The 144,179-nt window shown below is 35.6% G+C and overlaps 4 protein-coding genes and 2 long non-coding RNA genes across 8 annotated transcripts; 3 read left to right on the top strand and 3 right to left on the bottom strand.

The window, feature by feature from the left end:
• The first annotated feature begins 46,853 nt into the window (after positions 1-46,853).
• On the top strand, positions 46,854-47,862 carry LOC124887304. The gene is made up of 2 exons (XR_007044730.1): positions 46,854-47,209; positions 47,585-47,862. It is a non-coding gene; the product is annotated as an uncharacterized LOC124887304 (long non-coding RNA).
• Positions 47,863-53,330: 5,468 nt separating this feature from the next.
• On the top strand, positions 53,331-80,196 carry LOC107873951 (E3 ubiquitin-protein ligase BRE1-like 2). Of its 2 annotated transcripts, XM_016720871.2 has the most exons (19): positions 53,331-53,708; positions 60,749-60,910; positions 61,016-61,103; positions 61,226-61,456; positions 61,626-61,793; positions 74,553-74,746; positions 74,821-74,904; positions 75,015-75,134; positions 75,217-75,403; positions 75,480-75,640; positions 76,008-76,079; positions 76,166-76,242; positions 76,739-76,933; positions 77,950-78,022; positions 78,104-78,190; positions 78,308-78,445; positions 78,529-78,731; positions 79,064-79,226; positions 79,714-80,196. In XM_016720871.2, the coding sequence occupies exons 1-19, from the start codon at positions 53,586-53,588 to the stop codon at positions 79,843-79,845; spliced, it is 2,658 nt and encodes an 885-aa protein (XP_016576357.1). In that variant the 5' UTR covers positions 53,331-53,585; the 3' UTR covers positions 79,846-80,196. The 2 variants fall into 2 exon arrangements, with proteins under 2 accessions (XP_016576357.1, XP_016576359.1); XM_016720873.2 differs by lacking the exon at positions 53,331-53,708 and having other exon boundaries at positions 60,768-60,910; positions 61,020-61,103.
• An 891-nt stretch (positions 80,197-81,087) lies between these two features.
• On the bottom strand, positions 81,088-81,918 carry LOC107841826 (NAC domain-containing protein 1-like). The gene has a single exon (XM_016685702.1). The coding sequence runs from the start codon at positions 81,916-81,918 to the stop codon at positions 81,088-81,090; it is 831 nt and encodes a 276-aa protein (XP_016541188.1).
• An 11,395-nt stretch (positions 81,919-93,313) lies between these two features.
• On the bottom strand, positions 93,314-97,011 carry LOC107873946. The gene is made up of 2 exons (XR_001675518.2): positions 96,937-97,011; positions 93,314-93,642 (listed from the first exon to the last, which is right to left on the bottom strand). It is a non-coding gene; the product is annotated as an uncharacterized LOC107873946 (long non-coding RNA).
• On the top strand, positions 96,971-102,627 carry LOC107873936. Its single transcript, XM_016720859.2, has 4 exons — positions 96,971-97,455; positions 100,608-100,673; positions 102,051-102,223; positions 102,312-102,627. The coding sequence occupies exons 1-4, from the start codon at positions 97,140-97,142 to the stop codon at positions 102,504-102,506; spliced, it is 750 nt and encodes a 249-aa protein (XP_016576345.1). The 5' UTR covers positions 96,971-97,139; the 3' UTR covers positions 102,507-102,627.
• Positions 102,628-102,791: 164 nt separating this feature from the next.
• Positions 102,792-117,414, bottom strand: LOC107873926 (leucine-rich repeat extensin-like protein 5). 2 transcript variants are annotated; one of them, XM_047396749.1, is made up of 10 exons: positions 117,259-117,409; positions 116,428-116,645; positions 112,485-112,807; positions 107,003-107,128; positions 106,883-106,922; positions 106,710-106,792; positions 105,584-105,652; positions 105,426-105,479; positions 105,091-105,219; positions 102,792-104,984 (listed from the first exon to the last, which is right to left on the bottom strand). In XM_047396749.1, exons 3-10 carry the CDS (start codon positions 112,767-112,769, stop codon positions 103,344-103,346), a joined length of 2,427 nt encoding a protein of 808 aa, XP_047252705.1. In that variant the 5' UTR covers positions 112,770-112,807; positions 116,428-116,645; positions 117,259-117,409; the 3' UTR covers positions 102,792-103,343. The 2 variants fall into 2 exon arrangements, with proteins under 2 accessions (XP_047252705.1, XP_016576334.1); XM_016720848.2 differs by lacking the exon at positions 116,428-116,645 and having other exon boundaries at positions 117,259-117,414.
• Between the last annotated feature and the right edge of the window lie 26,765 nt (positions 117,415-144,179).

Here is a 144,179-nt window from a genome sequence, read left to right on the forward strand (position 1 = left end):
ATTATTATCATTACTATTACTATTATTATTATTACTATTACTATTATTATTGTCAACCAGATAATTTTGATCCGGCAGCAGCAGGGTACTTCTCAACCTTGCTCCGAAGTCAGTCAAATCCCTCTAGAGTTCATCAAACTACCTTTGAAGTTCCTGCAAAGACTCGATATGAATCTTCTTGTATGAATCTGGATCATCCATATTTGTATTGTAAGTGTAGTAGAATGAACGAGTGATAGTGAGTAAGGAGGCCTGAGGGACCTATTTATAAATGATTGAATTGGAAGGGGTTAGTCAAACAAAAAGTCACGACTGTACATATCCCTTAATTAAATAAAACTGGTGACTTTTCGAATATGTAAATTAAACAAATGGATCTAAATACAATATTTCATCTTTTATTGTATTTCGGAAAGAAAAGAAATTGCTTTAAAATAAATCTAACAGATGGGTAATCTGTTGCAAAATATATTTAATCTATCAGATAACTTACAACATATTGACAATCTGTTGTAACAGATGGATATATGTGTTTGCTTTTCCAACTGATATGTCATATGTTGCAACAGATTGATCATCTATCATAACAGATGTCTGCAATTGTTTCACAATTTAAACAGATGTGGCATCTGTTGCAACTTGCTAGTCATCTGTTTATTCAATTTAAGCCATAGATGGACTAGGAAGAATAAAATACGTGCATATGGATGGATCCACAATCATGTGTGGGAGTTAAGTATTACTGATAAGATCATCGAGATAACACACACAAAGTATAATGTTTTTGTGAATGCAGTTTTTAACCGATTAGGCACTGATCATTCAAACAAGATCCTGCATTGTACAGTTAAGTTTGATGGGTTTGAATTGATAAGGCTAAGGGCCCCATGAAGATGGTTCTGATACCCTGTTAAAATTTAACGTTGGTTGTTGCTCATGTTTATCTGTCAAGCAGTGTGAAGGAATCTAATTTTGGTGTCATTGTAAAGAGACTCAATAGTGATTGGACTAACTTTTTGTAACGCCCCAAAAAATGGGTCCCGGAGAGTCATACGGTGCTTGAGGCTACGAGTATCCCCAAGCTAACCCTTTGAGCCATTTCATTCAGTTCAACACAAATCAACGGGTTTTCATAAATAACCCTCAAATATCAACAGAGTAATCATCATCCAAGAATAAAAGAATTTCAGAAAGATAACAAACTATGACTTATTAGTCAACTCCCAACATCTATACTAGTCTGACAAGCCTCTAAGAAAATCAATAAAACCAGCGAGCCATTGAGACATGCCCCAACTTACTCATACTCAGTTATCAAATGTAAACAATTCCGTGAAACCAACATTAGACATCACGTTCTTGGAACATGAGGACTCACCACAACAGAGGATGTAGAACAACGTGCCTGAAGAATCACTGTCGAACCTGAAACTGAGCACCTGAACGTACATTCCAAGAAAATGCAACCCACATCCGAAGATGTGGGTCAGTACCATGGAAAGGAACCGAGTATATGGGGGTGTATGCAGTTTTATAAACATCATCATCATAAATATTTATAAGAAATATGCAGGATGTATAAAAGACTCACATAGCCCGAAGAAAATCATCATAATCATGAGAGGATGAAATAAGTACAATAACACATGTGAGTCATCATATAATTTGTCAATCACTTTCAATTTATCAAGAATATCAATTCGCATAATGTAAATATCATTTAAATCTTTCGAAAGAATAATTTTCACAATTCCACTTTCAAATCACTTCACCATTCACCATAGACATAAGAAAACACACACACACTGGGAGATCCTATAACCGAAATAAACCATGTGATCTACATGGAGTCCAACGTACAACCCACGTTGGGGAGAGCCATCCTATCCTTGCCATCGGAGTAGGACTATCAATATCAAATCCACAAAAACTAGTGATCACTATATAAATCAGCCTCAGGCTCACTCCTACGGGGGCACGTAGTTCTAGGGAAGTAAGGTCGCTTTATACCTCCCACTTGGTGCTAAAGATTTCTTCCAAAATTAGCTCAGATCATTTCAAAGACAATCCACAATAAAACAATTTCAGTAATATATAAATATACATCGGGAGCCATCATGCTTCCTATCTATCAAAATCAACCACGTTGTGGATTTCTTTCACACTCGAGTTCAAAACAACTCCATTAAGACCAAAAGGTCAAATCATTCAAAATATCTCAAATATTCAACATCAACGTGCTTATAACACACACTTTCTAAAAAAAAACACAATTTCCAATGGGGATTCACGACTCAAATATCAAAATCATGATAAATATCGTTCAAGATTCATGCTTTACATCTCCACACATGTAAATTCATCTTTTAAAATCGTAAACATCAAGATTTCATAATAATCATCATAAGATAAGGGTTCATGCTTCAAATTCGTAAAAAATCAAATAAAAATCATGCCTTTGTAAAGAAATTACTTTTGGGCACAAGAACGGAAGAGAGTTCTAGTTGAAAAACCCCGCATACCTTAAATGATGAACTTTAGATCGATACTCATTTTTGAGATGTTAATCGTGCCTTTGAATGATGGTTCTTGGAGTTCTTGAACTAGGAACTTGGAATATTGAATAAATTGGCAGAATTAATGGTGAACTTTGGAGGTTCTTGAAGTTGGATGTAGGAGCTTAGGGTTTTCTTTTTGAGGGAATTTGATGAAATATAACATATAATACTTCTAATAGGCTTTAATATAGAGTTTGGACGGATTTTGGGCAAGGGGGAATGACCAAAACGCCCGTAAAAATCAAAAAAATACTCGAATCTGTCCTTTGGTGGACTGTTTTGATAGTCTGAAGTAGATCAACCATAACGTTTTACTCCGATATTCAAATTCGATGAAACCAATTTCATTAGAAAGAGGACTCTCATATATTTCCGTTGATATATAGTATCTCACCCAGATCATTGTGTACGAGGAGTTATGATCGTTTGAAGTTGACCCAAAAATTCACTTTTGATAGGCTGAAGTATATCGACCATAAATTTTTTCTCCGACAGACAAATTGGATTAAACTAATTTCATTGGAAAGAGGACTCACAGAGCTTTCCGTTGATATATAGTAGACCACCCAGATCATTATGTACAAGGATTTATGATCATTTAAAGTTGGAGCAAAAATACGTCAGGCCTCAGTACTTTTTCCTGCACGTTTTACTGTTCACTACTATTCACGGTTCGATCGGAATGTTCGTAACTCGTCGCTCGGGTGTCCGTTTTGGATGATCCACATATCGTTGGAAAGCTTATTTGATACTCTATGAAATGGTGGGTCAATCTAAGACATTCCACATATAAAATTTATAATTCATTCTAGAAGATAGAACCCAACACGTTTACGCACAAATTTCAACGAAAAATTTCCCAAGGTATTACATCATCCCCCCTTGGAAACATTCATCCTCGAATGATGCTATACATGCCAAGATTAGATAGGGAATAGATCATACATCTGAAACCATTCGTTAGACTCATCACCACATCGTTTCTCACTCTGAATGCAACATAGAATGCGTAAATTCAAGAAACTACAGCTGAACACATAATAAATGATAGCTGAACTACTGCAACTTTTATCAAAAGTGCATGATTTAGGAAAGAACGGTACCTTCGGCTTGATCGGATTTTGCGGAAAATAGGTGCGGGTACTTGGATTGCATATCCGCCTCAGCTTCCCAAGTTGCACCCTCAACAGATTGGTTTCGCCACAACACCTCGACCAAGGGAACTTCTTTGTTCCTTAGTCTTCGGACACTGAAATCAAGAATCTCAACAGGAATCTCATCAAAAGAAAGATTTTCTTGAATGCCAGCATTCACGGAGGAATCCACTACCACAGCATCGCTAATAGGCTTTCTAAGCATGGAGACATGGAATATTGGATGAACAAAGGACAACTCCAAAGGCAACTCGACTTCATAAGCTACCTTACCAACACAGCTAAGAATTTTGTAAGGACCAACAAAACGGGGACTAAGCTTCCCCTTCTTTTCGAATCTCTTCACCCCCCTCATGGGTGAAATTTTCAGATACACTAGTCACCAACTTCAAAGTCAAGGTCTCTCCTTCTAACATCCGCATATGACTTCTGATGACTCTGCGCAGTTTTTAACCTTTCCCTAATCAATTTAACTTTTTCATAGCCTCAAATACCGAATCAGGACCACTCACAGCCGCTTCACCCACCTCGAACCAACCTATGGGTGATTTACACTTTCTCCCATATAAGGCTTCAAATGGAGCCATGCCAATACTAGAGTGGAAACTGTTATTGTAAGCAAACTCTATCAACGGTAAGTGATCATCCCAACTTCCCTTAAAGTCAAGTGCACAAGCTCTCAACATATCCTTTAAGGTCTAGATGGTCCGCTCAGCCTGACCATCGGTCTGCGGATGAAAAGCAGAACTCAAAAGCACTTGGGTACCAAGACCCTTCTGAAAAGCTTTCCAAAATTGCGAAGTGAACTGAGTACCCCTATCCGAAATGATAGACAAGGGAACTCCATGCAGTCTGACTAGCTCTTGAATATATAATCTAGCATAATCCTCGACAGTATATGAAGTATGTACAAGCAAGAAATGAGCAGACTTAGTCAACCTATCAACCACAACCCAAATGGAATCATAATGGCGTCGGGAAGGAGGTAAACCAATCATGAAGTCCATATTTATCTCTTCTCACTTCCAGGTGGGAATACTAAACTCTTGCATCATACCACCAGGTCTTTGGTGTTCAACCTTAACCTGTTGGCATGTTGTACACTTAGCTACAAACACTGCTATATCTTTCTTCATGCCACTCCACCAATAGATTTCCCGCAAGTCTCAGTACATCTTGGTGGCTCCAGGATGAATAAAATATCGTGCCCCGTGCGCTTCAGCCATAATCTTCTGTCTCAGATCATCAACATTCAGGACATATAATCTACCCTGCAATCTCAATACACCATCTTCCTCTTGGAAGAAAACCTCTACTTTTTGGTCCTTGACTGACTCCTTCAGTTTGACCAAACTAGCATCTAAGTATTGCTTTTCCTTCACTTCCGAAACCAAGGAGGATTCGGAACTATTCTGAACCCCTATACTACCTTCAGCAGAGTCAAACAACCTAACCTCCAAGCTAGCCAAACGATGTACATCACGAGCCAACTCTTTCTCACCTTCTACCACATGCAAAACACTACCCATGGACACTCTATTTAGGGCATCCGACACAATATTAGCCTTGCCCGGATAGTACAACACACTCATATCATAGTCCTTTAACAATTCTAACCATCGTCTCTGCCTAAGATTCAATTCTCTCTAGGTAAACATATACTGCAGACTCTTATGATCAGTGAAAACATCAATATGGACACCATACAAATAGTGTCTCCAGATTTTCAAAGCAAACACAACAGCAGCCAACTCAAGGTCATGGGTGGGGTAATTTTTCTCATAGGATTTCAACTGTCTAGAAGCATAAGCTATCACCTTACCCTTCTGCATCAATACACAACCCAACCCAACTCTCACAGCATAACAGTACACCACAAAACCATCAACACCATCAGGCAAAGTCAAAATAGGGGCTGAAGTGAGTCGAGTCTTCAACTCCTGAAAACTCTTCTCACAAGATTCGGACCATGAGAACTTTACTTTCTTTTGGGTCAACCGAGTCATAGGAGATACTATAGAGGAGAAACCCTTAACAAAACAGCAGTAATAGCCAGCTAAACCCAAGAAACTTTGGATATCAGTCGGAGAAATAGGTCTAGGCCAATTTCTAACAGCTTTAGTCTTTTGGGGATCAACTCTAATACCCTCGAAAGAAATGATATGACCCAGAAAAGCAACTAACCTTAGCTAAAACTCACACTTATTGAACTTGGCAAACAACTTGTGATCTCTAAGGGTTTGCAAGACAGTTCGAAGATGATCAGAATGTTCATCCTCACTACGGGAGTACACCAGTATATCATCGATGAACACTATGACAAACATATCCAGATATGGTCTAAACACTTGATTCATGAGGTCCATGAAAGCTGTTGGGGCATTAGTTAACCCAAAAGACATAACAAGAAACTCAAAATGGCTATAATGAGTTCAAAAAGCGGTTTTCGGGATGTCACACTCCCTAACTTTGAGTTGATGATAGCCAGAACGAAGGTCTATCTTTGAGAAATAACTTGCACCTTGCAATTGGTCAAAAAAATCATCTATTCTCGGAAGGGGGTACTTAATTTTTATGGTGACTTTATTTAGTTGGCGGTAATTAATACGCATACGCAAAGAGCCATCTTTCTTTCTCACAAACAATATAGGAGAACCCCAAGGAGAAACACTAGGCCTTATGAAACCCTTATCTAGTAGATTTTTGAGTTGCTCTTTCAACTCCTTAAGTTCTGCAGGGGCCATACGGTAAGGAGGAATAGAAATGGGATAAGTATCAGGAAGAAGATCAATCTCGAACTCTATCTCTCTATCAGGAGGTATCCCTGGGAGATCATCTAGAAAGACATCAAAAAACTCATTGACGACGTTAACAGACTGGAGAGTTGGAGTCTCAGACTTAGTGTCTTTGACTCTAACCAAATGGTAAATACACCACTTGGAAATAAGCTTTCTAGCTTTGAGGTAAGAGATAAAATGACTCTTGGGTGACACAGAATTCCCAGACCACTCAAACACGAATGCACCCAGAAATTAAAACTTGACCACTCGGGTCCGACAATCAATAGAGCCATAAGAAGAATACAACCAGTCCATACCCAAAATCACATCAAAATCTACCATGTCTAACTCAATCAGATCAGCCAACAAGACTCTATGAAGAACGGTAACAGGACACTTTTAATATACTTTCTGGGCAACAATCGAATCACCCACTGGGGTAGAAACTAGGATAGGATCAGGAATAATCTCAGGACTCATTTCAAAATTCACAGCAATCAAAAATGTAACATATGAGAAACTGGATCCAGGATCCAACAAAGCGTACACATCAAACTGAAATATATGAAGCATACCAGTAACAACATCGGGAGAGTCCTCCTATTCCTGGCGGGACGGTAAAGCATAGAATCTATTCTGGCACTGCCCGCTAGCATTGCTAGAAGAGGCACCCTGAGCTGGGGCTGGGTGAGTCGCTGGAACTGGAGCACTAATAGTCTGAGTTTGGGTCTGAGGGCGATAGTCACGATGCCCTTGTCCATCCTGTGGACAATCTCTAACTCTGTGACCCATGTCACCACACCGAAAACAACCCCTCTTCTTACCCCAACACTCACCCGAATGAGCCCTACCACACTTAGGACACAGAGGATGATTTGGCTTACTGCCAGCACTGTACTGGGACCTGGATGCATATGACCGACTACCTTGATCCTGCCTACCTCTAGGCATGGGAGCACTAGCAAATGACAGTGCTGGCATAGACGAACGATCCTGATACTGAGGGTGACTCCCTCCCCGCGATCTAGTCTGACCCTATCTATGCTGCTCGAACCTAGCTCTCTTATTCCCTCTCGTTCTATCTCTCTCCTTAATCTTGTCTGCCTCAATCTGTTGGGCTTAAGTCATCAGCCTAGAAAGATTCATCTCACTATTCAGCATAGCAGACCTACACTTCTTAAGCACATAACTAGACACTCCAGTCATAAATTTACTTATACTAGCCTGATTATCAGCCACTAAGTCAGGAGTATACTTGGCCAACTGATTGAACTTTAGACAGTACTCCCTAACAGTCATAGAGCCCTATCACAGGTTCATAAACTCTTCCACCTTCGCCTCCCTCATCTCCAAAGGGAAAAACTTATCCATGAATGCCTCCTGGAACTCTTGCCAAGTTGTATGGATAGCACCCTCACCTCTACCTTTCCTCCAAGCAACAACCCAGTCATAAGCAAGGTCTTTAGCCTATACGTAGCCAACTCCACACTATGGTGCTCAGATACATGCATCACCTGAGTAATCTTCCGCTCCTCCTCTAAAAACAATCGTAGATCATCATCAGACTTGGACCCATAGAATTTCGAAGGATTCATCCGCATGAAGTCACGGATCCTAAAAGTAGTTGAATCACCATCCTGTTGCTGTGGAGCTGGGGTTGGGTTGGCCTGAACATTTGCAGTAACATGGTGCTTGAGGCTACGAGTAGCTCCAAGTTAATCCTTTGATCCATTTTTATTCAGTTCAACACAAATCAACGAGGTTTTCATAAATAACCCTCAAATATCAACAGAGTAATCATCATCCAAAAATAAAAGAATTTTAGAAAGATAATAAAATACGACTTATTAGTCAACTCCCAACATCTATACTAGTCTAACAAGCCTCTAAAAAAATCAATAAAACCAGCGAGCCATTGAGACATGCCCCAACTTACTCATACTCAGTTATCAAATGTAAACAATTCCGTGAAACCAACATCAGACATCACATCCTTAGAACATGAGGACTCACCACAACAGAGGATATAGAACAGCATGCCTGAAGAATCACTATCAAACCTGGAATTGAGCACCTGAACCTACAATCCAAGAAAATGCAGCCCACATCCGAAGATGTGGGTCAGTACCATGGAAAGAAACCAAGTATATGGGGGTGTATGCCGTTGTATAAACATCATTATCATAAATATTTATAAGAAATATGTAGGATTTATGAAAGACTCACATAGACTGAAGAAAATCATCATAATCATGAGAGGATGAAATAAGTACGATAACACATGTGAGCCATCATATAATTTGTCAATCACTTTCAGTTCATCAAGAATATCAATTCTCATAATGTAAATATCATTTAAATCTTTTGAAAGAATAACTTTCACAATTCTACTTTCAAATCACTTCACCATTCACCATAGACACAAGGAAACAAACACACACTGGGAGATCCTATAACCGACATAAATCATGTGAGCTATATGGAGTCCAACGTACAACCCACGTTGGGGAGAACCGTCCTATCCTTGCCATCGGAGTAGGACTATCGATATCAAATCCAAATAAACTAGTGATCACTATATAAATTAGCCTCAGGCTCACTCATACGGGGGCACGTAGTTCTAGGGAAGTAAGGTCGCTTTATACCTCCCACTTGGTGCTAAAGATTTCTTCCGAAATTAGCTCAGATCATTTCAAAGACAATCCACAATAAAACAATTTCAGTAATATATAAATATACATCGGGAGCCATCATGCTTCCCATCTATCAAAATCAACCACGTTGTGGATTTCTTTCACACTCGAGTTCAAAACAACTCCATTAAGACCAAAAGGTCAAATCACTTAAAATATCTCAAATATTCAATATCAACGTGCTTATAACACACACTTTCTCAAAAAAAACACAATTTTCAATGAAGATTCACGACTCAAATATCAAAATCATGATAAATATCATTCAAGATTCTTGCTTTATATCTCCACACATGTAAATTCACCTTTCAAAATCATAAACATCAAGATTTCATGATAATCATCATAAGATATGGGTTCATGCTTAAAATTCATCAAAAATTAAATAAAAATCATGCCTTTGTATAGAAAATTACTTTTGGGCACAAGAACAAAAGAGAGTTCTTGTTGAAAACCCCCACATACCTTGAATGATGAACTTTAGATCGATACTCGTTTTTGAGATGTTAATAGTGCCTTTGAATGATGGTTCTTTGAGTTCTTGAACTAGGAACATGGAATCTTGAATAAATTTGCAGAATTAATGGTGAACTTTGGAGGTTCTTGAAGTTGGATGTAGGAGCTTAGGGTTTTCTTTTTGAGGGAATTTGATGAAATATAACATATAATGCTTCTAATAGGCTTTAATATAAGGTTTGGACGGATTTTGGGAGAGGAGGAATGACCAAAATGCCCCTAAAAATAAAAAAAAAACTCGAATCTGTCCTTTGGTGGACTGTTTTGATAGTCTGAAGTAGATCAACTATAACGTTTTAACCTGCTATTCAAATTAGATGAAACTAATTTCATTATAAAGAGGACTCTCATATATTTCCGTTGATATATAGTATCTCACCCAGATCATTGTGTACGAGGAGTTATGATCATTTGAAGTTGACCCAAAAATTCACTTTTGATAGGCTGAAGTAGATCGACCATAAATTTTTTCTCCGATAGACAAATTGGATGAAACTAATTTGTTTGGAAAGAGGACTCGCAGAGCTTTCCATTAATATATAGTAGATCACCCAGATCATTATGTACAAGGATTTATAATAATTTAAAGTTGGAGAAAAAATACGCCAGGCCTCAGTACTTTTTCCTGCACATTTTACTGTTCACTACTATTCATGGTTCGATCAGAATATCCATAACTCGTCTCTCGGGTGTCCGTTTTGGATGATCCATATATTGTTGGAAATATTATTCAATACTATGCGCAATGGTGTGTCATAATCTAAGACATTCCACACGGAAAATTTATAATTCATTCTAGAAGATAGAACCTAACACGTTTACGCACAAAATTTCAATGAAAAATTTCCCAGAGTATTACACTTTTAGGGCGCATTGAACTCTAAGAAGGCCTTCGAAGCCTAGCACTGCATCTAACAAAAATGAAAAACCAATATAGTTATTACCCTAGCCCAAATTTATATGGTTGGGTTGCTCAGGCTGATGATTATACGCCAGTAAGAGAATGCCTTCGAGGGAAAATAGGTAGTTGATGAAAGTCTATATCATCTGAGAGCTAATTGAAGAGGATACATAGGGTAGAAAGTAACTTCTAGCAAATTTGGCCGATGAAGTTATCTTAAAACATGAAAATATGAATCAAGTGCAAATATGAAAATGTATCCGGTACTGTAAATTTGTCTGTTGTCTCTCTGAAAGAAAAATAATGCAGATGGACACTTTGCTAGGGAGATATGACTAGGTAGCATGGTCGGAATTATCACCTAGATAGAAAATAGCAGAAGACCAAAAAAGCAGCCTTACGGGCATCGAGGGTTCAAATGATGTACAGTAAGTCTAGAAAAATTAAGCCACTAGCAACTGCAGTTAAAGAAAGGAATCTAAGCGAAGACGGTAATTTTTGAATTTTGAATTGCATCCCATGCCTTCTTGTTTGTGGTTTTGATTAGGTCCACTGTTGTTAACCTAATCGGAACCACAAACGAGATTGAAAGACAGATTGAGTGTCATTACTTCCTTAATAATATGGATTAATTGATTATGTTTTCTTACCTTAGTATGCCTTCAGCATTCCTTGGAGAAGATCAAAGGGTTGCTGTAGTATGTGAATATTGATAATTTTCAAGCTTGCCTCCAGCTTGCCGATTCGATCTTCAAGTTTATCATTGTCGTCTTTGAAGTTAGTATAGAGTTCCTGGTCTCTTGTGAACTCGATCAGGAACAGTTTCTCTCTCGAAGTTGTGGTATTGAAGAAGGCCTTCAGAATACTTTCTTCAGAAGCCTTAAAGGATACATGAAGGGTTGTTGTATTTGTTTTAGGTCAAAATAAGTTGATGCACACTCAAGATATGGTCCCAACCGTTGAATAACTCACTTTTATCGAGCGTTGCTCAATGCAGCTTGCTAAACCAACCTTCAAAGGATTTGATAAATTAATAAGCAAGGAGTTACACAACGTTTGATCTAAACCGACTCTACCAAGCCTATTAAACGTTACATAACTCCAGGCTTATTACCCTATAAAAAAACTTTGCTCGAGTTAGTGCACAAATTAAACGAGCTCAATCTCTCAGCCTTTCTGCTGATTGCACTTCTCCAATATAGATGACAAGATATCCGTCATGTAAAGTCTACATCATTACCATAAATGCTTGTCAGGGCGTAAGTCATCAGAAGGCATCAACATTAATATCTCAATATCAAGTGATATTTAGAGATTCCTAGTCATTCCTTCCCAAGACTTTCGCTACAGCAAGAATTTTTGTTGATAAAAAGATATCCACCATGCAAAAGTCAACACCGTCAGCAGAAATCTTGCCAGAGCGAAAGTCTTCAGAAGGCATTATTAGTAATCTCTCAATATCAAGGAAGTCTTGTACGAAAGTCTTCAGAATACATTTGAAAATAAAGAAGTTTTCAGCAATGACTACACATAATTGCCATCAACAACCTCACTAGATTCATTCCTCATTCAAAAGAAAAGTCAAAAATATTTTTATTTGCATTCGCATTTTATTTGTTTAACAACCAAACAAAGATGAACTAAATCTATAATTCAAAGATGAACTAATACTATATTTAGTTCATCTTTATTTGATTTGTTAAATAAATAACATTTGAATTTAAATGAAAATATTTCTGCCTTATCTTTTGAATGGGGAGAGAATCTAGTGAGGTTGTTGATGGTAATTATATGTAGTCATTGCTGCAAACTTCCTTATTTTCTAATGTCCTCTAAAGACTTTCGTACAAGAATTCCATGATATTGAGAGATTATTAATAATGCCTTCTGAAAACTTTTGCTCTGGCAAGAATTTCTATTGACGGTGTAGAATTTTGCATGGCGGATATCTTGTCATCAGCAGAAATTCTTATCGTAGTAAAAGTCTTGGGAAGGCATGACTAGGAATCTCTCAATATCACTTAATATTGAGAGATTACTGTTGATGCCTTCTGAAGACTTTTGCTCTAGCAAGAATTTCTAGGGACGGTATAGACTTTTGAATGGGGGATATTTTGTCCTCTATATGGGAGAAGAACAATCAGTAGAAAGGTTGAGAGATTGAGCTTGTTTGATTTGTGTACAAACTCGGGTAAAGTTTTTTTATAGTGTAATGAGTGTGAAGTTACGTAACGTTTGATAGGCTTGGTAGAGTCTGTTTAGATCAAACATTACATAACTCCTTCTTTATTAATTTATCAAATTCCTTGAAGGTTGGTTGAGTAATATGTATTGAGCAACGCTCGATAAAAGTGATCTATTCAACGGTTGGGACCACATCTTGAGTGTGCATCAACACATTTTGACCGAAAAACATACACAACGACCCTACATGTATCCTTTAAGGTTTTTGAAAAAAGTGTTTTGAAGGGCTTCTAGAATGTCACAACTTCGAAGATGGTGTTCCTGATCGAGCTCACAAAAGATCAGAAACTCTATACCAAATTCAAAGACGACAACGACAAGCTTGAATAAATCAGCAAGCTGGAGGAAAACTTAAAAATTATTGAAATTCATATACAACAGCAAGCCTCTAATCTTCTTCAAGATATGGTGAAAGCATGCTAAGGCTAGAAAACACAATCAATTATAATCATATTGCTAAGGAAGTAATGACACTCAAATTATTTTTCAATCTCATTTGTGGTTCCGATCATGTCAACAGCAGTGGACCTAATCAGAACCACAAACAAGAAGGCATTGGATGCAATTTAAAATTTAGAAATTGTCGCCTTTGCTTAGATTCCTTACTTTAACTACAGTTGTTGTTGGCGCAATTTTTCTAGACTTACTGTACATCACTTCAACCCTCGATGCCTGTAAGGTTGCTTTCTTGGTCTTCTGCTATTTTCTATCTAGGTGATAAGCTCGACCATGCTACCTAGTCGTAGTTCTCTAGCAAAGTGTCTATCTGCATTATTTTTCTTTTAGAGAGACAACAGACGAATTTACATTACCGAATATACTTTCATATTTGCACTTGATTCAGATTTTCATGTTTTAAGATAATTTCATCGGCCAGATTCTCTAGAAGTTACTTTCTACCCTATGTATCCTCTTTAATTAGCTCTCAGATAATATAGTCTTTCATCAACCATCTATTTTCCCTCAAAGTTATTCTCCTACCATACCTTCTGGCGTATAATCATCACCCCGAGCAACCCAACCATATAAATTTAGGCTAGGGCAGTAACTATATTGGTTTTTCATTTTTATTAGATGCAGTTCTAGGCTTTGAAGGCCTTTTCAGAGTCTAACCCTAAAAGTTAGTCTAATCACTATAAAATCTCTTTACAATGACACCAAAACTAGATTTCTTCACAATGCTTGACACATAAACATGAGCAACAACCGACATTAAATCTTAACAAGGTATCAGAACCATATTCGTGGTCCCTCAGCCTTATCAGTTCGAACCTACCAAACTTAACTGTAAAATTACAGATATCTTGTTTGAAAGATCAATGACTAATCAGTAAAAACAGCATTCACAAAATCAGTGTACTCTATGTGTGTTTCCATGATAACATTATCAGTAATACATACCTCCCACATATGAAGTAGTTTCATCTGCATGCAGCTTATTCCTCCAAACCCATCTTTATTGCAGCCTCTTATGATGGTCGGGCAAAAGTTGATCAACTTTCAGTTCCTTATATCTATAAAGAAGAGGGAAAAAATTTATGACACAGAAAGAACATTATCCATCTGTTGCAGTAGATGTAAAGTTTGTTGCATTAGATGTAGAGTCTGTTGCATCAGATGTAGAGTTTATTACATCAGATGTGGAGTCTATTACAACAGATATGGAGTCTGATGCAACATATATAGAGTTTATTGCAATAGGTATGGAGTCTACTGGAATACATCAAACCAGCCTTGCTGGTGGTTTGATTTGTTCCAACAGTTGCTCCATCTGTTGCAACATCAACAACAGCATAAGTATAAAGAAACAACAAATAAAAAACAACAATAACAAAGAAACAACAGCATTTGTTCCAACACCATCAATAACATTATCAATAATAAAGAAGCAACATCTTTTATTCCAACACCATCAACAACAACACACCACAAGTTCCAACAACGCCAACCCCACCTACAACATTAATAACAGCATCAACAACAAAGAAACAAATAAAATACATACAAAAAAATGATACTGCCAACAAGGCTTTTAAACTTCTCCCAACAGATGACTTTTTTTGCATATTGTAATAAAAATTCTCAGTTCGTTTATTTAACACTTAAAAGTTACTTCAAATTTTTTAAATAAATATGATATGGGTAAATGGTAATTAAATAAAAAAAATATATAAATAACTTGCAAAGAAGAAGACGAGAATGAAAGAGCAATAGTGAACCATACCTTAATATCAAAAGGGGATTAAAACAGTAATTTTAGTCGAGGAAAGATATGGATCATTTTAGATCTGAAAGGATCTTTATGAGAAAGAGAAGATAAAAGAGAGAAAAAAGATTGTGTTAACCCTAAAGAGGAGAGAAAGAAAAATATAAGAGATGAATAAAATAAATTTATGGTTAAAGATAAACGAGAGATGAGATAATTCTAGATGTTTTATGTACGTAGAAGTGGGTTTCAATATTCATTAATTAATATAATTAATATTCATTAATAATTTGTGGGGCACGAGGAAGACTAGTGACATTGAAAAAAAAAAGATAAGACTACTCAATGAACTCATTTTTGAGTTATCCAAGAAATATTTTTTACCACATTTTGTAGTACTACTTTATCTACTCAGACGGAAACTTGCTTAAAAATTAAAAGAAAAAATGATTTTCAAATAGATATGTCATCTTTTACAATAGATAGCAATATCTATTTAAAAATCTCAACAGCACAGTCATCTATTACAACAGATACAAATATCTATTTATAAATCCTAACAGCTCACAGATGCAAATGTCCATTTGATAATTAAATCAGATATGTCATCTGTTACAACAGATATAAATATCTATTTAAATATCTTAACAGCTCAGTCATCTATGACAACATATGTAAATGTCCATTTGATAATTAAATCAGATATGTCACCTGTTACAACAAATATCAATATCTATTTGAAAATTTCTAATAGCTCAGTCATCTGTCACAACAGATGCAAATGTCTAATTGATAATTAAATTAGATCTGTCATCTGTTGCAATAGATATAAATATCTGTTAGAAATTTCCAACAGTAAGTCGTTTATTCCAACAGATTTTATTGCAATTGATTTAGGTGGAATTAGGGATGAATGAATAAGTTTATAGGGTCAACTACAACTTTAATTGAGTATTTACAGTTACATGGTTTTGGTATTGCGTTCATCCCGATCCGAGTCGTCGATAGATCACTCTGAGTTGAAAAGATTCTCATTAACTTAATGTTAATCTAGTACCTAAATTGATTTAGGTAGAACTAGGGATAAATGAGTTCTCATTAACTTAATGTTAAGATAGAACCTTAATTGATTTAGGTGGAACTAGGGATGAATGAGTTCATAGGGTCAACAATAACTTCAATTGAGTCATTGTAATTGCATAGTGTTGGTATTACATTCATCCTGACCTGAGTCGTCAATCGATCACTCATAGTTGAAATGAGTTCTCACTAACTTAATGTTAAGATTAATAGTATCTAAAATAATTTAGGTGGAACTAGGGATGAGTGAGTTCATAGGGTCAACAACAACTTCAATTGAGTCATTGCAATTGCATGGTATTGGTATTGCATTCATCCCTACCTGAGTTGTCGATCGATCACTCTAAGTTGAAATGAGTTCTTATCAACTTAATGTTAATATTAATAGTACCTAAATTGATTTAGGTATAAATAGGGATAAATGATCTCATAGGGTCAACTACAACATCAATTGAGTCGTTGCAATTGCATGGAGTTGGTATTGCATTCATTCCAACCCGAGTCATCGATCGATCACTCTGAGTTGAAATTAGTTTTCATTAACTTCATATTTTAAAAATTATATCTTTTGAAATTTAAGCATTAATTAAGATCAATTTGGACCAAATTAACAATTTTAAAACTTGTCATTCTTTTTCCAAATTATAAATCAACCCATACAAATCATCCATTTGCGGAAAAAACTTTTTCTTATTTTAAATCTCAAGTTCTCGCTCTTCTCTCTCTCTCTCTCAATAATACAGATAACAACTACTCAACATATTGCTCAACCCTTCAAAACAGGTCGATTTTCTTCTATTTCTGACCACATAGTTGTTATTTTTAACTTTATTCTCTCTTGTATCTGTCATTTTCTCTGTCTTCATAGGTAACAGAGTTCGAGAAGAGTTCTAAATTTATTTTTTATTCTAAAAATTAGGGCTTTTTAGTTGATGATGAAAAAGAAGACTTTTAGTTGTATTACCATCGATAATGGGTTAACAATTTTGTGTTTTGATGCTAAAAAGGTTGGAAGCACCCAAGAAAACCCTAGTTTTTATCTTAGTGTTTTGTTGATTGTCGTGGTATTGTTGGATGGTGTTTGTGGTGTTGTTGGTGGATGTTGTTGGTGGTGTCGGTATTTGTGTTTTTGGTGGTGGTATCGGTGGTCTTGGTGTTGGTATTAATGGCATTGGTGGTGGTCTTGATGGCATTGGTGGTGGAGTTAACTGTGGTGTTGGTGGTCCATTTGTTGCAACAGGTGGAAGATCTATTGGGAGATATTAAATAGGTCTTCAAACAGATTCCCCATCTGTTCCAACTGATGGGTTATCCTTTGGAGTGTTTTTTTGTAATGTGGCATAGAATAATTTATTAAAATTTGTCTTACCTTTTTTAAAAAAATTATGCAGACATCAAATTCAATGTATTTATTGTTTATCAATTGTTTGCAGTTTAAAGATTTCTCTCAAAAGAAAAGAAACTGAAAATGGATCAACTTCTAATCACCTAACAAAAAAGGCTAGACTACAGATAAATTTGGAGGAACTTTCTAAACAATCTCAGTCAGGGAAAAATAAAGCTGAGGAAAGTGATAACTCTTTATCACCAATGGGGCATGAATTAATATCAAAATCCCAACATTATCCTATCAAAAACATTAGTAACGATAGGTTTCGAGTTGCAATGCCAATGGATAACCCTGACAAAGTAACTGGTGATCTTGTACTTGAATGTTAGTTGGGAAAACATTTTGATGAACTTAGGAGTATTATGAAGAATGAAAACATAGAAGAACTTTTTAACAAGAGCTATTTTGGATACTTTTTTGAGCTACATGCGGACTGTACTCTCTGTTTCCCATAAAGCATGGTATATGGTCTTCTCAAGCGCAGGATTAAGTATGCGGGGATGATAAAGTTTCGAAGGAGGGCAAAAAAAGATGGATGAAATCTGGATTAACTACTATGGTATGCAGGTTTGTTTTGGATTAAAAGAGTTTGCCATAGTGACGGACTTGAGATACGATTGTCCAGAAGAACCTCTCATCAAGGAAACACCCCACAAAGGGTCCAAGAAATGCAAAGGAAAAAAGATGGGTTATTGGTCATTATTGGATGTAGTAGCTACAAAGCAGATGATTTAATGGCAGATCTCAAGGATAAAAACATACCAAAGCACTACAGGGAGAAATTGTGCTTACTTTGGTTTGTTCATTCCATTTTATTGGCAAGAGACGTCAAGAAAGTCATAGAAGATGATTTGTTGGTGTTTGCTGATGATTTTGATAAATTTAACGATTATCCCTGGGATACGACAGGTACTACTTGGCTGTCGAATATTTACTGACAAAGCTATCCCCAAAGATGACCACATTATACGGCCTTCCTTGGGCTTTCATGATAAAATTGATCATTATTTTTACACATCCATTAATTTATATTGAATATAGTTATTATGACTTTTTTTACTTGCTTATTATTTACATTTTCTAGGCTTGGGCATGTGAAGTCATTCCTCCCCTCTGAAAGCAGTTCAAGGTTTACCCGGATGAGGTTTCTTATTCAAGGATCCTTAGGTGGTTGGCTGCAAATGGCAGTAAAAATATTAAGGAGGTTGTTGATCTTTTTAACCTTTCGGATGATGCAGTACGTCTTCTTTCAACTAAAATAATTTGCCTTAAATAAAGATATTAAAACAGATGTGCCATCTGTTGCGATAGATGGGTCATCTCTTGTAACAGATTACCCGTCAACTACAACTGGTGCAACAGATGGGTAATCTATTATGACAGATGATCCATATTTTGTGATAGATTAACCATCTGTTGCTCTAGTTCTCTAAACCTGACTCAATAGATTACCCATCTACTGCAAATTATTCAATAGATGGGTAATCTGATGCAATATATTGTCAATCTATTGCGACATACAGATTAGCTGCTATGGAAGCTAGATCGTCTGTTGCATAAGTTGGCTGTGTTAACATGTAACCTAATTGACTGCAAATTATTATTATACGATTTAAATGTCTCCTGTCTTTTTTTTATAAGTTGTGCATCCTTGGATTGTGCCTACTGTTGATGAGTTAAGGATGACTTCTTTTCTTACTCTAGGTCTTGTTGATACAAAAGAAGACCCAACGGTGAAGTTAATAAAGAAGGAATTAGCTGGAGCAACATCCATAAGAAGATCAGTTAGGAAAGGTTAGCCTAATGTTAAAGCTCTTCACGACCAACCTACTGTAATAGATGTAGGTGTTTTTTCTGGGTTTGTTGCTGGTGGAGTTGTTGATGATAGTGGAAGCCATCCTAATGTTGTTGCTGCTGCCAGTCATGATTATGATCATGTTGTTACTCAGGAAAAAATAAATACATTTGAAAACACCCCTTGCACAGTTTTCTCTCACTCCTACACCGGTCCCTCCCATCCTTATAGTGGTCCCTCTTACCCCTCTTTACCCTCATTTTCTCATTGCAAATGCAAAGTGTGCAAAGACAGAGAAGATAAAATCCTTGAAAAAATAGAGGCTATTACTGAAGTTGCCGAAGAGTTAAAATCCAAGAGGGGTGTCATACCATCCAAGAAGCTGAGGGAGCCATACACTCTTACAGTAGCGGTTAGGAGAAAGACAAGAAACATTAGACAAATGCTCTCTGTTGTGGAAACAAAAAATTGCAACTCCTCTCGCTCAAAGAGTTGTTGAAGTTCAGGGGCCGCTGAAGAAGGTGGACATATACGCGGCACTTAGCGACGAGGAGAAGAACGAACTGGAAGATATCATGAACAATGAGATGAAGGTTCCAGAAGAATACACCATGCATTCATTTGATGACAAAGACTTCAGGAGTATGACAAATATGCGTGTGTGGTATGTGGACAATGTAAGTTTAATTTTGCTAACCTAACCTTACAATTTACTCTATAAAGAAGAAGCTACGCAGTAGATGTGTAATCTGTTGCAACAGCTGGGTATTCTGTTGCAACATAATACACAGCTATTGCATGAGTTGAGTTAGCTAGGTAATTTGTGAACTGATTCCAAAAATCCTCTGTAACATAATCTTTCCACTGTATTTTTATTCTTTACAATTACTAACCTATTTAAAAATTATCTTCTTATACCACAGTATGTTGATGAATTCTCTGCCTCATGAGGGCAGGTAATTAGCGTACTCGGATGCTTATGATGCTGCTGATAGGATAATGGACCTCAACTTCTATAATAATTTCAAGGATAGATACGATGATCTCCGCAGGTGATCTGGTCCCGGTGGTCGTAGAATTGATAAGTTAGCTTCTATGTTCGAATAAGATGAAGACGTGATTAATTATGTTAGAGAGAAGAGGCTATATCCACACGGCAAAAGCTGGACCAATGTAAAGAGAATCCTTGCACTCATGAATGTGGAAGTCAAATATTTTCTCGGTGTTGAGATACTACTCGACGAGGGAAAGATTAAGGTTTATGACTGCAACTTACCTATCTTCAACAAGGACACATTTTTAACCTACGTGCAGCCACTTTTGAAGTTGTTCCCCAAGTTGTTGACACAGAGTAAGCTGATTGATTATTTATCGATGGAAGTCTTGACGAAGGAATCATGGGTTTTTGAAGTTCGAAATAAGAACATCCAACTTCTAAAAAATAAAATCGATGCAGCATGCGGGCCGTACTTGCTTGCATACATCGAGTGTATGTTGACCGAGACAGAAATGACCGGTATATGCGATGCCATTGTAGGAAAGATGCAAGAGGTCTGGGCTTATGGGGTGCTAACTAAGTGGTTGGAGCCCGTGTATAAAGAATAATATGTACAAAGACGAACATGATATCAATTTTTTATTTCAAGCCACTTCACTTTACATGTGTGGCAATAATTTTTATGTCTGGCGAAAGTTGAATTTTTATAATGCAATAGATTGTCTATCTGTTGTAACAGATATAATACCTATTGTGATAGATTAATATCTATTGAAATAGGTTATCCATCTATTGCATTATGCAAATGTTTTCGTCTGTCTGTCGTAATAGATATACAATCTGTTGCAACATATAATCTATCTGTTGCAACTGATAGGTAATCAGTTGGAACAAATCAAAAAGGTAGGAAGACCTATTTATATAATTTCCAGCAGATGGCCTAATTAAATGGTTGGAGCCTGTGTATAAAGAACAATATGTACAAAGACAGAGACGAATATGATAATAATTTTTTATTTAAAACCACTTCACTTTACATGTAGTGGCCATAATTTTTATGTCTGGCGAAAGTTGAATTTTTATAATGCAACAGATTGTCTATCTATTGTAACAGATATAATACCTATTGTGACAGATTGATTATCTATTGGAATAGGTTGGTCATCTGTTGCATTATGCAGATATTTCTTAGTCTATCTATAGCAACAGATATATAATCTATTACAACATATAATCTATCTATTGCAACTAATAGGTAATCAGTTGGAACAAATAAAAAAAGTAGGAAGACCTGTTTATATAATTTCCAGCAAATGACCTACATGTTGAAACATATGTGTAAATCTGTTTGATAAGATATGTCATCTGTTGCAGCAGATAAATTATCTGTTGTGATATTTGAATCTAGTATTCCATTTCAATTAATATGTTCAAAACTAAGGATTAAATTATATTCATAGACAACATAAAATAAATCGAAGCCTTCGGAAATTACATAAAATAACTCAACAAATAAATAAAATGTAAAAAAAATATTATAGGTACAAATGTTCTACTCTACAAATAAATCAACAAGTTAAACCAAGGAGGACGGGCTATTACATTGATGGACTCAAGCTATAAAGATATAATCAATATGGACAAGTTGTTCTTCATCCGGTGCTGCGAAATTCAGCTTTGGTCGTCATGGATCTTTAATGTCACTTGCGTACAGCTTCTGAGCTTTCGCTTCTCCATATTTTCATAAAAGAGCAGCATATATTTTGAGGATTAATCCGTATCAAGTCCATCATTTGGTACTTGTAATCCATCACTTAAATACTCGGCGTAAGCGGCGACAAAAGAACCGCAATCCCTGCGTTTTAAAAAAATAGATAATCCATATCTTTTAATTCATGTAAGCGTTGTGAAATTTATTAAATGAAACTAAATCATGATACTCATACTTACAGGTTACCAATGGTTTGTTGAGCAATTCCTTCAATATATTGTACATCAAATGGATTACCCATTTTATCCCAGTATTCTTCAATCATCGACCAATCAGTACAAACCTTTTAGTTCAAAAAGACACTCATGTCGAGGTAAGTAGGCAATATTTTGGCCAGCTTTTGTATCTCAGATGACGGCCCGGAACATCTCCTTCATAACATCGAGTCATAAACTCGGATGCGCCTCTCTTTTAGAATGACGACAACTAACACCCAATGGAATTCATCACCACAATTGATTGGGATGTACACTTTGTCAACCAAATGTCAAGGCAAGCCAGCTGGAATGCTAAAATCCTTAATGATATTGATTAAGCATTCCTCATTTCTGGAAACTTCCGGTTGTTGTTAACAATACCTATCGTAGGAATTATTGACGTAAACTTTGTAAAAATAATTATCTATCGTGTATCTATATTATTCTGGCATTTGCAACTTGGCCTTCTTTCGGAGGTAGTAAAAAATGACATCCATGTGCTGCACAGATTATCAAATATTTTAGATTACGTGACAAAAAAAATTAATACGCAGATGTAATTAAATAAATTATTAATTAATAGTAATATGTATGGCATTTAAACCTCATCATTCCAGCAAATTTGGGGCTGTGACATCAAAAAGAACCAATTCTTTATTTCGGGATGTGCGACAACAAAGTTGAATATATCAAAACAAAGACTCAATTCGTTCACTTTGTAGTATTCATCATTTTGTTTTCTACGTGATGATTTATCTATGTTAATGTCATGATCTTATAACAAGAATTGTATAAATCAATATCCTTGAAGTTGATTTATGTACCTGCCGGCATGATGCTTTAACATCCTATCGGCAATCCATTCTGAATAGTTGTTGATCAACTTTGTTAATTTTTTTGAAGCCTCGTTCGAGATGTTGAACCCTTTAAATGAGCAATTCTTTCATTCTCCCGAACTGACAGGCTTCACTTTTTCTTCTTCTTTGGAAGAAGTTGATGGATTATCCACTGTGATATTATGCTCTTCAGTAGTAGCTCTGCTACAACATCCACCTGGAAAGCAAAAATTATCAATGCCAATTACAGATATATAATAGATTATCCATCTATTGCAACAGATGATATTGCAACAGATGAGTCTTATGTTGCAATAGATGGATCATATGTTGGGACAAATTCGAATAGGTAAAACAGAGCAGTACGATAATTTTGGTGCAAGACAAAGATAGAGACATTGAAATTTTGCTTTTTTCGATGCTTGGTGATACCTTGAAAATATCTTTCCTTCTCCTCTTAGACACCTTGATCTCTACTGGAGTGTATGGATATGAAATCCTCTTTGATGGAATGACACCCCTCTTAGATGTTATTTCATTTATAGAAGCAGTTAGTGCATTAATAGCATTAATCACTCCATCATGTTTCGCCTTACAGTCTTAACATTTGCATGCAAAAAATACGCTAGATGTGAAAAAATCTGGAGAAAAATCTGTACAACCAATATGATACAATCATAATGGCTTGTTGTTTCAAAAACTGTAAGAGGGGCATCATTATCCCCAACAACAGCACCACTATCACTACCACTACGACTACCATCATCAACAACAACAAGATCACCCTTTAAAATTATTTTTCTTGTGTTACTCCAAACAATTTTATTTTTATTCCATCAATGACCTTAGGGTTTGATAAAGTTTTCACAGACCGTAAAATAAGAAAAAATGGCATCTTCAACTCTAGGCTGGTCGGAACAAGCCACGAATGGACAATCTAAAATAAATTAGTACATATATTAGAATGATGAAGAAATCATTTAAAATAATCATTAATTAAATAAAAACTTGATTAGAATTGGACTTACTGCTTCCTTCGGGAGATTGAAAAGCTCAAGAAATTTTGCATTTTTATCAGTTTTGGCCGATGACAATCTCAAGATTCTTGGACAGGAAACTTCTTCCTGGTAGTTCACTTGTTGTCTCAAATAAGGAATGGCTTCAAATGCCCAAGCCTATAACATAACACCAATATATCAAAAGCATTATTGAATAAAAAAATAATGAATTATATCATGATAAAAGAAATATTTACCATGAAGGCCCATGAAAAGCCATATAAGTTGACTGTCTTTGGCGGTAACGGAGTCAACAAATATTTGACAGTTATTTTGAAGCTTTCATAACCCCAAGGATAGCTGTTAAACGCCTCAAGATCCTTGAAGAGATTTATTAAACTAAGGCTTATGTTGTTGTTAACGTCTCTCGCCCAAAGAATATTATGTACAAACTAAACCAAGCACAATAACTGCTTGTGCTTCTTTGAAATTCCTTTACCTTTCAATGCTTCTATCAATTTTTTATTTTTGAAGCTTGGACCAATAATGGACACAAGGTCATCATGATCACTCGACTTGCCTTTGCCTTTTTGGGTGTGAGGGGTGCTTTTTTATAGGTTAGAGTAGGTATAACTTGAGAAGGAGAAGGAGGATAACATTTTAGTCAGGTAACTATGGCAAACTCCTTCCAACCAAAGCAAACAGGTATGCCACAAAAATTTATCCACACCTCATCCATCTTATATTTATTTTCATACATAAACCTGCGCTTGAAAAGATCATATACCATTTTTATCTAAAAACGAGCACTGTTGTCCTCCGGCCAATCAAGATATTGCCCAAAGCAGCTTTCCTTGAAATAAGAATCCAATTTTTGTTCTCAAAGTATTTTTCTGAAGGCATCAAAAGATTTTCTCATGGCTAACTTAACCACGAAATCACCTGTTAAATCTGTGGCACCATCGCACTGTATTCTCATAGGATAATGATCAATGTTGAAGGTTTTGAACAACTCTTCAGCGGAAGGGCTATTAGCATGTGGGTCATCTCTTTTGAAATATTCCTCCCCGTGTTTATTATCTTCTGCTCCTGATTGAGATAACGCTCATAGAGTGGTGGATGTAGCCGAGCTGCTGCACTTGTTCCTTTACTTGGACTTGATTTGATTTCTTTTATTTTAAGAGCCATATTATCTTAAATTAATAGAAACATAAAATAGATTATAATTGATTAATGCATCGTTAAAAAAGGATAACAGTAAATCTAACATGCACAACAGTAAAAAAATAGTTCCAACAGACCACACATTTGTTGCACCAGGTATGTTATCTGTTGCAATATATAACCGACATGTTGCAATGGATGAGTAAATCATTGGAAACAATAAAAATAGATCACTAATTTATTGAATTAGATATTTTACCTGATGCAACATCTAACCAACCATTGCAACGGATAAGTAAACCGTTTGAAACCATAAAAATAGATCATTAATCTATTGCACCAGGTATTTTATCTATTGCAACATATAACCAACCTGTTGCAATGGATGAGTAATCCATTGGAATCAGTAAAAATAGATCACTCATCTGTTACACCAGGAAGGTTATCTATTGCAAGAAATAACCAACTTGTTGCAAGGATGAGTAATTCATTGGAAATAGTAAAATAGATCACCAATCTATTGTACCAGGTAGTTTATTTGTTGCAACATATAACCAACCTATTGCAACGGATGACTAATTCATTGGAAACCATAAAACATATCACTAATATGCTGTGTGAGGTGGTTTATCTATTGCAACATATCACCAACCTGTTGCAACGGATGAGTAATCCGCTGGAAATCATAAAATGGATAACTAATCTATTGCACCAGGTATTTTATCTGATGCAACATATAACCAACCTATTGCAAGGATAAGTAATCTGTTGGAAATTGTAAAAATAGATCACTAATCTGTTATACCATGTAGTTTATCTATTACAACATATAACCAACATCTTGCAACGGATGAGTAATCGGTTGAAAACCATAAAACAGATCACTAATTTATTACACCAGGTTGTTTATCTATTGCAAAATATAACCAACTTATTGCAACAGATGAGTAATACGTTGAAAACCATCACTATAAAAAAAACTGTGTTTAGCGACGAAATTTACTGACAAACCAAATTTTGTCACTATGTAGTGACGGATTAGCAACGGAACATTCAATTTGGTCGCAGACATTGCAGTCATATTTTTTGGTATGTTCTTAGCAACGAATCAGTGACGGAATTTGATTTTCGTCACTAAATAATAGCGGGAAAAATTGGTGCCCAAATTTAGTGAAGGATTAGCAACGAATTTTTCGGTCGCTATGTTAATTATTTCGTAGCAACGGATTTAGCAACAAACTTTCGTTGGTGCCCTTCATTTTTAAAAAAAAAAGTTTTTTGTTTAGCGACCAACTATGCCGTCGTAAAATATGAATTATTATTTTTTATTCATTTTCACCCGCCCCCCATCTCTTCCTCTCTAAAATGAGATATTTTCCCCTCTATACTGATGTGCCTTTCCATTTCTAGATTAAAATTCTTCACTACTCTTGCTTCACTTGTCTTCCTTTTTACTGAATCAGCTTCCGATTTTCAAGTTCTTGGATACGTGCTTCTAATTTGACCTCTATTCAACTGATTAATTCTATTTGCATGTAATTTTTGAACTGATCTGCAAGGAAAGATTCTTGATTTGTAACTACTTTCTTTTGGCTTTGATGGAACCAGCTATTTGAGGTATTTTTCTCTTTCTGTTCTTTGTAAGTGTTGTTATGATGTGTGTCACTACTACCCTATCTTGGCCATTATTTGCCATTTAATCCATCCAGTGAGGTGGTTTAGGAAGAAGGGCATTAACCAATAATGTAGAAAGTTTGACTTCTCGTAAAGAATTAACAGCTTTGGTTTATTGAGTCATCCTGCTGGTTTTTAATCCCCCACTACATGTTGAAATATTTCTATAGTGGGTTGTGTTATTTTAATCTTACTTCAACAAAATCTTGTCTATTTGTATGTTCTATGACGTAGAGCTATCCTCTGAGGCATTTAACTTTGTCTAGTCCTATGGTAGAAATCCATCTTTGGTATTTGGAATATGCTTTAGCACTTTTGAGTATTTATTCATCCAGGGAGGTAAATATTAGCTTCTTCACATTGTAAGTCTAAAAGCATGCTGGAGGATTGTTTGGATACTGATACAAAAGCATCATAATAATTCCTTTGGACTATGGCTAGTGAAGCAATGTAAACTTTTGTCTTATGTGGTCGGTTTATTAGTTGAATGGAGAAATTAGAAGTTGAAACTGGATTGTTTTGAAATATACCCTTGTCCTTTATAAATCGGGTATGAATGTGTATGGTTTGAATCATATGTATCAATTTCGTAAATAAAGTTAAACAAGTGGTTTTCTTCTTAAGGTAGTCTCTAGCAACCAATGCCTCCAAAGTGATGCATTAACTTCTTCTCTAATTATAAGAGGAGATTTTTGAATCCTTAAGTTAGTCTTGCAATTGTATGAAAATTTAGATGTACTTCACAAAACACATAATAAAATTATCCAACTGTACTGAAGATAAAAAGTTATTCAATATTATTTATCCATCATATGTACATCATATGTTATTTATCCAACTGTACTAAAGAAAAAAAAGCTATTCCATAATACTTCTATATTCCACGGAATCTCTAAAATATATAAGGGAAATAGTTTTAACCAATAAACCGATAACCGATTCTTTACAAATGTTTTGTATGTACATCAATGTTGCTTGGATTCTGCAAAAATGTTAACGGGGTGTGTCATATATTCAAATACTTATTTGATACACTTATCTTTCAGGTGTTTTTTTTACTGGAACTAGTGTAGTGCAGTTGTAGATTGGTGGTAAAATAAGTGGAGTATTGTATTCAATCAGGTGTGTTTTAAAACTTTCTTTCGACTTTTTAATTTTTCTTGGTAATCTTGTTGGCTTCTCGATTATGTTTGTAACTTAAAATAGAAGTATGTATCACTTTTATCTTATTTTAAAGGTAAACTAGTTTTGTTTTCTACTTTAAGAGCATAAGTTTGAATGATTTAGTGAAACTATTTAACTGTCAATTGATCAACTTAATTATGCTTTCTTTGCTAAGTAGTTCTTTATATAGAGCCTGATCATACATTATCATTTTTGTTAATAAACATTTCCAACAAGGCTAATTATTAATTAAGACTAATTGTCGTGTTTCTTATTAAGCTGGTTAATTAGCATTGATTATCCTTTTTTTTATTTCAACCTTAATAGGAACATGAATAATCTAGAGCGTAGTTGGATGTATGAGAGGTTAGATGACCGAGGAGGTTTATTCTCTAGATTTGTAACCGAGATGGATGAATTTATTCAATTTGCATGTTCTCAATCAAATCGTATGAGTGGTGACAAAGTTAGATGTCCATGTGCAAAATGTCAGAACTATAAATTCATGGATGTTGAAACTGTTAAATGTCACCTTTATCAATCTGGATTTATTGAGAACTATTTTATTTGGAAGCATCAACGGGAAAGAGATGATATAAGTGAGACTTCTTATGGTAATTCATTGCATGGTGGTGGTGGTCAACCAATATTCGAAGAGAATCCATACTGACAAATGATTTTGGATGCAGCTGGTCCCAACTTTTCTCAGGGTTCAAGCTGGCAATCTTATAGCAATAGTGAACCTGAGTCATCTCATCCTTTTCAATATTCAATGGAGGAAGATCCTAATCCCATTTCCAAAAAAATTTATGATTTGTTAGATGTTGCTAATGCAAAATTATATCCCGGTTCATCCCTCTCTCAACTTGCAGTTGTCTTTCGAATGTTGAATATTAAAATGGAGAACAATATGTCACAGAGAGGCTATAACCAAATGATGCAATTGCTTAAGGAGTCTTTACCTAAAGATAACATTGTGCTTGATAACTATTATCAGACGAAGAAGTTAGTGCGTAGCTTGGGTTTGCCAGTTGAAAAGATTGATTGTTGTGAATCAGGATGTATGTTGCATTAGGGTGATGATGATGAACACCTTACATCTTGTAAATTTTGTAGCAAGCCAAGGTATAAGCATTGTGTTGGCTCTCGTAAGAGGAAATTGCTCCCTGACAAGAGAATATATTATTCTTCTTTGATTCCGAGATTGCAAAGATTATATGCATCTCATGCTACAACTGCTGACATGAGATGGCATCATGACCATAAAAAAGAGAATGGTGTGATGCGTCATCCATCAAATTCTGAGGCTTGGAAGCACTTCAATGAAAGTCATCCCTTTTTTGCTGCTGAACTAAGAAATGTCAGGTTAGGGTTATGTACAGATGGTTTTCAACCATTCAGTCAGTCTGGAAGAAAATATTCTTCGTGGCCAATGATTTTTACTCCATACAATTTACCTCCAGGAATGTGCATGAAAGAGGTTTATATGTTCTTAACTATCATTGTTCCAGGTCCCAGCAATCCCAAACATAAAATTGATGTTTATCTGCAACCCCTAATTAAGGAGTTGACCTTGTTGTGGGAGATAGATGTGGAAGCATTTGTCATATCAAAAAGGCAAAACTTTTAATTAAGGGCAGCTTTGATGTGGACAATTAGTGACTTTCCTACATATTATAGAGTACTACAGGTAAATTAGTATGTCCTTATTATATGGAGGAAACACAATCTTTTAGATTGCAGCATAGAAGAAAACAATCCTGGTTTGATTGCCACAGAGTGTTCCTTGACCAGCACCACCCATTTAGGAGAGATCGAAAGAACTTTCTTAAAGGCTAGACTGCTAGAAGACCTCACCCAACAAATAGAATAGGAGAGGAAATTTTGGACCAGATTTGTAATTTAGGGATAAGAAATGTAACAGAGTTACATGCAGAACAAGTTAATAAAATAATATGTAAGACATGTGGCTGAAAAAAGCGAAGCATCTATTGGGATTTTCCATAATGGAGTTCTAACATAATTCGACATAATCTTGATGTTATGGATATTGAGAAAAACTTCTTTGATAATGTATTTAACACTGTTCTTAATTTTGATGACAAAACTAAAGATAATCCACAGTCACGGTTAGATACGGCAAAATATTGTGATCGACCTCAATTGGGAAAGGATAGTAATGTACAATATCCAAAAGCTGTCTATACATTAGACAAGGAAGCAAGAGTGATCTTGTTTAATTGGGTGAAATGCTTAAAGTTTTCAGATGGGTATGTTTCAAATTTGGGTAGGTTGCCAGACACAAATGCGAAAAGGTTATTTGGAATGAAGAGTCACGATTGTCATGTGTTCATGCAACGACTAATGCCTATTGCTTTTTGTGAACTACTTCCTAGTAATGTGTAATGGGCACTCACAGAATTGAACTTATTTTTTAAGGATCTTACTTCGACCACTCTACGAGTGGATGATATGATGCGATTAAAGAAAGATATTCCACAAATTTTGTGCAAGTTGGAACGTATATTTACTCATGGGTTCTTTAACTCAATGGAACATCTTCCTGTGCACCTTCCATATGAAGCAAGGGTTGTTGGACCTATGCAATATCGATGGATGTATCCTTTTGAAAGGTAAATATGTAGCTCTATGTCAAACTCGTGATGGTTAATTAATACATAACCTTCCAAAACATAATGTTACATCTTTTTCTGTATATAGGTATTTGGGAACTCTTAAAAAGATGATTAGGAATAAAGCTAGTGTTGAGGGTTCCATTTGTGAAGCGTACTTGATGATGGAGTCAACACAACTATTTTCTTATTATTTTGAACCTCATGTCATGTCACGAAATCATAATATGGATCGTAATGACGATGGTGGTGTTGTGGAAGATCTTAAAGGAAATCTTTCAATATTCTCTCATCCAGGTCGACTTTGGGGAGAAGCAAAAAAAAGAGATTTGATCTTAGATGAAATCAAGCCGGCTCAAACTTATATTTTACTAAATTGTGAGGAGGTTGAGCCATTTGTGAGGTAACCAAATTCTCTTAATTAATAATAATAAAATCTATTCTTATATCGTGACTTCTCATATATAAATTAATTTGTTGCAATGAAGTATGTACCTGCAACGTTTGGAAGAAGAATTTCTGAATCTCTCTCAAAGGGAAATAGACGAGAGCCTTGAAGAAAATTTTGCTATATGGTTCAAGGGATATGTAAGATTTAAATAAATATTAACTTTCATATAATGATGCATGTACTTAAATTGGCTTCTCATGTTTAACTAGAACTTTGTTTTTTTAAAATAGGCTCGGTGCAATCCCATTGAAAATGAATACTTGTGTAGTCTTTCTCGTGGACCATTAATAAGATCTACATCTCATTCAGTTTATTTTGTTAACAGATATAAATTTCACACAGAATGTCATGGTAGCATGAGATCAACAATGAATAGTGGATTTTGTATCTCGAATCCAAATTTTAGGGATTATTATGGGTGAATAAAAGAGATCATACAAGTGGAATACCGTGAAGCACCTTTAAAGTAAACTGTGTTATTCAAATGCGAATGGTTTGACCAAATAATAGATATCGTTGTTAAGAAGCATGATCGGTACAAATTGGTTGATATTAACCATCGTCATCGATATAAAAAGTATGAGCCTTTTATTCTTGCAATGCAAGCAACGCAAGTATGTTATGTACCTTATCCAAGCAAGAAAAAGGACAAAGAAGATTGGCTATCTGTATTGAAGGTCAAACCTCGGAATGTTATTGAATTACCAGTTGAGGAAGTGGTGATAACTTCAGAACTGAATGTTCCTTTTCAAGTTGAAGAAGTTGAAGTCCATGAGATAGATATGTCTGTTTCTGTAGATGAAGATATTTTATTGCATGATCCAAATGGGGGTGTCCTTGAAATGAATGAACCTCTTAATGATGGTTTATTTGAAAAGCATCATGAAATTCAAGATGGATGTACATAAGAAGAATATAAAACCGAGGAAACTGAGGAGGAGGATGAAGAGGAAGAGTTTGAAGAAGACATAGATAGTGAATAGAATTTGATAAATATCTGCTATTTTAGCTTTGTTGTATTTTGTTTTTAGTAAGAAACTACGGAATCTGCTATTTTAGCTTTGTTGTAGTTTGTTTTTAGTTCAAAACATAGACTGTGTCAAGTGCTTCAAAAAAAATGTGTTATTTTAGCTTTGTTGTATGTTGTTTTTACTAATTTTTCTCTAAGATATCATCATTTTATAAGTTTTTGGTTTCCTTTTAATAATCTGCTAATTTTTCATATTGCATTATTTTAATTTGATTTTTAATAGTGATAATCTAATGACACCGTTATTTTTTCAGATATGACTCGAGGTGGATATCGTGCCGGCAAGTCCACATGCAGGAGTAAGGCTGCTAATCGTGCAAAAATTCCTTCTATTCCAGCTCCAGTAATCAAACAGGATGATACAAGTTCCATTTCGACCATGCCACCTGATCAAACACCGGTCATTCCTGAGACATCTCCTGTTTCACCTAACCAAAGCAGCCCAACAGGCCAGAATATGAATGCTTAAAGCAACACAGCAGCTGAGGCAATATCTGGTCAGAGAAATATATCAGCTTCAGGAGATTCCAGTTATAACAATGGCCGGACCTTTATTTTTCTGACTTCTTCGGGGTTAGTACCTACTACTTATATGTTTACTATTTTTGTACATAGATGTTGTGTAGTGTTATTGATTTTGAATTTGATGTTGTACAGGTTGAAACCATCTTCCAAATGCTCCAGTTCCATTACATTGTCTTTCAAAAGTGAAGTTGATCCTAATAGGATCAACTGGAAAGGTGTTTCACAAGATGTCAAAGATGGTTATTTTGGAGAATTCAAGGTATGTTTTTTAAAATCATAATCAATAGAAGTTGTTTGAGTTTGCAGCTAACACTTAATTATATTACCTTAAACTGAATTTCAGAAGAATATCTATTGGGATTCTTCCGTTAGTGAAGTTCTGGTAAAGCAACAATGAATGAAGAAGGCTACATTATGCTACAAGAATTTCATTTCCAATATAAAGAAGCATAGAGCTACAGTTCAACCGGAATTTGTAAATGACCATTTGTGGGAAAAGTGGATGGAACTTTGACAAAGTGATGACTGTGTTAAAAAGTACGAGATAAATTCAAAGAATCATTATGGTGGACATGAAGTAGCTTCTGGGACACACACTGGTGGCTCTATCACAGCTGGAGAGCACCGAAAAAAACTTGTAAGTATATATTTCATGAAAATTGTTCATCAATCCGAAAAGTTATTTTGTTTGGGTTGCTGCTATGTTCTTTTGGCTATTGATATGCTAGTTTTTCCACTTTATTTTGGCATTATATGTGATGCTCTGGTCTGCTGCTACGTACCTTGAAATAGATGATTAGTTTTAAGACGTTACTTCATTGTTTTAGTAGCTATGGATGTGTCTAAAGTGCGTAGCAAGCAGCTGGTAGTGGTGCTACCTTGTTTGGGCTGCAAAACAAGGATATTAAGGCAGATATTTTAACCCTAAAATATCTGCCTTAATATCCTTTACTTCTATTTAAATGCTATCTACTATTTATATTAATGATGTTTCTTCAATCATCAACTTTTTTTATTAATTCTATTGGCAGATCTTTTCAATGAAACATATCCTTATTTTGTTCCTAACTGTACTTCATGGTTCCAACCAACAACGTAGCTAGTGTAATCTCACCGTGTGCGTGAGGGTAGTGTATTTGCAATCTTACCTTTATATATCTTGCAATAAAAAGAGTATTTTCTCTGTGGAACATATCTGTTGTTTTCTATTACTGCAGCTGTTGCTAGTTTTATGCTACTTTTTCAGCAAGCAGCTGTTTTCCAGAACTACAATATACTGCCCAAGAAACTAATAGTTGTTGTTTTCCAGAACTGCAGCAGCTGTTTTCTACATGTGCATTCTTATTTGTTACACTAATACTTGCTGGAAATTATTGCTGCTGCTGTTTTTTGTTATTGTAGCTGCTGTTAGTTTTATGCTATTTTTTCAGCAAGCAGTTGCTGCAGTTTCTCTTGTTTTTCCTCTTTGTTTTGCAACAATTCTTTCCTGCTACTCTCTTCTTTTTCCTCTTTATTTTGCTGCTACACCAACATGTTTGGTGACATTTTTGTGCTTAGAATAGGGCAAAGAAACTTGGTGGTATGTCATGATTCTCTTTTGGTATACTGCTAATGTACGTTGGTCTCATTCTAAATACCTAAAAATTCTGTATAGGCTCTTAAAATAGGTCGAGATCCAACTCCAAGTGAGTTACATTTGCACGTCCATACAAATAATCATGATGGAAAATCTTTTGTTGGTCAGCGTTCCCGACTTCTACATGTAAGTCCATAACTTACATCTAACGATATGATACTCATCTCTTATTTTTCTTTTGTGTTGACATGAACTTGGGTCTATTTTAATAACTTCACTTGTTACAGGAAAGGTATGAAGAAATTATATGAGAAAAAGTACAATGTGAATCTGAAATAGATCAATTGGAGACATATTATGAAGCAGCGAAAGGAGCAAAGAAGAAAAGATTGTTTGGTCTTGGATCTGAAGCTACAAGTTACTTTAGGAAAAAACTGTGTGCCTGCAATGCTTCCACATCATCAGTACCACCTTCGATTTCTTTACCGACTACAAATATGGAGTAGTTGGTGAAGCAATTGATTCCAGCCCTTACTACTCATTTTCTTTCAATAGTTATTGAGCGTGTTGGTGGTACTAGGGTACAAGATGGGGTCGTTCTTGATCCTCCTCCTACTCATGATGATGATGACGACGTTGATTCGTAGCTTCATATTATTCATAGTCCATGATCGTTACACTAATTTTTGATAGACTATTTTGACATTAGTTTATGTTTGATAAAATACTTGAAATTGTGGGTGTTGGACACAATTATTGTGAATTTTGCTATCTATTTGAATGTTGGATATTTAATCATTTTATAATTTACGTGTTTAAACTATTTTCTTATAAAATTATTAGCGACAAAAAATTAGTGACTAACTTTTGTCGTTGCTACTGAAAAACTTTACAGACGGATTAATTTAGTTGCTAAAGACGGTTGTAATTAGCGACAAAAAATTAGTGACTAACATCAGTTGTAGCTACTGAAAAACTTTAGCGATGGATAAATTTGGTTGCTAAATAAGTAGACCAAATTATATTGCAACGGATCTACGACAAAATATTCTGTCGTAAATTAAGCCACGACCAAAATAAATTTTGGGAATAGCAACGCTATAGCAAAGGAAATGTACGTCAGTAATATCAACAACCAAACTGTTTCGTCGCTAATTGGTCACAAATTTTGTGACGGAATTCAATTTTTAGTTGCTGTGAGGTTAGCAACGAGCAATATAGCGACAGAACAAATTCCGTTCCGTCGCTATTTCTATTTAGCGATGGATTTTCATTTGATAGCGACGAATATGGCGTGTCGCTAAATGCTATTTTTTTGTAGTGCATAAAAATAGATCACTAATTTGTTGCACCAGGTATTTTATTTGATGCAACATATAACCAACTGTTGCAACGGATGAGTAAACCGTTGGAAACTATAAAACCAGATCACTAATCTGTTGCACCAGGTAGTTTATCTGTTGTAACATATAACCAACCTGTTGCAACGGATGAGTAATTCGTTGAAAACAGTAAAATAGATCACCCATCTGTTGCACCATGAAGGTTATTTGTTGCAACATATTACCAAGTTGTTGCAACGGATGAGTAATCCGTTGGAAATAATAAAATAGATCACTGATCTGTTGAAACATATCACTCATCTGTTGTAAAATGAGTTATCTGTTGGATTAATATTATTTAGATTTCTTCCAAACAGAAGAGTCATTTGTCGCAATAGATGATTGAGTTGTTATATTGTTCATCTGTTGCATCATATTTTCATAGTTGCGTCAGATTTTCATCTGTTGTATCAGATGTTTTCATCTATAGCATCAGATGTTTTCATCTATTGCATCAGATGTTTTCATCTATCCAATCAGATGTTTCATCTGTTGCAACACCATTTTTACCAAGACAAACAACAAATCAACCTAGCAACACCAACACATCACACACCCACACTAAGAACATCAACTGTGACCAAAAATCACCAACAAATCCGAATCAACAATTCAACAACAAGAAGAAGAAATGTCAGGAATTAGAGTTTTTTCAGTCCACATTTCAAATTTAAGCTAGAAATATTGAAATTGTTAATAAATACTAGAAGAGTAGTTGGCTCGAGTTCCTCTGTTTCTTCATAAAATTTTTACCTATGAAAAAAGAAATGGGACAACGAAGAACTCGAAGTTGTCGCTGAAGAAGTCTTCACGTCGATTGACGGTTGAAAGTCGAAAGGAAACTTACGACTATTTGTCGCCAGAGGTTGAAGTCACCGGGAATTGAAGGGAGAATTTTGCAGAACTGTTGGCTAGGAGAGAGTTGAGAGAAGTTTTCGAGAGAGAGAGAGAGGAGAGAGACGGTTGATTTGGATTGAAGGGGGTGTGGGTTGATTTGTATTTTTGAAGAGATTAGAAAGTTTTAAAAATATTAATCAAGTCCACAATTTACTTAATCAAGTTTCCCATTGATGTTTGACCCTTAAGTTGGTCAATGTCACCAATATTTCATTCAAGACTTAAAAGACACCTTTCCTTCAATTTTCTCAAGATTTTGCAAGCTAAGAATGATGAGATCATGACTGAAATAATCTTTCTTAATAGATTAAAATATTTGGATTAGGTTTTAATCTTTCGTTAGATTAAAGATAAAGACCAAATTTCATTTTCTTCGAAATAATTTAGACATTATTTAAAGATACGAGTCGAAATTCTTTCATCCCTAGAATACGGACCTAAATTTTTTAATTAAAAATATATGAATGTTGGACATTTGAAGCTAGGCATATTTTTATGGTTTTCTTGTTTTTTACTCAACGGGTTTAATTTGAAAGATCGATTGAAATTAGTTATATTTTTTGATGTTTTTCTTGTTTTTCATTCAATGAATTTAATTTGAATTTGTACTGCGTAAACATTTATTACACGAAAAAATAATCATTAACATGGCTCAAAATCGAGGCGGAAATTAATGTTTTGTGAAAGTTCAATATTCAACCATAAATGTTAGACATAACTTTTTAAACAACTGCCTATCTTTTTTGGTTATTTTGGTAAGAAAATCAATAATCTAATTGTGTTGAGATTTTTCCAAAAAAGTTGTGTCCAAGATTTATTTCTTAAATAAAATTAATGGAAAGAATCTAGAAAATGTAAGTCCGTGTTTTAAGCTTTCACGTGTTTTTTCAAAAAAAAAAAAAAATCCGATTCACATTAAAAAATAAATTTTATTTGGGGATAAGACGTTCTATATAAAATAAAATGGCAATCCAAATTCAAATGCGGCTTTTAATAAAGCAAGAACTATATTAAAAATATAATGATAAGTACTCTTTCATTCTTGATCAAAGGTTATTTTTGTTAAGTTCTTAATTTTGATGATTGATAAATTGTATGTTTGGACCTGTTTCCTGGAGATTTTGTGATGACAAAGCTGCTATCACTTAGGGAACATATTGGAATCACCTGTCAGTATCACAGTCAGCTGTCACAGCTGGTACAAGTACAAAAATTGATGAAAAAGTTGTTGCCACCCTTTTGTCTCAGCCAATGGGATCTCTCGTAGGTTTTTCTTGTGTCTCACTATATATTGCTCATCTTCTTCAACAAGAAAACCAACGCTTTCATATTCTTACAACAAAATATCTTTCTAGAGCTATGGATCAAAGACTTCTTTTGCAACATAGAACAGATAGCTCATCAAACTGTATTTTATTTTCTTATTGTACTTGAGTCTTTGTACTGTGTTCTTAAACGTTTGCCTACATTTGCTCATGATTGTTAGTAGGTATTGAGGTGTAAACAGTTCTTTTTTGTAATCATCTAGAGTTAGGTGATTCTCAAGCTAGAATTAGCTTATTGTGTCGAGTTAGAGTTAGCTGGATGTTGAAGAAGTAAAGTACTGTTTGAGTTTCCTTGTAATAGAGTTATTGCTAGCAGACAAACGATTAGGAGGTTAATCGTTGGGATTTGTATTCAAGAAGGTGTTTGAATAGAGTGGAGCTTAGAAATCTTAGAAGCATGTCGTGGTTTTTCTCCCTTAAGCAAGGAATTTTCACATAAAAATTTCTGTATCTACTATTTTACTTTCTCCATGCACTTTATTATTAATATCTCACCTAATTCCTGTTGTGTGAGTTCATCTGAAAACTGTTCCCGAGTTGAGGCACAACCCACTGCAACCTCTCATTTTTTTAGTGTGCCTTGATCGTCAAAAAGGATGCGAACAATCTTAAAATATTGTTCCACATCACAGAGGTCCTCAAGCCCCGACATTTTGAATTCTATTGAATAGTTGTTATTTTAGATTTGAGCATTGGACATAAAATCACTTTTGCCTGAAATTAGTCCTCAAAAAGTGAACTTCTCGACACAAATTCGATCAATCGAGCATCATAATAATAATTAGTAAACATTAATCTTATATTCTTTTAAGTTCCCATACATGGGTTTAAATAACTTTAACTTTTACCAATTCCATCCCTAGCGTATCTTCCAATCATTTCTTTCAACATTACTTAAAGTAAATAATAATTTTTAAAAAATTTATATATCTTTTCTCAATTAGAAATAATATAAAAAAATCTGATAGAAAATAAAGGAAAATTGAAAGGATATAAATGATAATTTGATAAAGAACCTATGATGATTAAATACTATTAAATTATATTGGATTTGAAAAGGTATATATAAACGGAAGGTAACTTGTATGTATGGTAAAACAAGGGATAAGCGTGTGGTACTAGCGAACGACACTTAAGAAAGATAGATCGATAATGTTATAAGCTTTAGTAATATGTTCAATAAAGTTTAACACCGATTTATTACCGAAGTTATGGGGTAATTATCATAAGGGAAAATGCAGGAGTTTGTAATCTGAAGATTAAAAAAAGACTTATGTTTCAGTAGTACAACAAAAAGACCTTATAGATAGGTCAAATATATTGGTATTTATCCTTATCGTGACAGAATATTAGCTGACACAGCTAATAATATTTTCACGGCAATGACAACCATCAGACATAGTACTTTAGGGCTTGAATGGAGTTTTTATATTGGTTAATGTCTAGCTTTTGTTACCTATTAATAGTAAACTTCACACAATCGATAGACTTCACAAAATTGCAAGGGAAGAGGATATATATATATATCGATAGACTTCACAAAATTGCAAGGGAAGAGGATATATATATATATATATATTAATTATTGCACAACGAACTTTTTATTTTTTAATAAATTTGTACTTGATATTATTTTATTTACTGAAATGACTCTGAAGCTGATATGCAAAATATGTCCGCGTGTTATTTTACCGCGACAGAAGAATATTAACTAACACAACTAAAAATATTTCTACATGTACAACACCCATCGTATATAATACTTTAAGGCTCGAAAGAAGCTTTTCTATTGATTAATGACTAGCTTTTGTACCTAAAAATAATAGTCTTTACACAAGTGTAGAGGAAGAGGATTATGAGCAATACCAAAACAACAATGCATATAGGGTAGTTTGGTATGCGGTATAAGGTTAGATTTATCATGGTTAAGTTTGATACTAAATTTATACCATGTTTGATTGATGATATAACTTTATCCGGCCTAATTTATACCATCAACCAAACATGGTATAAATCAGATATCAAATTTAGTCTCAATATACTCATCCAACATAAAATTATTTTATATCACTTCTCATATGATATAAACTAGTCCAGAAATTATAATTTCAGAATTATAATTTTGGAATACTTTAATCTGTATACAAAACACCCCCATGATCTCGTTTATTTGCTTTATTTTCTTTCATGTATTTTCTTAAATAGACTTACTTAACATCGAATAGTCAAATCTAATAAGTTGAATCAAGACGCGTGATTTTAACCTCATTACAAACTCGTTGTACCATTTTCTCAATAAACAAAAACGATCTACTAAGACCGTGTATTAAAATTAGAGTATCTGTTTCCATCCAATTTTTGGTAACCATGAAGAGTGAATCCTACTTTACTCCTCAACATTTATGTGTTGGGAACGATACCCCTCCACATATTGAAAAGAAATGATAACCCTTTATTCAATCTTTTTTCGATGAGACTTCTTTAATAAATTTTGTTTTTCTTTTCTAAAATCAGAAAGTCAAAATTTATAACTTCTATTACTGTCCCTTTAATATAAAAATAATTTTAAAATATTTGAAGGGATAAACTCTAGGCAATAATTTACGTATCTCCCTCTTACTATACGGCATGAATACATACACAACAAAGTTTTCAATTCTTGTACCTTTGAGTAAAACAATGATCTCGTTTATTTGCTTTATTTTCTTTCATGTATTTTCTTAAATAGACTTACTTAACATCGAATAGTCAAATCTAATAAGTTGAATCAAGACGCGTGATTTTAACCTCATTACAAACTCGTTGTACCATTTTCTCAATAAACAAAAACAATCTACTAAGACCGTGTATTAAAATTAGAGTATCTGTTTCCATCCAAATTTTGGTAACCATGAAGAGTGAATCCTACTTTACTCCTCAACATTTATGTGTTGGGAACGATACCCCTCCACATATTGAAAAGAAATGATAACCCCTTATTCAATCTTTTTTCGATGAGATTTCTTTAATAAATTTTGTTTTTCTTTTTTAAAATCAGAAAGTCAAAATTTATAACTTCTATTACTGTCCCATTTAATATAAAAATAATTTTAAAATATTTGAAGGGATAAACTCTAGGCAATAATTTACGTATCTCCCTCTTACTATACGGCATGAATACAAACACAACAAAGTTTTCAATTCTTGTACCTGAGTAAAACAATGAGTCAAATAGTCCATTTATTAAGAAGTTCACTAACTGCATTAGCATAATATTTTACAAAAGAACAATTTTTCATCTAATTAGATATCAACGGTTGGTGCTAGCACGAGCCCAATATATATTATTTATTTATCTCAATTAATATGATACAAATAGAATGTAGATAATCAATCATTAAAAATATTTAAATTTTTAATTATCGTGATTTATTATACTTTTTCTTCTATTCCAATTTACGTAATGCTGATATAATTTCGAAAGTCATTCAAATATTTTATATCTTTTAAATTTTTCAAGTTGTTAGTTATGTGATTTACAATTTTTTTTACATAATTTTTCAATAAGACTCTCTCCGTCCCAATTTATATGGCACAGACAAAATTTCAAATATCAATTAATTTTTTTATATATGTTTTTATATTAAGTTCTTAATATTGTTATTTACAATACATTTTATCTCATTTTCAAATAATATATGTTACTTTATGTCTTCCTCTGACTCATCCCAATTATGTGACACTAATATGATTTCAATAATCAAATAATTTTTTTATATTGACATATCATTTTGTGTTTATTTTACTTTTTTAAGAAATATTATTAATTTTTTAATGCGTAGATGACCATAATAATTAATTATGAGTGATATAGTAAAATCATAATTGAAGCAACAAAGCGGATATATCTTAAATAACTATAATAATTAACTAGGAGTGATATAGTAAAATCACGATTGAAGTAGCAAAGCGGAGATATCCCAAATGACTCAAAAAATTGGATTATCAATCTTTGAGAAAAATACTATGCAAAATATTTAAAAGAGTTTGAAGATATATTATTCAATTTAAAATAATTAAATTTTAATGGCATGCTAGTTTTAGCATGATGATTTTGTTTAATTTTAAAACTTTTTTAAAAATTCTTAAAGAAATTGTAAATATTAATGAACTATAATTTCTTTTTATTGCCTTGCAAAATAATTTCACTCATAAATTAAAATTAGGCTAAGGACTTGAATAAACCCACACAATGAATTAAAAGCAATGCAACAACTTCAAAAAGCTATAAATGCAGGAAAAAGGTCAAAAAGGGCCAAAAGTAGTTTACATCTTTTCAGGTAACAACTAGAGAATTAAGCAAATATTTATCAACGGGTTGTGGTGACCGGGCTGCTCCACCCTTAATCAGAGGTTGAGGGTTAGATTCTGGATATAAAAAAAATTTTGTTGGGAGCGCTGTCACCTTAATGGGCGCTGCAAAGCGCGATTCAGATTAGTCGAAGCTCCAGTGCAGGCACCAAACATTGAACGAAAAACCATAAAAAAAAAAAAAATTAAACAAACATTCACTGATTTTTCGATCCAATAATAAAAAAGTACTCCCTCCGTTTTCGAATAAGTGAATTGTTGGGGTATTATTGATGTTTCAAATAAGTGAATCATTGAATTTTTTTTAAAAATTTACCCTTATGATTTGACAATCAATTAACTTTTGATTTACCCTTATGATTTGACAATCAATTAACTTTTGAAAAAGTATTACAAGGTCAACTTTTTCTTTTTTTGGGGTAAAAATGAAAAGTTATGTTAAATTTATGTTTTTAATATTTTTTCCTTAATATGTATATCAAAATCCAACAATTCATGTATTATGAAACGGAGGGAGTACTCTACAACACTTGGTTCAATAGCCATAAACCTAATAATATTGAATTATCGAAATAGCCCCTACATTGCAAGCAGGCTGAGATTCTTTAAACCTCCTCTATGTAATAGAATAGAAAGAAAAATATATATATTTCCTGAAGAATTCTAAGATTTTCACATAAGATAGATTAGCTTTGCATGTTTTCTTCAATTTTGTATATAAGAATATTTTACTCTATTGCATAAATTTTAGTAATGATATCAAAATAATAGAAAAATTGTTTCACTTTGTACTCATGGTGTGACCTGTTGGTCAATTAACCCTCTGTTTGCAGGTGATTTTCCATGGTATGGTATGTTATAATTATTAAGAGAATTATATTTGTTTTGATTTTTTAAAAAATATATGGTATGGTATAGTTTAATTTCATGATTTGATAATCATGAAAACTTCTATTTTATGTAACCATTGATTTGATGGTATCCCATTGTTTGCTTCTTTTTTTTCAATTATGCCCTTACTTAATATTATATAATCTTACTTTACTCTTCATTTTATATTATTTAACTCTACTTTCTACTCCCACCCCCCCCCGCCTCGCCCCCCCCCCTCTACCTTGATCCACCCCCACCCCACCCTAATTTTTTTTAATTTTTTTTTTTAAAATATTTTAAAAACTTGTTCTTACTCGATCCTCACCCCTAATCCACCCACCATCTACTAACCCCCAACCCCCACCAATTTCTTTTTTATTTTTAAAATTTATTTTTTAAAACTTTCAAGAAAATTTCTTACACCACCCCCATCCTCTACCAGCCCTCCCCCCTCCCGAAAAAAAGGAAATAAATTTTTTAAATTAATATCTTTTAAAAAAAATGTAGAACTTTTTTCCTTACACCCTAACCCCCTAACCACTACCCTCACCCCTAAATATTTTTAAGAAAAAAATTAATTTTTTTCTTACGCTTCCCCCCTTTATCATATTCATTTTTATTATTTTGTGTATATACAAATGCTTTTAGAAAATATTTTTTTACTTGTGTTACGAACACAAGAAAATAAGTAAGAAATAATTTATTTTATTGAAAAATATTTTTTTTTATTTCATACCGAACACACCCATAGCATACATAAAAAATGCATTCAAATTTTGTACTTGTCATTGATATCACGTTTCAAAATACCGAAAAGAAATAAAATTTGTTACTATAAAATATAAATTCAGTTATATTTATTTGATCTACTATTTTATTGACTTTGTTAGATATTACATAAATTTAACAATTTAATATATCTAGATGACATAATTTATGACAAATTAGTAGGAAAAAAAATTATTTTATTAACAATTATCGATAAATTTAACATTTATAATAATTAAGGACATTTAAGTAAACTTACCAGTTACAATACAATACCATATTATCAAACCAAACAATAAAACTGTCATTAAATAACAGTGAACAATACAGTCTATCCAAACATCGTATTGTATTATACTGTACTGTACTATACCATACCATACTACATCATACAGTACCATACGTTATGAAACCATGGGAAACCACCACCCAAACAAAGTGTAAGTGGGTTGAAAACCTGAGATCTCAAGTTTGAATTTCAGCTGAGGCAAAAAACATTAGGTGATTCTTTACATCTGTCTTAGTCTCGATGAAAAAAGTTGTCTGATATTTGTTGATTTTGGAAGATGGCCGGTATCTTGTGAATTTAATCTAGGTGTGCGAAAATTAGCTTGAACATTACAGTTACAAAAAATGTTGTTTAATTTTTGTAGATAGCACCAAAGGACACAAGAAATCTTCAAATTAAATTTTCTTGAATGAATCTACAACTATTTGAAGCAAATAAAGAGGCATTCAAAAGTACAAAATTAAGAGGACATAGACAGAAAAAAAAGAGACTAAAAAGTGTAACTTCTTGTTGTTCGATTGAAGGATTATGAATTCATCCATGACAATAGATGAAGAGGAGAACTTTGGATCAGATAATTGTAAAATTATCTACTTGTAAATCACTTTGTAGAGTAAAATATTCGAAGAATGAAAATTAAAAAGTAAAAGAACATGTAGTACTCATCATGAGAAGCTCTAATGTTCAGTGTAAAAAAAAAATTAAGAAGAGATAATCTACCCAAAAAAATTGATGACTTTTCAAACTGATGATACAAGGATGCGTTGTTACAATTTTAGTATTTTTACTTTGTTCTTTGAAGCATTAAATTTGACCAATATTATTACAAAAAAAAAAAAAAAAATAGAAAACATATAAGTATACTGAAATTTGTGCACAAATTAGGCTAAAATGCTGTTACCTTCACAAATATGTCTCAATGAAATTATATAGGTTTAGTCGTGAAACCGATAAGCCAAAATGACAAGAATTATCAAGAATATATAGTGACAAAAGTTATGGTCAAAAAATTTCTCTCCAAATTAATTATTGTAGCGCCAAAAAATGAGGATTAGGGGGGTAATTTTCTTATTTTAATTTTTCTAAAAAAATACTTATTCAAAAAAGAATAATAAAAAGAATCAGCAAAAAATATTGCACAAGTGAGTTATTATTTCTTTTCAACATGTAAAAGGGGTATCATTTCTCAAATCTTAAATATTACTAAGCTTAAGTGGGATTCACTCTAAAAGTTAAATAGCGTCATAAAAAAATCCTACTCATAATATTTTTCAAATTAGGGAAAAGGAGAAATTACATCATGACATAACTTACAATAACTATTTAAAATTTTAACCTAACTTCTAAGCCCAAAAAGATTACCCTAGAATTGGATCAATTACTTAATGCCACAACTTAACTTATCCTAACTACTTAAAATCTCAACCCTTTTAAATAAGGAAAAAAGACATGGGATGACCATTTTAAGAAAAAAAAAATGGCCCATAACATGCTGTAGCCAGTCGGCTAAAGTAATTCCTTTTTTTAGCCATTTGGCTCAATTGGGCACATGCAGTCTCTATACTCAATTGATACACTTTTATCTCAAATTAATACACTTTTATACTATATTGATACACTTTTTAAAAAAGAGATAAGGAAATTCTATGCAAACACATGCAGTCCTATACCCAATTGATACTTTTTTATACTACATTAATACATTTTTATACTACATTTATACACTTGCAGTGTCCATATACTCAATTGATACTCTCTTATACTAGATTGATACACTTTTAAAATGCATGTATAAACTATATAGAGTCGTATAAAATATGTATCGAAATAATAATTGTAGTTAAAAATTATATAGAATGTGTATAAAAATGCTATAATTATTATATAGAATATGTATATGTATAGAAACTGTATCATTATTATATATGAATATATATCTTTAACAATTGTTTATATTAAAGTATATGGTATTGTATTTTATTGTATAAATAAGTAAAACTAAACAAAAAAAATAGTATATTATTTTAATAATGTTGGTGAATGCAAAATAATCTGAAAAAAGAAGAAGCAATTACTCAATTATTTAAAAAGAATAAAAAAGAGTAGAATATTTAAAAATGAGCCAAAAAAGTCTAGGTTGAATTTTAAGATAATTGTCTGCATATTTAAGATGTCTGGAGGAAAATTCACAAGATGAATGGCAGGAGTATGGGTCGCCTCTTATTTTTCTTTATGTCATAATCATCACTTTAATCCCACGATATCCTATGAAATCTTTTGATCGCGTGATCAAAGCTTCTAAGATCTTTGTAGTATAGATATATTTCTATATTGATGTATGTTGCTCACGGTATTGTTTTACTACCTTTTTTTGTCGGGAAAAGAGGTTGATTGAGTTAAGGTTATGCGGGTAGCTATTTACTGGGTATTTAATTATGGGTGCTATTTTTATGGTATTATTTTAGTTTTAGGTGCTATTTTTGTCCTTTCCCCTTTAAATAATTACTTAAATCCCTTATTTACTTTTTCTCTCTTAAACTATTAAATACATCACAAAAGAGAGAATAACACCCTTCTTTCTCGCCTAAAGATCCGCCTATTCCCTTATTTACTGCTCCTTCTTTCATTTTCAATTTCTCTTTTAGGTTTGAAATTTGCGGAAGAAATTTCTTAGCTTTTCTTCCTTCCTTTTCAAGAAAATAATTCATCATTGATGTCGCCATTGATAGTGTTAAATCAAACGATTTATCATTGAAATTTGTGGGAGGAATTTATTGGCTTTTCTTTCTTCTTTTTTCAAGAAAATGATTTATCATTGATACCACCAACATCACCGCACCAAACACCATCAGTGGAGGAAATCGATTCAACTCCCGATGTCGTCATTGATGGTGCTAAATCAAAGAAAAACGGAGTTCTGCTTCTTTGAAAGGAAAAATTGGTCCTTCAAAACACAAAGCTATTGAAAAAATCAAAAGACATACTCCAAAAGGTATTATACATATGTATCGAATTAAAAAAAATCGTCAGATACATAATTTTTACTGCTGAGATTCATAAATGACATCATTTTCATGCATGAGACATAATTTTAATTATGTATCTCTTTTCAGTTTAATTATTGTGTTATGCATATCGACTAAATAGTTTTAAAAAATGAATGTATCTCAGTAATAAATTTTGATATTGAGATAATTAATATTAATTTCATACATGGGGCATAATATTAATTAGTTATTTCTCTTTAATCTCAAATAGAATTATGTATCTCCACCTAATAACTTCAAAAAATGGATGTATCACAGTCACTATGACTACTAACCAAGTCGATTACTAACTGCTTTATTTTTTATGTATTTCAATGCAGGATATACATTACATTGTCAAAGAAGTTCCACTACATTCGTTAAGGTTTGAGAGTTCTTGCAACACTAAAAATTTAGAAGATTTTAAAGAAATTCTGAAAGATGAAGGGATGGAGTTGTTTGGTCATACGATGGGTGATATTCTTTTGAATTTCAAAGAGAGGAGAAGAATGTTTCAATAAGATGATTTTTTTTTTTAATATCAACATTGTAATTAATTATGATTTCTTGAGAATTTTGACAGTGATTTTAAAGTTATGAAACGTTATTTCCTCCTCAATTTTTGTTATTTTCTTTTTAACGCATCATAGTTGTTTCTGATGAATGTGTGAGATAAGATATATCTTGTTAATAGATGTATCGAAAAAATAGAAATTTAAGATTTCATAAAATTTTATTAAATATTGGAATAAGGTGTAATTATTGATAAACATGTAGAGATTTATGTAAAATATACCCATTGAAAGAATTTATATAACTTTTACAAGAAAAAAACTAGGCCCAAATCCAATAACTCAATATTTTTCAAAGGAAAAAGGAGATAAATAGTCATTAGATGAAAATTAATCCCAACCGAATGACTCAAGAATTTGTATTTCCATATTTTAGCCACACGCCATTTTAGCTAGTCACTAACCCACTTTTCCTTCTATTATGGGCCCGTTTGGCCATGAAATTTTTTCCCTTTTTTTGAAATTTTCTTTCGGAGTTGAAAACTGTGGTGTTTGACCATGAAAATTCAAAAAATAATTTCAGAAAATTTTTTTGAAAAGGGAAAACAGTTTTTTGTTGTTTTCACAATTTTTCAACTCTAATTCCAACTTTTATTATTATTACATATAACCCCAATCTTTTAAATTTTTACATAAAACTCTCCTTATAACATTACTTTTTCAATATTACGTATATAACAGTTTTAAAGAATAAGATAATTATAATTTCAAACTTAATGCTATCCTAATTAATATATATTTCTTTTTCTCTTTCATCATTATTTTTATCCCTTATTTAATTTTCTCCCTTATTTGAGATATTATTTTACTGCTAATTTATATTTACACCCATAAATATATAAAGTATTATATTTATAATAGAAATATACAAAGTACGTTATATATAAAGTTTATATCATGTATATACCATATACACACATATATAAATATACAAAGTATTAAGAAACATACTAAGCATATTTATAATACAAATATACAAAGTATGTTATATATGAAGTTTATACCATATAGACACATATATAAAAATACAAAGTATAAAGAAACATACTAAGCATATTTATATATTTATGGTACATGATATAATATACTATAAATATGCAAAGCATGTTTTACATAGAAATAATTTATTCACACACAGTAAAATCTTTCATGTATTAGAAAATTAAAGAAATAAATTAGCGGCACCCTAAAATTTAATAACAACTCAACATTTTCTATTTTTTAGGAAAGAAAAATGAAGGAAATAAATTAAATAAATTTCTAAAAAAATAAATTTATTTGAAAGATAATATTTGTTACCTAAAAAACAAGAAATAGTGATTTGTTAATATAACATCCATATTTAAAATTTTCAAATATGAGAAAACGGCTATTAATGTAAATATTATATATGTCATAATTGAAATTCATTAAATATGGCTATGTATATGTAATTATTTTTATAATAGTGGCTAATTGTGTTCTTTTTCCATTAGTAGGTAAATTTTAGTTAGGTGATTTTGATAGTTTGTAAAAGTTAGGGCATAAATAAAAAAGTTTTTTTCAAAGTCAAAAATAAAATTCAAAAAAGACATGGCTAAACACAACTCCAACTCCAATTTCAACTCCAACTCCAACTCCGAAAAATTTTAATTTTCATGGCCAAACGACTACTATATTTATTTTTTTTTTAATTGTTTTTCATTGTAGTTTTTTTTCCCTGGTTTTGTTTTCTTTCCCTCCCCCTCCCCCCCACCCCCTTCCCTCTTTTTGGGTTATGCGCACTTTTGTAAAAAACTGCTCTCCTAATATTCTTTAATGCTACTAATAAAATAAAATTTTATAGTTTTTATTTAAACAATAAAATACAAATTTATAATATTATAATTGCTACTCTTTTTTTTTTAATCAATCAGATATAAAAAATGTGTATGTTTATTTGTTTTATAAAAATAACATATTTTATACAACATATATATAGAGAGAGATACACACACGCACATATATATATATATGACACAGTTTCTATGTACATTTTATACAACTTTTCACTGCAATAATTATTTAAATACATATTTTATATAATAAATATATAGTTTCTATACAAATCTTATACATATACATATTCTCTATGCACATCCTATACAATTTCTATATTAATCTTATACGGATATGTATTTTATACAATAATTATAGATAATCTATACACATTTTAAACATTCTTTAGAAATCGATAACATCAACAACAAAATTAGGATCAAATTTGAATCCTCTACCAACCAACTTCAAAATACCTTTAGTTTTGCTCTTTCACTCATCACATAGTCAGTGTGGAAGTAGTGAGTAAGAGAAAATTTGTCCCAAAAGTTATTTTAAGAAATATGAAGTGTTGTCAAATGAATTTATATGTTCTACGATGATTTTAAAGTGTCAAAGTTTAGATTTTAAAGGTAATATATTTTTTTCAACAATGTATTCTAATCACTAGTTAAAGGGCATTCCAAAAGAAAGAAAGTAAAGCAAATGAGAGAAAAAAGTTCGTAGATTTAGATAAATTCAAAAGAACAAAATTTAGAATTCACACGTAATGTAAGCATGTTGGCTAATATTACAAAAAAAAAGTGAGAAGAAATTTTAATCGGATACCTATTCAAAATGTTTTCAATTGCAACCCACAGTCACAATAAGTAAAAATTAAACAAATTATTCAAGAATTTAACTCAGCGAGTCAAACCCAGATGAACAAAATAAAGAATTATAGAACATGAGATAGAATTTATGTTGGGTTCTTTTCTATAAATGATTGAAGTAAGACAAGAAAGAAGAATGATTATGAGGTCAGAAAGATATTAAAAAAAAAAAAGAAAGTATAATGATACAAAGAAGAAGACAAAGAGACTATTCATGTTAATTTTATGAAATTTGAAATATCTGTATTAATAGTTATAAACTGAAAATAGGAGAAATGCTTTGGCGGACACTTGTACTAGTCCTAATTTGTAAAGTAGACATTTCTACTTATACTTTTGTTACCTGGATCCTTTGGCCTGTCAAATCAAAATATTTTAAACCCTTTACCTATCAAAACATAATATTTTAAACCCCTTTTTCATCCAACTAATATGAGTATAATACACTCGCGCGACACGTGGCATGCCATGTCATTATTCACTGACATGTAGGAAATTAAATATTTATATATAAAATATATATAATATTTTTTAAAAAAGAGAAAAGACATAAAGTCACTTCTCAACTTGTCTGACTTTTTTAAAAAGACACTTAAACTATATGGGCGACCTATTACCCCACAAATCTAATGTAGGCCATTGTAAATACACCATTTTGGCCGATTTTATCTTCAATTCTAGTCTACTTTTAGCCGTGTGCAGATCACTTTTTTAAAAAGTTGATTAATTTAATTTAATTAACTTCTCTTCCATTTTTCTCCTCCAACTTCCATGGCCATTAACACCCAAAATAACAACCACCACCCCCCAACACCTAAACTTCGATCATCGTACCATCTAAAACTTCCTCTGTTTCTGTCTCGCCGAAAAATTCCACTAACAAATAGACCACAATTCAATAACTACATCAATTCTCAATGACAACACCCAACAAAAGCAACTTCGAGAACGATTATTTCAGCCAATCAAGTGATATAGGTAGAGATTTGAATTTGAAGTTTAATTGAGGTTGTTGATCGTTGTTCGATTTTAAGACTTCGAGCTCAAATTTTGGGTTCGAATTTGATTATTCATTTAATTTGAGTTTCGAATTTTTGTTGAAAGGTTGTAGTTGCAACAAATCTTTAGAGAATCTGTTAAATTTAATGTTCATCTCTAATCCGACGTACCTATTCGATAAATACTTTATATTTTTTTCTTTCTTAAATCATGTATTATTCATTCATGTATTTGTGAATTTTGGGGAAAATATATTTGTAGTGGTTTGTAAACGTAATTCTTAACATCTTGATTGACAAGCATTATGAAGTCGATTTTATTGAGAAGAACAGTTTTTTTTTAAAGTTCCATGACTATTTTAATGGAGAAAATTGGAGATGATGGAATTTTCAAAGAGAAAGCCGAGCTTTTAAATTAATTAAAAAAATTACACGTGGTAATTTTTAATTGGGAGTTGCAGTAAAATTTACAGATTCACGCGCCTTATTTGCGCAAACACAGGCTCAAAATCAATCAAAATGACCCATGTATAACAGTCTATATAACTTTTGTGGGGTAATAGGTCGCCCGTAAAGTTTGTCTTTTTGAAAGTTCGATACAACTTCAATAATTGCTTTATGTCTTTTCGCTAAATATATTTGTAATGACACGTGGTGTGTGTATGTGTGTTTCCAATTCTTGACTAGCATCGAAGGCAAATTCATCAACATGACTGCTAATTACACCTTTATCGTTATTATCATCAGCATTAGCAGTGAATAAACTTTCAAATTCGCGATAAAATTGGGACAAATGTATAGGACTTGGAGGTGCACTAAAATAAAATTCATCATTAAAAGGCTTTGACATAGTTGGTGAACTTGTAAATGATGTTGGTCTTACACTATTGAAATCGAAATTATCCATTTCGTTATATGGTATCATAACTTCCATTTTTTTTTGTTGGTTTTTGTTAATTTGAATTAAGAGAAACAGAATAAAATGGAGTTTTTGAAGAAGTGTATATAAAGAAATGGAGAAGTTAAGAGGTTTAGAAAGAGCAAAGAAATAGGAGAGCCAAATATGATCGACTAATGTGGGGAATTGGAGGGAGGTGAGGGACGGGGGAAAAGGGGTGGGGAACTGGTGGGGGGAGAGAGGGAGATAGGGGAGAGGGGCTGGGGGTAGGAGGACGGGGGAGATGGAGGCGAGGGGATGGAAGAGATGGGGGAAAGTGGCTGGTAGTGGGGTATCGAGGAGAGCGGTAGGGAATAAGCGGGGGAACGAGGGAGATAAGGGAGAGGGGCTGGGGGGTAGGAGGACGGGGGAGATGGGGGCGAGGTGATGGGAGAGATGGGAGAGAGCGGCTGGTAGTGGGGTGTCGGGGAGAGCGGTGGGGAATGAGTTGGTGCAGGGGGTGGGGGAGGGGTGAGAGTGGAAAGGGTCAATGAATAAAAAGGCCCTTTTTTTTTTTTTTATAATTATATAAAAAAATATTTTAAAGATAAAAATATTGGTTTCACTCATTGAAAAGTGTGTGTAAAATACACGCTTTGTCAAATTAATTAATGCCACATGTGCAAAAAAAATTTTAAAAATTTATTTTAATGGATTAAATAGTTCAGATAACAAAATTATAAGTAGAAGTGTTTACTTTACAAATCAAATCAAGTTCTATGAAAACATTTTACCTTGAAAATAAAAAGACCGACGGACCATGTTATGTCAAGCAGGCTAAATTTGGGCCATTTGTTTTGTAACTCATCAGCGCTGTCCTTTTCTCTTAGGCCCAAAATTATTTTTTTAAGGCCCAAAAATCCCAAAATAGTATACAAAACTTTCCAATTTTTCTCCAACATGATCTTTCTTTCATCAACGTCAGCATACACAAACACACACACAAATAGTTCTTCCATTTTCACTGAACCTCTCTTCCTCAGCCCCCCCCCCCCCCAACAACCCCCCCCCCACTTCCCCCTTTTCTTGTTTTTCTCTATTCTCACCATTTTCTTGGCTTTTTTTTCCACCTTTAATTTCCAGAATTTGAAGAATTTTGAACTTTCTTGAAATTGGAGATTCTAATATTAATGAAAAAATTGATATTAATTTTAATTAGTATATAAATGGAGAACTCTGCTGCTGCATCTGAGGAACCCCAGAAGAAAAGACCTCATCTGAATTCTGCTGTTTTCTCCTCACCCACTACTATGGCTAGACATTCCAAAGCTTCTTCTGATAACAAAGCTGTAAGATTAATTTTTTTTAAAACATATTCTGAATGCCCCTTAATTTTTTTTGGTAATTGAAGCTGCTGTTTTTGCATGTTAGGCATAATTAGTTACAAATAAAAATTGTTTAGGGTTTTTTAGCATAAGGAGATATAAATTTTTGTCTTTATTGTAATTGTTGATTGATCTTTAGTTTTATATATGTTTTTATGAAAAGGGTTTTGACTAGTTTTCAGTTTTATGGATGAATTAGAGTGTGGTGATTTATACCTTATTGATATAAAACCTAAAATTAGGGCATTGCGAGCCATAAAGTTCTTTTACTTTTTCATGAATGCCCTTAATTTTATTTTTTATGGTTGTTTGTTAGTAATTGAATTTCTTGCTTTTGTATGTTAGTTTAGGGTTTCCAATTTGAAAAAAGAATGACCCTTTTCATGTGTGGTTCTATCTCTTTTAGCATAAGGAGACATGGTTGTGTTTTGTAATTGAAGTTGTTGTTATAGGGTTCCATAGTTGAAAGAAGAATGACTCTTTTCGGGTCCGGTTCTATCTCATTTAGCATAAGGAGATATAAAGTTTTGTTCTGGATTTTATTTGTCCGTTTTTAGGTTTATATGTTTTTTATGGTTGTTTCTTTTGTAATTGAAGTTGTTTTGTATGGTAGGTTAAATATTGTTTAGGGTTCCAAATTTGAAAGAACAATGACCCTTTTCGGGTTCGGTTCTATCTCTTTTTAGTATAAGGATATATAAATCTTTGTTCTTTATTTTCTTTGTTGTTTTTTAGGTTTATATGTTTTTCTTTAAATGAAAAGGGTTTGATCTATCTAAGTTTTAGTTTTATGGATGCATTGGAGTGTGGTGATTTATGGGATGGGAAGGAAAGTTAATATTTTTTTCTATAAAACCTAAAATTAGGGCTTTATGAGCTATGAAGGTGTGATCTTGAGGAGAGATTGCTCAAGGTGCTACGTTTTTTTTAGTTGTATGGATTGATACGACTAGTTTTCAGTTATATGGATGAATAAGAGTGTGATGATTTATGGGATGAGAAGGGAAGTTAGTGTTTTTGATGTAGAACCTAAAAGAAGGGCTTTATGAGGCGTACGTTGTGATCTTGAGGAGTGATTGGTCAAGCCTTCAAGGTGATGCTTTTTTTTAGTTGTTCGGATGATTTATTGGGTACTATTTGTTGTAGAGGACAAATGATGAAAAGCACATGCCAAGGCCATAGCCTAACTTTAATGAAGTTGGAAGGAGCAATCTTTTCTCATATCGATTAGCCTAGGTTTCTTTTGTGATAAGAAGATATTGTCAAAACTTAAAGGTAAGTTCTATAAAGCGGTGTTAAATCGACTATGTTCTGTGGATTGGAGTGTTGGCTTTCTGATGATGAAATTTGCGGTGATGAGAATTTTGAGGTAGACGTGTGGGCATACTCGGAGTGATAAGATTAAGCATGAAGATATCAGGGACAAGGTAGGAGTGGCCTGGTGGATAAGATGAGGGAAGCGAGACTGAGATGGTTTGAGCATGTTAAAAGGAGAAGTGTAGATGCCCAAGGATTAGATAGGACATGGCACATCTTGAGCTTACCAAGGCTATGATCTTAGATTGGAGGGTTTGGAGGTTGACAGATTACCGTAGAAGGTTAGTTGGTAATTGGGCATTCTCTCGCTTTCTTGGTGGTCGTACTTGGACCTTCTTCCTTACCAATGGTAATATTCTCACAATTTCTTGTTCTTTGATTTCGATTGTCACCTGTGTTTGTTGTGCTTTGGTTATCGTATTATTTTATTGTTATTATTGTTCTTTTTTTTGTATATCGTGTACTTCTCTCATGTCACATTATTTTGTTGTTGTCGCTACTTTTATTTCTGTATCCCTTTTCAAGCTACTTGGAAATGCTTAATTTTAAGCCGAGGGTCTAGAGGAAATAGTCTCTCTCTCTTACAAGGTAGGGCTAAGTCTGCATACTCTCAATCCTTCCCAAACGCCACACTGGATATGTTGTTGTATTTCCTATACCTCCAATGGTTGGTGGATTAGTCGAGATCGAGATTCACACAAGCTGATTGGACACTGCTGTTATTGAAAAATGTTGGTGAAGTTATGGAAGTGCAACAACTTCTGTCTTAGTTATTCTTTTCTTTTTTTTTTTGGGCCTTATAGAAGAAATCCCTTTTGGGTGACTGTGGTTGTGCTTTTCTGAAAGTGTATCCTTGTTGTTTGCTATGCCCTTAAATGTTTAGGCTTTTTATTAATGACAAATGATATGGTCATACTATTAATTCCCCTCACCATTTATATAAATGTATTGTTAATACACTAGCAGCACGAAGTAAATTTCTGTCTAAAAATTGTGAAATGTATCACTTCATTTTGTGTTAAGGAGTTCTGATGAGTTAGATACAACTGATTATCAATTAGATACAACTGAAGCCTTTTGGTTAAAAAAAAACAACTGAAGCATTAGGTTGATGTGTTGTGGTGTTGTGGTGAATACAGAGTAATAGCTAATAAACTTGCTGTTTAATTTTACATACTTCTTTTTTTTTTTATAAGGTGCAACTATTCAGAACCTTAAGGGGATGCTCTTTTAAACTATTTCCTGCCATCATTTATTAGTTGCTTGATATGGCAATAGGTGCAAATTGCCAAAAGAGAATTTGCACTATTCTACCTACTTGTTAAAAAATATTTTTATGAAGTGAATAGAAACTTTGATGGTGTCAAACAGATGCAAAAGGTGCAACAGTGATTGAGTTTGCATTCTCTAGTCTTGAAGAAAGATAATGGAAAGAACTTCAAGTAAAGATAGATGTTGTTGATGGAAGTTGATTTTCGTATGTTGCTTCTTCCTCTCATGGCATATACCCCTGTCCTTATTCTCTCAAACTTACTCTCCCCTGTCCTTATTTGCTCAAACTTACTCTCCTCGAGCTTCTTGTCTCAAAATGTGAATCATCATTAGATACGCTTAATGATTACCAATCTGGTCTGAAACACAGTTTGCAGTTTCTCAAACTGATTATCGCCGTAGACACTGTAGACATTCTCTTTCGTTTTGATTGGAGTTGCAGTGCTGGATTAATGCTTCATATTGTTCTATCTTCTTCGTTCCTTCTTGTACTGGTGTTTTATCCTTCAAAGATTTTCTCGCATCTCCAACTACATACCGAACTCCGAAGGTTCATATGGTTTAATTTTCTGAAACTACATCCATTCCACTAAAAGGAGCTCAAACATTCCAGAGGCTTAACAAATTTCAAAGTAAAGTCTTCAAGATAGTTGAACAAAACAACGACAACAACATACCAAGTATACTCCCACAAAGTGGGGTCTACGGAGGGCAAGTGTATGCAGTCCATACCACTAACTCATAGGTGAGATAGAGAGGTTTTTTCTGATAGATCCCCGGCCCACAAGAAAAGTCAAAGACAGCTCGGCTGCGGGGATTCGAACCTGTGCACCTGCTATGCATAGACCGACTCTCCCTGAGCGCTTAGCACCACTATGCTACACGAACAAATAGAAATGGAATAGTTGAACGAAATCGTAAAACAACAACAACAACAACAACAACAAACCCAGTGTATTCCCACCTAGTGGGGTCTGGGGGGTAAGATGTACGCAGTCCATACCTCTACCTCTGATGAAGTAGAAAGGCTGTTTCCGATAGACCCTCGGCTCAAGGCACGAGATACCACACAAACACATAGTAAAGCACAGAAGCAGATTACATAACATAAATACGGCACCCATAAGTAATATAAAACAGAGGAAAGCAGAGGAAAGCACACAGATTTGTAATAAAACATGGAACACGGAACACGGAATTATAACAGGAATAAAATCCCCACCAAGTAATTCCCTACACTAGCGACCCAAACTGGCCCTAATCCTCTGCCGAAATTCGCGCCCTCCAGACCTTCCTATCTAGGGTCATGTCCTCGGTGAGCTGTAACTGTTCCATGTCCCGCCTAATCACCTCACCCCAGTACTTCTTCGGCCTACCCCTACCCCGCCTAAAACCATCCAACGCTAGCCCATTACCTCATATTTTGATTGAACTAATCATTTAGAATATCGGTTTAAGCAACCACACTAGTGAGCAATTAGAATACTATTTAGAAAACGTTACATATTGAGTTTGCCATGATTTCCTATCACCCTTAATTATCACATATGTAGTAGATCCAAAAGTAGAGTTACCTAAGTTTCCCAGTTATCCCTACTAAAAAGGTAAAAAGACCCATTATAATTTTCTAAAGAGGGGGAAAATACCAACAGAGAGCAAACCAACCTGGTTATCCCATGAAGTAGCAACTAGAAGATTAGCTTTCGGACTGAAGCAGAGGCTTGAACGAAATCGTAAAAATAAAATTAAAATCATTATATTAGTGGCTAAGTGAGTATTGGTCCTATAAAAGTACATAGAATGTTCAATACTGTCGGGGTATGGAGAAATAAAACTTTGAAAAATTGGAGGATATATATCCTTTCTGCTTTTAAATAATAAGTCACTATTAAGACAAGATTACCATGAAAGCATGATAGAAGCGTAAGTGTCCTATTTTATGAATATCATTCATCTGGTAAGTTGTGTATCTTTCATGAATATCATTCATCTTGTTGGTCCTATATATTTTAGTTCGTCTGGTAAGTTGTATTTTTTCGGACCTCTTACTGATGTCACACAAAATATGGCATCTCCGCATATTGAACTTTTTTTAAGTATTCAAAATTATAAATTTGAGAAATATTTGTACACCTTGCTGTTCAATTATCAGATTCTGGTGTTGAATTAAAGGTCACAGTTGAGAAGCTCTCCACCCAATTTCGGTATTGGGGATTTCAGTTACCAAGGAAGCTGATTAGGAAGGTCCGTTGTTGACTCTTTGGGTAGGGGGTAGAGGTAGAATAGGTGTAAGTCCCCCCCCCCCCCCCCCCCCCCCCGCCGCGCGATCCCGACCCCAAAAGGAAAAAAGGACACAGTATTTAAAATTGAATTTGATGGTATAGGACTCGTGAATGGTGTCGTAAAGTGTTGATGTCAAATATCAAATACCAAACCAGTGCTAATATATAATATAATACTTTTCAGGATGTGCTTCAGTTACCATAGAACTTGATCAATTATGAAAAGTTCATTATTAGAAAAGCCTTTGTATGTGACTTGCTCGTTAAATGTATGATTAGGTTTTTGATTTCCTAATTCAGTCGGAGAAAATTGAATTTTAAGAACTCAATTGTTTCCTGAATTGCTAAATTTCATTCAAAGGTGGACATCACTCACTTCTATTTTACATTACAATTTTGTTTGAGGCTTGGCTGAATTTAAGATGGAAATAAATCACCGTACATCTTTATTTACCTTAATTTTGGATCAATATAAATTTTGTTTGAGGAGAGACTTGGAGCAAGTAATCGTTGTACAAAACACTCTTTGTAGTATTCCAAAACATAACATCATTCATAGCAATCTTTCCAGGAAAAGAGGGAGCTATAAACATGAAGGACTACATGCCAATAAATCTAGTGTGAAGCATCTACAGGGTAGTTTCTAAGGTGCTTTCTAAAGGACTAAAAGAAGTGTTGGACAAGACAATGTCTGCCTCTTAGACTGCATTTGTGGAAGGAAAACAAATCTTAGATGCAACTTTGATGGCAAACAAAGTGGTTCACTTTGGAAGTGTTAAAGAAATGGACCTTGCAACACAACCTAAAAAGCTAGCTCGAGAGGTGAGGATTACCACCCATTCCTTAAAAGACAAATGTGGGACTTTCCACACCTTTTCCATGCCCAAGGCCGGACATATGGAGCGTGGACAATTTAATCTGGGGTCCCACATTGGGAAACGAGAATTGGAACGGGGCCTGCTCTTGATTTGAATATATTCCTTTTTAGGAAAACTTAGCTCACGACGTCTTTATATTTTTTTTTTTTAAAGTTTGGGGTAGGGGAAATGAGGAGGGGATTACAAGAAGGGGAATTACACCTCACTAATAAATAAGGTGGGAGTTCTGGTAGCCAATTGAGCTACTAAGATTTCCTGACTCACAGTGTCATTTAATTATTTAAATACTCCCTCCGTCCCATTTTATGTGTCATAGTTTGACCAGACACGGAGTTTTTAAGAAATAAGTAAAGACTAGATGATTTTTTACCAAATTGTCCTTTTATTAAAAAGTGTACTACCACTGTTTATAATTAAGTTGACCTTATAAGTGGGACCAATAAGGGTAAAAGTAGAATTATATCTTTATATAGTTACCAAATAAGGAAAGATGACATTCTTTTTGGGACAAATAAAAAAGAAAATGATGACACATAAAATGGGACGGAGGGAGTATCTTTTTTATTTCCTTTAATTGGTATTATGATCACCTTGTTTTTTTAGTTAACTTTTTGATGGGGGCATAACTCAATTTCTTGTCATCACAAAACTTACTAAACCTTTTAAGAGTGTGAGAGTAATGTGACTAATCTTGGTTAGCTTGTGAATGTTCTTCCTCAAAAAGTCAAACAATTACTCACCTGCACAAAAAAAAATTTTTAAATATAAAATCAGCAAGGACTTCAATGGTGGAATCTTGCGCGGATTCAGTTTCCTTTAAATGCATCTGTTGCAAAAATACCACATTGCATTCTCAAAAAAAAAAAAAAGGCAAAAATACCACAGTGCGTATATATATATGTCCGAATTGTAACGCGGAGAAGAACCATTCTCACTGTTGCAGATAAGTAATCAGTATCGGTGAGGTGCGCAGAAGCTGGTCTGGACACTACCATAATCTGTGTCGGTGGTTGAATTTGTTTTTTGTGGAATTATATGTGATTCTTTACTATCTTCGTCTAGCCTGATTTACAATTTTTTTTCTCTTTGCTTCTGCTTAAGAAAATAAATAACTCTTGATGCACAAATTACATGATATTTAATTTGGAAATAATGTAATTGAGAGTTTCTGTTGTCTTGGTATATGTGAATGAATTGTACAGAACTTAATAAATTGGATAAATAGTTTGAGTTTCTTTATTTTTTTGGGGGGCAGGTTGATGCTGCAGTTCTCCAGTATCAAAATCAGAAACTAGTACAACAGTTAGATGCACAGAAACATAAGTTGCATGATCTAGAAGCCAAAATGAAAGAATTAAGGGACAAACAAGCTTCTTATGATGACTTCTTGGTTACATTAAATCGGATCTGGAATCAGGTAACTTCTTTACTTAATAATCCTAGTTGTGTGGTGTCTGAATGGCCAAAATAGCGCAACTTGTGATTTGCGCCGTTCTGATGATCTTCTAATAACTCTATGTAGCTAGATGATGATTTAATTCTCCTTGGGGCACGCAGCGGGGCAGATCAAATTGGTTTGCAAAGCTTGGATCATCAAGATTATTCTGGAGGTTGGCTGTTAGAAGTATAAGTGAATTTGGGTTTATGTATCATCCTGAAAGTTCAATGTAAGAAAAAATAAGATCTTTTGCATTGTAGTAAGAATAACTCAATTATTTCTAAAAATATTTAGGTTCAATTCCATCATGTCCTGCGGAGGAGATATTCCTGTGTAGGGTGTTGAAAACCAACACCATTCCAAGCAATGCCAATGATGGATCCGCTGTGAATATCAAAGAAGCTCTTGATCTGCGTCACTCTTCTACTCTTGAATTGATGAAATCATTGGAAAATGCTATTGATGCTGAGCGACTTAAAACCGAAAATTTTGCTCGTCTTTTGGAAAGAAAGTCATCTGCAGAAGGTTGGGAACCTGGAAAGATCTTGATATGTCTACTCTTTTACCCCATCCTCTTTATGCTCTAATTACATTGCAAGTGTTAGTTGCCTTTGGAACTTACTTTGTTACTATGTATATAATTGGTGTTTGTATCAGTCCTAATTTGATTACACTTGATCATTGAAATTTTCAGATGCTATCATTCTTCTCAGTAAGATTGATGATATGATGAAAGAAGAGGCTAATTATCTCCATCGTGTGATTGATGTTCTTCATTTGAAACACAAAGAATATGCTGATGCAATTGAAGCTTGTAATCAAAGCCAGTCAGTGGATCGATCTGAGTTAAAACGTCTTGAAGGTATTTGCAACATTTATTTCCTTGCTAATAGATAGGAGGAATTTGTTTTGTTATCCGTGCTAGTAGTCATAGCGCTTGTTTTGGAGTGTGTTCTCATCTATTATATTATTTGGTGTTAGTCTTGTTTATGTTATTATCTGGTGTTTTAATACCTATTCTTTCTTGTTCCTTGATCATTTCTTTTCTAGACTGTTTTTGTCTTGAATCGGGAGTCTATCAGAAACCTCTCTCCATCTCTGAGGTAGTGGTATGAACTGCACACACTTACCCTCCCCAGACCCTACTTTTGTGGAAATATGACACGACCCAAACTAGGGTCTAGTCGTGTCAGGTGTCTCAAGTCCAACCGGGACTGAAGACCACCCCCAATACACCACCATAACTGCCCCTACAATACCATATCTACAATACCATATCAGATGAGTTCCAAATATATATATATGTAGGTTCTACAGAGTGACAGTCCGACCGGCTATGTTGTATGGAGCGGAGTGTTGGCCAGTTAAGAACTTCCACATCCAAAGGTTGAAGGTGGCGGAGATGAGGATGTTGCGATGGATGTGTGGACATACCAGGAAAGATAGGGCGACAAGTGAGATTATTCGGGAGAAGGTGGAAGTGGCTTCGGTGGAGGACAAGATGCGAGAAGTGAGGTTACGTTGGTTCGGACAGGTGATGAGAAGGGGTTCTGATGCTCTAGTGCGGAGGTGTGAGACACTGGCTATGGATGGTTTTAGGTGGGGTACAGGTAGGCCGAAGAAATATTGGAGGGAGGTGATTAGGCAAGATATGGAAGAATTACAGCTTACGGAGGACATGACTCTTGGTAGGAAGATGTGGAGGACGCGGATTAGGGTAGAGGGTTAGGAGGTGGGAGTGTGTCGGTAACAGTAGGGGAACGTTCTTTATTTTGTCTGATGTTTCTTGTTAGTGGTGTTGAGTGTTGTCTATGGTTTCGGATAGAGAATTTTTAGTATTATCTTGTGGCTAGCGGTGTTAGTTTGTTTTTGCATACCGTACGAGCTTATATGCATATATGTTTTATGTTTGTTATATTGTTGTCGGTCCTAAGCTGGGGGTTTATCGGAAACAACCTCTCTACTTCACTTGAGGTAGTGGTATGATCTGCGTACACTCTACCCTCCCCAGACTTTACTATGTAGGAATACACTGGGTATGTTGTTGTTGTATACAATCCAAAACAAAATGGAACAATCATAAATCAAATACAGTCAGCTGGTGTCAGCCCCAATACCAATACGAATGCCAAGGCTGATACCCATATCGACACCGCCCATATCAACCCATAGTAGTCCCACAAAGACTCTATCCGAAAGTAACATAATATTCGGTCGGGACATGCCCCCGATCATAGCCAAAACCAAAGTCTATGAAATGGCCAAAGTGTGTAAAGAAATCCATGACATGAAATGGAGCCTTCCGGAGTATGGAAGCTCACCACTTAAATCCAACTCTAAGATGTCCCCGAATCTGATCACTGAGCAAGAGAAGTGGTATGGCCAGTTCCTGCATCGCATGGGATTATAGTCGCCCGAAGACGAGTTAGCGGGTGAACGCTAGCAAGTACTCAAGAATAAGGATAAAATAATGCCAACCTTTAAAACCAAATAAACAACCATATGCATTCACAACCCCATATATATATATATGTCGGGAAAGGGAATCGGGTTTAGCATGACTTTAAAAGCATTAACCTAGGTATGTGTAGCTTAATCGTTCTAGAATCACCCACGGGCTATATGGGCCAGTGTTACCCCTGAACAGGCCCCAATGCATGTAGCAGCACGAATCGGAGATATCAAAAGGGCAGGGGATTCCCGTGTACCCTTCACCCTCCATGATACATATATACAAGAATAACTTAGGGGATTCTTGTGTACCCCACAAGTATATGGTCGCCATGACCAATTCTCATGTCGGCAAACATGAGTTTCCAGTGTTCGTCCATTGAACTTACACCTTCACGGTTAGCTATCACACCCCGTCATTATAGCCTAATTAAAACCATTTCCACACAACTAAACCACCAATTCCATTTGTTATTAACCAAGGCTATAAGAAGTGGTATCGTCATACCGACTCTAGCTTGCGAGCAATGTCCTTAGCCAACCTTTTAAAAGAAAGGGATTCCTATGTACCCCATAAGTAGTTCATTATTATGTTTGCTCGGGGGATTCCCATGTACCCTGCAAGGTTTTCAATTAAACCAATACCATGACCTCCAAGACCTTACCATTTAATCATTCAAAACCATCCAAACCAATTTAGGGTTCCATTACCACTTTATACCATGCAAATGTTTCAATAAAAGTTCAACAATGTAACAAAAGCATTCTCATAGGCATTTTATCAAACATGTTGAGGGCATATAGTTTCCAAAACCAAAACCAAGTACCAATTAACCATTCTCATGCAACCACATGTTCAAACCACCATTACAACATAAAAACCATAAGTAAAAACATGGGAAAACCATAACCAAACCATTTATGACCAAAACCCCTAACATATAATTTAAAACCCAAACCCATACTACATTTATGCCATGAAACCATACATTAAATCATGCCTTTAGTTGAACTAACAATGAGAGAGGAGTAGCATGCCTTAGATTACGAAGAAGACGGAGAGAAACCACCCTTGTAAAGCCCCAAATTGACCTTATTGAAGAAACCCGAGCCTTCATTGACCCAAGAGCCTTGAGAGAATTTGAGAGTGTTTAAGAGAGTTTGATTGATTGCAAATAGGTTGATGAAGCCTCACAAAGGTGCTTTATGTTGTGGGGTTATGAGAGGTTAAGAGGAGAAATGTCCAGATTACCCCCAACTTAAACTGTATAGATTTCCCGTAGGAATGAATGACCACACCCCCTCCAACCGTACCTTACCATATGAGTGATACCCACCACTCGTACCTTAGGCATCCGTTGGACCCCAACACTGTCCAACATACGACCACTAAGGCCAATTCGTACCCAAGCTTACGATATCCTAGAACCGTACCTTAGGCAGAATAGAATCCTCTGGGCTAGACTTAGGGCATCATACATTTTAACATCATACTACTAGTACCCTAACATACGACTAGTATGATCCATTCGTACCTTGGACAGAAACATCCGAACCACACTGATCAACACATGACCAAGACCCCCTAAATCGTACCCTATCATACGACAAGTACCCCTAGTCGTATGATGTCCAGAAGCTCAAAATCGAGAAATTGTCTAAGGACCAAAACCCAAAGTGTTTCAGAATATATTGGGTATGTTGTTATTTCCACGAACATAGTAGATGAGATCTCTCAAGTATATTCTGTGTTAGCGAACAACATTAATATTTGTTAGGAATCTGAAATCTCCTTAACAAGAATCGGTACACTTCCAGAAATAATGTAAAAGTAGAAACAACAACTTCAACTATTATTAATTGTTACCAACAAGTAGAATGAGTTTTACAAGCGACAACTAGAGAATACTTCAACAACCAAGGTATTTCGAGGAACCTTAACCTCCTAATCTGCCAGAAGCATCTTATAGAATGTTCTTTCCCCTTTTATTCCTTTCTCTGCTACAATATATCACAAAATACTACCTAAACTGCTAGGTAACTGCTAGAAATACATCCACAAAATAATTAATAAATAAAATAGATACATTTATGCTTTATTTTCACCCTTTTTCCTGCGCTTATAGACCTTAGTAACAACAGGTCTAATAATGCCCACCCCTATGAGTTTCACCTTGTCTTCGAGGTGAAAATGAGGAAACTGTCCATCAATAACTTCATAGGATTCCCAGGTGTTCTCTCAAAGTCTGGTAAGTTCTTCCATTTAATCAACACCTCTTGGGAGCCATTCAAGAGTGTACGACAGTCTACTACTCCTTCGGATTGCACGTGCATTTCAAGTTCTTCAGATAAGAAAGGAGAAAGCTTCTGAACTGGAGTAGAATCGTTTATTGCACGCTTTAACCAAGAAACATGAAATATGGGATGCACCCGTGAATGAGGGGGTAAATCAAGGTGATAAGCAACTTCTCCAATTTTGTTCAAAATAGTATATGGCCCATAGTAACGAGGACTTAACTTCTGGTTAACCTTTTTAGCAAGTGAGCGAAGCTTGAAAGGTTGCACTCGAAGATAAACCAAATCACCAGGCTGAAACACAACCGCACGACGCTTAGCATCAGCATAAACTTTCATTTGAGCTTGAGCATGCTTCAGATTAGCAATAAGTATAATGGAAATAAAATCGGATTCCAGTCGATGAATCTTGCAATGAGATATGCCCTACAATAAACCAATAAACAAAGCCAAACTAGGCTGTTCGACCAAAATGAATTCTTGTTTTGACTAATATAGTTATGGATGGCTTGACAATTACAATTCGAATCGACCAATCGAATCCGGTATATTTTCCACGTTCATAGGAGTGCGTTTATGTTTCTGCTTTACGAATATGATTTTTTTTGGGCATTTCTAATAATATCCATCCTTGTTCCTATTTTAGCATTTTTCATTTCCGGAGTGTTAGCCCCGATTAGCAAAGGGCCGGAGAAACTTTCTACTTATGAGTCGGGTATAGAACCAATGGGTGATGCTTGGTTACAATTTCGAATCCGTTATTATATGTTTGCTCTAGTTTTTGTTGTTTTTGATGTTGAAACGGTTTTTCTTTATCCATGGGCAATGAGTTTCGACGTATTGGGTGTATCTGTATTTATAGAAGCTTTGATTCTCGTGCTTATCTTAATTATTGGCTTGACGGCCCCCCATAAGACGCTCACTTGGGGACTTCTTACTCCAGCTGTTCCTTTTTTGGCTGCTCCCGCGACAAGTTCTTTTCGGTATTGTAATAATATTGCTTGCCACTCTTCGGTCCGGTAAACCAACTCCAACCAAGCCCAACACTTAAGACGACACTACTTCAACATTCAATCGCACAGCTGAGTTCATCTAAAATAGCGTTGCGAGCCATAAGCTGCTGGTTGACCTCTTCAACAGCAGAAATGTCATCAGTGAACCGCAACAAGGAGGGAGGATCTCGCCCATATAAAACTCTAAAAGGGGTCATCTTGGTGGAACCATGGTATGTGGTATTGAACCAAAATTCAGCCCAAGGAATCCATCTTGGCCATTGTTTCGGATGTGTCCCTGCAAAACAACGTAAATAAGTCTCCAATGAGCGGTTGACAACTTCAGTTTCACCATCTGTTTGAGGATGATAATCGGAGCTCAATTTGAGGCTAGTTCCAGACAACTTGAATAATTCTTGCCAAAATTGGTTGACAAAAACCCGATCTCGATCAGACACAATTGATCTGGGAAAACCATGCAAACGTACAACCTCATGAACAAATAGCTCAGTGACACTCTTTGCTGTATATGGATGAGATAAGAGGAGAAAATGACTATATTTAGTGAAACGGTCCACCACAACAAGTATAGTATCATGTGCCATTGCTTTTGGTAACTCGCTGATGAAATCCATAGTATCATTCCAAACTTGAGTAGGAATAGGTAGTGGCTGCAGCAAGCCAGCGAGACTAAGGGCTTCATACTTGTTCCGCTTGCAAACTTCACAACTAGCCACAAAGTTCTGTACATCCCTTTTGATTCCATTCCAATACAACACTTGTGAAATACGTTTGTATGTGCGGAAAAAACCCGAGTGTCCACCTATAGGCGAGAAGTGAAATTCCCCAAGGAGCATGGGAATGTGTAATGATGAACGGGGAATCACCAACCGACTTTTGAAAAACAAGCAACCATTTCTTAGAACATAATTCGGTCGTGAAGCCGGATCGTGAAGCAAATCTTGTCTTAATTGACGGAGTTGATCATCCTGTTGAATTTCTGTGGAACGATCATCTAAGGTACTGCTGTGTAGAATAGAAAAAGCCATAAAATGAAATTGATGGGACAACGCATCAGTTGCCTTATTTTCACATTCGGGGCGATATTGAATCTCAAAATTAAATCCCATCAACTTGGTAACCTCCTATTTTTGCTGCTCCTCTGCCATAGCATGTTGGCCCATGAGAAATTGGAGACTTCGTTGATCTGTTCGTATAACGAAATGCTGACCCATCAGGTAATGACGCCACTTTTGTACAGCAAAAACGATGGCCATTAACTCCCTCTCATATACTAATTAAGATTGAGCTCGAATTGAAAGTCCTTGACTAAGAAAAGCGATGGGATGTCCTTCTTGCATTGGGACAGCTCCAATCCCTAGTCCCGAAGCATGTGTCTCAACCACACACACTTTGTTAAAATCTGGATGTGCCAAAAGCGGCAAAGTGACCATAGCCTCCTTAAGAGAATCAAAAGCTTGTTGAGCTTCTTTAGTCCAGTGAAAAGCATCTTTCTTGAGCAATTGTGTGAGTGGCCGGGCTGTTTTCCCATAGTCGCGAACGAACTTCCTGTAGTAACTAGTGAAACCCAAGAACCGCCGCAAACCTTTAACATCTTTGGGACTTGGCCAGTTAACCATGCTTGCTATTTTGGCTGGATCCGCTGACACTCCACTTGCTGAAATAATGTGTCCCAGATACTTTAGTTGTTGTTCAAAATTATATTTTTTTCGATTGACAACCAAGTTATGGAGTTTTAAAATTTGTAGCACCTCCCGCAAATGTTCCAAGTGAGTAGGAAAATTTGCGCTATAAACTAATATGTCATCAAAAAAACCCAATACAAACTTACGTAAGTAAGGCCGGAATATCTCATTCATCAACGCTTGAAAAGTAGATAGAGCATTCGACAACCCAAATGGCATAACCAAAAACTCATAATGGCCTTTATGTGTACGAAAAGCCGTCTTTGCGACGTCCTCCTTGCAAAGCCGAATTTGATGATATCCCGATCTCAGATCCAATTTCGAAAATATAGTAGCACCTCCAAGTTCATCCAATAGTTTATTGATTGCTGGAATTGGAAATTTATTGCGAACAGTAATCTTATTAAGGGCCTGATAATCCACACAAAAACGCCAGCTACCATTTTTTTTGCGAACTAGCAACACTGGACTAGAGAAAGGGCTTGTGCTTGGTTGAATGATACCAGCTACAAGCTACAAGCATTTCCTGACAATTCGCTCAATCTCATTTTTTTAGTAATGGGGGTAACGATATGGACGAATATTGGGTGGATTAGATCCCTCGTTAAGTAAGATAGCATGATCATGACTCCTGGTAGGAGGCAACCCTTTTAGTTCTCAAATAAAGCTCCAAATTCGTGTAGTAATTGCTGCAGATCCAAATTCTCTTGGTCGTCCTTTGCTGTTAACTCATTCAGGTCAACATAATACCCTTCTCCATCTTTTTGCAAGGCTTTAAACAGAGTTTTGAGTGATGCCACGGTTCTGGACAGTGAGGGATCTCCTTGAACAACTCGTGTTTGGCCTTCTATTTCAAATTTCAGCGTCAACGTCTTGAAATTAGCTTGAATATCTCCCAAGCTTTCCAGCCACTCTAACCCCAACACTACATCGGCACTTCCCAAATCAAAAAAGAAATAATCTTGAGTTATGTTTAGTTTATCAATCCACAATTCCATTTCTTTGCATCTGCCCTTACTTTTTACCTGATGTTCGTTTCCTACTTCCACCACAAATGACTTACTTTCTGTAATCTTTAACTCTAATGCTTCCGCCACCGTGCGAGGGATAAAATTAGTTGATGCTCTGCTATCAATCAACACAATAACCTTCTTCCCCAATATTGTTCCCCATACCTTCAAAGACTTCTTTGTGGTAAATCCTGCAATAGAGTACAAAGACAATTCCATTCTTTATTTGGCTCTTCTTGAACACTTAACTGATCCATCCCTGCATTTATTATGTCCTCAGAATGCTCTTCTATATCTCCATCAACAATAAGCAAATTTAACTGTTTTGAATTGCACCGATGATTGGGGCCATATTTTTTATCGCAACGAAAACAAAGTCCTCTTCTCAATTTATCCTGATACTCTGCATCACATCAGATAGCCTTTTGTATGATCCTCTACGCTTTGCAGAATTTTCAGGTCCTGCATGGTTTCTCCTTGCTTATGCTCTTGAAAATGTCGTGGTACTGTGGTACGGGCAGAATGATAAGGCGTTGTGGCTACACGCACATGTGGACTTGTAACACTTCTTGTTCGGCTATTGTCAGTTCCTTGAAAATGCGTCGAACCCCTAGGAAGTGTCATAAACATATGTCTAGGCAAGTGGGCTTGGCTAAGAGCCCAATTCTTTTCTTCAATACGCTGGCTTTGGTCCATAATTTGGGTTAGAGTTCCTAACTTGCTAAGACGCAATTCTGCCTTGATCTCTCCTCTCAGTCCATTTATATAAATCCCCATCAAAACCGCATCATTTGCATCTTTCAAGGGTGCTGAAAGTAGTTCAAAATCTTCTCTATATTGAGCCACACTTCCAGTTTGTTGCAGTCCTATCAACACCTCATATAAGTTTCCTAATTGTGATGGAGTGAATCGTTGGAGTACGGCTACTCAAAACACATACCCATGTGACAATTGGTGTTCTTGTTTCCCACCATTGGAACCAATTTAGTGCTCTACCTTCAAAGCATACTGCAGCAGCCTCCAATTTTTCCTTGTCATCAATGCCGTTGAAGTGAAAATAACGCTCTGCTCTGTTAAGCCACCCATATGGGTTGTCACCGGAGAATACGGGCAGTTCCAGTCTTCTAGGACGTGTTTCTTCACGAAATGGTGGCTGAACTTCCCGGAATTCATCGCTTCTGCGATTGTTGCTGTTTTCTGCCATCAGATCTGTGTCTTTAATTGGATCTGTCTGAACCTTTGATTTTCCTTTCATATGTTGAAGAATTTCAGCGTCATGTTCATCTTTTTTCTGCATCCAGAGTCGTAACTGCTCCATGTAATCATGTACTGAACCAATCTCGTCTACTACTTCGCCCATTGTCTTCTCTAATCCTTCAATCCTCCCATCCATTCTGGTTGAAACCATAAAGAATCTGATACCAAAATTGTTAGGAACCTGAAATCTCCTTGACAAGAATATGTACACTTCCAGAAATAATGTATAAGTAGAAACAACAACTTCAACTATTATTAATTGTTACCAACAAGTAGAATGAGTTTTACAAGCGACAACTAGAGAATACTTCAACAACCAAGGTATTTCGAGGAACCTTAACCTCCTAATCTACCAGAAGCATCCTACAGAATGTTCTTCCCCCTTTTATTCTTTTCTTCCTGCTACAATATATCACAAAATACTGCCTAAACTGCTAGAAACTACGAGAAATACATTCACAGAATAATTAATAAATAAAATAGATACATTTATGCTTTATTTTCACCCTTTTTCCTGCGCTTATAGACCTTAGTAACAACAGCTCTAACAATATTGAATTTTGCGGAGTGCATATGTGGTTGTCTGAGTTGGTTTCTAATGCTTAGCGTTAACCATTGTGTATGATTGGATGGATATGCATATCTTTTTGAGTGAAGTGTTGAAAACACCTTCGAACTTGTCATGAATTATTACTTTAGTCCCCGAACAATGTTTCCTAATTAAAACACCACCCTTACGCATGACTTCAATTAGCTTAAAAATACCCTCGAGCTACCACAAGGAACTATATGATTTCCATTCACAGTCCAGTTGGAATAATATGTTGATGTGTTATTTACGTGTCAATCCACGTAGATAATTAACACAAAAAATAATCCCCACTACCTGATCAACTTCTCTCATTCTCTAGAATCTCTCAAAATATCTCCTCTCTATCAGATTTCTCTCAAAATTACAAAACCCGACCCTTAGCGTAGAAATCTTTGATTTGTCTTATTGGGTTAGTGTTTTAGCTCGTATTATACTTAGTTGGGTGGGTTGAAGTCATTGCTTTGGGTTAGGATTCCATTGGGTTCCATTGGTTAGAAAAAATGTCGGTGATCGGAGCTGACAACACAATGTAACCCTAACCCAAATTGATGACTTGAACCTACCCAAATAAGTATAATACTAAAATAATAATTCGTGAAAAGTTCGGGGGTGTCTTCAACACTTCATTTAAAAAATTGCCACAAGTTCGCCCATTCAACTGTACAAGGTGGAGGAAAATCAGTGACAAAAGAAGATGCATAAAACAAATCCGACAATACAACAACAACACAGTTTATTCCCACAAAGTGGGGTCTGGGGAGGGTAAAACGTACGCAGTCCATACCACTACCTCAGATGAAGTAGAGAGACTGTTTCCGATAGAACCCCAGCTCAGGACAGATAACAAATAACAAACAAAAAACATAAAAGCTAACAACAAGGGATATCACTCCACTAGATATTAAAGGAAACAAGACACTCACAAACAAATCCGACAATATTATATTTAAATTTACTTTTCTACATACCTTGTAATTTTTACAACCTCAAAATCTCCTTCCGAGATTGTCCTTCGACCATGAAATTCTCAACACTGCCGGTAATTCACATCTACAAAGTATAGTCATCAATTGAGACTAAGAAATTCAACAATTAAAGAAGAAAAAATTGAGTCCAAGCTTGGGGTGAGTGGAATCATGCAGTTCCTTGTGGCAGCTCATGGGTGTATTTAAGCTCGTCGAAGTCACGTGTAGGGTTGTTTTAATTGAGGGACATTGTTTGGGGACTAAAATAATTATTCGTGAAAAGTTCAGAGGTGTCTTCAACACTTCACTCAAAAAATTGCAACAAGTTTGCCCATTCAACTGTACAAAGTGGAGGAAAATCAGTGACAAAAGAAGATACATAAAACAAATTCGACAATATTATATTAAAATTGACTTTCCTACATACCTTGTAACTTTTACAACCCCAAAATCCCCTTTCAGGATTATCATTCGACCATAAAATTCTCAACATTGACGGAAATCCACATCTACAAAGTATAGTCATCAACTGAGACTAAGAAATTCAATTCAGCAATTAAAGAAGAAAAAAAATTGAGTTCAAGCTTGGGGAGTGTTTTAATGGGGGAGAACTCAAATGTGAAGAAGAAGGGTATTGTAGCTGTTGGAATGTATTTATAATTATAAAGAGAAAAGTAAAAAAATGGGCTTTTGGCCCTTTTATGCTATTGTGGCATTTTTTAAAAGCCTCACGCGCCTAGATGTGTCTGAGACCACCTCCTATGCCATGTGGCAGCTAAGGGGTGTTTTTAAGATTGTTTAGTCACGCGCAGGGGTGTTTTAATTGGGGAACATTGTTCGGGGGCTAAAGTAATAATTCGTGACAAGTTCAAGGGTATTTTCAACACTTCACTATGTCTTCTTTCAGCTCTTACATCGAGTACAATCAGTATTATGAATTCGAGTTCAGCTTTGATATCAAATTGATTTGTGTTTGGTAAATGGAAGTCCAAATTGGAGATGTAGATGTAGAAGGTGTTTGGATAGGCTTTTAAGTTTGTCAAAATGGCTTTTTAGCCATTTTTTACTTTTGGGAGTGTTTGTCAATTTTAAAAATTGCTTAAAAAAAGTTAAATTTGGCTTTTTAAAATTCAAAAGCTAAAAGTAACCTATCCCTTACTTTTTTATTTTGGACTTATAAGCCATTATAAGTTGACCAACTAAAAGACATTTATGTCCCTTATAATTCTTCCTTATTCCAAGATTACCCTCGTGTAGCCATAAATCACATAACTTGTAAATTGCTCTTATTTATTAAGCAATTATATACACTGACATTTTGTAGAGTATTATTATAGACATTATTGTTGGGGTTTAATTCGTTATAACTAATTACTTTTCCTTTTGCTGGTAATGATTGTAGTCATTAGTAGTTAGTTTAAGTGATATGATTTGAATATTTTTTTCTAGATTATCAATACATAAAGCAACTTCTGCATTATTTTCTTGCTTAATTAATGCCAAACTACTCATTACGTACTATATCACACACTATATTGAGGAAGGTTGAGGTGGAGTAAAATTTACAAATTGTCATATTTCAGCTTCTGTGATTAAAAAAAAAAATTTACTAATCATTATCTTGAAATTTTAAATTTTACGAGTGAGATTCTAGGACTTTGTCATGAAGCTCCGCATGTGAAGTAATATAACTAAGAAGTGATCAATGACGAACAATTTTTACGTACGAATTAGGTGTCAATTTATTATCATAGTCTCCAAGGAACTCAATTGCTATGCCAATCATATAAAAAAAACTAATTGTAAAGAGACACACCAACAACAAGAAGAAGAAAAAAGAATAGGTGTGATTGAAAACAAATAAAAAATAATGTGGAATTAAATCAAGTAGCCACGCATGTTTAAAAAATGTAGTTTATATTGAAACTGAATTAAAATATATATATTAATTTTAATTTGAATCATTTTATAAACAAAAATTAATAATAATAAACTCTACATATTGTTAACAACTTTAACAACTTTAAGGGTATTTTAGACATTTTAGACATTTTGACAAAAAGAAAGTGCTTAACAACACTTGTTTACCAAACACATCAACAACTCTTTTTCAGTTTCAACACTTTTATCCAAACACGTAACTGCTTATTTTTAAAATAAGTTTTAGCACTTTCAAAAGCACTTACAAAGAACTTTTTAAAAGCCACTTTTTTCAGCCTATCCAAACGGGCTCGTAGTGTTTATCTTCAGGCAATGCATCTGGTGACATGGATGTGAACTATCTGTATTGACTAACGTTTTTTGAGCAACTGCAACTGTCCCTTGAATATGTGTTTATTGCAAATGGTAAAAGGTGAGCTGGAGGAGAGCATGACAGAACTTGAAGATAGTAGAAGGAAGCTAGTTACTTTGAAAATGCAGAAAAATGTGGCATCTGGGGGGCAGGAAACAATTTCAAGTGCAGTTAATGGTAGTATGTCACCTGAGAAACATACAGACCGAACGAAAGGCGTGCGGGAACTGAAGGAGTCTATAGAAGAGGCAAAGGTACTGTGACTGTTATCACCTAGTGTTTTGCCTGTGTGATGATGCCCATTTAGGAATGATGGTTTTGATTGCAGATACTGAAAGAGGACCGCCTCTCTGAGCTTCAAGATGCCCAGGAAGACGATCTACATTTGTTAAAGCAGTTGCAAGATCTTCAGGTTTCAACAAGAATTTCCTGTTTTCAGTAAAATTTAAAACTTAATTTGAAATTATATGGTCAAGTGCTTCCATATGTCGCGAGGCTAAATTTTGTTTTCTGTCCATGTAGAATGAACTGAAGGACGATAGATATGTGTCTTCATCTCGTGCTTATACCTTATGCAATGATCAACTTCACCATTGGAATTCTGAGGCAGAGCGATACAAAGCTCTGGCGGACTCTCTTCAGGTTAAGCTACACTACTTTTCATGTATCATTGTGGTTTCGATGGTGTATCCTAGCGTGTCGTCTTTGCTTAAATTAAATTCAGGCTGACAGGTCTTTTATCACACGAAGAGAGAAAGAACTGGTTGTAAAAGCAGAGGCTGTGGATGCAGCAAAGAAAGCAGTTGATAACTCCGAGTCAAGGATTGAGGAATTGGAGCATCGCATTTACAGATTGATAACTGAAAAAAATGAGCAGGAAATCAAAATGGAAGAAGCTATTCAAGATTCAGGTCGGTGTATTTTCAAGTCAGACTTGTAGTTTGTAGATTTTGTAATAATCTGCTAAGAGAAGGTTGACTTTTGCAGGAAGGGAAGACATTAAAAAGGAGTTTCAGATAATGGGCTCTGCTTTATCAAAAGAAATAGGAATGATGGAAGCTCAGCTGAATCGCTGGAAGGAGACAGCTCAAGAAGCTGTTTCTTTACGTGAAGAAAGACGGGCATTGGAAGCTTCGTCAGGAAGAAAGGTTGAGTCTTGGTGCCATAATATAGTTTATATCTGATTACCTCTTTGTTAATAAATAGGAATTCATTTTTTTAACTAGGAAGAATGGGGTCCAGTGTGTTTTGGACACTGAAAACTAATGATCTTTTCCAACCACACCAGTGAGCATGTTGTGTCAAGCTATTAAATATTTTTGGAATCATTTGCTTTGTGATCAAAATGTCCCTAGTGAAAGGTCAATACTATTAATCCCACTTCTCTTTTGTTTTTCTTGTCCCCTCCCCGGAGAACCCAAAAAAGGGGAACTGAAATTATAAAGAACATGAAGGCAGATTTATTTTAAGTGATTCCATTTCTAATTCTGAAATGTGTGACACTTGTTGCTGTAGGCTATTGAGCACAGAAACCTGATCAGTAAATGTGCTCACCAGACTGGGGAGATCCGAACACTTAAGGAACTTGTAAGTTTTTCAGCGTAGACCTTTGCTTAATTATTACCAAGTTCTGTCCTTAGCAATACAAGTTATGTGCCTGAGTCTTCTTGCAGGCTGAGAAGATGCAGAGGGACAAACAAGAACTTCAAATCTACTTGGACATGCTTGGCCAGCAAATTTATGATAACAGGTAGTTCAATTTAACTGCAGTTCTTAGGTTTTATGCTCATATAAATACTAGTATTGCTGGTTCACTTGGTATACACTGGGTATGTTGTTGTATATAAATTTCAAGTTGCACGTGAATTTTCGACTCATTGGCCTATGTATATATACATGTGAATATGAGTATGTGTGTGTTAATATGTTCTAGTGTTCTTTTGGCTGTCAAATTTTACAAGAAAATATTATGAATTATTAAGTGGGTAAGGAAATGATTTCATGGGATCATGTGAGAATCAAACATATGGGATGTTGCAAAGATTGGTTTTCCATTTTGTACACCTGCAGTGTTGTAGGCGGGTAGAGAGGCAGGCCGGATATCCACCGAGTTGATATCCGAGTTTTTTCGTATCGCTGGCTGGCTGTTGGGGATTTCTTGGTTATCAGGGGAAAAAAAAGAAGCTTGTTTTCACTTGATTGATTGTCTCCTGTATTCACAATTAGACTTTCGACCTCTTTGCTAGAGACATATCTGAAATAAGAGAATCCGAGAAAAGAGCTCACTCGCAAGCTGAAATTTTGAGAACTGCTCTGAATGAACATGATCTTGAATTGAGAGTGAAAGCTGCTAATGAATCTGAGGCTGCTTGTGAGCAGAGGCTTTCTGCTGCTGAGGCAGAAATTGCAGAACTAAGGGCAGAACTGGATGCTTCCGACAGGTTCCTTTCTCTGATACTTTCTTCTCATCTTTTTGTGTAATTGTTTTTGTGCCTTTCTGGAATGACTAGAAATGTATTTATTTGAAATGAAATTCGTGCTCCCTTGCAGCTCTAACAACAATTGGCCAGTCTATTCAGTTCTTTCTGTTCTTGATTCATTCTGGAGTGGTTGTTTGTTATTACAATATGTGCTTGCATTAAGTTCGAATCCATCCTTCAAATGCACTAGTAGAAGCACTCTAGGTTTTGATATAGCATTCAATGAAGCAAACTGTGAACCATGAGGTCTCTTGTTCAAATTCTTGCGGAGGCAAGAAAATTAGGTGATTTCTTCATTTCTGTCTAAGCCTTGGTAAAACAGAGTGATCGGTACTTGTGCTGGTGGAGGTAGCAGGTACACCATGGAATTAGTCGAGAGGAGATGGCTCTGTCGCCACATTTATCAATAAACAAACCACTAGTTTATAATATATAAAGAAAGCTGTCCAAAATTTATTGAGATCCTTTAACAGTGATATGGGCATGCTATTGGCAGTAGTTGTGAGAATATCCCTGAGATCTGAGCTCTTTGCAAAAATCTTTCTGATCAATATCTATATTAAGGAGCCTGCTATTCTATTAAACCATTTACTGTGACCTGCATGTGACATGATCTTGAGTTCTTCACCAAATTAGGTGGAGAATTTTTCGTTAATTGTATGATATGTGGTGGTTAGTACACACCGATCTATGTGGAAGGACAATCTTATTGATGCACTCCTCTTGAGAATGAAGAACAAGGTATCTTCTGTTTGGTTCTTCTTAATGCCATATCGAAAAGAGATTTTCTTGTGGATCTTCTATTTTACTGGAGTTTATTGACTATTTCATATTTCTTCTCTGGCACACTTTAAAAATAGTTTGCATTGAATGTCTACATGTGTATATATGCTTTATCCAGTGTGCATCATCTATTCAATCTTCTATGTATTAGAGATGCTCGCTTTTATCCTGTAATTATAGAAGTGTTACTGCAGGGGTGTTTTAGAGCTAAGAGAGGCGATAAAAATAAAAGAAGGGGAGGCTGAAACCTATATTTCTGAGATTGAGGTACTCAACCGACTGCATTTGTCACAATTTATTGCATCACTTCCTTTCTGTCGGCATTCTTCTGATCCTTTTACATTTTAGACTATTGGTCAAGCCTATGAGGACATGCAGACGCAGAATCAACATCTTCTCCAGCAGCTGGCGGAGAGGGATGATTATCATATAAAGGTCTCTACTATCATATTTTCCTTGATTGCAATGACTATCCTACACCAGTGGCTATTTCATAGGAAGTGATGCAGTTGAATCTTGTAGATCATATTTACTTTTGGGTTTTAAATGCAGTTAGTTTCTGAGAGCGTGAAGATAAAGCAGGAGCAAAGCTTGCTTCTCTCTCGGAAGCAGGTATTAACAGAACAACTTCAACAGTCTAAAACATCACTTGAATCTCTGAAAATGAGGATAGCTCAAAGTGAAGACCAGGTATCCTGCTGCCTCTTTGTGGCATGTGAAGGTTTAATTTGGAATTGTTTTGTTCTTTCTCAACCATGATCATTGTGTTGCAGATGAAAGGTCACATTACAGAAGCGTTAAGTTATACCCAAAAAGATAGACATCTTGCACTCACCCTGGAAATCGTAAAGCGGGAATTGGGAGATGCTGATAAGGAATTGAAGTGGCTGAGATCTGCTGCTTCCTCCTCTGAGAAGGAATACGAACAGCTCCAGAGAAAGCTGGATGAGATTCAGATGGAACGGGAAACTGAAAGGTGGTATTCTTTTCAACCTTGGCTAGTTTTTGTTGTCATGCATATTCAGTTTGCTATTTTACAATTGGATGTTGGATGACTTAGCCTCCTGTGTATATGTATTCTTTAGTCCAATGCCTGTTGTAGAATGTGAGCTAACAAGCAATCTGCTGGTTTATTGGCTTTATCTTTTTGCTGTATATATTTAAGGTTAATTATAGCTAAATGCACAAACTTTCTTAGAAGTGTCCTGTGCATGCATTTCTAACTGTAGAATATTCCTGCTCTTGAAGAAAATGATCTTTTTATGCATCTGCTGATTCCGGATTTTATGATTTTTTTTGTCGATCTAGGAGTGAGAAAAAGAAGCTTGATGAAGAGCTAGTGGAGTTGAATAATACCGTTGATGAGCTGACTTCTGCAAGTGGGGAGGCTGCAGTGCAAAGACTGCAAGATGAAATCAATGATTCCAAGACTATTCTCAAATGTGGAGTGTGTCTTGATCGGCCAAAAGAGGTATGTTCATGCATTCTTTTTTGCTCCCGAAGTGGGTAATCGTTTCTGGTTGAAACTTTTGAGGAAATCAGGAAGAAAAGATACTAATTTGGACGGAAAGAAACTATTGACTTTTTTGAAGGCAAACATAGCAACATAATAGGCTTAAATAAAATTGTATTTCTTTGCTAGCTTTTTAGTGCAACACGACCTTCGTTAATGATGTAGATTCCATGTTATATATGATCGAGCTTTTCACACTGCTAATCTTTTACGTGCAGTCTTTGTGCTGTTTTACCATTTACAAAATATCATTACTTGCCCCCCAAAAAAAGAATATAGGCTCCTTTCTCTATTTGGGAGGGTTTAATTTTTTGTAAATATTTGGTTTACAGATGCCCCTTGTTCCATCTAGACACTACAGCAACCTTGTCTAAATTTAGAAGTGGCATTATTTACGTGCTACAAATGACCTTGACCCTGATCTTCTTGTTAAAATATTTTGCAGGTAGTAATCACAAAATGTTATCATCTCTTCTGCAATCCATGCATCCAGAGAAATTTAGAGATCCGTCATCGCAAGTGTCCTGCTTGTGGAACTGCTTTTGGGCAAAGCGACGTTCGTTTTGTGAAAATCTGACCAAAACTCAATCAGCAGCTTTGCTAAACATGTACATTTAGTGCGTTCTCTGAGGGTGTCGTTCCATAAGCCTGTTAGGTGGTTATTTTTGCCCTTTCCCCTCTTTCTTTTGAATTGGGGTGCACCCATTTTTTTCTTTCTCCACCTCTTTACTCAACTTCCCTTTGTAGTCTTTTTTTTTGCCGCCTCACTTCTTTCTGTAGTCTTTTAATTCTGCTTTCAATTGTATTTGTAGTGGCAAACAGTGTAAAGTTTTATCTTGTAGTATTTACTTTGGAAGCATCTTTTATGAGATTATTAGAGAAAATATTAGTTATTTGTTTTCTTTTTTGGCAGGCTTCTATGTTCCCATTTGCTATTCAAGTTTTACCAAAATATTTGTATAAACAAAGGGTATTAACAGGGTACTGTGATGTACAAAAGTAGAATAATGTAATTTTTGCATTTGAAGAAAGGAGTTTCATCTTCTTTGTTGTGCAGTTATGACATTAGCAATGAGAAAATGGAATTCACAAAGTCGATTCTAACTTGTTTGAGATCGAGGTGTAGTCGTCTCTGTTTTCCTTTATATATTGTATGTGCATTTGCCCACTGCTGGTGCTTGGCTTTTGGTGGCTGTCTTTTCTTTAGTTCATTGATGAAGTGTTTAAGAAACCAGAAACATTTCATCTCAGTAAAGAAAACAAGTCTTAAGCAGACATTTAGTACGTGGGATAAGGATAATAGTAGTAAAAAAAGGGCAGTCCGGTGTACTAAAGCTTCCGCTATGCGCAGGGTCCGGGGAAGGGCTCCACCACAAGGGTGTATCGTACGTAGTCGTACCTATCTTGCATTTCTATTAGACTGTTTTCAAGGCTTAAGCCCGTGACCTCCTGGTTACGTGGTAACAACTTTACCAGTTACTCCAAGATTCCCTCTGGGATAAGGATACTAGTCTCGGAATAAAATTACCTGCAACTAAGTTCTACAGATTGCAGTCCGCTTTGTTCACAGGATGGTCAATGCAGGTCCTGAGAACCTGAGCCCTTCGCGTTATTAGCACGACTCAACCAACTGAGCGAATGGACCTTCATGTGAATTTGCAGCTAACCATTAAAACAAAACTTAATTCTAAACCAGATACGGAAGCTTTAAAGGAAAGAAAACAGAAATGCTGCATTGACAAAAAGGAGGTAAAAACATATACAGTACTATTCTGCAAAGAAAATTGTATGACTTAGTTGTATCAACCCTCAGGAACTCTCAACTCCATAAGTCCGTATGACCGATGTAAAAATCTTCGCAGAAAAGAGAACAGTAATCCTCGTCTTGGGGAACGTATGGATCCAAGGAGTTCATATCAAATTCCAGTGTAGTTGCAGCGTATGCATCAAGTTCTCTATGAGCAATGTGATCAATGGGACTAACAGACTCCAGTATACTTGCTGCATATGCATCAAGTTCTCTATGGTAACGAGCAATGTCATCGTTGGGACTAACATACGGAGTTTCTTGGGTGATGCTGTACTCGTTTCCATTCCAAATACTGCTGAACTGGTCATATGGAACTACAGTAGCAGCATTGGATCCTCCCAATTCTTGATTTTCTTGAAACTGATATTGAGCAGACGATTTTGCAGTTAGTTGTTTTGGCTTTGGGACATGATAAGTGATACGACATACAACAAAGTCCTCGTGTAGAATTTGACAACGTTTTCTCAACACAGCTATTGTTTCATCTGTAAGACGATATTCTTTCATATTCCAGACATGAATTCCTTCATCAAAACGGAAAGTTTTTTGGAATCCAATGACGGACTTTTCCCTGTTGTAAACCGGTTTACTATTGTTGATTCCTTTCCACGAGCCGTCACCACCAACAATTCCCCTATTGATAGTCTTACCATTCCTAGTTTTTTTCTTTAACTTTGTGAAGACATAGTTTACACTAGTAATTGTAGTGTTGAATAATTGAGAAGGCTTGTTGTTGCCATACAAATCCACAATTTGAATTTGTTGGCATTGAATAGGCATACCACAAACAAACTTTAGAAGATAGGCCATCAATAGTTCATCATCAAAATTGTTCCCCATAATGAACTGATGCTAGCGTAAGCACAGAGTTTTTCACTGTGTGAAGGAAAAAAAAGTGTGACGATACTTCTAGAATCTCCAACGACAACCCTATATATATCTCTCGGTCCTAAACCTACTAGGAAAAAGTTCTCCATATCCTACAAGGACAATATTTTCTTTTCTCCCAAATCTATTAGAACATCGAGTTTCCTTAAATATATGAAAAAAACAACTCAAAACATAATTATCATAATGTGCTTCCAAGTTTTTGGGAATAGCATAACATAATTATGCTAAGTTATTACATTAAGAGGCTCTACTTGAATAATACAAATTAGGGAGTATAAAATTTGAAATTTACTTTGTTCAACGTCTAGTCACCCATATTTGATGCTTATATCAAAAAAATAAATACAATATAATATTTTGTGTTTAAATGTATATTACTTTAATTGATTTGAAATCTATTGCTACCATTAGAAGTGATTAGTATTCATTGCGTTATTAATTACTAACGTCGTATATTTTAGTATTTTCAGGTCATGAAATAGAAATTTATGAATTTTAATCTTTTTCGAGAGTATAACTACATGCAATTTTTTTTGAATTTGGTGGGCTATCAAAAATGATTTGATGATCAATATCCACTACGTTTGTCATGACTAATGTCATTTATTTTTAGAATTTCAAGGTCATGAAATACATATTTATGAAATTATTTATTTTTCGTGTATATTAATAAACGCTGATTTGTTTGAATTTATTTGACTAACTTCGATTGACTTAAAATTTAGTGTATCCATCATAAATGACTTGCTGATCAATATTCATCAGTTTACTATGACTAACATTGTTTATTTTGACATTGAGAACTATAAAATACAAATTCATGAACTCGGAAGGAGGCTAAGTTAGCAGTCACGGCGGCTAAGATGGCAGCGTTCGAGAGCTTGTATGCGGGGTTAGAGGAGAAAGGAGGGGAAAAAAGGTTGTTTAGGCTTGCTAAGGCTAGGGAGATGAAGGGTCGTGACCTCGACTAGGTGAAATGCATTAAGGGGAGGATGGTAGAGTATTGGTAGAGGATGGTCACATTGAGAAGAGATGACAGTCATACTTTGACAGGTTATTGAATGAAGAAGGGGATAGAGTTATTGTTTTAGGGGAGCTGGAGCATGCAGAGAAGTGTCGTGATTTTAGTTATTGTAGAAGTTTTAAGGTAGAAGAGGTCAGAGAGGCTATTCGCAGGATGCGTAGGGGTAGGGCGACGGGGCCTGATGAGATCCCTGTGGATTTTTGGAAGTTCTCTGGGGAGGCTGGCTTAAGGTGGTTGACTGAATTATTTAACGGCTTTTTCAAGTCGGCGAAAATGCTCGAGGCTTGGAGATGGAGTACTATGATCCCTCTTTATAAGAATAAGGGTGACATTCAGAGTTGCAATAACTATAGAGGTATTAAGTTATTGAGCACACTATGAAGATTTAGGAGAGAGTGGTCGAGTTGAGGTTGAGGAAGATAGTGGCTATCTCGGAAAATCAATTTGGATTTATGCCCGGGCGTTTGACAACGGAGGCAATTCACCTGATGCGGAAACTGGTAGAACAGTATAGGGAAAGGAAAAGAGATCTGCACATGGTGTTTATCGACTTGGAGAAGGCGTACGACAAAGTCCCTGGGGAGGTGCTTTGGAGATGCTTGGAGGTGAGTGGGGTACCGATGGCGTATATTAGAGCAATCAAGGACATGTATAATGGAGCTAAGACTCAGGTGAGGACGGCGGGAGGAGACTCAAAGTATTTCCCTGTCTTGACGGGGTTGCATCAGGGTTCCACTCTTAGCCCGTTTTTGCTTGCTTTGGTGATGGATGTGTTGACGCGGCGTATTCAAAGAGAGGTGCCTTAGTGTATGATTTTTGCAGATAATGTAGTTTTGATTGATGAGACGCGGGGGGAGGGGGGTGAATGATAAATTAGAGGTGTGGAGATGGACCCTTGAGTCTAAAGGGTTCAGGTTGAGCAGGAGCAAGACAGAATATTTAGAATGCAAGTTTAATGACATGAGGCAGGAAGACGAGGTGGTAGTAAGGTTGGATTCCCAGACGGTGTGTAAGAGGGATAGTTTCAAGTATCTGGGGTCCATGATTCAGGGGAATGGTGAGATTGACGAGGATGTCTCCCATCGTATTGGAGCGGGATGGATGAAGTGGAAGCTTGGGGGGGGGGGGGGGTGTTGTGTGATAGAAAGGTGCCGCCCAAGCTTAAAGGCAAATTCTATAGGGTAGCAGTCCGGCCAAGTTGTACAGAGCGAAATGTTGGCCAGTCAAGAACTCTCACATTCAAAAATTGAAGGTGGCGAAAATGCGGATGTTGCGTTGGATGTGTGGGCTTAATAGGGGTGATAGAGTTTGAAATGAAACTATTCGGGAAAAGGTTGTAGTGGCTACGGTGGAGGATAAGATGCGGGAAGTCCGATTAAGATGGTTCGGGCATGTGATAAGGAGGGCACGGATGCCCCAGTTTGTAGGTGTGAGAAGCTTGGTTTGGATGGTTTCAGGCGGGGTAGAGGTAGGCCGAAGAAATACTGGAGAGAGGTGATCAGGTGGGACATGGAGCAGTTACAGCTCACTCAGGACATGACCCTAGATAGGAAGATCTGGAGGGCGCAGATTAGGATAGAAGGCTAGTGCCAGTTTGAGTCGTTAGGGTAGGACATTACTTGGTAGATGTATTATTCTTGCTAGGACACTTTGTTGTATGCTTTATTACGAATGTGTTTACTATTCTTTGTTTATTATCCCTTGTGGGTGGCATATTTTTGTCTTTACATCTTGTTCCATGCTTTATTAAGTATTTGTCTATTATTCGTTGTCTTGAGCCGGGGATTTATCGGAAACAATCTTTCTACTTCTTTTGAAGTAGTGGTATGAACTGTGTACATCTTACCCCCCAGACCCCACTATGTGGGAATACACTGTATTTGTTGTTGTTGTTGTTAATTTTTTCTATATTCTATATGTAAATAATACTATAATTGAAAAAAAATTAAAATAAAAAATATATCTTACAGTTATTGCCTTCTTATCGTTTTCATTATTCTGTTTTCATTTACATAAAAATACCACTGCTTGCTTTGTGAAATTCTTTATTTGAATCAATTTGTTTGTCTTACCTTATTTTGCAATTGATTTTAAGAAATATATATATATAATCTATAATCTATAATATATTAAAAGTGTAAAGGGTCCTAAAAATGTTATTTGAACTTTTTACTATATGATGACAAACGCAAATCCATCAACCACTTCAAACTTCTGATGGTTATATATATATATCTATAATCCATATCTATAATCTACAATATATTAAAAGTGTGAAGACCCTTAGAAAAGTGATTTGAACTTTTTACCTTCGTTAAAACACTTTGCAATAGATAAAATCGTCTTTTTGCTATTTTAATAATTTAAAAATTTAAAAATTCATTAAAATTTAGTTATTAAACCTTTCTTATTTGAGTTATGTAGCTAAAATTTAGGATTCTTTTGAAAAAATATTTTACCAAAATCGGTCAAGTTTTTCAAGGAATTTTACCAAAATTCATACGTATGGACATAGTGGAAAAAGAAGAATAAATATTTTTTAAAAAAGTAAACCTGTTTCCAGTTTTTTTTGTAACTATATGTAATCTTTCCTTTTTAAAATATATAAAAGTGTTACTATTTTATATTTTTAAATCAATTAAAATACTACCTTATATAATTATTTACTTATTTAAAGAAGTAAAACTCCTAATATTTTGTAAACTTCTAAATCAATTAAAATGCTAAAATACAATCTTATATAATTCTATTTAAGTAACTTTTTGTGAACAAAGATTTAACTCTTAATAATATAGTACATATTTTTTTTCTTATTCATTTGCTTTTTTATTTGGTTTTGATTCAACTTATTTTTATTCCTTTTGCATACAATTAGTTCTAACATTTTTTGTGTTCTTTCAGCTGAAAAATTTGATCAAAAAAAGAGAAGAACCATGCAACGTCAAATGAAGTGGATCAGATGATGATAATCAATTGTTATATTGGTTAAAAATCAAAGGTTATGCTTCTAATTATAATTCGTAGAAATTGTATACAACACTCAATTGATAATATGTATGTTCTTATTTGCTTTGGACCTAACTTATTTGTTTTGGACCTAAAGTTCTTCTTCTTCTTCTTTCTCTATGAATTAGGAGCAGAAGAAGAAAAATTAATTTTTGAAAAAGAAAGGCGAAGAAAAGACTATCATTACCATGTCCAAAGAATCACACTTACAAATTGATAATTTTTGTTTCTACGAATTTTTAACTTTATTTTCTATAATTTTCATTGTCATCTATATATTGTAAGTAGTTGTTGGTCTAATTTTGGTTTATGTTCGATATGATAACATGCTTTATGATTCACATTTAAATTATTTGTAATACTTAGCTAAAATTATATTTATTTTAATTTTTAAAATTATTTAATAAAATATTCAAGTTAGTCCTTATTTATTTAAGTAATAACATAATTGATAAGAGGACTTCAATGAGTTGTAAATGTATGTAAAAATAAAAAATTATTGTGTGTACACATCTACATCTATAATATAAATATATTTATAATTACGTAATCCTATTTCTACTAGAAACTTAATAGTTTCTAGGCAACAATTTTAAATAATTTTTGAAGATAAATTGAATTAGATTAACTTAATATTTTACAATTATAATTATAATATTTAAAAATTATATGACAAGTATTATTAGCCACACTTTTTCTCATGTTAAGATGATAAAAAAGTATATTTTTAGATATTTTTGAGTTAACACAATTTAAATGTTAAAAAGGAAAGAAAATCACAAAAATCTAAAAGGGAGAGTTCTATATATTTTTTTACTATCATTAAAAGTAAGAGGTTTAAAATATTTTTATCAATTATTTATTTTAATTTAAGTAGAGTTGTATAAAGTATCTAACTCTGCTTTTAAAAAAAACTAATGTTTTTATGTGAATTTGGTTATAATATAAATTGAAGCGTCTGTTAAATAATTTTAACTAAAATTAGGAGTATTCATACACGTGCAAAGCACGTATACTAAACTATATATATATATATATATATATATATATATATGTAGAGAGAGAGAGAGAGAGAGAGATATGTGTGTGTGCGCGCGCGCGGGCGAGCTCAAACTAAAATATATGTTTATATTATTATATTAAAGTGTGAAAAATCTTTGAAAAATGATTTGAACTTTAAACTTCATTAAAAATCTTTATAATAGATAAAATTATTTAATTTTAAATAATTAAATGTTACACGTGCGGTTAAACTTGTATATATATATATTCATTCAACTTTACACATTATATTTAGTAGCCGTTTGGCCATGAAAATTACTTTTTTTCAGAGTTGGAGTTGGAGTTGAAGATGAAGTTGGAGTTGGAGTTGTGTTTGACCATATCTTTTTGAATTTTTTTTAGACTTTCGAAAAAACTTATTTTAAATATGATTTTATGCCCTCAACTTTTAAAAATTATCAAAATCACTCAACTACTAATTTACCTACTAACATACAACCAAATGTTGAGAAAATAATTTATATGTCTTCAATTAATAAAATAATTAACAACAAACTAATTATTATGATTGTTATTCTTCTAAAATTTGAATAAAAATATCACAAGCACGACCTAAATAAGTTTATCTAACTATAATCGATTGAATAGAGTAAATATATTTTGATAAATATGCTTGATGGATATAAATATATTTTATATATTCTTAAATTTTTTGATAAAAATTCTTAATTACTTTCACTTGAATTAATTATTTTATTGAATTTGGTCTTCTTAAAAAAACTACAAATGAATTATTTCTGAATAGATTAGTGCTAATTTTTTGCTTTTTCTTTATTGATGATATTGATTTTCCTTGAATATTATTGTATCGTAAATATGGATCGTTACGTTATGTTTGATATGCAACTTTATTGTCCACTTTTTAATAATTATTAAAAGAGAAAATGGCCAAAAGACCCTCCAATATTTGTCCAAAATCCCAACTACACGCTTAATCTTCATGGGAGTCCTATCACCCCTGATCTATTTTTTCATATATTTATTAACCCCTCAAATGCTGACCTGACAACATAACCCAAATCATAATGCCTTCGTATTTACACGCGCTGGTCCCACGCCTTCTATGTCATTTCCCTCCTAAAACGTAATATGGTCCCATTATCACCCTTTCAACTTCCTCTCTCTTCTCTTCTTTCTCTTTATTCACGAATTTTCTTCCATTATTACATGCAAATTTTATCCATTTTGGTGTGTAAATCTACTCTTAGTGATAAAATTTTGTTGATTTTCGAAGATTAAACATCTGATTGCTGGTTCAATTTAGTAGAGGTACTCGTTTTTTCCCTAAACATATTTAATTGTTAATTAGGGTTTGCCCTAAGCATATGGTGACTGCTTATTATGTGAAAGATAAGTTGTACGTCATGCTAAAATGTTGTATAAGTTTTCAATTAACAACATATTATGTTCTTAAGGACATCTCTAATTAGGATTTTTGATAATTGTTTAAGTGAGGTGATTAAAAATTAAAGTTTTTTTAGGATTTACTGTTAATCTGAAAAATTAAGCAATAAATTATGTGTAGTAGCATGTGCATGTAACTATTTTGTTTTGTAGGTGTTCAATTTGTACCATAGTACAATAATTTTCATGTAATCAATTTTTATCTTTCTCATCTACGTCGCATAATGTGATATAAATTTGTATTTTTTCTTCATTATTTAAGCATGATGTAGTTGTATTAAAGTCTGTTGATTCTTGATTTTTGATAATAGATCTGCTATGCTACTTTGTCTTATTTGAGTGTTTATTGTCATCAGATCAAACATGAATGATTTTACTTTGATTATTCTAAGATGGTACCATGGTGGAGTCTTAGATTTAAGTAGTGGAGAACCAGTTTATTAAGGTGAAAAAATTACAGAATTCTTAGATGTTGATATTGACAAGATGTCATATTTTGAATTGAGAGACCATATAAGAAAATTAGGATATAGCACAACATGCACCTTTAGTATTAAACCACCTAATAGTGGCATTTTGGTAGGTGTGGATAATGATATGAATATTTTTGAAATAATGTGTTCCTTGAAAGATGAGGATGAAATGGATGTATTTGTCAAGCATTTAGTGGATGAACCAATTGTTGTGGACCCCCCATATTCTTAGAAAATGTTATTCATAGGAATATGGAGGAATCTGGTGCATCTTTTGATAATAGGCCTAACTTTATGGTAGGTGAGGACCATATAAATGTAGAGGACCCTTTTACTTCTTTTTTAACTTCACCTCCTTGCACTACCATACCTCATTTCACTACTGCAGATAGTGCTACTACATTTAGTGCTTCAGCACCTACTACTGCACCTAGTGTTGCTGCACCTTCTGCTGCTACACCTAATGCTGCTGCAGCTAGTGTTGCTTCACCTAGTGTTACAGTTGATGATATAGATGTTGATCCTGTTGGAAGTGATTTCTTAGAAGAAGAAGTAGAGGATTCTAATTACTCTACTGAGGATAGTATTGATTCAGAAGGAGAATTAGTTGGAGATGATGATGAGGAGAAGTATGGTAGTGATGTACATGAGGAGGTTAGGGAGGTGAGAGCTGAAAAGAGAAAGTTTTAAAGGAGGAAAAGAAATGAGAGGGTACCAGCTGATAATACAGAGGTACCAGTAGGTGAAGCAGGACCAGATCTAGGGTTTGATGACACTGAAATAGGTAAAGTAAGTCATGAAGGAAGACTGGGAGGTGATGAGCCTTACTTTGTAAGTTCTGATGAGGGGAATTTTGAGTTAGATAAAGATAATTGCTATGGTGATGAAGAACATGATGTGTTTGTATCTGGTAGGGAAAGATCTCTTAAGTTGTCAAGAAAAAAAAGAACAACAGCCCAGAAAATCATTCATGACCCAACTGCAAAAGAAGTTGTTTGGAAGTTGGGTATAGTGTTTAAAGATGTGAATGAGTTTAGAATAGCTGTGACTAAATATGCAGTAAGAAAGAGGGTTCCTGTGGAGAAATGGGTGAATTAACCAAAAAAAGTTAGAGTTAGATGCAAGGATGGTTGTCCATGGCTTGTGTATGCAGGTCTTGGCAACACAACAAATGATTTCATGATAAAAACTTACATTCTAAAACATACTTGCAACAAGACAACCAGAAATTATTTGTGCAATGCAAAGTTTTTAGTTGAAACCTTCAGAGAAAGAATAATTGGGCAGCCAACTAAAAGGGTATTCAATCTGCAAAAGTTGATTAGAAAAAAATTCAAACTGTATGTTGGTAAGACTACTGTGAGAAAAGCAAGAGCTAAAATGTTGAAAGATATCATGGGTAATCATGCTGTGGAAATTGAAAGAATTCTTGACTACAAGGATGAACTACTGAGGACAAATCCTGGTTCAAGTTGTGTTGTTAAACTTGGTGAGGCTAATGAAGAAGGTAAACCAAAATTTATGAGCTTCTACATCTATTTTAATGCTTTGAAGAAGACATGGGTATATTGTAGGAAGTGTATAGGTTTAGATGGTTGTTTTCTTAAAGGTGTTTGTAAAGGGCAATGGTTAGTTGCTGTTGGCAAAGATAGAAATAATCAGATGCTGCCACTTGCTTGGGCAGTAGCTGAAAAGAAAAACACAAACACATGAACTTGGTTTGTTAGGTGCATAAGGGATGACCTAAGACTTGGAGAAGGAGAAGGTCTCGCCTTGATTACAGATATGGAGAAAGTATGTGTACTGTATTATGTATAGTTTTTTTTTAGTTTAGCTAATTAAATGTAATTATGTACTAATTTTACCTTGTTTTATTACATGTATTGTATTGTATTGTAGGGACTGTTTACAACAATTGAGCAGATGTTACCTCAATCTGAGCATAGAAGATGTACAAGGCATATCTTAGCTAATTGGATTAAGGAATGGAGAGGTCTTCAAAGAAGAAAACAATTTTGGAGGATAGCCCAAAGTACATTTGAGACTCAATTGAGGAAAAACATACAGAAGATGAAGTTGCTTGATCCTGAAAAAATTATGGATGAATTAATGTACTTCAACATTAATTATTGGTGTAAGCTTTACTTCAATGCTAAAGTGAAATGCGATTCTGTGGATAACAACATGTCTGAGTGTTTTAATGCATGGATCTTACCAGTTAGACACAAAACCATCATTACCATACTTGAAGAAATCAGAGTAAAGATGATGACAAGAATAGGCACTTTAAGAGCGTTTTCAAGTACTTGGAAGTTCAATTACTCTCCAATGAGTTTGAAGGTTTTAGAGGAAAACATCAACAGGTCTATGGATTGTACCATTGAGTTTAATGGAGTTGCTGGTTTTGAAGTGAAAGAAGGCCTTTGTCAACACAAAGTTGATATTGTCAAAAAGACTTGTAGTTGTAAGGTGTGACAGTTAAAGGGCATACCATGTGCACATGGTGTGGCTGTAATATTGTTCAAAAAGTACCCTTTGTATGAATATATTGACAACTACTACAGTAAGAAAACATATTTGAGAACTTATGCCAATATTCTTGAACCACTTACAAACATGAAAATGTGGTCAGTTTCTTCAAACATTACTGTTGCACCACCTGAAATCATAACGCTGCCTGGCAGGCCACCTAAGAATAAGAAAAAGAAAGTTGGAGAAATAAAGAAGTCAGGAAAATTTCTTAGAACTAGACTATAAATGACATGTAGTGTGTGTCATGATAGAGGCCACAACAAAAGGGGGTGTTCTCATAGAGCACCATCAGCAGAACCAATTGTACCATCAGGTAGGGGAAGAGGCAGACCAAAGGTAATTTTTTCACTTGAATTCATTATATTATAACAATATTCTAATTGTTAACATTCCTTTTTAATATGTAGAAAAGTCCAACATAAGCAACTAATGCTGCTCCTCAAGGAAAAAATAGTGGTTCAGGCAGGGAAAGAGGCAGAACAAAGGTAATTTTTTCACTTGAATTCATTATGTTATAACAGTAGTCTAATTGTTAACATCTCTTTTTTATATGTAGAAAACTCCAACAGAAGCACCTAATGCTGCTCCTCAAGAAAAAAGTAATGGTTCAGGCAGGGGAAGAGGCAGATCAAAGGTATATTATACTTGAATTTAGTTTTAATTTGCTCAATTCATAACATTCCTTTTATATTTATAGAAAACTTCACCATAAGTCATTAGTGAACCTCCACAAGAAAAAAAAGAAAGAGGGAGACCCAAAAGAACAATTTCAGTAGGTGCTATTGCAGCTCCTCTACCTACAACACCTCCAGTACCTACTATTTTTTCAGATCCTCTTCTGCACATCGTGATTTTTGTGCATCATTTTCAATAACTGGAACTATAAAATGAGAAATGAGTAGTGGTAGGGGAAACACAACTCCATTCAAAAGGCAAAGAGTAGTAGGAATGGGTATGTTTCAAGCTGAAATTGGCTTTAAAGTCATGAATGTAAGTCTCTTACTTTGTTATATCATGTGTAAATTATGAGTCATTGATCTATGTTAATTGTTCAATTTTTTTTTCCTTTTTTGTAGCCTGTAATGCCTAGCAGTAAGATATACTCCACTGGTCAAGCAAAGGTGGCAAGATCAGCTGATGTAACTGCTGACATTGGTTATACACCAAGTACTACCAGTAAATTAAAATAAAATGGTAAATCAGCAATCTCAACAAGAAAACTACAAGAACTTAAAGAGAATAGAAGAAATAAGTCAGTGGGAAGTAGTTCAAACCATCCAAGTCAAAATAACATTTCTTCACAGTCCAATATGCCATGGAAATTGTAGTGATGTTGATGTATTTTAAGCACTTGTTTTAAGTTAGTCCAATTGACATAAAAATAATTTTATTTTGGCGTGGAAAAATAATTTAAGCACTGTATTTTATTGATAAATGTTGCCTAATGGTTAGGCATTATGAATGTGAATTTATTTTGGTATGAATGATGATGTTGTGTGAAGTTGGAATATTTTGTTGATGAATGTTGCCATTAGGCATTATTGTTGTGTTGTTTAAATGGTGGTGATGTTGCTATAATGTCAACACAATATTGTCATTACACAATCTAAGTGTAAACAATAACATAACAGCAACACAAAACACAACAAATGTAAACAATAACATAGCAACAATACAAGACACAACAAGTGTAAACAATAACATAGCAGTAATACAAGACACAATTTTATAAGTGTAAACAACAACATAGCTTCAACACAAGACACAGTTTTGTAAGTGCAAACAATAACATAATAACAACATAACAAACATTTGAAGTACGATTAGGCAAAAGACACCATAACAAAACATAATCTGATATATTTAGAGAGAGGTATACAAAATTTACACCATAGTAGACCAGATCTAGCAACTACTTTCAGTTGATTTATTGCTAATGAACATAGCAGCAACACAAATCAAAATACATACAAAGATCTTCCTAGTGAACCTACACCATCTCCATCTTTCATTGAGCCTCTTCTCCCGCGTCAAGTTATCAATTTGGACCTGTTTAAGTCAAAAGTCTTCTTCCAACTCATTGATTTTGTTCACCAATCTTGGAATGATAAAATTTAATGTTGGATCCACTTTTTCTTTGTCCCTCCATAGAAAAAAATTATCTTTTTGAGACTGAAATTTTTTGTAGAAATCAGTACATTAACATAATTTGAATATAAAGTGAGGACAAAATACAATGCAAAATACATACACCATAGTAAGGGTAAGACCAAAATCTTCTTCCCGGATTTGACTTCGATCATAAAGTTTGCAAGTCAAGTAAAATACCATGTTTGCATCTCATAACAGTATTGAGCATTGGGTCTGATTCATCCATACAAAGCTTATTCAATTGTGAATTCGTCATTTGATATATTCCGACATAATCGATCATCAAATTACAAACCCTAAATTAATACTTGAACCAAATTACAAAACAAAACTTCAAGAATTCAAGTAAAAATTGGGATTAATAGCTAAAACGTAAGTTAAAGAAATAAAATAAAAAAAATGGAGGACATGAAGGCAGATGGTGGACAAGGAGATGAAAGTCATATAAAGAAGAGGAATATGACCGTTGGAAGGGAGAGAAAGTGATCTTTCATGATTTATTTCATGAAATAATCAATAAATGACGTGTATTATACACGTGGAAGTCTAAACTCTTAATTTTAGAGTTGTTGGGACAAAAACAACGCGCCTAGAAGGGGTGTTCTCACCTTCCTTGATACGTCAGCATTTGAGGGGTTAATAAATATATGAAAAAATAGATCAGGGGGTGATAGGACTCCCTTGAAGATTAAGTGTGTAGTTGAGATTTGTGAAAGGTTGAAGGATCTTTTGGCCATTTTCTCTTTATTAAAATCCTAATAGTCATTATATGACATATACAGAAAACTAGAATGACAAGAAGAAATATTAAATTTCTCAATTTTAAGTAACATAGTGTACTAGGCCTTATATTTCTCTAATATAGTTCATTCAAAACAAAGTTGATATATTTTCGCCATAGATTGCCATTTATTATTTTTTTACTTCACATTAGTAAATTTTGGTTAAAAGAAGAAAAAAGATGATAATATCTGTAACAATTAAAAATGATTTTGTACTATAAAAAATAAATAATAATTTTTTTCTTGGTGGTTGGTTGTAGTTATAAGAGGTGTTTGTGTAAAAATTTAAAGATTAGGGTTATATATAATAATAATAATGAAAGTTGAAAATAAGAGTGGAAAATTATGAAAATAGCAAAAAGTTATTTTCACTTTTTGGAATCCAACTCTGGAATAATTTTATAAATTTTCATGATCAAACACCACGGTTTTTGGAAAAGTGAAAAAAATTCAAAAAAAAGAAAAAAAAATTTATGGCCAAACGGGCCCTTAATATCTCAATTAAAAGATATTTTTATACATTTCACATATATTTATGTTAAAAATCTTATTTACTTTTTTACTTTCTTGATTCAGATTAAAAAGAAGGCAAATAAATTAAAATAAAGTGTTAGGATTTTTATCTTAATTTTCTTATCAAATTTAAATATTAATTTTCTATTGAAGAAAAATTACAATAGTACTATAATTACTTTTATTTTTCCTAAAAGGAAAAAATAAAGTTCTTCCATATTTGGTCAGGCTCTTTCTAAGATGAAATGTTTTGAATCTTTATAAATAGAGATTCCTTAATTTTAATATATAGATTTTTTGATCAATCATATCATATAATATATTTTTTTATTATAATTTTATTTGTTATCCGATTTATCATTTCTATGAATTACAAATTATAAATTTTCACATCACGTCATTTCTATTTCCAACTCAACACAAACCAAGTACTAAATTCCAACCCTTGTGTATGGGACCCAAAGTATAGTTCATATTTGTACTTATTCACAAATGATTGACCTTAAGTAAAGCTCAAAACGACATCGTTTCACTTCATTTTCCACTTCTAATTTATTAGTAAGTTCTAAGGGCTCGTTTGGGGTGACATTCACGCTTTTGCTTCATCCGCTCTGATCCCGATGATTGTATGAAAGACACAAAAGAAAGATCTTGTTTTTTTTGAGGAAAATACATTATTTTCATCCCATACTATACAAGAAAAGTCTAAGTCACACTTAAATTATATAAGTGACTTATTACACATTTTAACTATATAAAAGTAATATTATTATCTCCCCACGATCATTCTAAGACGCGTGTGTTACACTTATTTTAGGCACGTCCAGTCTATTAAATAACAAAAGTAAACGGCTAAAAACATTAAGGGAAAAGACATCGTTTCCACCCCAAACTATAGTCGAAAAGTCGAATCCACACCTAAATTATATAAGTGACCTATTACACACCTTAACTATAAAAAAGTGATACTTTTTACTGATGTAGTGCTGACATGGCAGCACGTGTAAAATACTACACCACATGCAAGTGGTGGTAGTCTGACAGGGTGTAAATAGTTTCACCTTTTTATAGTTTAGGTGTGTAATAGGTCACTAGTATAATTTAGGTGTGGATTCGACTTTTCAGGTATAGTTTGGAATGAAAACGATGCCTTTTCCCTTTTTTTTTTCAATTATTTTTGATCTTCAGTGGACCTTTCGGCATGATTTGAACCCATTACAACATTTAGGATAAGAGATATTTTTTACTAAAAATAACATAAATATACACATTAAATTATCATATTTACACAAATCTTTATCCTTATAAAGTAATTATAAAAATCCAACTAATTATGTATCTTCATATATCGAAAGTTAATTATATATCTCGACAAACTTAAAATCAAAAACTAATTATGTATCTTTACAAAGAAAAAAATATATCTTCATTTAATGCATTATGTATCTCGACAAATTTAAAATTGAAAAAAATATATTGAATATTTATTTTTTACTCTCTAATAAGGTTGATATTGCTGACATAATGGAAAGATATAATTAATTAAGGATGAATTTATCTTAAAATTAATTGGATGAGGTTAGGATGTAACTTATGCCGAGATCAATTGTCTTGGAATTACACTCCCAATTTCTTTTTAATTTTTTTTTTTTTAGGTCAAGCAATACATTGATTAATACTTTAAAGTATATTTCTTAATCAAAGTGAGAAAAGAAAAATTACAGTACCTAATAAAAAATGTAATTTTTAAATTTTTAAATTTTTACATTAAAAAATTAAATTATCTAATTTAATGTAACTTTAAAAGTTAATTAAATTAATTTACAAAAAAAATAATTAAATTTTTTTTTAAAAACATAATACTATTATTTTATTTATATTTGGAATGAATAATAATATCAAAATAACTTTTATCACTAGAATTGACATGATGGTTCAATATTATATTCGTTAAGCAATAGGTCGGAAGTTTAATTCCCGCTTTTGATAAATGAAGTAAATTTTACAGTCAGTTTCTTACCGTAATTTTCTATCGTTTAATGTGCGGACAGAGCAAAGAGGATTAGCCGACTGTGGATAACCCTGCGAAACAAAAAAAAAAAAAAACAACTTTGGATAATTTGTCCCAACCAAAAAAAGTAAAATCGCTATAAAAATCTCAATAACTTCCTAAAATCTTACACACACTCACTTCAATTCACTTTTCAATATCCAATCAAAGCAATGATTCTACAAACTACAACCTATTCCTTCACATTTTCATCTCAACCCATTTCAAGAAACAATTTTTTCTTCAAAAATCTCACCTTTTTCACTTCTCCTTTGTTGCCTAAATCTTTTTTACCAAATCTTGATTGCAAGTTCTATTTGGGTAATAAAAGGAGTTCAATCTTGAGTGTTGGTAGTGTAAAAAGTGATTCAAGAATCATTCAGGCTACTTTGCTTGAAGCTCCTGTTTTGTGGGCTGGTAGAGTTTGTGTGTTTTATGTACTCTTGAAAGCTGGTTTAGCTGGATCTCCTTCTAATCCTATTGTCTCAGGTGCTCTTTTGTCATCAAGATTGTTTAGTTATGTTAGGGAAGTATGGTATTTGAGTTTTTAGTTTGATTTATAATGTGTAAATGAGAAATGGGGTTGTTTTAGTTACTTGGAAATTGTGGTTTTTGTCTTTTAGCTTGGTTTGTTTTGTGTTTTGGTTGTAGATTTATCAAGAATGGGAAATGGGGTTGTTTTGTTATGTGGGAAAAGTATTGCATTTGAGTCTTAACTTGATTTATGATGTGTGGGGTTGTTTCAGTTATTTGGGAACTGTGGTTTTCGAGTCTTTAGTTTGATTTATAATGTGTAAATGAGAAATGGGTTTGTTTTAGTTACTTGGAAATTGTGGTTTTTGTCTTTTAGCTTGGTTTGTTTTGCGTTTTGGTTGTAGATTTATCAAGAATAGGAAATGGGGTTGTTTTATTATGTGGGGAAAGTATGCATTTGAGTCTTTAACTGGATTTGTGATGTGTAGATGAGAAATGGGGTGGTTTTAGTTATTTGGGAACTGTGGTTCTTGAATCTTTTAGCTTGAGTTGTAATATGTTAATGAGAATGGGGTTGTTTTCTTATGTGGAAAGTTTGAGTCTTTAATCTTGATTTGTTTTGCTTATATGGGAACTGTGGTCAAGAAACAATTTTTTCTTCAAAATCTCACTTTTTTTACCAATCTTGATTACAAGCTCTATTTGGGTGACAAAAGGAGTTCAATCTTGAGTGTTGGTAGTGTTAAAAGTGAGTCAAGAACCTTTCATGCTACTTTGCCTGAAGCTCCTGTGCTGTGGGCTGATAGAGTTTGTGTTTTTAATGCACTCTTGAAAGCTGGTTTAGCTGGGATCTCCTTCTAATCCTTTTGTCTCAGGTATAGTTTTGTCATCAAGAATGGGATGTGGGGTTGTTTTCTTATGTAAGGAAAGTGTGGTATTTGAGTCTTTAGCTTGATTTGTAATGTGTAAATGAGAAATGGGGTTGTTCTAGTTATTTGGGAACCATGAGGAGTTTTGGATATTTTTGCTTGAGTTGTTATTGTTAATGAGAAATGGGGTAGTTTTCTTGTATGGGGAAGTATTGTGTTTGAGTCTTAGTTTCATTTGTGATGTGTAGATGAGAAATGGGGTTGTTTTAGTTCTTTGGGAGTTGTAGTTTTTGAGTCTTTTAGCTTGTTGTGATGTGTTAATGAGGATGGGGTTGTTTTGTTATGTGGAAGGTTTGAGTCTTTAGCTTGATTTGTTATATGTTAATGAGAAGGGGTTGTTATCCGTGTTAGTAGCTATAGTACTAGTGTTATTTCAAAATGTTGTATCGTGTGTTGTATTATTTGGTGAAGCTTGTCTATGGTATTATTGGGTGTGGTAATCTCTATTGTATCTTGTCCTTTTACTATTCCTTTTCTGCATTGTTTTATCTTGAGCCGGGAGTCTATCGGAAACAACCTCTCTATCTCACCTCTGAGGTAGTGATATGGACTGCATACACTTACCCTCCCCAAACCCTACTTTGTGGGAATATACTGGGTATGTTGTTGTTGTTGTAATGAAAAGGGGTTGTTATGTTTATATGGAAATTGTGGTTTTGGTGTCTCTTAGCTTGATTTTTTAGTGTTTTGGTTTTAGATTTTTCAAGAATGGGAAATGGGGTTGTTTTCTTATGTGGGGAAAGTAGATGGTATTTGAGTCTTTTTAGTTTGATTTTAATGTGTAAATGAGAAATGGAGTTGTTTTAGTTATTTGGGTCCTGTTGTTTTTGAGTCTTTTAGCTTGAGCTGTGTTAATGAGAATGGAGTTGTTTCCTTTTGCGGAAAGTTTTGAGTATTTAGCTTGATCTGTTGTGTGTGAATGAAAATGGGTTCTTTTGTTAATATGGGAACTATTTCAAGAAACATTTTTTTCCTTAAAAAAAATCTCACCTTTTTCACTTCTCCATTGTTACCCAAATCTTTTTTACCAAATCTTGATTACAAGTTCTTTTAAGTTATTAAAGGAGTTCAATCTTGAGTGTTGGTAGTGTAAAAGTGAGTCAAGGACCACTCATGCTACTCTGCTTGAAGCTCCTGTCTTGTGGGCTGGTAGTGTTTCTGTTTTTTATGCTCTCTTGGAAGCTGGTTCAGCTGGATCTCCTTCTAATCCCCTTGTCTCGGGTACTTTTTTGTCATCTAGATTGTTTAGTTATGTTAGGAAACTGTGGTATTTGAGTCTTTAGTTTGATTTGTAAAGTGTAAATTAGAAATGGGGTTGTTTTGTTTTGGGAGTTGTGGTGTTTTGGTGGTAGATTTATCAAGAGTGGGAAATGGGGTTGTTTTCTCATGTGGAGAAAGTATGGTATTTGAGTCTTCAGTTTTGATTTGTAATGTGTAAATTAGAAATGGGTTTGTTTTCTTATGTGGAAAGTTTGAGTCTTTGGCTTGGTTGGTTATGTGTTAATGAGAAGGGGTTGTTTTGTTTACATGGTAATTGTGGTTTTTGTGTCCTTTAGCTTGATTTGTTATGTGTTTTGGTTGTAGATTTATCAAGAATTAGAAATGGGGTTGCTTTCTTATGTGAAAAGTTAGACTCTTTATCTTGCTGTGTTGTGTTAATGAGAAGGGGTTGTTTTGTTTATATGGGATTTATGGTCAAGAAACAATTTTTTTTCTTCAATAATCTGACCTTTTTCACCTCTCTGTTGTTACCCAATCTTGATTACATGTTCTATTTGGGTAAGAAAAGGAGCTCAATCTTTAGTGTTGCTAGTGTAAAAAGTGAGTCAAGAACCATTCATGCTACTTTGCTTGAAGATTCTGTGCTATGGGCTGGTAGAGTTTTGTGTTTTTTATGCTCTCTTGGAAGCTGGTTTAGCTGGATCTCCTCTTGTCTCAGGTATCTTTTTGTCATCAAGAATGGAATATGGAGTTGTTTTCTTATGCAGGGAAGTATGGTATTTGCGTCTTTAGCTTGATTTGTAGTCTGTTAAATGAAATGAGCATGGGTTGTTTTTTTTTTTTTAGGGAACTGTGTCTTTTGGAGTCGTTTAGCTCGAGTTGTAATGTGTTAATGAGAATGGGGTTGTTTTCTTATGTGAGAAAGTATGGTATTTGAGTCTTTAGCTTGATTTGTATTGTATTGATGAGAAATGGGATTGTTTTGTTTATTTGAGATTTGTTGTGTTTTGACTGTAGATTTGGAGACTGGGAATGCTGATTTGGGTTTTGCCAAATGGTTTGAAGAGTTACAAAGCAAACCAGGTTTGTGGATTATTCTTTGCTGCATCTACTTTTGTTTGTAGTTGTGCTTTAGGAATGAAAGGATTATATTGTAGAGGTGATATATTGATATGCTGATGAACAGCTTTTGACTAGGCTTACTTTTAGAAAATAATGGCTTTGTAAATAGTTCGATTAAAGTGATTAGGAGTAAACTTACATGACGCACTGTTAATCAGTGTTCCAAAGTCACAGACTAGTTTAGGAAAACCAAGGTAATAGTAGGACATAAACCCTATAGCTATCATCTATGGGGTGGTCGTGTTCAGGTCTCGCGCCTCAACATTAAACCCTTAAGAGCAGAGGCGGAGCTAGGATTTTCTCTAAAGGAATTCAAAATATAAAGAAGTAAACACCTGAAGAAGCCAAGGAGATTCAACATCTAATACATGTACAGATATATAGTGTGGATTCGGATTCGTGCCCCTCTAGCTCCGCCCCTGCTTAAGAGCTTGGTTCCTATTGAATGTAGTGCCTTCTCTATCTGCTCACTCCTATAGAGTTTGCTGGATCGGAGTTACAGAGGTTGAGGTTTCAGTGAGTCCTCATTTATCTCTCTAAAATTTGAGTAGTCGAGGAGGGAGAAAAAGCTCTATTTCCTGGTGTCGTAGGTTACCTTTCTATCTTCACTTCCCATAAGTAACATAATTCCTCTCCATATATTTTGGAATGTACTTTGTGAGGGTGATAAGGATGCAAATAATGTGCCAATCTGGAGTTTGTAAGCATTGGTAAGATATAAAAGGAAAATTGTTTCATTACCCTTGTGTCTCAAACTCTCATGTCTTTGGATTTTTTCATGTAAAATGAATGGTGCTGCCTCGATCTTACACTTGTCCTGCATTTGCTATATGTCGATAACAGTTTTAGCAAGAATATAATCAACTTCAGATTTCAAACTTAATTTATTTTTATGCTTGAATTCATATTAAGAGCTCATTTACCTATTACATCAAATTTTGTCATAACCTAGTCATCTTTGTTACTCCCTCCGTTCAATTTTACCTGTCGCATTTTTGACTTGGCACCCCCATTAAGAAAACAGTTATTAACATGACTATTTCACCATAGTACCCCTATTAATTGAGACTTTGGAAGTTCTCGATAGAATCATGTTGATGGAAAATATGTGTCTTCACACATGATTGTTACTTGTACAACTAGTTACTTTGACAATGCCACTTGCTACCTAACCCCGTCTTTCCATTGGTCGTATGTAGAACAATATCGACAAATTTGGCTATCTTCGTTACATGTAAATGTAACTGCATTTGTCTGCAGATCGGTTCTTTTTGAGCATTTCTTCCAAATTCAGCCACTTAGCAAATAGAACTTTTAATGATGTTGTTGTTCTAACAGAGAAGGAAGCTACTGACAGAAGGAAATTAGTGAGCAAATGGCATCCTACCACAAAGGGGACTCTACGTCGAAATTACAGGGTACCATCCAAAACTGAAGGACGCCGCCTTCTCAGATCCATCGCATCCTTGCTATCAGATGATGACCACTTTAGAGATGCCACTTCTCACAAGGTAATATGAGAGCTTCAAAATCTTCTCGTTGGCATTTTCCATAGTGAGTATTTCTTAATATGAGTAACATGCATCTTTGTTTCTCCAGGGTTGTCAGATTAGGAGGGAGAGTGCACATGGAGAAAGTGTATGTTGCAACAACGTGCGAGCATTGTTTGATGAACTCCCTACACCACATCTTATCGTCGAGATCACCCCTTTCCCAGCGGGTCCTCTAACAGAAACTGATTATGCAAAGGCTGAAAAACTAGAGAGGGTACTTAGATCAGGTCCTTCTGTCTGATTAAAGAGTGTCATGTTAAAACTCCTTTTTGTATGTATGTCTTCTCTTTGTACATAAGCAAGAAAACATCTTCTAATGCTTTATTTTCCAGGCTTATCCATTCTCCCATTTCTCAACTAAATGAAAGGGTGTCAATTCCTATCATGCCTACAAAAGATAAAAGAATTGGTCTGTACATGTTTTCGTCCACATGAGACTTTAGATGGTGTTGAGCCTAAGTAATCAGTGGTCTGTATGGAAAGGACCGTGGTAAGAGAGTAATGCATGATGTGCAGTATAGCTGTATTTGAATCACACCCACAAACAAAAAGTTGGTATTTTAGCAGAAAAGAGTACAGAGGCAAGTCAGTCTATCGTTCGTTGAGTTCAAATTTTTCACTAGTACATAAGTAACTTTTTTCTTTACCAGCTATCAAACGACTCCTAAGTACTTGCTGCATAACAATCACTGCATCACTAATCCCCAGATAAATGATACATGCACTATAACTCCACATAGCTAGGCTGTAAAACAGATGCCTCTTAGTTCAAAATAATGCTACAGAGCTAACACTCCCCCCCCCCCACCGCCTTCAACAAGTTGGCACCAAACAAGGAAGGATATGAGCATCATACATGAGAGCAATTTCCTAAAAACATTGCTTTCCCTGTAAAATATATCTATGAAAGGCATTTTCTGCAATACTAGGAGAATTCAAAGGCTTGGTTACTGTCTCTCTGACTGCATATTAAGCATTATCATCAATGCATGGACAGCATAAAATTTTGCTATAAGGCTTTGGGGTTGGGGGAGATGGGGGCGAGGGGGTGATCAACACGGAACTCTGGCAGTTTGAATCATTTAACTCCAACAGAGGCCATCAAGTCTTCGTATTCAGGATCGCTCTCTTGTTTTTCTGCCATTGCTGGATTACCACCAGGATGAGGATGCCGAGGGACAGATGTGGGCGAGAAGGGGTCATATATTTGATGTGCTCCAGAGGAGCTAGAGGCAGGCCTACCATGTCGAAAGAAGACACTGTTGGGAGCCTCAAAGTTCTGAGGTCGAAGCATGCCAGTTGGATTATTTTGCTGAAGTGGCATAGAGTTTACTCTAGGCGGGAAAGAACCTACATGATTCAGAGCTGGCCTAAAGTTCATAGGTTGCATTTGAGGGCCAGTAGGTGAAGCTATGCCCTGATTAGAAAATGTCGGGTGCCTAAATTGAGGGAGAGGGCCAGCCGGTCCTCGAGCAAAGTCAAGTGGCATAGGTGGCCCTGGCTGACTAATCTGATTGCTTAATTGGGGTCTTTGAAATCCTTGGATGACAGGTGGGGGATTTGGATTGTCTATTGCTGGTCGTAGATGAGGACGCATCATTTGGTTTGAAGGTGAAGGGTCCTGAGATCCAAATTGACTAATTAGCCTGGAAGCGGATGAAGAGGCTGAATTCTGAGGATGGTGAGGCTGGAATGTAAAATCTCTAGTGGGCTGAAGTGGTTTTGGAGTTACAAAGGAAGTAGGCCTCGTAGAATTACTGTTGAGAGAACTTCCAGGAACTGGATTAGGTGAGAGACTCAGAACGACTGGCTGTCCACTGGACACAGAGTGGTTAAAGAAATGTGCAGGGACAGATCCTGAAGATGGACCCAATGGAGGCGCCATATGCGCTGATGGACCTGGTCCAGATAACTGGGGTGCCAAATTTTGGCCCCGGAAAACATCCATATGTGGAGCTGGAGAGACGCCCATTGGTCGTGAAGCAAGATGATGACTTCCTTGAGGGGAAACTGTGGGGGGGGCATTCCCAATCATGTTGCTTGGACCTTGACCTGTCTGGTTGTTCCACGGTGACTGTGACCATCCTGGGGAGTTCCCAGCTGGGGTCAATGGTCGGTCTGTGTATGCTGTAGGGGGAACAGATTGAGGCAATGAAGACATAACTGGTCTGACAACCTGCGGAAACCCTGTTTGGCTCGGTTGGGCCTGAGAAAATTGAGGCGGAGTCAAATTGGATTGAGGTGGTGTAGACCCTAAAGCTGGTATAGGATGTCCAAGTCCACCAATTTGTCCAAAATGAGCGGAAGGCATGTACGGCTGCCGCATTAGTGGTGCCTGTGGGCTAGAGTGAACAAAAGGGTTTCGAGGAACTGAACCAAAACCATCTTGCATACCCTGTGGTGGACCAAAGGGTGAGGGTGTATTTGACAGGTTAGGTGGTGGTGATACTTGGTGGAGGTTGCTGACCAGGGATGCTGAAGAAATCCCAGAGATAGCGTGTCCTGGAAATGGAGGTACTGGATTCTGAGATGTTGGTCCAGGAAACCATTGCCCTTGGAATGGCTGGAAATGACCTTGAAGCTGAGCAGGCTGTGTCCCAACATCTGGTTGAGCCATTCCTTGATTTGCCACAGGAGGGGTCATCGGGCCAGCTGTTGCTTCAACAGAAATAGTTTCTCCATCACCTGACGCTTTTGTGGTTGTGGCCGCTGGAGTCACCTGAGAACCAAATGGAACAATTAACTTTATGACACAACGAGAAACTGAATTGCCACATTTGGTATTTACAATAACGCCAAGTAAAGCACCATACTACTGTACTTACTGAAACTGGGGTAACCAGAAGTTCAATTAAAGCAACTGCAGCATCAACCTTTTCATATGTCTCGGCTGATACTTGAACATACATCTCCTCATAATTACCCGAGACATTTTCACCAGAAGCAACTTCTACCTGGGGACAGATTAAAACACACATCAAACTTCAAGAAATCAAGGTGAACAATATGCATATGTCGGTGCAGTTAGTATAGAATACTTGGCAATCCACACATGATACAATAATAGGAGCAAGTAGGGGATTGTTGCATAAAAACCTCCAGTTTATACGTCCAGATTAGACTAAGAAATATAAATGACGGATTGAATTAGGGGCATTACCTTCTCTCCAGTATCTGCTTTAGTACCATAAACCTTAACTTGAGCTCCAGTTTCCTGGTTTTCAGTAAAATCAAAAACCCAAGAATACTTTTCAGTTTCACCATGCAATCCACTAAAATAGGTAGAACTCCAAGGTCTTGGATGCTGGAAATAATTACCTTTTCCAGTTGCTTATGAGCAGGGCCAAAAATCAAACCAATAAAATTGTACCCAGGATGTTCTTTGATCTGCAGTGAGAACAAGTAGAGATGTCTCATGAGGATCTATCACTTCCCTATTGGTGATAGTACGGTTAGACTTACTACATGTCAGTAATAGATGGAATAATGCCATGTCTCTTGTTTAATATTTAATATGCTTTCAGATTTTTGTGCTTGTCTCATACAGCTTGACCTTATAAAGGATAACAAAATCGGGAATAAAATAATGTCGTGGCTCTTAATTACCATATGTTTCAAAGTTTTAAATTTGTATCATACAGCTTGACCTTAAAAAGCACAAAGAATTGTACCAATAGTAATGCCAAATACGGGGTCAAACAATTCCCATATTTTGCATGATTTACATTGAAAAACTCCCATAAGTCATTTTAAAGAAGACTCAAAAATGAAATCATTTATAGGTAGCATTTAGGGGAATATATCACGAATGTCCACGCATTCTGAATCCAGGTTACAGACTACAGTTTGAAATACACTCAGCACATGAGATGCTTAGCCAGGTGAATACCCTGTATGAACTTGAGCTAAATTTCCGCTTATACAGCAATACATGGTTTATAACTAAATCAAATCACTAAAACCCGAAAAATTTAAAACATAAACTAAGTGACACCTAACTCATGGCAGTCAGAATCAGTATATAATAAAAGAGACGGCAATGAATAAATGCACATCTGCCATTTCACATCTAAACCTGCTCCTTTTTGTTGTGGAAGCAAGGATTGGTGTGAGGAGGAAGACAACAGATAACAATTTTCTCCACAAATCTCCATAATCCATGGTTTGTTTAACTTGTTTCACAAGGCCAGGCCTTCATTCTCATTGATATTATGCATATTCAAGTATTGTAAGATCGTAACTAGAGTTAATAGAGTAGTAATTTTTAAGCCGGGGAGAAGTGTAATCCAGTAGACCAGTACAATACATGTGATCCTTAATCTTGTTCCAGTTGATAAGAACTCTAAAATTTAAGAATCAACTCACAGAACCCAGCGGGGGAACTATTGGAAGAGAAAAAAAAAAAAAAGAGAGAGCACAAAGAGCCAGAAAACTGGGAACTTACAGGTACCGGGATTTTTGCCTCCTTTGGTACAGGCTTATAACCAGGTGGTGGCTTATAACTGGGATTCAGTTTAAGAATCTCCCCTGGATATGAATAAAAACAGGTAAGTTGGATGGTGCATTTGATAATGGAAGAGTAAAAGTTAGTGACTCGAGGGATCAATAACAGCATACCAATGGCTTCCCGTCTTTCAAGTTCCAGTGATCTCACACTCTACATCCACAGAAGACATCAACTTTTGAAGCAAAGCAATACAAAATTTGCAACTAAAAAATCTTAATGAGTTATTTTACCTCGTCATTAAGTTGATGATCTGAAGACTCCTGATCTTTAGCAGGCGAGGCTGAATATGAGTCTTTGCTGCCTTCTCCCTCCAAACTCCTCGAACTCAGTAGTTGTGTTATTTGATCCACACGACTCTGCCCAAAATTTGTAAGGCAGCAATATCACTTAGTGGCACCTAGAGTAGGAAATCGATAAAACATAAAAGCCATTCACACAGAATTACAGTGTCTTTTAGGACCCAATGGACAAAGGGAAATTATTAATTGCCACCAAAGCCATGCTCCATCAATATAATTGAGGCGATAAACGCATGAAAAACATATTTTACCGGGGGAGAGAGGGTGGGGAGTGGAGAGTGATTGCGGTGCTCGAGTTGCAGAGTTACAAAGTTCATCAAGAAATGATCAAACTGAGAAGAACAGGAACGAACACGGATTCCCGTCTGGGATGATCTTCACAAATATATGTGAATGTAATTATGGTTTATTTTGATAAATCCTCGAACTCCCGAAAATGTCATACTACTTGTGTCAGGTCCTCCAAAATTGTACCACTTTTGAAGGATCCAACACGCACCGGTCGACATTTTTGAAGAGTCCGAGCAACATATTTAATTCAGTTGTTTGATCAATGTAATACAATACGTATACGCATCTAAATGTGCAGTTACGCATAACCTAACATGGTAAACTGAACTTTATGACTCTGCTTTGGAGTGCCCTTGTCCAGGTTATGGATTTCTTAGAGAAAGGCATGCCGCTTTATGATTCTTTGTATCTATATGGGAACTCATGCATAATTTAACATGAGAAAGGGTCATATTTGCCTCTGTACTCTGACAAAAGGATCATATTTGCTCTTCATTATACTTTTTGAACATATTTGCCCTTACCATCCAACTTTGGGCTCATATTTACCCTTCATCTGTTAACTGACCTGCTTCCACCTTAAAATTTCCTACATGGCATTTTTATTTTTGAATTGAAAAGGAGTCCATCCTTCTTCCAGTTTTAGACCAGCCTACCCACAAAAATAAACCTCTTTTGTCTGAAAAAAAAAAATCCCCCCTAATCTCCATTAAAGCATAACCCAAAACCAAATTCAAAATCAAACAAAAACAACGTGTTGTTCAATTCATCAAATCTGCCTTCTCTAGAGTACTTCTAAAGGGGAATAATCATATGCCCCAGATGCTTCCTATGTGGTGAGAAAGAAGAAACAGTTAACCATTTGTTCTTACATTGCAAGATAACAGGACATCAGTGGAGATTAGATTACAGAAGCCCTATCAAGCTGGGATCTAGTTGGAATGCATGCAAAGAGTAGAAGCAGATGGAGGATAGTTCCGGGTAGCATTTGGTGGTCAATCTGGAAAGAAAGAAATTCCAGATGTTTTGAAAATGTAGAAAATAGTGTGCAGCAACTCAAGTTAAATTGTATCTTGATTTAGTGTTTTTGGTGTATTCAGATATGGTTAAATGATTCTGTCTCTAATATTGATGTTTCGGACTCATTATAGATACAGGATCATAGATTTTGGTATTACACTTGTAAATATGGTTGTGCACAACCTTGTTCTGAATATATAAGAAGTTACCAGTTTAAAAAAAAGCGTACTTCTAAGTTCCAACCCCTTTCAACAAAAACAAATTGATTTGAACTTGGAATTTCAAGTTCGATACAGATTCACTTTAAAACTTGAAGCTTTATCCGTCAATGGCGGTCCTCTAATTTTGCCTCTCAAATCTTGTTCAATCAGTAATGACAGCTCAAATTTGAGCTTAATACCGCCCCAAAAAACCCAGATCCTAAAACAAATCAACAATGAATTTTGATTTAGTTTTATTTTTGTGTCAAGCTTCCAAGTCCTGCAATGGAGGCCAAAAATTAGGGGTTGAGTTTAATTTGGGAAGCTTACTCGGAATTTCAACTACAATTTAGTGTCAAATCTCTTCACAAATTATTGTCCCCTCTTTCTGTCGCTACATCAATTGCTCATAGATGTCGCAGAGGAGTATGTTAGTCCAGGCTTTGTTTCTTTCCTTTAGAAGTAGTATGAACTGTTTGAAGTAGTTTTTAGTAATCAAAATTCATCCCTGGAAGCTTCAGGATATGGTGCAGTTCGCATCTTTCTTTAAGAATGACATCGCCGTGTTTTTCACAAGCTGTAATACCCCGAACTTTTCTTAGTTCAGTTAAGCTTATAGTGCATGCTTAAGGGGCTTAAAACCTAAAAATCTTAGCTAAGTGTTGAATACTTGGTCTTATTTTTGGCTTTGTAACTTCGAGGATTTTTAAGTTGACCTTCCGGGCTCCGAGACGACGGTTTTTGAGTTGATTCATGTTCAGGGGTGTAGGTAGCATGTCTCGGGTAAGTTTTGGATTTTTCGGATGAGGTTTGGACCACGTTTGGATTTCAATTCCAGCAGCTCAACGCGATTCCACCGCGTCGCGCTAGGGATAGCGATGAGACACTCATCGCGTCGAGGTGAAGGTGTATTTGTCATGTTCTTAATCCATAAATTGAATGCATGTGTCATGACTTTTATCCTAGTGTGTGAAGTGCTTATTAGTTGAAGAGTGTTCATAGAAATCACTTAGAGCCAAGTTGAGCTAAGAACCTTAGATTCGTCCAAAGTTTGATGTTCGATTCTACAAGGGTCAAGTTTCAAAGTGTATAACTTTTGATGTATATAGAATTTTTCAGCTCAAGACCCACCAAATTGTGGATAATTGAGTTAGCTTTCCAACGATACCAATTTCACCTTAATCCGATACTCGGGTGAGAAGTTAGGACATTTTTCGTGTGAGGCAGTAAGCCACCACAATTACACCGTGTCGCGGTGAGCCTTCAAAACGCAATCCAGATTACAAATTTTTGGTTTAAATGATGGAGGGGCAATGGGGTCTTTTCCTACCTCAACCCAATTTGTAAAAACATGATCTAAGGCTTCAATTGGGGCATTATTTGCCTTCATTCTCCAATTTTTCACTCAAAGAACAAACCCTAATCATCCCTCCCAAAGATCATCCATTCCATCATCTTCTCTTCAAGAAAGATCCAAGATTTTAAGTTCCCTAATCCAATAATCTCAAGAAGCTTTCAAGATCATCTCCATGGCTTTCAAGGTCAAGCTTACATCCATCAAATCAAGTCTATTAAGGTATGTGGGGTTATGAATAAGGATACTTTTTCATCCTTGTGCCTAAAACTAGTTTAAAGTTGAATTTATGTAAATTGAAATTAGGGGTCATACCCAACCTATCTTGTTTTGACTTTATGGATTTATAAAGTGATTTAAGTGTCAAAGTGCATGCTTGTTCTCATCTATTTATGCTTTGATTTAAAGATTTTCAATTGAGATTTAAGCATGATATTATGTTGCAAGTTATATAAAAGAAAGCATGCTACTTAAAGGCTTTAAGTGCATCAATATTACGCATGCTCATGTTTTGATCCATAAGATTCATATTGTGATTTTGATCTTATTATCTTGACTGAAATTATTGAAGTATTTCAAGAAGATTATTGAGCATAAAGTATTATTTTGATTTGACATGAATTTAGAGCATGAGGTTTTAAGCCCTAAGTTTAGGTGTTGATATTTCAAGAAGATTATATTCTTAAGTTTCTTTTGATGAGTTATATCAAGATTTTAAGCAAGATTTGATCTTTTGATCCTAAGCTAAGATAAGGAATCCACATTGTTTATCTTGATCATGATTTAAAGAAAGATAAGCATAACTGGTTTTCATTGTAAACCCTTATGCTAGTTTTAAAGTGGATTTCCTACAGAATAACCATACAGATTAAAGGGAGTAGTATTTAGCACCGAGTTGGGTATGTGTCCTAGTTCACATGCCCCAGAACTACAAGTCAACGTAGGTACAGATTCAGATTATTCCTATTTATATAGATGCAGATACAACTTGTGATCACTTAGCTCAGGTTATACTCCTTGACAAGAGTATGACACCTCTCCCCAACAACGTGAGGTTTTTCCTTAGGGGGACTAGACGTTGGGACTCCATGATAGCTCACATGGTTTATGTTAGTTAGAAGAACCTCCCTAACAGAAAAGCTTTTAAAAGAAACTCCCTAAGTCCTACAACAGAATAACAGAACAACTTTTAGAAACTAAGTGTAAAGGCTCACAATTTATTTCAGATATTGTTTTACATAAGACATTAGCTATGAGATTTCAACTTTCAGTTTACAGATATAAAGGTAAGTCCTTTTTACAGTTAGTCTGCATGATTTGAAAACAGACTTAACTTCAGTCCTACTTATTCCACGAACAGAAAGAGTAAAAGTACAGCTTTTAGAACTAAGTGTGATGGCTCACAAAGATTGTTTTTATGCTTTACAACAGTATGCTTATATTTTGCAATCTTTAGAGTACTCCAGCCAACGTGAGTCATTTACACTTAGCATGCATTCTTTACCAGTTATATGCACAGTTAGTTACTATTTTTACTTATGCATTCGCCCCCACATGCTCAGTACATTCCAAAAGTACTGATCCACATATATGTCTATGTGCTACATTGTTTAATAATGTAGGTACAAGTTGTAGCATGCACATCATAATCAGACAGTTGCAGCTTCCAGTCAGCAGGTGATGAGCCCTTTTGATTCAAGCGTTCGAGTAAGTCATAGTTCGAGTAGCATTTTTTTTCTTTATTCAGTCGTATTGGTTTGGAATAGTTAGGGGTCATATCTTGATTACCTATAGTCAATACTAGTAGAGGCTTCATAGACAGATAGTAGAGTTGATGTATTTGATTTCAGTTTTGTTTTTTATAAGCAGAGTTGTATTCATTTTTATAGTTTTGTTTTGAAGATATTCAGTAGAGACATATTTTCCTCTTACTTATTTCAGACTTATGTATTTTATCCCGTTGCTCATGAGTTATGCCAGTACAAGGATTAGCTTGGGATCACTTATGATCCTAAGCACCGTGTGACGACTAGGGGGTAGCCTCGGATCGTTACATTATTAGAGTATTAAGGGGAGAGTTTTCAGACAAAAGAGGTTTTATTTTTTTTGCGGGTAGGCTGGTCGAAAACAGGAAGAAGGATTGACTCTTTTTTAATTCAAAAATAAAAATGCCACATAGGAAATTTTAGGGTGGACCAGGCCAGTTAACAGATGAAGGGTAACTACGAGCCCAAAGTTATATGGTAAGGGAAAATATGTTCAAAAAGTAAAACGAAGGGCAAATATGACCCTTTTCCCATTTAAGATTAAGGAACACAAACTCGTCTAATCTTAAAATGTCCCTACAATGCTTGAGTTTGGAACTAATGTCAGATTCTGAAGGAGCGTAACCCCCACCCCCAAAAAAGGATAGGAAATACCCATTCTTTTCCACCCACATAATTTTTAAATAAAGTATAACTTACAATAGATTTCTCCATTTCAAGACATATCTGAGAAAGGAACAGAGAGTGTAACTAGATATATATTTCAAAACATTCTAAAGCACCTGATATGCCAAGGCTCTTGCTTTTCTGACAGTAGTATCCTGTGAGAGATCAGGGCCCCACTTGGTTTTCCTTTGCACCTGTTTAGTGTTATCATCATTTACAGAATCACTTGCTCCTTTTTTCCCAACTCGAAACACCGGAACCAATGAACCTGCTAACTTGTTTTTTGGTATCATAAATCCAGTTTTATTGGCAAACATAGAGATCTTTGGGCCACTCAATGATGTTGCAGATGAAGCAGCCGTCTGAATGCGGCTAGATGCCGGTTCAAGTTTTGTGCTCATGTTTCCTTTTAAGCGCACCCAGTGCTCGGTATACTAACCTGCATCAAGAAATCAATCCAACATGAATTATAGCAAATAAACGAACAAAAGATTCAAGCGAAGAAAAACTAAAATCTAAGTTACCTATTTAATATTGAATCCAATTCCAACAGTAAGTAACTAAACCATTAGACAGCTAAATCAACAGAATGAGTTCTAGTGCTCATAGACACAAAACATAGGCAGCTATTTAAAACTCCACTCAATACCACCAAATTTAAGCAAGCAAAAGCTACATTATAAACTACTGCTTTTGTGCTACTACTACACTTATAAACGAAAAATATTTTTTCCCCTTTTAGCAGATAGACATTACAACATATAAAGCTCTTTTTCTTTTACAACATAAAGAGCTATTTACCAATTCTGTAGCTCGTAAATCTTACAAAACCAACTGAAAATGAATATGAGGCAGGTCATCCAGTACACTTTTGGCCTTCATGAATCTTCCATATGCTTTACATGGACCACATAATTGCCACAATATAGGCAAAATCAGGAGAATAAGAAATATGAAACAAACAACTAATTGATGGAAAACGTGAAAGACGATATCTGATGTAATAATCCATCTTATTGAGCTTTGAGGCTCAACTTTACTCTCATAACTTTCATATATATTCTTTTCTTACAACTCAAAGACCGAAGATCAAGCTGAAATACAGAAAAATGTGAACACCAATCTTCATAATCTTGTTTCTTCAGATACATTGGTTGTCTTTGAGAATGGTAACCTTTTGTTCATCAGTACAAAAGATTGTACTCGCAGTTCAAACAAAAGAAGAAAGCCTGCATACCCTCATTGTTTTAAATAGATAAAATGCCTCTTTATCTTGTACAGCTCATTTCCTAATCAAGTTGTGTTGCTATGGATTCAATATACGTGAGCTTAGCTTACAGTGATGATGATGTTTGAATGGACACAACTAATTACAGAATACTACAATGCACTAACAGCTGCATATTTGACCCCTGATTTTCTTCTATAACCGAAATATTAACTTCAGAAGATGCTCCTAAACAGACATGAAACTCAAAAAACAAAACATTTAGAAATGCAAACAACCTAAACCAGTCCTGACAACATGTTTGGCCAAGTACTTTTGGAGAGTAACAGTTTGTGGATGGAAAATTAGTTTGAAAAGCACTTTCCTCAATATTAGAGCAACAAGTTGTATTTGAACAAGGTCCCAAAAGTGCTTCTTCTAGGGAAAAGCCATCTTTTTTAGCTTCTACTACTAGTCAAAAACACTTTTTTTTCTTCTAAAAGTTGACCAAACACCTCAACTCTCTAAAATAAGCACTTTTGGCTTCCCAGATGCTTGGCCGAATGCCGAACGTGCTATAAATCTAGTGCGCATTCTTTTTTGTTTTGGTTTTCTTTTTCCCTAAAGTTAACATAGCAAACAACTCGTTATGAACCTACGGGGATATTAAGATAGTCTGTGTCATCCATCAACTAATCACAATCAAACAGATTGTAATACCAAACACTGAAGTTTCCACTTTCCTCAAACATAAAAGAAGCAAAATCCACAACACTAAACTTTCATTTTCTTCACCTGCATTTTCCATACCAAACTCCCAAACCATTTTTCACAGAAAGGAAACAGCATAATTTGGAATAGCACAAGAACAAAGGGGGAAAATAATTCAATGAAAGAATAAAACTGAATCTTCAGTTTACGAACAAAAAAGGAAGAAAAATATTGAAATGTACAACAGGTCAACAATAATATACCCAGTGTAATCCCACAAGTGGAGTCTGGGAGAGTAGGATGTATGCAGGCCGTACTACCTTTGTGGGGAAGAAGTTATTTTCGATAGACCCTCAACTCAAAAGAAAAATATTTGAAGCAAGATTGCAAGAATAGTAGAATAATATGACAGCAAAGTAGCAAGATACAAAGCAAATAAAGCATCAGGGAATAATACATATTGAAGAATAACAAACTACATGACTACCAAATAGCCCTAGTTCTCCCACATAAAGTGCCACAATACTTGGCTACTCACTAGCCTTCTACCCTACACCTTGACCTCCAAACCAGAATATCTAGGTATGTCCTTAGGAAGTTGAAGTTGTGTAATGTGCCTATGTCCTGTCTAATCACCTCCCCTAGTTCTTTTTGGGCCTACCTCTACCTTTCCTAACTCTTGCTACAACAAACCTTTCACACCTCCTTACCGGTGCGTCCATGCACCTCCTCTTTACATGCCCCTATCTCAATCTGGCTTACCTCATCTTGTCCGCCATGAAGGCCACTCCCACCATGCCTAGTAAAACTTTGTTCCTAATCATATCTCTCCAAGTATGCTCACAGATGTATCTCCTTATCTACACTACCTACCTCTTCTGAATATGGGCATTCTTGGTTGGCCAACGTTCTAACTCATACAACAATATTCCTCTAACCACCACTCAATAAAACTTATGTTTAAGCCTTGGCAACACGCTCTTATCGCATAATACCCTAGAGGCAAGCCTCAATTTTATCCCACCCTACTCCAATACGATGTGCTACATCACCTTCAATCTCCCCGTCTCCTTGAATTACTGCCTAGAGATACTCGAAACTTCTTTGTGGATATTACTTGTGTATAGATTTTCACTTCCACCTCCACCTCATGAGTACAGATATTGTGTTTAATCTTGCTTAACCTTAGACTCTAAGGCCTGTCTCCAAACTGTTAGCCTATCATTAACTCCACCACATGTCTCGTCAATCAAATTTAAATATCAAAACCCATGTCATTTTTTACACCCAAATGCACAAAAAACACTTCTTTTTTTACTATGACAAAGGGATGCAAAACCTCCAATGAATCAGTTGAACTTCACTTTCCACTTTCCACATACATAACGGAAGAAAAATCTACAACATTCAAACTTCCATTTTACAAAATCAGAACTACCAAACCATTTCACAACAACAACAACATACCCAGTGTATCCCCACCTAGTGGGGTCTGGGGAGGATAGAGTGTACGCAGACTATACCACTACCTCAAGAGAAGTAGAGAGGTTGTTTCCGATAGTGGAAAAAAAAATGAATCTTGACTTATGAAAAAAAAAATACTGAAACGTATAACACTTCAAACAATAAAGCACTCATAATCAAGAAAACCTTGAATATTTTTTTTGCACCCCAAACACAGGAAAAAAGAACACATTTGAAGGAGTGCTGCAAAACATCAAGAGAATCACTAGACTTTACCTTCCACTTTCCACAAACATAAAGGAAGCAAAATCAAACTACCAAAGCACTTCACACATAAAGGAAACAGCATACTTGACAATAACACAAGAACAAAAACTAAATCTTCCCTTATTAAAACAAAGGGGAAAAAAATCTAACACTACAACAATGAACCATAACAAAAAGAAAACCTTAAATATCAAAAACCCATGTCACAATTTTACCTCAAGAAAACCTCCTTGAACTTCACTTTCCACTTTTCTCAAACATATAGGGAGCAAAATCAAACTACCCAACCATTTCGGTCTCAAGTTTAAATCCCAATAGAAAAAAAAGGACAACCCGGTGCACTAAAGCTCCCGCTATGCACAAGGTCTGGGGAAGGGCCCACCACAAGGGTGTATTGTACGCGGCCTTACCTTGCATTTCTGCCAGAGGCTGTTTCCAAGGCTTGAACCCATAACCTCCGGATCATATGGCAGTAACTTTACCAGATACTCCAAATCCCAATAGAGACAAAAAAAAATACTAGGTGATTCTTCCCATTTGTCCTAGCCTTGGTGGACAGAGTTACATTATATCTGATGCTGGTGGGACGTGGCAGGTATCCCGTGGATTTAGTCAAGCTTCGCGACATCTGGCCAAAAAAATACCCACCCATTTTACACAGACAGGAAACAGCATAGTTAACAGTAGCACAAGAACAAAATTGAATCTTGATGTATTTTTTCAAAAAGGGCTGAAAAGTACAACACTTTAACAAATACTACCCAATCATTTCGGTCTCAGGTTCAAATCCCAATAAAGACAAAAAAAAAAAAGAACACTAGGTGGTTCTTCCCATCTGTCTTAGCCTTGATGAACATAATTACTTTATATATGTTGCTGGTGGGACGAGGCAGTTATCCTGTGGATTTAGTCAAGGTGCGTGAAAGCTGGCCAAGAAAATACCCACCCATTTCACACAGACAGGAAACAGCATAGTTAACCATAGCACAAGAACAAAATCGAATCTTGATGTATTTTAAAAAAGAAATGCAGAAAAGTATAACACTTGAACAATTAACTACCAATAATCAAGAAAACCTAACATATCAAACAATGAACTACCCATAATCAAGAAAACCTTAAATGTCAAACAATTAACTACCCACAATCAAGAAACATTAAATATCAAAAATTCATGTTGTTTTTTGCACCTAAATACAGGAAAAAGAAGAGATTTTTAGCAAGAAAGAGAGATGCAGAACCTGAAATTTGGGAGCTGAGAATGATGAAAATGTGTAACGAGCAAAGGACTATGGGTTTTTGGAGGGATAGTGAAAAAAAGAGGGGTTTATACTTTTTCTTGATTTCTATTATGTGAAAATTTATCAAAATTAGATTATTTTTTTGTTCTTATGACTAGGAGCTAGGTTGGTGTGATATGATAGGATATTTGAAATTTATTCACTATGTTTTATACTTACGTCTTATTTGGGTATGAAAATAATATTTTTTTTAAATTATTGTATTTAATCATGAATATAAATTAAAGTTATTCTTAAAATTTTATGAGATAGAAATAAGAGTAAATTTATTTTCATTTTTCTGAAAATAATTTTCACTAAAGTGAAATAATCCTTGTGGTCAAACACTACTATTTTCACTCTTTTCGCTAAAGGCAAATAATATTTCACCAAAAGTAAAAAAACTTTTATAACGAAATGCGTGCATAAATTTAAAAATACTATATCATTATCATGTTAAATTTGATTTCAGTATTTTGAAGTTCGATATAGGTGTTGTAGTATGATAAATTAGTAACTATAGTTTGGATTTAGACTAATTAAGAAACTTCAATCAACTATTTCATTGACCATCGTATCAAACTCTTCGATATTAAAGTTGATCTCTTAGGAACAAATAGTACCTAAACATGAAGAATGATTATACTAGAGCGATAAGTTATAAGTACTTGTGTAACACCGTGGATTTTGGTCCTTGAAAATTTCTTGATCTTTGAACCTATTGTCCTCACTATGAGTTGTAGGGTGTCATTACGGGTCGTAAGACTCTAAACATAACCAAACTAGTGTGCTTGGCCGAATTATTGAGTTGATCACGACTAGCACCCAACGAGTAGTCAAGACTCATAACAAGTCCTAGCGTTCCAATTGTAGGGAAACCAATGTGCTATCCTAAGTTCATATTGTGACTATGACTAGCATGTTACGGGTCATAAGGAGTGGATAGGATTCGTATGGTGCGACTCGTAACCTGACTAGTGTGGGTGTTCCTGGACACTATCCAGACTACGATTGGACTAAACGAGTCATAGGATGACCTTACGAATCGTGAGGTAACCCGTAGCGACTGGGCGTCATTTTTCAGCTTTTAAGTTGAGGGCACTTTAGATATTTTCCTCTTTACCCACTTAATACCAACGACCATAAAACACCTTGGAATGTTATCTTCAACACTTTAACACTCAAACTCTCTAAACTCTCCAAGGTTAAGATACTTAGGTTTCCAAGAAGTTGGTCATATAAGGGCTCAAGGGTTGATTTCTCTCCATAAATTTTGATATTCCCAGGCATGTACCTCTTCCCAAAACTTATTTTGTTAAAAATATGTTATTTAATTGTGACCCGTATGGTTTAATTGTTGGTTTTTAGTTATGGGTTGAGGATTTTGAATGATTATTGTCTACGTGGTGTTTTTATGTTTACATATGCATTATTTATGATTTAAATGGTGTTTTTGAAACCAATTTGATGTATGGGTGTGAATTGAATAGGGAATATAATTTTCCCCAAGTTTATGAGTTAATGATTTTGACTTGGTGATAACCTCAATCCAATCTTGTGAAATTGGCTTTGAACATGGGAATATGCATATTGAAGAGTATTTTGAAAGTAATGAAATACGAATTGGTTTTGGACCTTGGTAGTCATGAATTGAATTGAAATATAAACTTTGGAGTCCTATTGGTTGAGGGGTAGTGTCCCACTTGGCTATGTGTTTTGGTTCCTACTTGAAACTTTGGATTCTCTTTAGCTGAGGGGCTTAGAGTCTCGCTTAGCTATGTGGTTGGTTTCCTAAGTAGAACTTTAGAGTCGTGATGGATAATTGGGTTAGATTCCTATTGGCAAATTGATTGTTTTGGCAAAGTGACATGCGTTTGCAAGCTATAGTCGGTATGGCGATACCACTTGATGATGCCTTAATGAATGACTCCTTATTTGATGATTATGAATGTAAGAAAAGTGTTTTAATTAGGCTTTAATGAGGGTTGTGTAGCTGTGCCGTAAAAGTAGAGGTCCCAAGGGACCAATACTGGAAACCGTAGTTGCCAAGGCGGGGTTCTAAATGATCGGGAGGTTTAAGTCCACCATGTTATATGACTGAGTGCTTAAGTCACTCTTGATATATGCCGGGAGGTTCAAGTCCCCCATAGTGCATATGCATATGTGATTATTCTCTGGTTTGTGCGGCCACACACATGTAGCCCTTTCAGCTAGGGGAGAGTTGGACCCATATAGCCCGTGGGTGCCTTATTATGACAGTTATGCTATACAGTCCAGGTTAATGATTTTAAAGTGCATGTTAAGCCTTGTTCCTTATCCCGGTATAATATTTATATGCATGACAATATGTACGTGGTTTTGAATTAGATTTGACTTGACATTATTTTATTCCCTTATCCCTGAGTTGCATGCTAGTGTATCCCCATGCAATGCAGGGTCCGAAGGTAAGTCTACTTTTCCTGCGCAGTGTTAGGTGGGTCGGCTTGGTTCGTCGATCGGTTGCGGTGAAGTGGTGAGCTTCCATTCTCTGAAAGACTTGATCATTCCACCAGTGTCTTTCCCTTAAGTAGAATTAAGGACATTATCATTATTATTAATATTATCATTATCATTTTTAAAATCGGGGGTATGTCCCGACTTAGATTGGTTATCGGTTTTATTTAGAGACTTAGTGGATATTACTGTGGTTGGGTAGTGGTTGTTAATATTTCATAGACTTTGAGTTTCTATTTATCTATCTTGTTATATTTTTGGAATTCATCCGTTGTTAGGTATTATGTGGTGTTTTTTCTAGGCACAGGGGGTGGTCTCCAGTCTACGATAGACTTGAGATACCCGTCACGGTCGGGCCCTATTTTGGATCGTGAAAAAGTTGGTATCAGAGCCACGTTTGGTGTCATTGGGTGTCCATAAAGTCGTGTCAAGTAGAGTCTCTTTTAAGGGTGTGTAGCGTGTTACACTTATAAGGAAGAGGCTATGAGGCAATTAGGAATATTTCTTTTTCTTGTGATCTATTTTTGGGCTATAGAGTCTAAGGTTCTGGATCTCCTCTAATATCCATTTGTTCGCATTTTAGATCATGCCTTCCCAAAGATCTAATGATAATGGAAACCCTCCATCTCACTCGAGGACAATATCGATAGAACTCGTCCTACTTATGAAGTTCAGACCCGGTCTAGGTTCCCTGCTCCTGATAGCTCTAGTGGGGTTCCCCCGAATTTCACAAGTCCTCCTCGGGTTCCTCGAGGTAATGTGACTAATGTTGAGTTTCATCGGTCGATCCATTTGTTTACTCAGTTGGTGGCCTCTCAGTCTGGCCAGTCTAAGCATGATGATATTGTTGCTCATTCTTCTGAGGCCACTAGAGTTGGATAGTTTATGAGGCTCAAACCTCTAATTTTCACTGGTTCTAAAGTTGAGAAAGATCCTCAAGGGTTTATTGATGGGATGAAAAAGATATTCAAGGTGATGCATGCTTCTGACTCTAAAGATGTGGAGTTTGCCGCATATTAATTAAAGAATGTGGTATATCAGTGGTATAAGAAGTGGGATCAGTCGAGAGGTAATGATGCTGAGGTAGCCTTGTAGGATAATTTTTTGAGTGCCTTCCTTAACCATTTCTTTCCTCAAGATTTGAGGGAAGCGAAAGCTAAAGAGTTCGTGAATTTGAGACAAGGCAGATGGTTGTGAAGGAATATGCCTTAAAGTTTTACCATCTGTCTCACTACGTTCCTGAGTTGGTGTCTTCTATGAGAGCTAGGATGAGGAAATTTGTTGTTGGGTTGTCACGTGACTTGGTGTTAGAATACAAAGCCGCCTTATTGAACATGGAGATGGATATTTCTAGATTTGTGGTGTACATGCAATAAGTGGAGGATGAGAAGAAAAAGCAGGCAAAAATTGAGGAGAGGCAGAGCAAGAAGTTTTGGTACTCAGAATATAGTGGAGGTCAGAAAAATAGTGGTGGGGATGGTAGGTAGTGGTTTAAGAAAAAGGACGGGGGCAATTCTAGTTCCTATTCTACAACTAGTGCTTCATATCTTAAGCCGTCTGGTGATCGCCGTTTCCAGAACAATGATAGCCCCATGGCACAAGGTGCCCAATCTCAGGCTAGTGGAGCTCAATCAACCTCATTTTATTCCCCTTATAATTTTTATAGGCAGATGCATCATGGAGTTGTAAGGAAGGGAGGAATAAGTGCTTTAAGTGTGGTCAGCTTGGTCACATATAACAGGATTGTCCTTCAGCTAGGATTGCCACTGGAGCTAATAAGGTTTCGGCTGCCACTTCATCAACCCCTGCACCAAAGGGTGCCACTTCTGGTTTGGCATTGGTCGAAATCGCCTTTATGCTTTTGTCACCTGTCAGGATTCTAAGGCGTCTCCTGATGCGGTTACCGGTATGTTGAAACTCTTTTCTTGTGATGTGTATTCTCTGATTGATCCGGGTTCTACTCTTTTTTATGTGACCCCATATGTGGATGTTTATTTTAGTTTTGATCCTGATTGTATTCTTGATCCTTTCTTTGTGTCTACCTAGGTGGGTGACTCTGTGGTGGCTAAAAAGGTTTATAGGGGTTGTATGGTGTCTATTTGTGGTAGAGAGACCTTGGTAAGTTTAATAGAGTTGGATATGTTAGATTTTGATGTTATCCTAAGGATGGATTGGTTGCAATTGTGTTATGTCTCTCTTGATTGTCAGACCCGTAAGGTCATTATCAAATTCCCAAATGAGCCGGTTATAAAATAGGAAAGGAGTTCTTTAGTGCCTAAGGAAAGGTTTATATCTTATCTTAAAGCCTGAAAATTGATTTCCAAGGGGTGCCTATATCATTTAGTGCATGTTAAAGATTCTAGATTCGATAGTCCTTTATTGCAATTTGTTCCCGTGATTTGTGAGTTTCTCGAAGTGTTTCCTGATAACCATCTTGGTGTCCCTCCTGATATGAAAATAGATTTTGGGATTGATCTTCTCTCGGATACCTACCTTATCTCTATCGCTCTTTATAGAATGGCTCCAACTGAGTTGAAGGAACTCAAAGAGTAGTTGAAAGATCTTCTTAATAAGGGTTTTATCGTCCTAGTATGTCTTCGTGGGGTACTCCTGTGTTGTTTGTGCATAAGAAGGATAAATCCCTTCGAATGTGCATAGATTATCGACAGTTAAATAAGGTGATAGTGAAAATAAGTACCCTCTTTCGAGGATTGATGATTTGTTTGACCAGCTTCAGGGAGCTAAGTACTTTTTCAAGATTGATCTTCGATTGGGTTATCATCAATTGCAGATTAGGGAGGTGGATATCCCTAAGACTGCTTTTTGAACCTAGTATGGACATTTTGAGTTGTTGGTCATGTTTTTTGGTTTGACTAATGCCTCAACGACGTTTATGGATTGGATAAATCATGTATTTTGTCAGTTCCTGGATTTGTTCGTTATTATATTTATTGATGATATTTTGGTGTATTCCAAGAGTAAGAAGGATAATTCCAACCACCTCTGTATAGTACTATAGACTCTTAAGGATCAGCGGTTGTATGCTAAATTCTCCATGTGCGAATTGTGGTTAAATGCAGTGACTTATTTGGGTCATACTGTTTCAAGTGAGGGGATCACGGTGGATCCACAGAAAGTTGAGGCGGTTAAGAAGTGGCCTAGACCCACAAGACATTCGGAGCTTCTTGGGTTTAGCCGGGTATTATAGGAGGTTTGTGAAGAGTTTTCTTCTATTATAGCCTTGTTGACTAGGTTGACTCAGAAAAAGGTGAAGTTCTTGTGATCGGATGCTTATGAGGGTAGTTTGCTGAAGGATAAGTTGACTTTGGCTTTGGTTTTGACCCTAGCTGAGGGTACTGATGGTTTTTTTGTTTACTGTGACGCGCCCCGTGTGGGACTGGCTGTGTGTTGATGCAGCATGGTAAAGTTGTGGCGTATGCTTCCAGGTAGATTGAAAGTTCATAAGAAGAATTATCCGAATCATGATTTGGAGTTGTTAGCTGTGGTTTTCGTTCTAAAGATTGGAGTCACTACTTATATGGGGTTCATGTTGACATCTTCTCAGACCATAAGAGTTTGCAATATGTGTTTTCCCAGAAAGAGTTTAATCTCAAACAAAAGAGGTGGCTTGAGTAGCCCAAGGACTACGATATGAGTCTCCATTATCATGCAGGTAAAGCTAACATGGTTGTTGATGTTCTTAGCAGGTTGTCCATGGGGAGCTTATCTCATGTTGACTAGGAGAAGCAAGGTTTGGTGAAGGATATTCACCATTTGCTAATCTTAGAATTTGATTCTTGGACTCTAAGCATGGTGGTATAATTGTGCAAGAGATGGTGAAGTCATCTCTTAGTACTGAAGTAAAATAGAAATAGGTCTTGGACCTTATTTAGATGCAACTTAAAGATGGTGTGGGTCACCATAAAGTGATGGCTTTTAAAATTAGCGGTGATGGTACCTTGAGGTAAAAGGTAGGCTATGTGTTCTCGATGTTGATGGGCTGCGTGATAAGGTCTTGGCTGAGGCTCATGATTCGATGTACACTGTTTATCCTGATTCAACAAAGATGTATCATGACTTGAAAAAGATCTATTGATGGATAACATGAAGTGGGATGTGGCCAATTTTGTGGCCAAGTGTATGGTTTGTCAGCAAGTGAAGATAAAATACTTGAGGCTCGGTGGGTTGTCTCAAGAGATTGAATTGACCATGTGGAAATGAACAGTGATTAATATAGATTTTGTTATCAGTCTTCCGCGGTCTCGCCATTAGTTTGATTTGATTTGGGTCATCGTGGATAAAATGACTAAGTCTGTTTACTTCTTCCTAGTGAAGACTAATTATTCGGCAGAGGATTATGCCAAGCTCTTCATTCAGGACATCGTGAAGTTGCATGGTGCTCCAGTTTCCATCATATATGATCAAGGTACTCAGTTTTCATTTCACTTTTGACATTCTTTTCAGAGAGGTTTGGGAACTAAGGTGAACCTTAGCCCCATTTTCCACCCCTAGATAGGTGGGAAAACGGAGAGGATGATACAAACTTTATAGAATATGATAAGGTCCTTTGTGATCGACTTCGGTGGTCGTTAGATTGATTATTTGCCTCTCATTGACTTTGTTTATAAAAATAGTTATTACTTGAGTATCGATATGGCTCCCTTCGAGGCATTTTATAATAGGAGGTGTAGGTCTCCTATTGGGTGGTTCGAAGTTGGTGAGACTAGATTGTATGGTCTCAACTTGGTTTACTAAGCTATGGAGAAGGTAAAGGTGATTCGGGATAGGCTTAGAACTGAAACAACCAAGAATATGACCTCACAAAATTTTTGGTTGATTGGTAGTAATCGTGATATGTGTGTTATGTTGTACCCTTGTTGTTTGTTGTTTCCAACTTGTGTAAAGACTTCTTAGGTTCATATTAGGGTGTTAACTTGTATCTATACTTATCTATCAAAGTGAAAGATAGTTGAAGCACCTAGACCTTGGAACCATTGGAAATATAAACCTTTGATGTCTCTGGAGTGGATACGGTTGGGGGTGTTTAAGTCGTACCCTAGGTCACGACTCGTACCTACCATGACCTCTCCTTTCGTATTCTAAGCAGTATATTAAGGTAACATACTGTCCTCAATACGACAAGGTCATTCCTTGGTCGTAACCATGCTTACGAGTCATAAACTACTAAACCATATAGAGGGAAACCTTAACCTAGAGTGGACTATTTTGGTCACGGATAGAGCTTACGCCTTAGGGGGTGAGTCGTACCTATTGGTTATGAATTAAAGGTCCTTTTTCATACCTACAACAATGTAGTTTACCTAGGATAAGGCTAGAGTATGAGTTAGGGTACCACTCGTACCCTAGGTTACAATTGCCAAGTGAACCATGAGGGGGAGTCATACCCCTGCACTTGTGTGTTTTCCATATTTTAATCAAGGACCTTTTGGTCATTTCCCTAGCCTAAAACCCAAAGTCCTTGACCTATATAAGTCTTTGTAGCCTCCCAAGTCTTCATTTGCAAGACTTAAACACTCCTAAACACTCTAAAGGCTTTTGGAAGCAATATTGGAGGTTAGGGTTTGCAGGTGTTCGTCTTGTGGCAAGAAAGAGAGTCAAGATTGTTGGTGTGTCTTCTTGTCTATGGCATGTATCTCTTCCCCCTCTTTAAATAACTCTAAACCCATGTATTTCACGTTTGGATTAATAAGTGTACATGGTGGTTTTAAATCAAATGAAAAAGGTTTTGATACTTAAGAATAATGATGATTTTTTCTTGTACTTATGTTGATACATGTTATTGATGGTAGATTGCATATGTAGATACTTGTTGTATATTGTTAAACATGAGGGTCTTGAGTAACCCTAACCTTGATGATATTTACCATGAAAATGACCTTGTTAAAGGTATGCACAAATAAAATACTAGTTGTATGTTGACAATGTGTTGAGCTAGGGCAAGGGCCCAAATGAGTATGAATGATTGTTGAATGATATTGTAGAGGTATTATGAGCCATGTAAGGTGTGGTGATAACCTTGTTGTGATAATGATCAATAAGGGGTTGAAATCCCTCAATGTGAAATAAACTTGCATAATGTATTGAACTAGAGTGTGGTATAAGAATGCTATTAAAATATGAATGTCTCGAGGACCATAAAACGAATTGTGTGATGAATTGAATGAAAGCACAGGACTAATGAGATGGTTGAGCAATCAAGGCTCCCATAAGGACCTTGTGGTCATGAATAGTGTTGAATTGGTTAAAGTTCATTGAATGCATAATGATGCATGAGTAAAAGGTTAGAGTCCCAATATCGGTTATGATGGTTGTGATGGATTATGGTTAGAGTCCCTTGCCTTATGAAATGGATAGGGGTTAAAGTCCCTTGCCTAATGAAATTGCATGTGGTTAGAGACCCATGCCTAATGAGATCTTATGAGGTCAAGGTACCTCGCCTTATGAAAATGATTATGGTTAGAGTCGGTATGTGGTTAGAGTCCCTTGCCTAACAAATAGGCATGAGGTTAAATTTCCTTGCCTAGATGAATTTGTGTGGGTAAAGTCCTTTATTTGAATGATTTTGAATGTGGTTAAAGTCTTTTGATAATAAATGTGTGTGCACGGGTAAAGTCCCTTATCTAATGATAATGTGATTGTGGTTAAAGTCCTTAGCATGTTAATAATGATCAATCTATGAGTGTGGGAGGTGGTAGTCCTCCGCTTCATGTTTAATAAATGAATGCTTGAGAATGATGGCGAGCCGATGGCGAGCCTTGATATGATATAATGATTAGCATGTGATATTTCTATGTGTATGGATAAGTGTGTAAATGAGATGGAATGTGATATATTATCTTGTTGTTGAATGCTGATATTATTGTATCACTTATCCTTGAGTTACATGCTAGCATTCCAACCGCTAACCATCTTCGGGCGCTACGTCTCCACGCGACATAGGGCCCGGAGCATCTTCTTCTTTACCTGCGCAGTGATTAGTGGATTGAGGCGGTTCATGCTTAACTTGAAGTAGTTAGCTTCCTTACTTTGGAATACGTCATCTCTTGGTCTCTATCTTTAGACTTAAGTCTCTTTAAGACTTGGTTTGGATATAGTTAGGGGCTTGTCCCGACATATTCATTTATTGACTCTGGTATTGTGTAAAGGTGTTGTGAACAATTGTGAACTTAGGCGTAGTTATTATAGTGATTATAATATTGACTTGTGATATATTTCTGCTATATTATACGAGTTGAAGTTCCTTCGACTCGTATGGTATGTTAAGACGCTTAGGTTGGGTTATCGAGGCGACCTTCGGTTCATGTGAGCTCAAGGTGCCCATACGACATAGTTCAAAGTTTGGGTCATGTCAAGTTGGTATCAGAGCCTAAGTTCATGGTTAGTTTGGTGTTCATAATACCGTGTCAAGTAGAGTCTATTTTATGGGTGTAAAGCGTGCCACACTTATAAAAGAGAGGCTATGAGACATCTTGGGAAATGTTTCCTTTACTTGTATTTCAATCTCAAGCTATAAAGTCTAAGGTCTTGAACTCCTCTGATTCTGTTTGCTATCTTTCAAATCATGCCTCAAAGCAGATCTAAGACGCAAGCAAATACTTCGGCTCTGACTGAGGGCCCTATGGACGGAGCTCGTCCATCTTTGGAAGTTCAGACTCGTGCTAGAGCTGCGGTATCTAAGCATCTTTGTGGGGTACCTCCTGTTCCCACCAACCCTGACTCATCCCCTCAAAGGGATGCTACTAATGCAGAGTTTCGTCGCTTCATCAACCCCTTAAACAATTGGTAACTTCTCAAGCGGAGCATGGTGCTTCGACTACCATTTCTTCTGAGACCACAAAAATTAGCCAATTAATGAGGTTGAGCTCTCCTATGTTCTCTGATACAACGGTTGAGGAAGATCCTCAAGGCTTCATTGATGAAATGGAGAACTTTTTTTGAATTATGCATGCTTTAGAAATTAAAGCTGTCGAGTTTCCATCCTACCAATTGAAGGATGTCGTGTACCAGTGGTACGAGGGTTGGGAGTTGTCTAGGGGCATTGATGTTAGACCCACTATATATTTGGGAGGATTTCTTCGAGGCTTTCCTTGATCGCTTCTTTCCTCAAGAGTTGAAGGAGGCAAAGGCAGAAAAGTTCATAAACTTAAAGTAAGGGAGAATGTCCGTTCAAACGTATGCCTTGAAATTCCATCAATTGTCAAGGTATGCTCCCGAGATGGTTTTTAGTATGAGGGTTAGAATGCGCAAGTTTGTCTCGGGGTTGTCCCGTGAGTTAGTTCTCAAAAGCAAGGCGACCTTGTTGATTGAGAACATGGATATTTCTAGATTAGTTGTGTATATGCAACAAATAGAGGATGATAAGAAAAAGCAAGTTGAGCTTAATGAGAAGTAAGTAAGAAAGTTTAGGCGTTCCGAGAGTAGTGGTGGAAGTAGTGGCAAGTGGATATGAAAGAAGTGGGGGAGGATGGGTTTGTTCTCCTTGGCTAAAGTTCGCTCTCCTTACCCGAAGTTCTTGGGTAGTCATCGTTCTTAGTTCAATGGCGGGTCCCAGGAACAAGGTGCTCAATCTCAATCTAGTGGAGCTCATTCGGCTCCACCCCGCCCTCTTTGCATTTTTTGTGGTCAGAGTCACCGTGGTCAGTGTGATCAAGGAAGGAACAGGTGTTTTCATTGTGGTCAGATTGGGCATCTGCAGCGTGAGTACCCTTCTCTAGGAGCTTCTTGGGCTAACAGGGCCCCTATTGCTACTCCTCATTCGACATCAAAGGGTGCCATGTTTGCTACTGCTTCTATTTTTGGCATCGGCACTGGCCGAAACCGCTTGTATGCACTTGCTACTACTAGGATTCTAAGGCATCTCTCGATGTTGTTATGGGTATGTTAAGACTTTTTTCTCATGATGTGTATTTCTTGCTTGACCCAGGGTCTAATCTTTTTTATGTGACCCTGTAAGTGGTTGTCCATCTTGATTGTGGTCCCGAGAGTCTATCGATTTCCTTTTCCGTTTCTACCTTGGTTGAAGACTCTGTGGTTGTTAAAAGAGTCTATAGAGGGTGTGTGATATTTGTTTGTGGTAGAGATACTCTAGTTGATTTGATAGAGTTAGACATGGTTGATTTTAATGTTATCTTAGGAATGGATTGGTTACACTCTTGTTATACTTTCTTAGATTGTCGGACCCGTAGGGTCATGTTTAAATTCCCTAATGAACCGATCGTTGTATGGGAAGGTGGTTCCTTAGTGCCTAAGAGAAGGTTTATTCCTTATCTTAAGGCCTGAAGGTTGATTTCGAAGGGGTGCTTGTATCATTTGGTCCGAGTTAAAGATTCTAACTCGGAAGAGCCATCTTTAGAATCTGTTCCCGTGGTTAATGAGTTTCTCGATGTGTTTTTTGATAATCTTCCCGGTGTTCCTCCTGATAGGGAGATTGATTTTGGGATTGACCTTGTTTCTGACACCCGTTCGATCTCTATTCCTCTCTATAAAATGGCTCCGATGGAGTTGAAAGAACTTAAGGATCAATTAAAAGACCTTTTAGATAAAGGTTTTATCCAGCTTAGTATGTCTCCTTGGGGTGCTCCCATGTTGTTTGTGCGTAAGAAGGATGGTTTTCTTCGTATGTGCATTAAGTGACCGTAAAGAACAAATTTCCTTTTCCTAGGATCGATGATTTGTTTGATCAATTTCAGGGTGTGAAGTGTTTCTCTAAGATTGATCTTAGCGGGTTATCATCAACTTAAAATTAGGGATGCAGATATCTGTAAGACTGCCTTTAGAACCCGGTATGGTTACTATGAGTTTCTTGTCATGTCGGCATTCATGGATTTGATGAATAGGGTCTTTCATCCATTCTTGGACATATTTGTCATTGTCTTCATTGATGATATCTTGGTCTATTCAAAGAGTGAGGAAGATCATGTAGGTCACCTCTGTGTCGTATTGCAAACTTTGAGGGATCATCATTTGGATGCCAAGTTCTCTAAGTATGAGTTTTGGTTGAAAGTCGCAGCCTTTCTTAGTCATGCAATCTCTAGCGAAGGGATCGTGGTAGATCCCCAAAAGATTGTGGCGGTTAAGAAGTGGCCTAGACCCATGACTCCTGCCGATATTCGGAGCTTCTTGGGTCTAGCCGGTTATTATAGAAGGTTCGTGGAGAGTTTTTCCACTATAGCTACCCCGTTGATCAAATTGACCCAAAAGAAGGGCAAGTTCTTGTGGTCCGATGTGTGTGAGGGTAGTTTCAAGAAGTTGAAAGGTAAATTAACCTCGGCTTTGGTTTTGACCTTGCTCGAGGGTAGTGATGGTTTTATGGTCTATTGTGATGCTTCTCCTGTCGGTCTTGGTTGCGTGTTAATGCAACATGGTAGGGTGGTGGCCTATGCTTCTAGGTAAACGAAAGTTCATGAAAAGAACTACCCAACCCATGATCTAAAATTGTTAACCGTGGTCTTTGCTTTGAAAATTTGGCGGCATTATCTTTATGGTGTTCATGTTGATATATTTGTCGATCATAAGAGCCTCCAATATGTGTTTACTCAAAAGGAGTTGAATCTTCGGCAATGAAAATGGCTCGAGCTATTGAAAGACTATGATATGAGTCTTCATTACCATCTCGATAAGGCGAATGTATTCGCCGATGCTCTTAGTAGATTGTCTATAGGTATTTTGGCCCATATTGATGAGGATAAGCGGGAATTGGTGAAATATATCCACCATTTGGTAAATCTTAGAGTTTGACTTGTGAACTCCGAGGATGGTGGTGTATTTGTGCATCCGGTATCTCAATCATCTCTTGCTGTTAAGATAAAGGAAAAACAAGTCTTGGACCTCGAATTGATAAAGATCAAAAGTAATATCTCAATCATCTCTTGCTGTTAAAATAAAGGAAAAACAAGTCTTGGACCTCGAATTGATAAAGATCAAAAGTAATATGGGTTAACACAGGGCTGTGGACTTTATGATTGGTGATGATGGTATCTTGAGGTACCAAGGTAGGCTATGCATTCCCGACGTGGATGAATTGAGGAAAAAGGGTCATGGCCAAGGATCATGGAGCCCGTTATGACGTTCATCCCGGTTCCACCAAGATGTATCATGACCTTATAGAGTTCTATTGATAGAATAATATATAGCATGATGTTCTAGCCATGTGGCTAAATGTATGGTGTGTCAACAAGTGAAGGTTGAACACATGAGGCCCGGTGGCCTACACCAAGAGATTGTGTTGCCCAAGTAGAAGTGGAAGTCTATTAATATGAATTTCATTACCTGTATTCCTAGATCCCAGAATCAGTGTGATTCTATTTGGGTCATTGTTGATAGAATGACCAAGTCCGCCCATTTCTTGCCCGTGAGAATAAACTTCTCGGCGGAAGACTATGCTAAGTTATTTTTTGCAGAGATTGTAAAGTTGTACAGTACTACGGTGTCTATTATCTCGGATCTTGGTCCTCCATTTTCATCCCACTTTTGGAAGTCGTTCCAAAGAGGTATAGGAACTAAGGTGTACCTTAGCACCACATTCTACCCGCAAACGGATGGCCAAGCGGAGAGAACTATCCAAACTTTGGAGGATATGTTGCGGGCTTGTGAAATTGATTATGGTGGTAGTTGGTATGACCACTTGCCTTTGATTGAATTCGCCTATAATAATAGTCACCACTCTAGTATTCGCATGACGCCTTTCGAAGTATTGTATGGTGGGAGATGTCAATCTCCTATTAGGTGGTATGATGTTGGCGAGGGTAAGTTTCTTGGGCCCAATTTAGTCCACCAAGCCTTAGAGAAGGTGAAGGTGATTCGTGATAGGTTGAAAAACGCTCGAAGCCGTCAAAAGTCTGACAGTGCCCAAGCACACATGGAAGTGTACGTGGTCTACCAAGTAATATAGTAAACTTCAAAATAAAGCCAAATATCGATCCCATAGGGACTTGTGTTAAACAACTATGAAATTTCAGTTCAACTATTGAGATTATATTTATGCAAAGTAACCAAAAAGAGTTTGTGATTTGTAAACTAGAAATAAGGTAAACAATGCGTAAAGTAAAAGACATGAGACAATCAATGGAGTAAAACCCAGGGTTAAAGCACTTTGAACAATCATACTATGTTATTGAACTTCATTCGTTAACTCGCTTATCTTGGTTGTTGATTCATAGGGTTTATTGCATGATTATGGTCTCCCGACCTCTAATCGTTTACCTAACATGGACATTACAACTACATTATTGAGCGGGGATGTGATAATCCAATTAGAGGCATTAAAGTTATCATCCTACATGTGAATTAATTATGGCTTCTAGGTACATCCCTATCCTAGATGCTAATTCTAATTCCTTATTTCATAAAAGAATAAGAACCCTACTTTGTTCATCCCCACGTTCTATCTCCCTATTCTTTCTCCTAAGATCACAAGGTTGATAATATATGTATTCTAAGGGGGATCAATCCTCAAAATAATTAAACAAGAATAAACAAGCAACCAAATATGATAATCAAATTAAACAATATTAATCCTAAATAATAGTAGTCATGTTCTTGGCTTTAACCTCGGAAAAAGAGTTCTTAGCCACTCATAGCCATAATCATCCTCCAAGTATTTGAATTTGTGATCAAATCTATTAAAAAGCTAAAACAAAGGGTAATAAAACCTAATTTTCATATGCAGCCGCCTCCTCTCCAGTCCCAGGACGTCCAAAGATAATTTAATTGATCTCAAGTGTTCCTTTTATAGCTGGGAAAAATTTTCCCGCTTTTGTACATCACCGCATCGTGGTATTGTTCTTATCGATATAAGTATCGCATCACGGTAATATCCTCATTTCTATAAGCCTGCATCGCGGTAATATCCTCATCGCTATAAGCATCGCATTGCCGTAATATCCTTATCGCAATAAGACTGCGGTGCAGCATAATCACGTTGAGCTACTGGAAATTGACAATTGTCGATTGTTCCTTTATCGTGATGCGGACTTGAGCTCCCAGGCCTCCTAAATTCGTCGTGTTGCGATTTGTGCTTCAGTTGGACCACTCCAAGCCTTTTATGATGTTTCCACTTAATTTGAAGCTTGTATACCCTTCATGTATTATCATAATCAACTCACCAAGCCACCTATAACATTACACACCCTGAATTAAAGCTCAAGACAACACAACATTCAAGACGATGAATTAGTAACTCAAGTTAAACACTCGTTTTCTTGTCTAGACTTTAAATGCTTAATTTGAACCCAAACTCATGTGAAAACATATTTAAACATTGTAAGCACATACTTGAACACGTAGATGCACATTTATATCATTATTAACACATACACACATGAATTGTCCTCAAAACAAGGCTAGATAAGCTAGGATAACCACGCTAATGTGCATAAATACACCCAACATCAAAGTCCTATGCGGATGTGAGGCATAGGAACTTAGAGTTTAATATGAGAGATTGGGTATTCTTGAAAGTGTCTTCCATGAAAGGAATAATGTGGTTTGGCAAGAAGGGGAAGCTTAGTCCCCGCTATGTTAGCCCTTACTTGATTATGAAGAGAGTTTGCAATGTCGCCTATGAGTTGGAGTTACCTGCTAATATGAACTCCATTCACCCGGTTTTCCATGTGTCTATGTTGCGTAAATGTGTTGGTGATCCTTCCTTGGTTGTTCCATTGGAAGATGTTGGTATCTCAGACTCAGTGTCCTATTAGAAGATCTTAATGAGGATCTTGGATCGGCAAGTTCGCCGGTTGCGAATGAAACAAGTGGCTTTGGTGAAGGTTCTATGGAGGAACCAAAAGTCCGAGGAAGCTACTTGGGAGGTGAAAGAGAACAAGTCCAAGTGTCACACCCCTTTTTTAACCAAAAAGAAATTTATTTTAAGTTTGAATAGGGTTTTTATCATAAAGTAACAAAAATAATGATTTATTTCGAAAAGGATTATTTACATTTAAACTCAGAGTCGCCGCTTGGCATAAATCGAGTGTGCCAAGTCACCTTTGAAAATCCTTTTTTCAGAACAGTTTGACTCTAAAAACTGATCCACGAATAGAGATTCTGGCTAAGGAATTCTGTTGACCGAGGAAAAGGTGTTAGGCACCCCTCGATCTCATGGTTCAATCATGGTCGCTTCATGGGGCATATCGGCTAATTTGACACTATGAATGTATAAACAACAAGCACATAAACACGAAACAAACAATCAAACAAACAAAACCAAAATTAGTGTCCAGTCCAATTTATTACAGACCCAAAATAAAAGATACTGAAATAAACTTACGCTAACCTATACTAATCCTACACTATGCTCTACCCTATGCCTCGGGCCTTCATCACGAACGTCCTTTGCATACAAGATACTTCGGGGCATTTTTCGGTGAATAAATACAAATGACTTTGGGGCATTCCCCGGATAAATGAATATAATTGATCCGAACGCGATAAAGCAAACCATTCAACAAGCATTTTAAATTTTAAATATTCCACAAACCCTAAATTAGCCTACCCAAAACCTAAGATTTTCCTATTGATTCTCAACCTAAAACATGATACTATCGGGTGCAAATTAATAACAAATAATTAATTAATGAAACCACTTGCATTATGAATTAAAATTCTCAATATTCACCTTATCCGATTCCCAATTTCTCCCCCAAAATTCATTCTTTTAGATCATTGATTAACTTAACTCTTCAACTACCAATTCAATTTTTTAACTCAGAATCCAATATCAACGACATACACACAACGATAATAAAAGCATGGTAAACACATGAATTTTCCACATGAATGACATCAAACATCCATCAAATAACCCAATCTCAATCATCAAGCGCATAAACACCAACGTCACATTAATATAAAAATAGGAGAAATAGAGTCAAAGAAATGGACCTCAATTTTTCAAACTTCAAATTGTTCGACGAGCCAACGGATTGGAACCGAAGTCAAAACTCGATCCAACTAACTCAAATGAACCCGCCAACTCAATCCAAAAATAAATTGCAAAGCAGAGAGAAATTTAAACTAGATTCTGGTGAATCTGCTAAACCCGAACTAAAAATTGCCACACCAGAGAGATTCAGATCGGATTTGGATGGAATTAGAGGTAAGCTGGAGTTGGGGTTAACTGTTTTCGTGTCGTCAAAGCTCGAACAAGCTCTGAAGGTGACAAAAATGAAGAAGAAGGGACGGTAGTGGCATTTTCCAATGAAAATTCACTAGAAAAACCACTTTCTAGCTAATTTCCTTCTACTTTCACCTTTCTTTTTCATCGTTTCCCCTTCTCACCACCCTTCAACATTTTTGTGTGTAACCACCGTGTATCGTGTGTATGTGCATTGTGTTTTATATTGCTATCTATTCTATGAGAGTGATGGTGTATGTAAATTTTAGTGACTGCATGTGTAGGGAATTGAGAATTGTGTGTACCGATGTGTGTGTTAATGTCATTGGTGAGTGGAGGTTCTATATGAGTATATTATTCTATGAATGATGTGTTAATTGTGAGGGTGTATATAGCAGTTGATGGAGGAGTTCCGATTGTATTATTGTTATGTGTGTATATATGTGTATATGTGTGTTCTGAGAGTGATCAGTGTCTGCTCATGTGTGAGAATTCAATCCAAGGTGAGTGTGTGGGAATTTTTCTTTTTTATTTATGTATTATGAGTATGGACAGATATGAGTGTATTTTGGTGGGTTCTCTTTTTTTGTGAGTTTATTAAGGAAAAGAAAGGAACAAAAACATGAAGTGATGGGGGTAGGGGAGGGTATGTGGGGTAAGGGGTGGGATAAGGGTGTGAGGTAGGGTAGAAAGTTTTTATTTTTATTAGGTGAGGTGTCAAAAGTTGTTAATAATTTGTTGGATTTGTTATTGGGTGGAATTATCACATAGGTGAAGGTTTACGGTAAAGTGAGGGTAAATGGGTAAAAGCACACTTTCGGGAGGGACAAAATTATGTGTCTACATCATGCCCCTCTTTGGATGTAGACACAAAGTGTTTCATGCAAAGAAGTAGACAACGAGACAGAATTTTGACCCGACCATTATCCGAAGAGAGGAAAAAAAGTACAAAGTACCACCGAGTCTTGATTTAGGACATTCTACCTACACAAATTATGAGGGAATCAAGTCACAGTTATCTCAAAAGGGTTGGAAGGAGAAGGATTATACTAATTTAGAGAGTCGAGTGAAGTCCTATCGAGGTTCCAATCTACGGCTCTATCTGTAACGCCCCAAGTCTGTACCTCAAACGCTACACGATGCTCATAATCTTGAAGGACCACAAGCTAACCCATGACTGGTACCTGCTGCAATAACTGAATAGTAATATTATAATTATATGGAAATTAGGCGAAAACTTGCCATAAGGTTCAAATCTGAAATAACTACTGAAATTGAATATTTTTCTGAAAATACTCTAGTCTAATAAGCCTCTACTATTTGAACAAGGAGTTGATGGGACAAGTCCCCAACTAACTTCGACTACTGAAATAAACTGAGTACTGAAATACTGGGATAATAAATCTGTCCTCGAACTATGAAGACTCACCACTAAGTCTGTCACTGATGGATCAGGCTGCTATGTATTATCGGGAGCCCGTGCGTCTGAATCTATGATATAAGACATCATAGCACAAAAGAAAGGTATGCATCAGTACTTTGAATGTACTGGTATGCTAAGCGAGGTAGGCTGAGATACATGGGTTTATATGCATGAACAATACTGACTGAATAACATGAGTATAACTGAATGAGAATACATGCATGAATACGTAAATTGTAACTGAGGTCATGATAACACTGGATACTAAGGTCTGAATTAATGATTTACTATATCTGAGTTTACTGATACTGTATTATTGATAGCTGAATGACTGTATCTGACAATCTTAATTCTGTGGAACTGTACTAAGTTCCGTACTGAACTGAGTGACGATATCTGATAGTTTCTGCACTGAGACTGGAACTGAAACTGAGACTGTGGGAGGTAATCATCTAACTAACATGCCCCTTTCTGAATAGATTAGGGTCCAACCTGTAACTCCAATTAGAAGAGTGTCAGTTTTGTGCCATGGGTAAAGACAACTGTGAGTTAACCTTCTCTAACAGGAAGCTCTTTAGTCAACTCCCGTTGGCAGAAAAACTTGTATGAGATATATCAGCCCTAGTCTGGTAGGAAAATATCTTAACCTATGCTAGCTATGTAGTTTTTTAATGCAGGAATTGCTACTAAGGGTCAAACCTTCTGCTGGCAGGAATGCCCCCATCCCTGGGTTCGCTCGGTACTGAATCCTACTCCCAAATGAATAGACACTGAACTAACTCCTAGGTCATACTAGGCTTAACTAGACTGTTACTGATTATACTGTCTAACTGAACTAAACTGAGTTCACTAAGTTTCGTTGACTAGCGGAATACTACTGAATTATGTTAACTAACTGAATTTACTGAGGTCTAAACTGAATACTGAACTGGACTGGACTGATACTGAGTCTACTGAGCTTTTCTTGAGTTCTATAGCAGACTGAGAATACTACTGATCGTGACATGACTGGGATTATTCTGTAACTAACACTAGCTCTTAGTAAACAGCTAAATTTTCGGGTATTAAATACCCCCAGGACCCGAAGCATGAAAAGTAAAGCATCACATGACCTTGCATAGCATAGAAATGCACATTTGTTAATAATAAATCTATAGAGGCATTTTATCAAACACTTGAATGGTATGAACTAGTATACATGCTAACATGATATGATCTCACTATTTAATTCACATGAATAACTCATCAAATACTTGGAAGGCATTGTATATACATATAGTACCAATCAACACATGAGCATTATAATTTCAAGGCTTTAACATGAATTCACATGATACTACATACATAATAATTGTTTTTACATAAATCTTGCACTTAATCATGGAATAGAAACCCAATCAACATTATAATCATGAATACACTTGAATCCAAATCATGGAAATCATGAAATAAATTTAATTAAAGTTTAAAAGAGTTTCTTGGACTCCAAGGGTGGAAGGGAATCTTAGATGAACATTTGTCATACCTTAAAGCTTGAATTATGAAAGATTGATGGATTTCCTTGGAACTTGGATTCTTGAATGTGATGAACTAGGGTTTGTTCTAGAAAAATTCTAGAGAAAATGAGTAAATTTTGCCTTTTGGATGGCTTAACTACATGTTTTGAGGGCTGATGTAAGATGAGAAAAGACCCATTTACCCCTCTGGATGCGGGTTTTAATTACTGAAAATTAGACTAGCGACGCGCAGACCGACGCGCTGCGTGGTTGGCATCGATGTAATGGTCAATGCATTGCATTGAGTCCATGTTGGTTCACTGGAATTTGCACTGGGAGCTGGATGAAAATATTCATCGATGTGATAGGCGACGTAGCGCGTCTATATCACGTCGATCCACTAGTTTGGACTTCTAAACGTGCTTCAAATGAAGTCCAAAAAATCTAAAAATTTTCTGAGAACACCTGCTGACATACCTGATCATGATTCAATCTAAAAATCATTACTTTAAGGTCATGAGGGTTGTGAAATAGAGTCACCAACTTATGAAGGCTAAAATAACACTAAGTCTGAATACTTAGCTAAAAATTTTCTTAGTCTGGAACCCCTTAACAAGCTTTAAATGACTAGGTTAAGCTTAGAATTTTGCAGGGTCTTACACTGTCATTACATCAAAAATGAAAATTACAAGTTAAAAAGATAAATGAAATTACAAAAGTCCTATCTATGCAGCTTCCCTTGGCTCTTGCTTGTTGTTTCATCACCCTATTCTCCAGACGGGCTCCTGACTTGCAATTTCCTTACTTTATTCTCCGGGCAAGCTCCCGACTTGCAATTTCATCACCTTGTTGCTTGGATTTTAATTATTCACCCTATTCTCCAGGCGGGCTCCTGACTTGCTATTTTATCAATCTGTTGACTTTTAATTTCTTTACCCTGTTCTCCAAGAAGGCTCCTGAAATCACATCAAAACTAGAAAAAAAATTATTCCAAACAAAGATTATTATAAAGAGAAATTCCGTTTACCAGAAAAGTAAAGTTCCAAAAATAAGAATTAAATTTTTGCCCCAGTTTATCATCAGAGGACTTTTGTGAAAGTCACATCATAACTACTTGAAAACCCGAACAAAGAAATACATTTTCTATGGGTTAATTAGAATGATTCGACTAGAAAGTGCATTTTCTAGGAGTCAGGGGGAATAACTTGACTAGGAAGTACATCTTCTAGGAATCAAGGGGAATGACTCGACTAGGAAGTACATCTTTTAGGAATCAAGATGGATGACTCGACCAGAAAGTACATCTTCTAGGAATTAAGGGGACTGACTCGATTAGGAAGTACATCTTCTAGGAATCAAGGGGAATGACTCGACCAGGAAGTACATCTTCTAGGAATCAAGGGGAATGACTCAACTAGGAAGTACATCTTCTAGGAATCAAGGGGGATGACTCGACCAGGAAGTACATCTTCTAGGAATCAAGGGGAATGACTCGACTAGGAAATATATCTTCTAGGAATCAAGGGGGATGACTCGACCATGAAGTACATCTTCTAGGAATCAAGGGGACTGACTCGACTAGGAAGTACATCTTTTAGGAATCAAGGGAATGACTCGACCAGAAAGTACATCTTTTAGGAATCAAAGGGAATGACTCGACTAGAAAGTACATCTTCTAGGAATTAAGGGGAATGACTCGGGTAGAAAGTACTTCTTCTAGGATTCAAGGGGGATGACTCGACCAGGAAGTACATCTTCTAGAAATTAAGGGGAATGACTCGACCAGGAAGTACATCTTCTAGGAATCTAGGGGACTGAATCGACTAGGAAGTACATCTTCTAGGAATCAAAGGGAATGACTTGACTAAGAAGTACATCTTCTAGGATTCAGGGGGAATGACTCGACTAGGAGGTACATCTTCTAGGAATCAAGACTTAAGTTAGGAAGTGCATCACCTAACAAGTAAAATTCGAATTACCCAATCAAGGAAGTGTGACTCCTTACAAATGTCACTTGAATTACCCAGACAAGGAAATGCGTCTCCTTACAAATGCAACTTGAATTACCCAAGGAAATGCATCTCCTTAAAAATGTCGCTTGAATTATTTGAACAAGAAAATACGTCTCATTACAAATGTCACTTAAATTATTTAGACAATAAAATACGTCTCCTAATAGATGTCACTTAAATTACCCAGATAAGGAAATGTGTCTCCTTACGAATTCTGCTTAAATTATCCAGACAAGAAAATACGTCTCCTTACAAATACCGCTTGAATTACCCAAATAAGGGAACTTGACTCCTTACAAATACTGATTAAATTATCCAGAAAAGGAAATGCATCTCCTTACAAATGCCACTTGACTTACCCAGACAAGGAAGTGCGTCTCCTTACAAATGCCGCTTGAATTACCCAAACAAGGAAATGCGTCTCCTTACAAATATCGATTGAATTACCTAAACAAGGAAGTGTGTCTTCTTACAAATGCTGCTTGAATTACCCAAACAAGGAGGTGCATCTCCTAGAAATATTAAATTATAAGTTTTATCATAGTTTTGATTACCAAACCTATGCAACAACATTACCCTCTTGCATTTGTAAATGCAAGAAATTATGGCCTTTGATGTTTAGGATTTGAAGTCCTTGATTTGAAAGTAACATGTTTCCTATTTCATAAAAAAACTTGTGAGTTTAAAACATGGTAGTTGGTTTGTGGCTTTGGCTTTCGAGGCAATTGCTCTTGCGCTGGTCACATTCAATCTTGCTTCCAACCATTAATATATTGCATTGACTTGCTACATCATTAACCCAAATTCAGATAATTAAGAGTGACTCTGAAACAAAATACAACAGCTACGTTTTGCCATGCTCCTCAGATAAACTCTTTGAACCTTGGTATTTTATAAGTTCCCAGATTTTTTTGTTGACGAAACTTTCTGCATGCTTTATTTTGGCTCAAAATCATGTCTTTTTCATGCGCTGACCTTTCTGTCTTGCTTTGTGCAATTGAAGAAGTTGGTAGCTAGTTTTGAAATCTTTTCTCACTTATTTTGACATGGACTTGACTCAAAGACACGATAAAAATGATAATTTTTATTTATTTTATATTTTTTATTTGGATAACTGACTCAAGAAAACAAAAATTAAACTATAGAGAAGAAAGAAAATACAATGAATATCCCCATTAAAAAGATAAAAAAAATATCTGAAAATGACAGTCAATTCTAATGATTATGACATACATTTTGGATTAAGTTGTTTGATCTTTCCATCCAAACTTTCTACCAATTGTTCTTGAGTTTATGGCCCTGAAATTGAGTTACTTCCTTGGGCCAAATTCATTCAGAGACCTCATTCAGCTAGTGGCACCTTAAAGGGTTTTCGCCAACAAGCCTCTTTCTTTCTCTCTGCTCACTATTGCCTTATGGTGTCCATGGGGTTTTTTCACTAATGAGACTCTCTTATTTTCATTTATCCTAACTCACAGTCATCTTATGGTGCCTGTGAGGGTTTTTACTGATAAGACTCTGATTTTTATCTCTCTCAACTTACCATCGCCTTATGGTGCCCATGAGGATTTTCACCAATATGACTCTCATTTTTATTTCTCTCCTGATTCCTTATGCTGAGAAAGACAAGTAGTTCCCAAAATATGTCATCATATCTATTGCATGCTTAGCCTTAACATTCTTAAAGATTGATCTAAAGGTCCTTCTTCGCTTGTAACTTGGCTTTTGGATAAGGTTAGAAATAAAGGATGGCATGAGACCCAAACAACACTTGAAATGGGGTAGGACTACTTTTGGAATCAACTCAAATAATGAGGATTAACTCTTGCCCCAGTTTTTTTGAATGGGCAATTTTAAATTATTTATTTGATTGGATCAAGCCTAGAGTAGGGCAGCCTACGTATCTCACTCCCGAGAGAGGAGAATCGGGTCACACGTAGTTTCGGTAACTCTTTCTTTTGCTAGATTCTGATTTCTTTTTTTCCTATTTTATTGACAATTTTCTCTTTGAGATTTTTTTCTGACTCTATTTTTCTTGACACTCTTCTCTTTTCTTTCTTTTTGGGTATATTTTTTCTCTCTCTTTTTTTTTAAAACTTTTCTGATTGTATTCTTTTGCTTGACACTTTTCTTTTGAGCTTTGCTGACTCTATATTGGTTCCAAAAGAGGGGTATGAAAGAAAACATTACTAAAGCTCAAATGGGGTAAACAAAGGATGACCCAATGTTGTAATAGCAGAATGAAATATCTTCGTCATATCAATCCTTTAAAATGCAAGTACACATCATGAAATATGAAGCGAAAGATAAAGATCACGTGTGACACTCAAACAACACTAAATTTAATGAGTATGTGTGTCACTACTTCTTTTGCACCTGTTCAACATAAAAACTCCACCTATTTTGTACATCCCTCACATCGAATGACTTATGCTTTTGTCGAGATGATTATCTTTCTGTTTCTCTAGATATAGGGATCACGCATCTACTATTTGACCTAATTGTGCTATACTTTCCAATTGGTGACCAAGTTATTCTTATCATTCTCAAAATAATTGCCTTAATTTCGAAAGAATGCTTCAACATGGTCACCAAATATCTTAACACGCTACCTATTTCTCAGATATTTTTTTCTAACTTTAGCCCTTTGATTCAAAGTTCATGCTCAAATTGGATTTTAAGATCTAGCTAAAAATTCCACAAGCATGTCATATCACTAGAGTCAACATAAAATATACTAGGTAAATAAAATAAACAAACAACACATATTTAAAACACAAAGGAAAAAGGGACACTCAATTTAATTAAAATGAAAGATATAAGGGTTTGAACATAAACGACAAAGGGATAAAACAAGATAGATCCCGAACTACAACCCTGAAGTAATTCAGATAACAAAAAAATAAATAAACTACCAAACATCTATCCTAGCAGGGAAAGGAGTGACTTCCTAATTGTTGAGTTTGACATCTTAGCCACTGGTTTGCATATCAGCGTGACTAGAGCTTCCACCACTGTCAAACATATTCTCTTCAACAAATAGATTCTGGATCCCCAAGCTTAAATCATTGCTTCCCACATATTGGGTAGTACCACGTGCTGGTGAAGAACTCTGTGGGACAGTTGAGAGGCCAATGTTTTGCACCACGGTAAATTTTTCTTTAATCATCTTCTCTATTTCTCTTTTCAAAATATGACAATCTTTAGTACTCTGACCTTGCATATTAGAATGATAATCACATCGTACATGAGGATCAAAATTTATTGGATGTGTATTGAGAGCATACCCAGGGATAGGAGTAATCATGCCCCATTGTCTCAATGTCTGGAACAAACTGGTATAGGACTCCCCAATTGACATGAAATTATTCTTTGTTTTCTTCCCCATTGCGAACTATGGCCTCGGATAAAACTTGGATTTAGAGGTTTTTTGGTAAATTTGTGGGGGTCGAGGACAATATTGAAGGATAGATGTATGCCATTGTGGATAAAAAGATGGATGAGCATCCAATTGTGCATTGTTCAAAGGATATTGAGGAAGTGGAAGGGACTATCTTGGATTTTGCAAAGAGGAACTTTGTTACAGGTGAGTATGTGGATTTGATGTGTAAGCTCGGGATTGAGACTGACTATATTACTGAGTTGGACCTCTCGAGCTCTGCTTTGCCCCTGGAATAACAATCGTACATTTTCCTTCTTTTTCCCTTCAGTCCCCCTCAACTGATGGCAATATCATCCCAAGTATTTTACAGAATCCTCGTACCCATCAAGTTCCTTAAATTTTGATACCTTAAATTTAGGAGGGAGGTTAACACTTGAAGACATGCCCCCGTCCATATATGAAACATCTTCATAATTCACAAGTCTCAGAGAATTTTTCATAGCCTTTTCTGCACTCTTCATTTTCCTAACCATTTTCTCTAACTCTTTAGCAGATTGGGGAAGCGCAATCGTTAGAAAAAAATTCAAAGTAAGAGCTTCAGTAGAGGGTTGGGCAACAAAAGCAGAGACGATAGGTGGTTCTATCAATGTGATAGATTTACACTAAAGAGCTAGAAAATGAGTGATGGAAGCGTTGGGATGCTTTTGGCTTGGAGTGAATTCTGAGGCATGTTGTGGTGCATCAACAATAGTAGGATACTAACTGTGCAATTGTGATGGAAAACTCAAGGTATTTGCGAGGTCAATGGTGGGGAATGGAGAGGGAGGCAGCCCACTGGCCCAAGCTCGATACATTTCCATCATTTGTTGTCTTAACCTTACCATCTCTTACTTTAAACTCTCATTTTCTTGACTCTTTGTTTGGTCCATGATGTCACTCTTTA

This window comes from Capsicum annuum, chromosome 1 (genome assembly GCF_002878395.1).
Source record: "Capsicum annuum cultivar UCD-10X-F1 chromosome 1, UCD10Xv1.1, whole genome shotgun sequence".
In the NCBI taxonomy this organism is placed as follows: domain Eukaryota; kingdom Viridiplantae; phylum Streptophyta; class Magnoliopsida; order Solanales; family Solanaceae; genus Capsicum; species Capsicum annuum.

Coding starts and splice junctions, on each gene's coding strand:
- LOC107873951 (XM_016720871.2), top strand. CDS start 53,586: ATGGAGAACTCTGCTGCTGCATCTGAGGAACCCCAGAAGAAAAGACCT. Junction 74,747..74,820: donor AGTCTATAGAAGAGGCAAAG/GTACTGTGACTG, acceptor TTTTGATTGCAG/ATACTGAAAGAGGACCGCCT. Junction 76,080..76,165: donor TCCGAACACTTAAGGAACTT/GTAAGTTTTTCA, acceptor GTCTTCTTGCAG/GCTGAGAAGATGCAGAGGGA.
- LOC107841826 (XM_016685702.1), bottom strand. CDS start 81,918: ATGGGGAACAATTTTGATGATGAACTATTGATGGCCTATCTTCTAAAG.
- LOC107873936 (XM_016720859.2), top strand. CDS start 97,140: ATGATTCTACAAACTACAACCTATTCCTTCACATTTTCATCTCAACCC. Junction 100,674..102,050: donor AGAGTTACAAAGCAAACCAG/GTTTGTGGATTA, acceptor TTGTTCTAACAG/AGAAGGAAGCTACTGACAGA. Junction 102,224..102,311: donor GAGATGCCACTTCTCACAAG/GTAATATGAGAG, acceptor TTGTTTCTCCAG/GGTTGTCAGATTAGGAGGGA.
- LOC107873926 (XM_016720848.2), bottom strand. CDS start 112,769: ATGAGCACAAAACTTGAACCGGCATCTAGCCGCATTCAGACGGCTGCT. Junction 107,129..112,484: donor CAAGAGCCTTGGCATATCAG/GTGCTTTAGAAT, acceptor AATTTTGGGCAG/AGTCGTGTGGATCAAATAAC. Junction 104,985..105,090: donor TTCTGGTTACCCCAGTTTCA/GTAAGTACAGTA, acceptor TTTGGTTCTCAG/GTGACTCCAGCGGCCACAAC.